Here is a 140,401-nt window from a genome sequence, read left to right on the forward strand (position 1 = left end):
GACCTGTGGGACCAGCACTGCTCGGTATTGCTGTGCGCTGCCGACGTCCCCAGGTAGCCGAATAGACGGGGCTTGCGGTCTCAGCAGGGCCAGAGGCGCCGGGAGAGACGGCTGCCGCCGCGGGGAGGGCAGGGCCCGTAGAGCCTCCACAGACAAAGGAGGCCCCCCCACCCCGGCGCGGAGCGGCGCACGGGCGAGGCCGGGCGCGGCGCGAGGTGGGCGGTGGCGGGCGGCAGGTGCGGCCCCTTCGGCCCCTCCGCGGAGCGGCTCGGCTCCCGCCCAGCCCCGCGGAGCCGCAGCAGCGCCGTCAATCAGCGGCGCCCCCCCCCTCCGCCCTCCCCTCCCGCACGCCTCGGCGCGCTGCATCGGGCTCGGCGACAGCAGCGAGCTCAGCGCGGCGGGAGTCTCCGCTCCCAGCCAGCACCGACAGTCGGGCGCGGCGGCGGCGGGGCTGGCAGGGCTGCCGAAGCATGCGGAGCCATGGGCCAGGGCTGCGGACACTCCATCCTCTGCCGGAGCCAGCCGTACCAGGCGGCCGCGTCTGACCTGTGAGTTCCCTCCCGCCGGCACCGGGGATGGGGGGACCACGCCAGGAGGGAGGGATGCTCTGGGAGTGATGCTGGGCAAAGAAGGGAAGGAGACATCAGGGAGGCAGGAAAAAGTTCCTCCTGCCTGACAGCTGGCAGGGAGGGGGTGGCAGGGGAATGACAAGAGTCTGCGACCCCCCTTTCCTCCACCCTGTTTCCCACTTGCCACCTATGTTAGCCCAGGGCAGGTCATCGCTGGTGTCCCTGTGACAGAGGGCTGGTGTGAACAGAATCTCCCTGTTTCCCCATCTATCTCCCTCACCCCATGATCATTTCCTGCAAGGGTGGAAGGCTCCTAGCCCAGTGGTGGGCTGCAGCGGGGCCCTGGGTGCCTTTGTGAAATGCAGGTCAGATCTCTGAACTGTGTTTGCGGTGGCTTCATGTAGGTCAAGAGAAGCCACCCCTTGCACACCCACCCACACACACAACAGGTCTGGGGGTCCTGGTGCCACAGTGCCTGTCTGCATGTGGCGAGGGGGGAATGGGGCTCCGGGGGTCACAGTGCTCTCATTCTGCAGCACAGACATAAGGGGCTTTGCATGAGAGCAGGGGGTGACCTTGCTGAGGGATGACAGTGCTCCCTGGAAGCAGGGAAGGGTGATGCTCTGAAGAGCCCACGTGGGAAGAGGGGCTGAGCTGGCTAATGGGAAGCTCGCGGCACCTCAATTCCCGTGGCCCACGAGCTTGACTGGGGCTGGCGGAGACCCCCCAGCTCTGTGCGCGCATGTGCAGCGCTCACAAGGCTCCACAGCTGCTGGGGAGCAGGCTGTGCACGGGCAATTCACAGGACATGGGTGCTCTGCCTCCTGGGTACCGGGAGATCTGGGGTGCTCCCAGTCACTTCCCATCCTACCCCAGCGGGATCAGGGCCCCCATTGCCACAGGGTGAGCTGAACCACGGGAAAGGGATACAGGTGCAGGGCAATGAGGAGGGAGGCTGCTCAGTGCCTGGATTCCTTTGTCTGACAGTGCCAGCTCCACATGTTCCAGCTCTGGCTGAACTGCCTGGCTCAGCAGCTCACACAGGGAGTACCAGGACCGTTGCTCCCAGGGGGCACCTTGCTGCACTGGGATGTGTCCAGGAGCAGCCCCGGGTCTCCTGGAGCAGGTGCTTTAGGTGATGACAGGAGTACTGGGGTGTAGGGAAGTTGCTGCCCACTCCTACCCCAGTCCAACACATTATCCTCCAGCATCACCGGTTTTTGCACCCTCATGAGGTCACCTCCGGATGAGAACTTTACCCCTCTCTATAGAAAACGCCCTCCAGCATCTCTGGGGTGGGGGGCTTGGACCCACCTTGTCAAGACCCCAAGAGCTGCCAGTCCTCCTACGCTGCCACGGGTGCTGGGTCTGTCTCCGCAGGCAGCATCCTTCCCCCAGCTCTCCTGGCTCACTCCCTGGTGCTATGTGTGCTTTGTTCCCCGCAGAGATCCTTCCCTGGTGCTGCCTGAACACGTGCACGTGTCCTTTTTTTAAGCAAAACACACAAAGGTCTTGAAATGCCATGCAACCCCCATGTTCCCTCCAGCTGGAATGCCTCTGCTGCTTTTTAAAGGGCTCTTAAAAAAGGTAGATGATATAAAAACTTGGCGTAGCCGGGTTTGCTGTGCCCCTCAAGCTGCCCCGGGCAGGAGAGGTGGGAATGGTGAGCCCAGCTGCTTCCCCGTTTTACCTGGGATATAACCACATGTCCCTCACAGATATTTGTCCCGGTTTCTGCATACCCCGAGGGTTATATAGAAGGGGAAAAGCTTCCTAGGAGCTGTCAGAGGATGATGCCCTTGGCCCCGCAGTGCTGGCTGGAGGGGTGGCCGTGGTGAACCCAGCGCTGCGGGGGGATGCTGCCGCCTCCCTGCTCCTGCTCCAGCTCCCTAGTGTTCGATGCTGGCCCGGAATGCTGCGTGCGGCCGGGATCCAGCGGTGGCCCAGCTCTCCCACGTGCACGGTGCATTTCTTGCAGGGAGATGCAGGTGCAGCCAGTCAAGTGCCATTTTGCGTTATCCAGGTCACGTTTTAACCCATTTCCGCCGTTTACCCCGGCGGGAAGCGCGTTCCCGGGTGCGCGGCCGCTGACCCGGTTAGCAGTGGGTGGGATGTCAGAGTGCCCGTAGCTGCTGCTGTCGCAGCATCTGACAGCAGCCGGGGCAGGGGGAGAAGCCACCGAGCTCTGTGGACGGAAAACACGAAGGAGGAGACGCTGCTTTGAGCATCCCTGCGGGAAGGACCCTGCTCAGCGGAGCTTGGGAGAGGTCAGGGCTTCCTTCGGGCCATGGGCAGGGCTGCCCGACCCCTGCCCAGCCTTCCCTGCTGCTTGTCTGGCAGCTGCCTGGCAGGAGCAGCCGCACAAATGTGTGAGCTGGGCAAGTGTCACCGTGCTCAGCGCTGGGCCGGTGACAGGGTCAGTGCCAAGCATGTGATGGAGGAAGGACCGTGGCTGCAGCCACCGCTGGGATGAGGCTTCATCCTGCCTGAGGCATGGCTGGGAGCCCCTGGGCAGCACCAGAGGGACCAACTCGGCTGGTGTCCTGCGAGGAGACAAAGATGGTTCTTATGTGTCCCCATCAAGGCTCATGCAAAGGTGATATGTAACACTCTACCCCCATTTTACCTCCCTGATGCACCAAACTGGGAGCTGCTTTCTTTGGAGTCCCAGCCTGGAGGGTACTTGGGGGAGCAGTTGGAGGGGCTAATGGCATGAAGTGACATTCATGATGCTGCTGATGTCCCTACCTGCCACTGCCTGTGTGTCCTGAGGAGGGAAACTCTAGTCCCTCCACACTGTGCATCGTCACACTCCTCCTGCTTGCCTCTCAGAGCGCAGCCTGGGGGCATCCGTGGCACTAGGTGACCTTTAAAGGTCCCTTCCACCCCAAACCATTCCACAATTCTGTGGCTTGCTCCAGTGGCATTAACTCTGCAGAACCCAGAGAGCAAGGCTGTCTGGGACACGGGGGCACAAGCTGGGCTCAGCCACCTTTTGGAGCCCTTGGACTATCTGCAAAGGTGAGGTTAGGCTGTTGAGCCCCCTGGAGAACTTCCCAGACCCTCTGCTTTGTGGCTATTGCTGTTCCCTGGGCTGTGTGTGTAAAGTGCCATGGAAAATACCGACTCCATTGCCCCATCAGCGTGGCTGGGGTGGCTCTGCTTCCCAGGGAAAGGGGTTCAGTGGGGTGAGGGCAACCTGGCCCCCCATTGCTGGGGTTCTCAGGTGATGTTCTCCAGCTTTTCCAAAGCCTCAGGCTCTTCTTGTCCCTGTATCTGGGGCTCTTCCTCATCACCCACCTGCCTGAGCACCCAGCCCTGGAGCTTAGAGGTGCCTGGTAAGAGAATGGAGTGGAAACTCCTGGCTGCAAACTTCCTGCATCCTGCACCTCTCCACGGAAGATCACCAGGGTGAGCTAGGAACTTCCCCTCCATCACCCTGGGACATCCCCCTGAGCATCCTCGACTTCAGAACAGCCAGTGGTTTGGAAGTGCTGGGAATCAGGCCAGATTCTGGCACTGTTAGTGAGGGCTCTCACCAAGTGTGTCCTGGCCATCATCTCCAGCAGAGCCCTGCACATTCCACATGAGCTGTGCTGCTCCGGGGGCTCCAGGAGGGTGACCATCCATCTAGGTCTGAATGCAGGATTCCCCAGGGCAACGGTGGATGCAGCAGACCTTTCTGGGAATCCTTCCTTCCTCCTCCTCCCCTCTGACCCTGGTCCCTGCTTTTGCTTTTGTCTCATTCCCAGCTTCCACGTGGCTCAGTGGGAGCTGCGCTGGGCTGTGGCCAGAAATGCTGGCAGGGCCCAAAGCTGCCTGGGACTTTCTGCCCGTCCAGCTTTCTCCTATCCTCCTTAATGGATGGGCCTGTCTGGAGGGGGGGTGAGGGGGATGGAGAGTGCTGGGAGATGCTTTGCCTGCCGCTGCTGCATCTGCACAGCAGCAGCAGTGGGGTCAGGGATGGAGAGGCTGCTAAGTGTGGGCAGTGGGCAGCCTGGGGCTCAGATCACCTGGGTGATGATGATCCCAAGGTTTGATGTTTTGGGGAGCTGGAGCCTGGATTGTGGGATGGACTGGATGGTTTAGTTTGAAAAGAATCTTAAAGCCCACCCAGTTCCAACTCCCCTGCCATGGGTAGGAACACCTTCTGCTAGACCAAGTTGTTCCCTGTCCAATCTGGCCATGTAGGAAAGCGTAGGAAGGTGTTTGGGAACACCTTGTGGGAAGATGTCCCCAAACCTTGTCACCCACATAGCACCCTGGAGGGATGGACCAGCACAGCAGTCTGTGGGACTTGCTGAATGCCAGCTCAGGTATGTCCCTGAGGCTGATTATTTGGTAGCAGCAGCCCTTGGTCCTGCTCCTGCCCCAAATCCTGCTCCCAGCCCCAAATGCTGCTCCTGCCCCCAGATCCTGCTCCCAGTCCCAAATGCTGCTTCTGGACCTAAATCCTTGTGCCCTGCCTGCAGCACCAGTGTGTGTGGAGTCAGAGGGGAGGAATGACTTGGGAGCATCTTGGGTGGGTTCAAGCCTTCTGGGTCTTTGTCAGTTTGTGTTTTCTAAGATAAATCAAATAGAAAAAGGAGGAGGATTTGGAGGTGGGGTGGGGTGCATTTCCCACTGGAAATATTAACCCCTGATTTTTTGGCTGGGGCTGAGGAGGGGGTTAGGGCTCAGCCCAAGCATTGCAGCCATGGAGGACAGCCTCACCATGTGTTTTGGCATTCCCAAAGTCCTCTGCTCTCCAGATGTGCTGGAGGTCTGATCCACCCGAGGATGGAAGAGCAGCCAGTAGCTGCTGGTGCAGACCTGGCATGAAGTGCTGACTGAGCCAGAAACCTCCCCTGGATCTCAGTCTCTTCCCAGCCCCTTCCCAGGCTGTTATTAACTTGCACGTTTCAGCTGGGTGACTCAGAAGACACCGAGGAGCTATTTATAAGGAGGATTTGAAAGGCAGAGACTGGTGGAGGGTTTTCTCCTCCCTTCTCTTCCCTTGAGCTGTTACTGGCCAAATGTGGCTGTGCCCTGCTTGGCTGTGGAGTGGGGTCTGGAGAGGGATCTGTCTGTGTCCCCTGGGGTTCAGTGTCTGCTTGCTATGGGGCGACGATGCTGATCCTCCAAGTGAAGCTTCCAGGCAAATCCCTCCTTGTTGATGGGCACCCCAAATCTCACCCCACTGCAGCAGACCCCTAATGCTTCTTCCTGCGAGGGCAGATAACAGGCAGGACTGCCGGAATTTGAGAACAGAGGGAGCTGTAGCCTGGAACATGAGCCCTGGCTGGTCTGACGGCCCCAGCCTGGCTCTGAGGCATGGAGCCCTGCCAAGCGGTGGCATTGATCAGCCTGGTGAGGATGTCGCTGCTCAGTGGCGATGCTCCATCCCTCTGCTCCAGGATGTCCATGCGGCTTCGTGGTGGTTTGAGGTTTATCCTCACACTGGAGCTGCCCCACGTCCCTTCTCCTGAAGCCGGGATGGCTCCACAGCCCTGTCCTTGAGCAACTACTTGCCTGGAGCTTAGCTGGAAGGACACGAGTCCATGGGTGCAGCTGTGTGTTTCCTTGCTTAGGGTTTAGGGTTAGCAATTAGGTTAGGATTAGATTTTGGGCTAGGGTTAGGGTTACTGTTACCTTTAGGGTTAGAGCTCGGGTTAAGGCTAAGTTTCGGGTTAGGTTTATAGTTAGGTCTCTGTTTAGGTTTAGGGGTAGGCTGGATCTATGTTTAAGGTTAGAGCGATGGCTGGGCCTTGGGTCAGGGTTAGGCTTAGGGCTAGACTAAACAAAGTGTGAGAGTGTGAGTCTCCCAGGACAAAGGCACGTGGCTCACCCTGTGCTCCCTGGGCACAGCATGCTCCATCCACCCTGTCAGCACAGCCTTGTGGCCTCCCCATCCATGGCTTTTCCCGTATGGCTGCGCCAGAGCCTGTCTGGGACTGCCGTGTGGTTTGGTTTTGTCTCCCACCTGTTCTGGCCTCACCAGGGAGCGGGACAGGTGCTGAGTCAGCAGCACTGCTGGATGGAAGCCCCAAAACTTGAGCATTTTGCTGAAGCTCGGCCGAGGAGCGACGGTGCTGGGTGGGGGGTGAGCAGGTGTTGAGGCGTGGGAAGTGTCTGTGAGCCCAAGGGTGTCGGTGCCCCAGGTCACTCCCCCCAGGAATGGTGTGGGAGCTGGGGCGTGTAGGTGGGCTGTTTGGTGAGGACAGAGGGGGATTTGGCGCTGCTGGAGACCCCCCCGCCTCCCCCCCCTGCGCAGGCAGGGACAGGGACAGCAGGTCCGTGGGCTGGAGAGAAGTGCAGAGTCAGGCAGGGTGTGCGTTGCCATGCACGGAGCCGGGAGCGTGCCGGGAGTGAGATCCACGTGCCAGCTGAGCGTGTGCAGAGCCAGAGCACAGGCAGGGAGACCCCAGTCCACTCCCTCCTGCAACCCCCCAATCTGCAGGCACAGCAGAGAGCCACGGTGCTCCCGGGAGGGACCATGGTGATGCCCTGGGAACCCCGTTTCCATCCTTAGCTGTGCAGTTCAGTTGGATTCTGGCTCCTGAACCGGCCCTGTCATGGGAATCCCAACACAGGGAAGGGGATGAGGCTGGGGACTCTTGCCAGGTGGCACCTGCTCTGTCCAGGCACTGTGAGGTAGGGGAGCTGGAGCCAGCAGTTCAACCACAGAAAGCCCATTAATTAATGGAAAGCGCAATCCAGGATTAAAAGCCTGACCTGCTCCAGCACTGGTCCTAGCACCAGTGGGATCTTGGCTGGGCCAGGGACCATCCCAGAAGGATACACCAGAGTAGGTTTGGATTAGATATCAGGGGAAATTCCCTCCCTGAAAGGGTCCAGCACAGGCTGCCCAGGGCGGTCCCCATCCCTGGAGGGATTTAACAGCCACGTGGATGTGGCACTTGGGGACATGGGTTAGTGGTGACCTTGGCAGTGCTGGGGGCAGTGGTTGGACTTGATGGTCTCAGTGAGTTTTTCCAATCTCAACAGTTCTATGTTTCTGTGATTCCACGTGGCATCTCTGTGGCCCATTCCAGGGCTGAGCTGCACTTCTCTGCCAGCTCCCACACCGGCCCAGGGGCTGTGCCCTCACTGCCACTCCCCATCCCCAGCTGCCCCTTCCCCTCCTCTCAGGGAAAGCTGAGGCTTTGGAAATTAAAAACTGAGCTCAGCTCCAGGAAATGGGGTTGGAAGTGTCAGACGAAGCTGTTCTCACCCTGACAAGCCTCCAAAGCACAAGTGGCTTTGAGCTGTGTCCTCTCCTGTCCCTCCGCAGATGGTCCCTGCTCTCTGCGCTCACTCTGGCTCATGGGGATATTTGGATCGTTTGGGAGGGGATCCCAGGCCACTGAGTGGCTCCTGCTTGTGCTGTGTTCACAGATGAAGGATCCAGTGAAAAACCTGTGGTGTTGGTGCCTTGGAGAGGATTCCTGCTCTGAGGGGGCTGCGGTTCCAGAAAGGGATGGGAGATGGAGACCAGAGGCAGGATCCTGGGTACTGCTCTATTGCCACTATTTTCAAGAGAAAAAAAAGGCAGAAAAGGGGAAAGCCAGCAAAGGACAGATGATGAACACATGCTAAACCATCACCACCAGCAGCCTTTCCCCGCCCTCTAGTTATCAACTAAAGTCACTAATTTAAAGATGAGTTGACAGCGTCTGTAGCCCTGTGTTTATCCAAGGACAATTCCCCAGGGATTCAGGGTAACTGTGTGTTGTCTCTCTTGCCTTGCCATTCTCCTACCTGGTTTGGCTCCCTCAGGGTGCTGGTGGCCTCGCTTGGAGGTCCTTGCTTGGTGGTGGCACTGCTGCTCTTGTCATCCGACCCACCTTGGGGACAGCTTGGTGGGGAGCTCCCTCTGCACCCAGTGGGCTGGGTCCTGGAGTCATGCAGTGCTGCAAAATGAGAATGCAGATTTGCAAGGGTGCCATGCAATGGGGACATGGATTTGCAGCCTTGCAGTGCTGCCAGGCTTTCCAGCCCCATCACCAGGGCCAGCTGTATTCCTGTGGCTCCCGGCAGCCTGGAGAGCTGGTCTCCCAGCCTGGCCACGAGGCAGCTGCCTGCACAGGACCTGGTGCTCCAAGGTTAGGAGCACCTGGAGCAGTGTGTTTGCCAAGCAAACAGGGCTCAGCCTCCTGCAGCCGGATCAACAGCCTCCACGCGTTTGCTCGGCAAACAAATCCCACCTGGCAAAGCTTTGGTGCCGTGAGTCCCTTCCCGCCACGCTCCTGCAGCTGCTGTGTCACTGCCCAGCACCCCTCAGTACCTGCCTGTTATTGTGCAGGTCTGGACTTACCCAGGGCTGATGATGGCTCCCAACTGAGTGTGGAAGCTTGGCAGCCATCTGTGCCTGTGCTGACCACAGATGCCAGGGTAATGCTTAACCACGAGTGCCCAAGCCGGGATCTGTCCTGTAGATGTGCAGGGTGAAATCCTTCGGCTCCAGTGAAATCTTTTGGCTCTGGACTGGGTGATTGCAGGAAATGGGCAATTTTCAGTCATTTGTGGAGGCAGGGGAAGATGGAAACTGTGTCAGCAGGTGCTGGCCTTGGAGGTTGGCTGCTCTGTGGTGGAGGAGAGGTGTCTGGGTGTGTGGGGACCTCGGAGCTCCCTATCCATGCTGGACCAGCACATCCCACCATTGCTGCTTCCCTTGCTCCAGGCTCTCCCATGCTCCCCCTCTACCCCAACCCATCCTCCCACTGGGGTCCTTATCCCCCCATCACACACTACCCACAACAAAGGCTTTATTGAATTGGGGACAGACACCCCCTTCCCTCTTCCCTTTGCCTGGAGACTGTGGGATGTGATCCCAGCCATTCTGTGGTTGTTTGGCTGCTGCTCCAGCTGTCATCTTCCTCTGCCTCCCATTTGTTTCCCCTCCCAGATACACTCTCAAGCCCCAGAGCCAGGACTCTCCCCGCTTTGCCCAGGCACTGGTGCCCACCTCAGGGACCTGTTTTCCTGCTGTTCCATCATCCCTGGGGTGCTGGAGGCATATCCTGCCTTTTGCCTTGGCTGCCAGAGCAGCAGGACTGTGGTGTGGCCAGGATGGGGCTGTGGGTACTGAGCATCCTGGCCCACTGCCCGCCATCCCCTGCAGAGCGAGCAGGCCATGGGGCCACCCCTCTCACCTCATGGGGACACCGCCACAGAGCTCTCTGGTGCCAGGGACAAGCCACCCTCCAGGCTTCCAGCTCCTCCAAAGTCACCAGAGTCACTTGTGCACTTATGGGCCACTAAGTGCTGTAATTACAGATATGCTTTAATTAACATAATTGCGTTTCTACACAAATAAAACATTTGGCACAGTTAATTCCAAGGCTGCAGCTCCAAACACAAGGCTTCCTGCCCCCCCGCAGTGGTGGCAGGGGGGCTGGCAGAGAGTGGGGTTCTTACCTGCCTGCCAGAGAATCATCCCAGTCCCAGCCAGAGCCTGAACCAGAGCCCCCATTTCCCCCTGGAGTCCTCTGACCTGGTTTGGTGGGGACAGCTGTGCTATCAGACACAAGGATTGCTGGGACACAGTGCTAGGATTGCTGGGACACAGCTCGGGGTTTAGTTGGGCTTGGTGAGACACAGCGCTTGGTTTGTTGGGAAGTGGCCTGGAACTGCTGGACCACCATACTGAGCTTCCTGGGATGCATCATTGTGATTGTTGGGATGCAGCACTGTCCCTGCTAGCCCATGCCACTGGACTTGCTGGGACACTGTACTGGGCTCGGTGGGAAACAGCACTGGGATTTCTGGGATGTACAACCCAGTGGTTTGTTGGGACATGGGACTGGGCTTGCTGGGATGCAGCTCTGGGATTACTGGGACAGAGCTGGAGCCCAGCTGGTCCCTTGCAGCTGTGCCAGTGGGCACTCACCCCAGCTGGACAATGGGCACTTCAGATCCAACCTCTCTGTCCCATCCCAGAACCTCCGAGTGAGCTGCCCCCAGGGTGCTCCTCCCTCCCAACATCCAGAGACCCCAGCACCCAAAGGCTCCCCACTCCCCCATAGCAGTCCCCCAGTGCCCACCAGGCTTTCGGGAGTCTTTGGATGGAGGCTGGAGCCAGCAGCAGCATCCTGGCCCTTTGCCAGAAAGATGCCAGGAAGGATGGGGAAAATGGCCGGTGCTCATTTGCTAAATGCCCTTTTCATTTAAAAAACAGAAGAAAAGGGGAAAAAAATAATTCCATTTTTCTCCTGCTGAAAATGAAAGTGATTATGTAATGAGCAATAAATTACGGAGAGGAATGAGTCATTTGAGCAAATCCCGAGAAAGGCACACAGTATTTTTAGCTCCAACACCCTGTGCTGTACCCAGCATTAACCCTTGCAGAGCTTGGCCCCCCCTCAACCTGCCCCCAGAGGTGCCACATTGGGTTCTGTGAGGATTTTGTCTCTATGACGTATTCCAAGGTAGGATGGAAATGATGGAAGCTGTTGAGTCCCCCCTCCCACAACCCTCCTTTGGTGGGATGCTCATGGGTGGTCTGGGGGATACTGCTCACCCTAGATCCATATTCCCATCTTGGGATAAGCCCCTGCTCCACTTCCCCTCAGCTCATTCCCACTGAGATAATTAATCCTGATCCCTTCCCAAGACCCTGGCCACAACTGTTGTTTCCCAGCCAAAGAGCCTGAAGAATTAATTTGGAAATAAAAGCGAGGAACAAATTAATTGGAGGAGAACTAGCTAGGGAGCAAGTGAGTGCTCCTGGTTTAATCCAGGTTAAATTGGGAAGTGATTTCTTCGTTAACAAAAGAGATAATGAGGGAGGATTGGAGCAGGCAGATGCCAGGTGAGACAATGGCAGCAAGCATCCAGATGCCAAGGGATGCCCATGGAGAGCTGTCCTGAATGGGGAAGAAAATCCTGGGGCCACCAGTGAGAAGCTGAAGGGAGGCTCAGAGCATCCTGGGATGGGGCTCAGATTGCCCCAGGATCAGCGCTCAGAGCTTCCTTGGCAGCTCGGAGCATCCCTGGGTCAGGGCTCAGAACATCCCTCTCTTAAGTGATGTTATCATTCATGCCTGCTTTTGAGGATCCTATGGGATCAGGTACCAGCATGGGCACAGGGACCCCATTCCTTGTGTACCAAAGTTCTCTGGGGTCTCAAAGCTGGTGGGAACCAGGCCTGCTTCCCTATCCCTGCACAGAGTGGCACATGGTGGCACCTCACTCCACTGTCTTCTGGTAGCAAACCCACCCCTAAAGGAGGGGCTGAGGCGAGTGGCAAGGACAAGCAGGAGCTGGTGACCAAGTCCCCGTGTCCTGCAGCTGGAGCTGGGTCAGCTTAGAGTGATGGAGGCAGCACCAGTGGATTTCACCTCCTCATCTTTTATTTGATCTGGCAATAATTTCCTGTTCTCCATATGCCTGCGCTGAGGAGGCATCTTCCTGTGCTGGGATCTTCCTTATTGCCACTGGGACACCTGCAAGTGTGGTGTGGGCACTGCATATCTGGGGGCTGCTGTCCCCCAGGCACCTGCTGTCCCTCCACCTGCTGCATGCTCTCACTCCAGTATGTGCTGTCCCCAAAATCCCTGTGTCCCTCCAGACACATCCTGTCCCTCCAGGCAACTTCTATCCTTACTGGCATGTGCTGTCCCTTGTCAAATATGCTGTCCCTCTGCACACGTGCTGTCCTTTCAGGCACCTGCTGCCCCTCAAGACGTGCTGTCTCCAGGTGTGTAGTGTCCTTCCAGGCACAGGATGTCCCCCAGATGCATGCTGTCCCCACAGATGTCACCTGTCCCTCTGGACCCATGCTGTCCCCCTGGATGCAGGTTGTCCCTCTAGACACATGCTGTCCCCATGGACACACACTGTCTGCCATGGACACATGCTGTCCTCCTGGATTCAGGCTGTTCCCATGGATACATGCTGTCCCTCTCGACACACGCTATCCCCATGGATACATGGTGTCCCTCTGGATTCAGTTTGTCCCCATGGACACATGCTGACCTCCTGGATGCAGGCTGTCCCCATGGATGTCCTGTGTCCCTCACCCCTCTGAGGGTGCAGTGGGAGTGTGCTCTGTCCCTGCATACACAGGACACTCTCTCAGGACAGGCTGTGTGTGACCCCAGGGATGAAGGCCCACAAGCCAGGCTGGAAATGCCAGTGGCCACCATGACCAGAGCTTGTTCGTGGGGACCAGCCAAGCCAGTTGGGAAAGTAGCTGAGGAATGGGGGGAAAGGTATGGAAACTGAGCCGAGAGCCATCTCAGCCCAGTGGGGACCCAGCCACCCTGGTGGGACCAGCAGGACTCTGCCATCACACTCGTCCCCCTAATTAGCACCGTGGGGTGTGGGGGCTGCTGGTGGACCCCAGCCCCTGCCGTGCTCTGAACTGTCTCCATAGAGACCCTCCAAGGGCTTCATCACTTATTCATCAGTGGTATCACTCGATCAGCCGGGCCCTTCCTTATCCCTTCCTCATCCCTTTGTTATCCTGCTCCAAATCCAATGATAGCCTGAGCCCTGCGCCTGCTGCCACCAAGCTCCTGCAGCTGGCACCTCGAGGGACCGTCCCCACTGAGGGGCTGGTGCCAGGGCACCCCCACCCCTGCCCAGCCCGAAATCATTCCAGGGTCTGGCTCCTGTGATGGATCAAGGGATCCACCTGGATCCTGGATCCCACCCTGCTGGGGTGTTGGGTGTTTCTGGGGCTGGCTGTGGTGCACACACATGTGCACACACACACACACGCATGTACACACCTATCGACAGCTGCAGGCACAGCTCCTCCTTGTTCCCTTGCATTCCCAACTCTCCCCCTGCTCCCAGCAGGTCCATCCCATGGACCTGCCTGGTCCCATGGAACCTCCCAGCACCCCCAGCCTCATGGCTAGCATAGCCTGGATGAAGGATGCCACAGCATTCCCTGCTCCACAGCCACACAGCATTCCCTGCCCCACAGCATTCCCTACCCTGCAGCCATATGGCATCTGGCTCTGCAGCACGCCCTGCCCTGCCCGGACACGAGAGCCCTCTGTGGGGGCAGCTGCATCCTAGGCACTGGGTGGGATTTATCCATGGGGAAACCACTGAGCAGTGAATGGGATATCGATCGGGTGCCATTGTGGGGATTAGTGCCAAGCGGAAGAGCAGATGGATTGATTTCTGATGGGATTTAGGGCTGTCAGTGTATCCTGGATTAGCAGCTCTGGAGAAGTAACACCCCAATTCATCCACGGATCCAGCAGCTCCACTAGTGGAGTAACATCCCCCAGGCTCAGTCGAGTCCCAGTGTCCTCCGTCCCACAGGCAGAGCCCGCAGCCCCAAACACCCATGTGCCACCTGCACTGGCCACCCCTGGAGGACAGGGATGCCCTGGAAGGTGGCACAGTTCTGTGCTTCCCCAGAGCCAGGATCCAGCCCTGGGTCTGTCCCAGTGCCATGGTTTGACAGAGCATTGCTGATTTGACATGACTCACAGCAGCGCCGGCGCAGCTGGGAACCATCGGCCATGCTCCCCTCCCCTGCCAGTGCCCCCAGTATATCCAGTATCCTCACAGATGCTGCTCTGGGGGTGGGTTGCTGCAGTTGCCCCTCCTGAGAGTGATCCCAAAGAGGGCTAGGGATGAGGAGAAATGGGATTTTGGGGTTCCACAGGGTGTAAAGGCCCATCTTGGTGCCTTAACCCCCCAAAATCCTTCCACTTTAGCAGTCTGGCACCATTTACTGCCAGCACCTCCCAGGGAAAAGCTGGAGTGTGTTTATTCCGGTGTCTCTGGTGTGGAATATTCCATTTCCATGGAATAAGCGTTAATATTTACTTGCCTACATGAACTTTGCTCCCTCTGATGCCATCAGACACCCTCCAGCTGGGATGCGGGGTGGCTGCTCCCCAAGGGCCTAGGGAGAGGCAGGATGCACAGCGCGAATTGATCCAGCCTGGGTTGGGAACAAGGGAAAAACCACAAGGAGGATGGAAATGTGGGAAGCCCAACTGGGAAGCCCCCACTGCTGCCTCCCGCCACCACCCACAGTTATTTCCCAGCAGCTCCGGGACCAGGTGCTGGGGCTGCGTGAGTCCATCTGAGTGCTGTGACGTTCCCATCCAAGGGACGCCATTCCTGGGGCACACAGAAGAGCCGGGGAGCAGCTCATAAATACACCGTGTCAAGCTGGGAGATGAGCAATGACGCATGGATGCAACAGAGTGCTGCAGGATATGTCCCTGCCCCACTGTGTGCCTGCTCCCCTGTGTCCCACCCCTTGCACCCCTGGGTGAGCAGTTGGGGACAGGGATGTAGGGACAGCCCTGCACTGTGTCCCTGTGCCCAGCAATAGGTCTGTGTCTCCCGGGCTGTGACCTGGTCCGTGGGTGACTCTGGTGACAGGGTCTCCTCGAGGTGTTTCTGCTGCCAGAGGAATTCCCCACAAGGAATCTGCAATTCCCACTGGGCATCTGCTTCATTCATGGAGCCCAGGACCCACATCTGTGCCAGCACGGCCTGTCCAGGCTGGGTGACACTCGGTCCCTGCAGCAGGGTGTCCCCAGAGCTGGACACCCCACACCTTGATCTTGGGGACCCAGTGGCTCTGGGTGGTGGCCTGGTCAGGGCCGTGGGCGCAGAGATGCTGCCCTGGAGGGGCTCTGATTCAGGGTGAGGTGCCCATGATCCTGTGCCCAGGGAAGAGGTGCCCATCGCCCTGGGTCACCCCAGGGGCAGGAGGACCCCTGAGGCCGGGGAGGTTGCGGGAGGGTGCTCGGGATCAGCCCCCTGGAGTGGCCCCGGTGGCTCTGGCCACTAGATGGCCCCGCGGCTCCACCGGCCACCCCGACCCTCCTCCGGGACCTCCTGTCCCGGCATCCCTGGGGTCGGGGTGCAGGAAGTGCGGTGCGGGGAGTGGGATGCAGGGTACAACATGCAGGGTGTCCCAAACCCTCCCCTTCTTGACCCGTGCCTCGAGGTGACATTTTCCTGCGAAATGGTGCGAAGGGGGCTGAGCCCTGACACCAGCGAATCCCTAGAGCACCTTGTCCCCGAAGAGCACCAGGGACACGGGAGTGCCTGGGGACACACACTCCTGGGATGAGAAGGAAGAGCGGGTGGCTTTCCTCCCCCAGCCCAGAGCTTCCCCTGCCCTGAGGAGGAGAATGAGGACGGATGGAGGTCCCTCTCACCGGCACATGGCCACCGTTTCACGGCCGAGCACCTCGATCCTCTGTGTTGGTTCCCCGGGGCAGTTCGGGTGGGGGCAGCACCCCAAAATCCTTGTATTTGTCCCTGGGAGAGAGTCGGAGACGTGACGGGGTGGTCATTCCTCGGTGAAGGCGATGCAGTTATATAGGAGGGTGGGGGTGAACAGACCCTAGGAAGGTCTCCAACATGGGGATCCCTTCCTATCCAAGGGAGGGGTGCTGGGTAGGACACGTCCAGTATCCCACGAAATGGGAGGCAAGGGAGTCCTTCTGTACCAAGCTCTGCATCAGAGTTACCCCAGGGCCAGGGATGGGGTGAGATTTCAGTGCCCCACCACGGAGGATGAGGTGAGGACCCCCCAAATCAAATGTGAGGCGCAGCCCTTAAGTGTGTGGGGTCGCTTTATCTGGAGCCTGCACGGAGGGTGGGGGGAGATTGGCAGGTGATCCCTACCCAAGAAGGGGAAAGGGGCAGGGGGGTGACCTGAGCCTCACAAGGGAAGAGTTTAACAAGGAGGGTGAGTGTCCCCCTGGATGCCAGACCCGTGAGGGCACACCCGGTAGCTGCCCAATAGGAGAGCACTGCCAGTCCTATGGCCCAGAGCGGGGCCACCCAAACTGGGGAGTGATGCCCTGACTCTCTCGCCATATGGGCACCCTGGCACCACCCTGGGACCCCCCGTCACCCTTCTCACATTGGGACTCCCACCCCTCTCCCCTCTCCATGCCGAGCAGTGATGTCCCGATCCCCTCTCCACATCGGGACGCCCGCCCCGACTCCCGCCCCGCCCCGGCACCCCCAACCCCGTCCCACACACACATGGGACCCTCACCCCGACCCGCTCCCCACAGCGGGGAGTGATGCCCTGATCTTCAGTCCACATCGGCACCACGACCTCGACACCCGTCCCACACCGGGGACTTTCATCCCACATTGTAGAGTGATGCTCTGACCCCTCCCGACCCCACGCCCCCCGCCCATCCCCGCCCCTCAGGATCCCGCGCAGCAGGTGCGGGGCGTGTCGTGGCGGGGCGTGTCGTGGCGGGGCGTGTCGTGGCGGGGCGTGCCCGCAGCCCGCGGGCGGTGCGGGGGCGCGGGCCGGGATGGTGCCGGGATGGTGCCGCGGCTACTCACCGCGCTCCTTCGCTTTTTCAGCCGCGGGTTCCTGCGGGCGGGGGACGCCGCGCCCGGCCCCGAGGCGCTACAGGTAGGGACGGCGGGACCTCCACCGCGAGGGCCCCCCGCACCCCTCTCCCATCCGGGACCCTTCTCTTCCCGACATCCTCAAGCGCCTCCCATTCGGGACCCTCACCCCACGATCTCCCGTTCCACCCGGGACCCCCGAACCACTTCCCCTCCCACCCGGGACCCCTGACATCCCTGCCGTCCTACCCACGACCCCCACTCGCCTCCCATCCTACGCGGGGCTCCCACCCCAACCACCTCACCTCGCAAACACGACACGCGACCTACCTTCTCTCCCACCCGGGACCCCCATCCCAACCGCCTCCCCTCCCACTCGGTCCCGGCGGTGCGGGGGGTCCAGTGTTCATGCTGGGGGACGGAATTAGGAGCCGGGGCTCCCGGCCCGCCGTGCTGGGTGCTGCATGGGGCAGGGGGCCGATCGGACTGGGGGTTGGGGGACCCCCACCCCTTCTCGCGCCGGCGGGGGAGGGGTGGGTTTCCCGAACACAACACACTTGCACCCGCTTATCTCCCCTTTATCTGTGGGGAGCTGTGAATCCCACTGGGAGAGCCTGACGGGGAAACTGAAGCACGGGTGGGGCTCCCGGGACGGGGGGCGGCGGTGCTGTTTTGTGGCTCCCCCACCCTGGGCTTGGGGACACGCTGCGCTCCACGCAGGAAGGAGGCGGCGTGGGGGGAGAGATACAAGATCCCGGCGGGATCCCGGGAGGAAATGGGCTGGACCGGGGGGGCCGGTCCCGGTCCCGGGGGGGCCCCCAAGCCCTCCCACAGCTGCGCCAGGAGCTGGGCCGCGCCATGGGGACTCTCCAGGACACCGTGAGCGACCCCGGGGAAGGGGGCACCCAGGAGGTCCCAGGGGGGTTGGTGGTCTCGGGCCTGGGGGTCCCTCGTGTGCTGGAGGTTTGAGGGTGTGATGTGCGTAAGAATATCTGGGGGTCCCGTGTGTCTGGGGGCTTGGAGTCCCCACTTCCCTGTGTCCCCTTGTCCTGCTGGCAGTGGGAGCCCCAAGAGCTCGGCTGTGTTCCACCTGGCGGCCAGCCCTCGGGGTGGGGGGTGCTGGGAAGGAGGCAGCCCCTTCAGCATCCCCAGCAGGACCCTGCCCTGAGCACTCCACCCTCCTTGAACCAGCTGCACGTTCTGGGGAGGTGGAGGCTGCATCCCAGTACGTGGGTGGAAAAACACTTGGTCCTCGGTGCTCCTGCACCTTTCAGCACACCCAAATTTGGGGAGGGGGTGGCTTGGGGGGGGTTCTTTCCCTCTTGCGACCGTCTCTTCAGCTTGGATGGATCCCTGACCTGCGTGCCGACGGTTTTGGCTGTAAGAGCAGTGGCCTTGGTCACCCTGGGAGCACAGCTGCTTGGGGGACATGGGGGGGCTCCAGGGGGCTGTGAGTTCAAGGCTGGAGCGAGGACCCATGCTGGGAAATGAAGGGAAGGAAACGCTCTCCGGGAAAGAGCTGAAAGCTGCTGACGGAGGGAAAGGAGCTGAGCAGGGCCGGTGTGTCCTGCGAGGGGGGGCACTGAGTCCCCCCCCACCGTGAATGGGCAGGTGAAGACTTGAGGACATCGGAGCTGCCATGCAGTGTGGGGACAGGACGTGAGTGGTGTGGATAGGTCCTGCCGACTGGCTCCCCTTCCAGCACGTCCCAGTCCAGGGTGGGTGAGGAACAGCTCATCCCCACAAAATGCCCCAGGATCCCCAGGCCCACGTGGGTCCTGAGTGCTGGCTGCATCAGGAACCCCATTCCTGAGCCTTGTGGGGGCGTGGCATGTAGGGGGTATATAGGGCTTGAGGGGTTATTATCCCCTAACACCAGCCCCCTCCTCCCGACCACCCTGCAGGGGGGTGAGGCTAAAGATGTCTGTTCCTCCTCTCCCTCCCTGCCACCAGCCCCAATGCAATTACCCACGGACTGAATCCTGAATCAAGTCCTAATTGATACGTGTTCGCAGCCTGGTGGAGCAGGAGAGGCTGGGGGGTCCCGCTGTTCCCAGGGATTGGGGGACAGGGGGAGGGCACTGTCCCCTGTGGCTGTGGGGGCTGCACTGGGGCACCTTTGCCCACCTGGATCAGGGTGCCCCAGCCGGCACCGCGGGGCTGCTCCTGCCTCAGCTTCCTCCGCGTGGGACCGGCCGTGTGCAGGGGCCGGGGACCCTCTGGGGGCGGTGAGGAGACGCGTGTGCGGGCGTTTGTCCCTGCGCTTCCTCCGGCGGACACAAACACATCAGCAGGGCAATAAAGGGGAGGAAAGGGCCGCGGCGGCTTCTTTCCGTGACGTGGGTCAGGGCTGGCTTCCTCCCCCACCCAGCAGGGCCGGGGGGGCATAGCGAGACCCCCAGACCGGGATAGGTGGGTGTGCCCCAGTATTTCCCAGCCTGGTGGTCCCCACAGGGCAATGGCCTTTTTTCAAGGAGTGACAGCTCATGGGTGTGGAATCAGCCCGTGCCAGAACTGCAGAGCCCTGGTGCTGATTTTTGGGGGGCAGTGGGGTTTGGTATACAGGTAGCAGTGCTCTCATGCCCTATGGCATCCCCCGGGAATGGGGATATGGGGTAGGGGTGCCCTGTTGCACCCCAAGCAGCGGGAGCTGGGATGGGGGTGTTCCTGCTGCACCCTGGGCAGGGGGGAAGCTGGGATCAGTGCGCTCCTGCTGCGCCCCTCAAGATGGCATAGTGGCATCTTCCCCAGACCATGACAGGGCCCATATGGGTGACTTGGCTTTTTGGAGCTGAGCTGTGACATTTGGCAGGGAGGTGATGGGCTGGGATCCCCTGCAGAGCCGAGTCTGGGTGGGAGGGGCCTCTGGGAGCTGAGTCCATAAATTTGGGGACTAGGCTGGGATCTTTGCAGCTGAATCTGATTGCATCCCTACCCTGGCCATCCCATGGATATGGGGGAGAGGATGGTGGGGACCTGCCCAAAGGGTACCTGTGGGGTAGGAAATGCCAGGGAGCAGCACTGGCTCCCGAGTGTCCCTCTTCCTGCTGCAGGAGAGGGGATCACTTCTTCCAGTCCAGCTCTGATGGGTGCAGGATGCTTGGCACCTTTGGGTGCCCTGGGCATGGCTTTGGGAACCCCCATAGATGAGGAGGGCTGGAGGCCAAACCCCTGGCTGGGTGCTGACCTGTTAAACACCAGCACTGTGATCCTTTCCCCACATAACAGGCTTTGGGCTTCTGCTGGCTGTGTCTCAGTTTCCCCATTTGAGTAGTGAGACCCCTGTGATTCCTAGACCCCTTGCTGGCAGCCAAGAGCCGGATCCCATCACAGACATGGAAAATAAGAGTGGTCCCTGTATGGACAGAGCGGAGCCCCAGGGGGAGGCAGCTCTGCCAGCCCCCCACGCCCTGCTCCAGAGTGCTGCCCCAAATCGAATTCCTCCCCAGCTGCAGATGGCTGGCAATTCAATTTTCCCAGATCCCATCAGAGACTGATGAATGAGGTCCCTAATCACTGTGCAGATCCCATTAGCGCCAGCCATGCCAGGAGGGGTTGCAGAGATGGATGTGGGAATGCTACGTTCCCTTTCTCATCCCACTGCTCCCCGTTCCTCCTGCATGGGACCTGGATGTCCCTGACCCCATGAGACCCATTCTGGCTGCACCCCCAGGGCTTTGCCAGGATGCTGCCAAGCAGAGCCAGGCACAGAGAGCCCTGGCATGGCTAATCCGCTAGGAAACATCTAGGAAAGTCCTGGAAGCCTGTCTGGGAGGTGCTGGTGGCCAGTGGAGATGGGAAGGGAACTGCATGCCTGGGAAATCTTTCCAGGAATGCCATGTCCCAAGGATACCAGAGCCAGCACCCAAGGCTTGGTGCCAGCTGGGTGCTGGGACGTCTGTGTCCTTCAAGGCGAAGGCATCCTTATACCAGGGGTGCTTCTAACCATGGAGCAGTTTTCCTGTGGCTGACACAGGATGGTCCGTGACCCTCTGCTTACCATGGCTTAGGGACAAGTGACACGGGTCTGAGTGGTGTCCATGTCCCCCTCCACACCATGGCACATGGGTTAGGGACAAGTGAGGGTGAGAGTCCCAGCCCTCGCCACCTCCCTTCTTAGAACAGTGAACTAATTAGTGACAAAGTAGTGACAGATCATTAGGCCAGTGTTGGCTGTTCCAAGAAAGCCACGATGTTCTGGGGACGGAAATCCTTGAGGAGAGCGGCTGCAGTCCCTGTTTGTCCTGCCTGACAAAGGGACATCAACAGGAAGCAACCTTGACTCTGGCCCCACTCCCTCGGCCACGGGGGGCTGGGCTGGGATGTGGGGGGGTGCATTAGGAGCACCCCAAGGGCTCAGGGGGTGCCAGAGTTTGGGAAATTTGCTTGGATCAGTAAAAAGTCCCACTCAGAACGTGCAGGGTCCATGGGGAGCAGGGCCTGCCTTGTTCTGGGCTGTGGAAATTCCACCCGCAAAGGGTCTGTGCAAGTGCCCTGTGCAGTGTGAGCATGACAGGCTCCGGCAAGGCTGATGCATGGGTGAGGAGGAGGAGGAGGAGGATGGGGTGAGGGATGCCCTGAGCTCTGGGGAGATACTGGGCTCAGCATGGCTCATCCCACCTCGACCCAGCTCCAGAGCCACCCCAAGCAGGTCTTGCACGTCTGTGACCCTCTGCAGGTGGGGAAACTGAGGCAGGGCACCTCCACAGACATGGAAACTAAGGCAGGCATAGGCATGCAGGACCCCTTTTGTGCTTTTCTGGGATGGTTGATTCCACATGTTTGCATCCTCCAGCCCTGGGAAGCCTCAGCCTGGACTGCTGGGTGCTGGGGTGGTTCCGTGCCAGGCTCTTGCACCCCAGCCCCTGCTCCCCATCCATCCATTGCAACAGGACCCCAGGCAAATGACCATGGGGAGACGAGAGATCCCAGAAGTGTTTCCTTCCCGTTTACCCTCATTATCCCCCTGGAAAAGATGAGGTAATTAAGGAGCTACCGCGGGTTACAGGTTGTTGCTGCCTGATTAGATTAACGCAATGTAATTTGGGACTGAGAACGGGGCTGGGAGGAGATGGATGGATGGCTTCCTGGCCAGAGTTGGGCAGAGCTGCCAGCCCTTACCTCCAGCCATCCCTCCATCCATCCCTCCATCCTCTGCTGCCATGGACCTTGCCTCAAGGATGGTGCTGGAGGGGTTACCAGGGATGATGCTGCAGGGAGATCAGGGATACTGCCTCTGTTTCCCCACCACTACAGAGAGGATTCCCTGGGGAATTGTGGCTGTGGGGCTGAAGGAAGAAGCCTGAATCAGTGTGGGGGACAGGGTGACAGAGTTTCAGCAGTGTCAGTCGGTCCATGGCAGAGCTGCGGGTAGCAGGACTGCTGCCTCTGTTTCCTCAGCCCTATGGAGAGGATTCCCAGAGAAACAGTGGCTGTGGGAGGGAGCAGGGTGGGGGACGAGGACAGGGTGTTAGCAGTGTCACTCCGCCCACAGAAAAGCTGTAACCTGCTGCCTTCGGGATTTGCTTCCCTGCTCTGTGCCTCCGTGCCCCCTCTCGCACCACGGGGTTAGAGGCCGGTGATGCTCCTGCCCGGCCCTGCCCTGCCCTGTTGTCAGCTCCGCGTTGCCAACGCACGGCCAGGGCTCGGCTATATTTAACCACCTCGGCCGGAGCACGGGGCCGAGCAGCCGGGGTGGTGAGCAGCCCCCCGGGAGAGGAGTGGGGCTAGGGGGGGGCTTAGTATCGCCGGAGGCGGGAGAGGAGGATGAATCACGGCTCAGGGATATTTTGGGATATTTTTAACGCCGCCAGATTGCTCGGCAAATGCTTGGGCAGGGCGGCGCGGGCGCAGGCTGGGCGTTTGCTGGCAGCTGTGGCTCAGCTTGGGGGGCCCAGGGGGATCAGCTGCTCCCCCTGGCGCTGTCACCCTGCGGCCGCGCACTGGAGAGGTGACAAAGGCAGGGACATCCGTCCCCATGTGCTTGGAGACAGCCCTGGCTGCAGCGGGTGAGGGCAAAAGGGGGTCCTGGACCAGCATCTTCCTCCTTGAACGGGAGGTGAGAGGGGAGAAAGTTAACCCATCACTTTTCCCTGGAAAGGGGAAAGTGATGGTAAAAGGTAGAGCTGGGGTATGGGAGAGGGTGTGGGTGTTCCTGCCTGCAGGGTTGGGGCAGGCAGGGTTCGCCAGGGACCCAGGCTGGGGAGCAGTGAGGGGCTGTGCCGGTGGAGGTAGGCTGCCTCCCAAGGAATCTGAACAGGATTTTGCTTTTTGACTGTCAGATGTAAAAAGATCCAGGGGCTGGCAGCTAAAAATGCATCCTATGTGAAGAGCCCATGGCAGGAGGGAGCCCCGAGCCCCCATTCCCAGCTTGGCGGGACTGCGATGGGGACACCCCAGGATCACCCTCCTCATCCAGGGCTCTGCTCCATAGGGAATGCCCTGGGGAGCAGGTCTGCTGTCCTTGAAGCCTGCAAACCCTCTATGAGAGACATAGGGCTGGTGTGAGAGGGGCTGCAGGGGGGTCCTTTTCCCTGCCCCAGACCCCTCCTTGCTGTATTCTGTGCTCCCAAGCATCCTCATCCCTTTGCACCTTGAGCCTGGCAAATCCACTGGCAAGCATATGCATGGGATGTGGGTTCTGGGATGCGCTGCCCACAGGCACAGATAGCTGTGCAGTCAGCATCTCGGATGTTCTAATTTGATTTGGGGTCCCCAACTACGGGTGAAGTTGTCCAGACGGAGCGATGTCCAGCTCCATCCCAAAGGTGATCGCTCAGGCAGGGGCTAATGCACTAGTCCACTGCCAGAATTAATTGGGCTCATTTCCCTTGCGTTCCCCAGTGGAAAAAGTCCCATTGGAGGGGCAGGAGCTGAGCTCCCAGGGCTCACAGTGAGATGAACGCCTCAAGCTCGAGGGGTCACCTCTGGCAGATCATTTACTTGGAATTTTTACAGCAAAGCTGGGCTGGAAGCTTGGCGAGGAGATGATTCACTTCCTCAAGGTTCCTTGGGGAGGGATGTGGCAGAAGCCTGCCATGGAAGCCTGGTCTGCTGCCAGCATCCTCCTGTGGAGCCAGCACCCACAGGTGCTCCAGCAGCGATGGCAGGATCCATCTGGGGCCCCCTCAGCCCAGGATCCCCTTGTAAGGCAGCGTGGGGGTCCTGCAGCCTGGCTCAGCATTCCCCCAGGAGCAGGATGCTCCCAGGCCCTAGGCATTGCTGCCTGGCTCAGCTTCCCTGTGGCTGAAGAGGAGTCCCGTGGATGGCAGGTCCTGGGTTTGAGCTCTGCCTGGTATGAGCTCTATTTGCCAAGTGGCCAAGTGTCCCCCTCTGGGAGAGATCCCAAATTCCAGGTACCCTCAGGGGGGCTGAGCACCCCAGTGAGTGCCTTGCTGCACTGGATCTGGCCTCTGCCTGCTCGTGGGGGCTCCTGCTCACCCTGGGGGGACTCCACTCATCTCCCAGGAGCAAGGCCAGGGGAAGGGGTGCAAGTCCAGGGACTGAGACCCTGTGAGGTCAGTGAGACCCCCCCCCAACCTCTTGGTGTCCTCCCCACCCTCCCCATGGCAGGTGTGAAATGAGCCTTTCCTGAGAGGAAGCCATCCAGGATGGGATTTCTCTATTCCATAAACATCCAGAGAGGCTGAGGGTGTCAGGGGGAACAAACCAAGGTGCTGTAGCCGGTATGGGGAGCAGGGCTGTCCCTTCTGAAAAAAGGAGAGACACCCTCCTTTTCACTGCTGGTGAATTTCCTCCACTGGAAAAGCTGCTTTTCCATCCCAGCTGGGTCTGCCGAAGCCTGGAACAGGTGTTGGGAGGACTATGCTGGGGTTTCCCACCATCTTATGGCTGGGTATGGGATGCTGCTGCTACTCTCCAAAGGGAAATAGTGGGTAAGAACTAGAGGGAAAAGAAAAAAGGGCCGTTTTCCATGACAGGGAGAGCAGGCAGTGCTCCGGAGGCTGGACTGTGGTGGGATTTGGCTTTGCTGCAGCCAGAGAGGGATTCTGTGTTGGAACAGAGACAAATCCTTACTCTAAGGAGATGAATGGTGTCATTAATCACCCACCAGCTCCAGCAGGAGTACTGAGGCAGATACGGCTCTGGTGTTATGCCACACCATGGGATGCTGGCCAAGGGGAGCTGGCAAAGTTCCTGCTGGCATCACGGTCTCAAGGGTCACCCTATCAGCTCAGGAGTCCAGCAGAGTGAGACCAGCATCCCTCTCCTCTCAGACCAGAGCAAGGGTGACAACATTCCCAGGGTGAGAGTCCCACGGGACCATGTGAGGGCACGTGGGGACAGGACAGGAACCTGGACAGGGACAGGGCACTGCTCACCTGCTCTGCAGCAGCAGCATCCTCAACTCCTGGAGCTGTTGGTGATGCCATTCCACGTCCCCTGCCCACACCCTGTCCTTGGATCTGTTCTCAAAGTCCTTTCCATGCCCATCTGCAGGCATCCCATTTCCAGGCAGTATTTTCCTCCAGAGTTGCTGGGTATGCAGCGCTTGGGATGAGGGCATCGGGCTCTGATGAGGGCACTGTGCTCTGCTTCAGCAGTGGGGAACTGCAATCCCTCTGTGCTTCCTGTGTTTTGGTGAAGTTAATTAACCCACCGTGCCCTCCTGGGAAACATTACCACAGCTCTGCTCTCCACGGAAGCTGGGATACAGAACAGGCACTGGGAACTCCCCCCTGGGAGAGTTCTGGTCCCCTGCCTTGCTGGGTGCAGGTACAGAGCTGGGTGAGCCTGTCTTGGTGACATTCCTGGTGACAGGCATGGGGTAGCCAATGGCTTCCTCTTCCTGCCAGTGCTGGAGCATCCCATTGCATCTGGGATGCATCCAAAAGCCCTGGCATCCGTGGAGTAGAGATGGATCTGGAGGAGCCTCGCCCAAACTGGGGTGGTGCCTGGATGGGGCCCATGGTATGGAGTTCTGGGAATGGGACAAGGGGAAGCCCATGGGAAAGGCTGTTTATGGCAATACCCAAGATGGGGCTGCGGTGGCGACTCTGGCTGTGCTGGCTCTGGGCCCAGGCTGTGTCCCAGCAGAGCCCCCAAAGAGGGGCTGCAGCACTCCCAGGCCTGAGGGACATGGGGTTACATGGGGTGAGGGTGTCAGGGCAAACCCCTGCTCTGGGCTGGGAGTGGGGTAAGCAGGATGAGTGGTATGAGTGGGATGAGCCATTGAGTGGGATGAGCGGGGCAAGCTGGATGAATGGGACTAGCAAGGTGAGTGAGATGAGCAGGATGAGTGGGACAAGCATTTGAGTTGGATGAGCCATTGAATGGGATGAGTGGGATGAACTAGATTAATATGGTGAGTAGGCTGAGTGGGACGATGGAGTGAGTGGGACGAGCCATTTAGTGGGATGAGTGGAATGAGTGTGATGCCCTTCCCAGCCCACCCTCACTCCCCCTGCCTCCTCCTCTGCAAGCCTTCCTGCCTGTCTGCGCCGCCCTCTCCTCATCTTGGGAATATCTTTTTTTAGCTCCTGCAGCTTTCCCCTCACCACTCCAGAGAAGGACCCGCATTCCCAGCCCTATTAAAGCCACCACCCATGTCCAGTTGCCACCTGTCTGTCCCCATGCCAAGTGTGCCACCGGCATGTGATACCCCAAGCAGACCCAGGGGTCCTGCTCAGACTTTGCCCCATGTCCCCCCGCCCCCAGGGGGCCGCTGTGGAGGATCCGGTGGGACAGAGGGATAGCAGGACGGCCACCTGGCCAGGGCCTGGCTGTATTCTACAGTGCATGTGTCTCCAGTGTGAGTAAGTGACTGGAGATGCGGCCCTGTTGGAATAACATCCAGCGCCAATGTCTTCAGCTGGAAGCGCCCTCGCCGCCAGCCACGCTCCCGTGCGCCACTTGGATCCGGCCCCGCGGCTGAGGATGTTCCCGGGCTGAGAAGGGGGGGTGGCATGGTGAGGGGCTGCTGTCCCACGTGGGATCCCAGGGTGCAGGGTTGGGAACAGTCCCCAGGTCTGGTTGTCAGGGATGCAGCTTGGATCTGCGTGGCAGAGGTGGGACTGAAGAAAGAGCAAATCCCAGAACGGTTATCTGGTGTCTGCCTCGGAGCATCCGCTGTTCCCATCATCATGTCATCCTTATCCTAGTCTCCCAGATGAGGGCTGGAGGCAGGAGCAGAGCTGGGAGGGTTGTGCCACGGAGGCCCCTGTGCCCCCTAGCTTTTCCATGTGTCTATCCCAACCCCTCCATCCCTCCATGGGGTCATTAATCCCCAGATGAGCTTTTATACATCTCCTTGTCCCATATCTCTTCCCAGTGGTGCTTTATGGCATGGCTAGCACCGAGGGCAGTGTGGCTCAGTTCAAAGCCTCCCCCCTTTTCTGGGATATGTCCATAACCCCCATCACGGACGTTGACCACAAAAGGAGGGTTTGGGCCCCCAGGAGGCTTCAGGAAGCTGGAGGCAGCTGCGAGTGGTCTGAGGGCAGGAGGACCCGTGCCACGGTGGGGTGAGGGAGGGTGGGTGCCGCAGTGCCCCTCCCTGTGGTGTCAGGCCCCAGTGACCCTCTGCCCTCTCTGCAGGATGCTCTGCTGAGCCTGGGTGCTGCGCTGGATGCCCCCGCCCTGCGGGATGCCCTCCGCCATGCCCTCATCACCCTGCTGCCCGCCGTGGTACGTGGGGGCCGGGGGGGAGTGGGGGCAGAGCATCCTCCCGGGTGAGTGGGTGGGAGTTGTTGGGTTGCTGAGATCCCCTGGGCTGGGGGGAGCCCTGGGAGGGTATGGAGGCTGGATTTGCTGCTTGATTTCTTTGGTTGATTCTGGGGTTGAGCCTGGGGTGGGGTCTCCCTGTCCCCAGCCCTCTGCAGAATTCTCCCCTTATATGGGTCAGGGTGCTGGTGGTGGCCCTGGTGCTTATGATGGCCCGAGGGTGCTGGTGTCCCTGGGCGTGCTGATGGCCCTGATCCTGACGGCCCTGGTGCTGGTGAGCATCGTGCCAGCACCATTCCCTGGGGAGTCCCGGCCATGGCTGGGTGTGAATGGTGCACACGTGTGCAGGCGTGTGAAGGTGTGTGCACGTGTGTACAGGTATGTGTAGGCATGTGCAGGGGTGTGCACACATGCATGACTGTGCATGTGTGTTCAGGGTCTATTCATGTGTGTGTGGGGGTGTGTGTGCAAATGTGGGTGTGCGCGTGTGTTTGCACACACGTGTGTGCTACCCCCCTGCCCCCAGGAGCACGTCTACATCTACCTGCTGGATGGGGACACGCGGCTGCTCTGCGACGACCCCCCCCACGAGCTGCCCCCCGATGGGAAGCTCAGGTGAGCTTGGCCCCCCCCAGGCCTGGGCGTGGGCACACACGTGTGGCACAGGGGGCATGAGGTTTCCCATCCCTGACCCCATCCCCATCCTCATTCCAGCTCCATCCTTGTGCACATCTCCTTTCCCTGCCCATCCTCGTCGTGGGTGTGCACGCGTCTGCACAGGGGGTGTGTGTATATGTGCAGGGACACACGTGTGCACGTGTTCTGCACAGTCCTTGAGCCTGTCCCCTCCCTGAGCACGCAGGTCCCCCTTCAGTGGGTGTCCCTGCCCAGGAGGTGGCACCCTTTCCAGGGATTTCTCTGCCCAGGTGCCCTTCCCAGGCGGTTCTCAGGGTGTCCCTGTCCCCACAGGGATGCTGTGCGAAAGCAGAAGCGGCTAGAATGTGGGGGGCTGCTCCCTGCCGAGCTCCCTGGCCAGCACCTGGGCCCCCTGGCAGCGCCCCTGGCCCCTGGCACGCAAGGTGGGGCCTGTGGGGAAGGGGGATCTTAGGGGTGGGGGGTGCGTAGGTGTAAGGATGAGTGGAGGGGTGGAGGTGCAAGGAGATGGATGGGTGGAAGGATGAATGGATGGATAAATGGGTTGGTGGGTGGATGGAGGGTTGCAGGGGAGGATGGCTGGGTGGGTGGGTCATGACACGTGGGGGCACAGTGTACATGCACCCCAAGGGCTGAGCTCCACAGCTCTGGGCTGCCCCTGGGGCTCACCCAGGACTGACCCTCTCTTCCTCACAGTGCTCATCATCCCGCTGGTGGACAAGAACAGTGGGACTGTGGTGTGTGTCATCCTGGTGAGTGTGGGGATATGGGCAGGACTCTGGAGGACAGGGCCAGGGCCTGGACATGGGGGCCCTCACATCACTCTCCCTCCAGGTGCACTGTGGCCAGCTGAGCGACTCAGATGAGCAGAACCTTCGTGCACTGGAGAGACATGTGAGTGACTCCCTCTGGACTGTGGGACCTGCCACCTGGGGACCTGTGACCCCCCCCAAACCTTGCTGTTCCTTGTCCTTTCTGCCCCACTTGCAGGCCCTGGTGGCATTCCGGCGCCTGCAAGCCCTGCAGAAGCTGCAGCCCTGGCCCCAGGTCAGCCTCTCCACCAGTTCCTCCCAGACCTCCCTGGCCAAGCCTGAGAAGGCACCTGAGAGCAGCTACAGTGACCTGGACTGCAAGATCCTGCAGCTCTGTGGTGAGTGGGTAGGGGGACACTGTGAGGGGGAGGGTCTGTGTGCAGGGTGGAACCATCCCCAGCCCCTCATGGCACTGTGATCCCTCCTACAGGTGAGCTCTATGACCTGGATGCCGCCTCGCTGCAGCTCAAGGTCATAAACTATGTGAGTAGTCCCCCCACCAGCCCTGACCCCCATCTACCCTGAGCCCTGGGACACACCAGGGAGCCCTGTTTTATTTCAAAACAGAAGAAAATTCCCCAAAGTAGAGAAATGCCTCGAGCATTAGCTGTGCAGTCATCAGCAGTGACCAGAGGGAACAGCCTCGTCATAACCATCAGTAGTCTCCAGAGTTAACAGTGCCACTCTCACCCCAAAAACTCTGTGAGAAAACCTACAGGTTCCTCTTCTGCTCTCTGGCACCCTGTACACAACCCTCAGTAGTGTCCAGCGAGCAGCCTTGCCCTTCCCAGCAGTGATTTCCAGAGTGACCCTGCCAAGGCACAGGGAAGAGGTTCTGGGGTGGGGCACCTGGTTTTGTATAGCATGTGTGGTTGCCCTGGGCACAGGGAGGCAGAGGAGGGGCCAGATCCTGCCCTGAGAGTGCTCAGGGCAGGCTGGGGTGCTAACCCCCTGCTATCCCTTCAGCTGAAGCAGGAGACCCAGTCGCTGTGCTGCTGCCTCCTGCTCGTCTCTGAGGACAACCACCAGCTCTTCTGCCAGGTGGGTGCCACAAGGGTCTCCCAACCCTGACCCCCAGAGGGTTCCATGACACCCCCTGAGCATGGCGTCATCCTCATGGGCACCTCCCTCCCTCCATCTCCTCCAGGTGGTGGGGGACCGTGTCCTTGAGGAGGAGATCAGCTTTTCGGTGAGCAGGGTGGGGGTGGTGAGGGGTGGGGGTGTGCTCAATAGGCACCACAGGCTCACTCGTCCTCTCGCCCTGCAGCTCACCTTCGGGCGCCTGGGGCAGGTGGTGGAGGATAAGAAGCCCATCACCTTGAAGGACATCAGTGAAGTGGGTACCAGTTGTGTCCCCCCTGCACCTGAGGACACACAGGTGTCACCCCGCTGCCTCCTGGGGGCGGCCAGAGGTGCTGGTTCCACCCCTATCTCACCTCTGCCTGCAGGAGGAGCACAAACAGCTGAGCAGCATGTTGGGCTGCGAGGTCACCTCCATGCTCTGTGTCCCTGTCATCAGCCGGGCCACCTCCCAGGTGGTGGCACTGGCCTGTGCCTTCAACAAGCTGAGTGGAGAGAGGTGAGTAGTGGCTCAGCTGGGGCTCTGTGGGGCTGTACCCCCTTGCTTTGGGGGTGCTGGATCATTGTCACCATGGAGGAAGGGGGGGGACCAGTGGGGACAGGGAACTGAGGTGTCCCCCTGCCAGCTACACGGACACGGATGAGCACAAGATCCAGCACTGCTTCTGTTACACCTCCACGGTGCTCACGAGCACCTTGGCCTTCCAGAAGGAGCAGAAGCTCAAGTGCGAGTGCCAGGTGAGCGCCTGTGGGGCCATGTCACACGTGTGCGTGTGCGTGTCCCACCTCATGCTGTTCACTGATGGCATCCCCTCTGTCCCCCCAGGCCCTGCTGCAGGTGGCCAAGAACCTCTTCACCCACCTGGGTAGGTGCACAGGAGAGCCCCTATGGCAAGGGAGCACAGCGGGAGGCGGTGGCACTGGGGTCTGTTCCCAGCCAGGGAGGACCCTGTCCCCTTGCTGGGGGATGGTCACAGGAGGGTGACATGAGCTGGCATACAGTGATGCTGCATGGCTGCACACGTGCATATGGCACGACCATGGAGATCTTAGAACAAGTGTGCACATGTGCTGCAGAACACACGTATGTGCTGCTCACACGTATATGCTGCTCGCACGTACGGGCACTGCTGCACACACGTGTGTGCTGCTCACATGCCACACACACAACACACAGCCCTGTCTGTCTGTGCCCCCCAACCTTCCTGCTGTGCCCCTGAGCTGAGCCCCCCACCCACCATGGCCCGAGGGTGGGGTGGGGGGGCCGTGCTGCCCTGGTGGGGGTCCCTGACCCTGCCCTGCATCCCCCACAGATGACGTGTCCGTCCTGCTGCAGGAGATCATTACGGAGGCCCGGAACCTCAGCAACGCCGAGATGTGAGTGGGAGGGGGGCAAACAGGTGGGGGCACACGGAGGGGACACCGGGCTCCCCTGTGGGTGCGAACGGCAGCGGCATCCCTTGCAGATGCTCCGTGTTCCTGCTGGACCGGCTAAGCCACGAGCTGGTGGCCAAGGTGTTCGATGGCGGCGTGGTGGACGACGAGGTGAGCACCAGGCCAGCGGGGTGGGCTTGGGTGGCTCGGGGGTGTGTCCTGCCCCCCAAGCCTTGCTGGTGACGCCCTCCCCCTGCCCACAGAGCTACGAGATCCGCATCCCAGCGGACCAGGGCATTGCTGGGCACGTGGCCACCACTGGCAAGATCCTGAACATCAAGGATGCCTACTCACACCCGCTCTTCTACCGTGGGGTGGACGACAGCACCGGCTTCCGCACCCGCAACATCCTCTGCTTCCCCATAAAGAACGAGAGCCAGGGTGAGGGAGCGAGGGGGGCACATTGCCATGGGGGACAGGTGCCTCAGTCAGCACGTGCTGGTCTGGTCACCCGTCATGTGGACGTGGCACTGTCCCCAGCACACGGGCCTGACCCTTCCCATTGCCCCCCCTCTTCTCCAGAGGTCATCGGGGTAGCAGAGCTGGTCAACAAGATCAATGGCCCTTGGTTCAGCAAGTTCGATGAGGACCTGGCCACTGCCTTCTCCATCTACTGCGGCATCAGCATCGCCCATGTGCGTGCCGGGGGTGCCCAGCCTGGAAGGGGTCACACACAAGGGGGGCCCCTGGCTCTGTCACAGCACAGAGGGATGAGGGGACGTGTGTGTGTGGTCCCTGTTCTGTGGGAACAAGTGGTGGTGGCCATGGGATGGGGAGGGCGTACATGGGGATAAGGATATGCTGAGGTGCCAGGGTGGGCTGGGGGTGCTGGAGGGTGTCTACCCCCAGTGCTCCCATACCCCGATCCTGCCCCGCAGTCCCTGCTGTACAAGAAGGTGAATGAGGCACAGTACCGAAGCCACCTGGCCAACGAGATGATGATGTACCACATGAAGGTGAGGTGGCATGAGGACAGGGACAGGGATGGGGACAGGGGTGGGACCCCTGCTACCAGTGTGGTGCCCCCACACTTCACCCTGAGGTGGTGGGGGGGGGCTGGTGTTGATATCCCAGGGCTCTCTACTCTCCCTGTGGCTCATGTGGCCCTTGGGTCTCCCTGGGGACCTGGTGACAGCATGAGCCACTGGCTATGGCTCCCGCAGGTGTCAGACGATGAGTACACCAAGCTGCTGAGCGAGGGCATCCAGCCTGTGTCCACGATTGACCCCAACTTTGCCAGCTTCACCTACACACCACGCTCCCTGCCTGAGGATGACACCTCCATGGTGAGGGCCGTGGGGACAGTTCTCAGCTGCCACTGTCTCCTGCTGCGCTCTGTCAGGTCACATACATCAACCCTGGGGAGCTGGGATGGGGAAATGTGGCTGCATCCCTAAGCATTTCCATGCTGGGCAGGGGCAGGGATGGCTCATGGTGGGCACTGTCATCCCCTGCCACCCTGTCCACTCTGCAGGCCATCCTCAGCATGCTGCAGGACATGAACTTCATCAACACCTACAAGATGGACCGTCAGACACTCACCAGGTGGGTCCCAATCTTTCTCCACTATCCACATTCTCATCCCCATCCGTATCACTGTCCACCTTCCTTGTCCCTATCCCATTCCCTTCCCTGTTCCCTTCCCTGTCCCCATCCCCATTCCCATCGCTGTTCCTGTCCCTGTCTCAGTGCCTCTTCACAACCACATCCACATCATGATCCACCTTCCCCATCCCCATCTCTGTCCCTTTCCCCATTCTCTCCTCATCCCATTCTCCATCCCCAACCCCATGGCTGCTTGGGGGGCACCTGGTCAGGTGGAGGTCCCTGGGGGGTGAGATTCGCCCCTGCATGGGCCTGTTCCCCTGCCAGGTTCTGCCTGATGGTGAAGAAGGGGTACCGTGACCCCCCCTACCACAACTGGATGCATGCCTTCTCCGTCTCCCACTTCTGCTACCTGCTCTACAAGAACCTGGAGCTTGTCAACTACCTGGAGTAAGGCTAGGTGCCATCCCTGTCCCTGTCCCTCATCCCCTGGCCCAGCTGGGGTGCTCCCTGCCCTCCTGCCTCCCTCAGTTTCCCTTCTCCCCCTCCCCAGAGACATCGAGATCTTTGCCCTCTTCATCTCCTGCATGTGCCACGACCTGGACCACAGAGGCACCAATAACTCCTTCCAGGTGGCCTCGGTGAGCCGAGCCCAGCGCTGGGATGGGCACGGGTGGGGGGCACAGGGACAGGGGCAGAGCTGGGAGGCCTCTTTGCCCCCATAGCACCATCACTCCAGCTACTCTACCTTGCAGAAATCGGTCCTGGCTGCGCTCTACAGCTCCGAGGGCTCTGTCATGGAGGTAAGATCCCCCCGAAACCTCCCACTGCCTTGCTCTCTAGCGTTCTGGCTGTGTGCCAGCATCCCTGCCTGCTCCCTGCCTGCTCCTTGCCTGCTCCCACCATCCTGGTTTCACCCGCAGAGGCATCACTTCGCCCAAGCCATTGCCATCCTCAACAGCCAAGGCTGCAACATCTTTGACCACTTCTCCCGAAAGGTGAGACCCTGCCTTGACACCCCTCCCGGGCCAGCCCTGCCTGTGCTGAGCCCCTGAGTCCCCTCCAGACCCCCAGCTCCCCGTCCCTGGATTCCTGGGGATGAGGGAGCTGGCAGGGGCACAGAGCTGGGCACGGCAGCTGCCTTGTCCACAGGACTACCAGCGCATGCTGGACCTGATGAGGGACATCATCTTGGCCACTGACCTGGCCCACCACCTCCGCATCTTCAAGGACCTCCAGAAAATGGCAGAAGGTGAAGCTCCTGGGATTAAGACTGGGACTGGGGGGGTGGTGGTAACTCATCCCACCAAAGGTGGGAGGTGACATGGGAGGTCCTGGCTGTCCCCAGAGTCCTCATATGTGGAGTGATGGGGCTGTGGAGCTCCTTCCTGAGCCCCCCACTCCAACTTCTGCCCGCTCTCTGCCCACAGTGGGGTATGACCCCAAGAACAAGCAGCACCGCAGCCTGCTGCTCTGCCTGCTCATGACCTCCTGCGACCTCTCTGACCAGACCAAGGGCTGGAAGACCACCAGGAAGATCGCAGTGAGTGCTACACCACGGGGCTGTCCCCTGAACACCACCCCACAACCCCTCCAGGTCACCTGCATGGCACCAGGGACCCACTTGCCCCTCGTGTGGAGGGAGTGCCTCCATGCAGAACCCTGGACTGTGCAGCACTCCCCCCATGCCAGAGCTGTGTCCCTGCCTGATACAGAGCTGCAGGGAGGGGTCTGGAGGGCAGGGTTTCGGGGGTCAGCCCAGGCTGCACTCCCCGCACTGACATGTGTCCCTTGCAGGAACTGATCTACAAGGAGTTCTTCTCCCAGGGTGACCTGGTAGGTACCACCTGGCAGGGCTGGGCTTGGCCAACGCTCTTGGCAAACACCGAGGAGAATGGGATGTGGGGGTGGGTGGTGAGCAGAGAGGTCTTGCCCAGGAATGGGGCAGGGGAGTGGCACTGGCATTGACCCATCCTCCCCCTCACTATCCATGCAGGAGAAAGCCATGGGAAACAGCCCGCTGGAGATGATGGACCGAGAGAAAGCCTACATCCCCGAGCTGCAGATCAGCTTCATGGAGCACATTGCCATGCCCATCTACAAGTGAGCCCCAGGGCTGGCACTGGGGTGGGGGGGACCTCCTGCCACCCCACACCCCTCTCAGGGTGGGACAAGGGTGCTGCACAGGGTGTCTTGCATATGTTAGATGGGGCTTCCAAGCAGTAGGGATGGGGCTGCACCCAACTAAGGAGGTGCAGCCCTGTGCTGATGGGGTGTACCCCCCACCCCCCAGGTTGCTGCAGGACCTGTTCCCCAAGGCAGCAGAGCTCTACGAGCGGGTGGCCAGCAACCGGGAGCAGTGGACCAAGGTCTCCCACAAATTCACCATCCGAGGCTTGCCCAGTAACAACTCCCTGGACTTTCTGGATGAGGACTATGACCCCCAGGCCCCAGACCCCCAGCTCAATGGCTGCCTGGACCCTGAGGTGGGGCAGCCCCCTGAGGCCACGGCCGAGTGAGGGAGGCGATGGGGGGCCACAGCCACAGCTGGGCCAGGAGCATCCCCAAGCCTCATCCCCCAAACCTTGGGGGGGAGTTTTGGGGGGACATCAGTGACTCTGGACCATGACAGCAAGGGCTGTGTGCTGCCAGCACCCACCGCTGGCCCTTCCCAACCAGTGGGTGACTGTTTCCTCCCTCTGGGGCTGGTGTTCAGGTGTTCTCTCCACCTGGTGGGCCTTGGGACACTGCCTTGTTGGCTGGGAGCACCAGAGGACACTGTGGGGCTGAGGGATGGATGTGCTTTAAACTGCCTTAAGGCTGCAGGCCTTGTCCCCATGGGGTGACAGTGAGAATGAGTCCTCAGTGGAAGCACCCCTGGAGGGGTCAGTCCCCCTGAAATGGGTGTGTGGGGGTCAGTGGGACAGAGGGGGATGGCAGGATGGCGAGGGGCAGTGGGAGAGCCATAGAGTGGCTGCAGGGTGGAGGTGTGGGTTTCTGTGGACCATGGATCAGGCCTGTGGAAGGAGGTTGGCTCAGCTGGAGGAGGGAAGAGGCACCTGGAGCGGGATGGCCATGGGTATACTGTGCCTGCACGCCTTGCTGGGTCCCACCCTGGAGAACCTGCTCTGGCCTCTTCCCAGCAGCTGCTGAGCATCTGTTGGCTAAAATCCCCCCTTCCCTGGGACCCCTGGATCCACTCACCCATGGAAGGATTTGTATCCCTCGCCCAGCTCAGTCCCATGCAACCACGTCCCCTGCAAGGGCTACACATGTGCCGAGGCTGGGGGCCCTGCTCCTGGTTTGCACACACACAGAGGGGGCTGTGCTCTGCAGAGGGTCCATCCAGTCCCAGCTGTGTCCCTGCTGTGTCCCCAACACAGCCCCCCTGCGTAGGTGTTCCTGTGGTGCCCACCCAGGAGCCTCTTCACTGCAAGCAGCTTCCCTGGTGCCCAGTGTGTCGGGAGCATCCCTGGCTCGCAGTGGCTTCACAACTCCAGCCATCCTGACCCGTGTGCACAGACCCTGCCGGCACTCTGGGGTCCCTCTGGTCCTTCTTGGCACCGTGCGTGGATGCTGTTGGTCTCCCATGGTCACTCTGGCCATACATGGACCCTGATAGTCTCCCACCACTCCCCTGTCATGCTGACAGCTGTGCATGTACCCCACCAACTCCTGTGGTTCCTCTGGCCCTGCAGACCACCGTACCTGGACCCTCATGGTCTTCTGTGGTTCCTCCTCTCCTACAGATCACCGTGCGTGGACTTTGCTGACCTTCCTGTGGTCCCTCCAGTCCCACAGCTGAACCCCTATGGACCCCCTCAGCCCCAGGGGCTCCACCAGCCCCACAGGGTCCAACTGTGTGTGACCCAGAGCTCTGTCACCCCATCCAAAGCCACTTGAAACACCCATGAGCAGGGGAACTGTGGTGAGCAGCTTGCCCTGCCGGGGTTGAGCCAAAGGGCGTGTCGGGGATGAGTGTGGGAGCTGAGCCCCAAGGGATTGAGGTGCACTGAGCCCCCAGGCTGCATCATCCAGTTTGTGGGAGCTGGATGGGTTCGCCACCAGAGCAGGGGCAGGCATGGTGAAATTCTGGCACTGCTGGCATCAGTCCCATCAGTCCCCTGGCCCCACCAGGCTCAAGGGTGGACATGGGGCCATTTGCTGTCCCATCCTCACTCCTCCGCAGCACTCCACGGCACCATCCCGGTGGTGCACAGCAGGTCCCTCCAGGATTTGGGCGGCACTGAGGCCGTTCCTCTCCTGAGCTCCTCTGTAAGCAATGCCTTGCCTGTGTTCTTGGGATCCCTGGAGTGCGTGTGTGCAGCAGCCACGGGAGAGCCCAGCGCTGAGCGGCACTGCGCAGATGAAGTGACCTGAGCTCCTTTTGCCTTACCTACTCGGAGATGCCTTTAGCGAGACGCTTTGCCCGAGCCCTGGTGGGACCCACCTGGTGACCGCGTCTGGCTGCTGGCCCACGGCTTTGTCCCCAAGACCCCCTCAAGCCCTTCTCCCTTCCCCACGCCACCAGTGGGGGCAGGGATGGTCCCAGAAGGCAGCAAACCCCCAAGCTGCAAGAGGAGGACAGCGGCTCCCTCCCCAGTGTGGCACTGGCATGGCTATGGCACTGATGTGCCGGGGGTACAACTGCTCCCAGATGGGCCCCGCATCCCAGTGCTGACCCAGGCGTGCCTGGCGATGCGGGGCTTCTCCATCTGATGGATGTGGGGGTGTCCTGCACTTGGGTTCTGCATCCGGGGTACCATACCACGGGGGGTCATGCAGGGATGCCTGTTTCCCAGCTGTATCCCAATTTTCCAGCCCCCACTGCTGGTGTGTGTAGGTGGTTGATGCTTTCCTGGCTCCCACCCCTGTACATACCCCTCTGGATCCAGGGGAGCACAGCCAGCCCAGCCCAGCTCACCCACAAGTGTGCCTGGGTGTGTGTGGGTGTGCAAACCTCCTCCAGCTTTTCCGTCCTCCCCTCTCGCAGCACTGGTTGTTCTGGGCTCCAACGGAGCCTGAGGAAGAGATGACTCTTTCTTCCTCTCCTCCTCCCCTTTCTCCTTTTTTCCTCCTCCTCCTCCTTCTCCTTCTCTTCCAACTTCTTCACCTCCTTCTCCCCTTCTCCTTCTTTATTATTATTTCTCTTTTCTGGTGGGTTTTGGTTTTCCTAAATAAATTTCATACATCGACCTCCCTGTGACAGGTTGGTGGGTGGCCTCGTGGGGAACTGAGGGGCTCCAGTTGAGACTTACGCACTCCAAAATCGCCCTCGGGGGGGCGACTCAAGCTTGGGCCACATAGCTCTGACCCCCCCACACCTTCCCCTCGCAGGAAGCTCCAGCCTCTTCCTGGATCCTCCAGTCCTGTGGAACGCTCCAATGCCCCGGGATTCACTGATCCCCACCCTGGGTGCTCCAGACCCCCAGCTGCTCCGGTTGTCCCACTCCCCCAGGCCCTGTTCCCTCCTGGAATGTTCCAGAATCCCAGGATGCTCCAATCCTCTGGGATGCTCTTTCCACCCCCATGTGCCAGATGGGGACTCCCCCTTCCCAGCCAGGACCTGGGCCTGGGCAGGATCCAGCTTGGACTGGGACTGCAGTGGAATCCTGCGCTGGGATGGATGATGGGGCCTGTTCTGGGACCCCTTTGTACCTGGGCTGGGACTGGGGCAGGATCCAGCCCTGGGCTGCTCCTCTGGCTCCAGCAGCCACCCCAGAATGGCAGGAGACCCCCCAGTCTGCCCATCATCCTCGCATCAGGGCTGTGGTTTTCATTCCCGCCATCCTGCTAAGGAGCAATTTATTATCCGGGATCAATGCGGTGCTTTCATCCCAGCCCAATATGACAGTTTATCCTGGGCCACGGAATTTGATGCTGGAGAAGTCCCCAGAGGGTTTGGTGCTGGCACGCGCTGGCACTGCCCAAGCTGCCAAAATTGGAGTGAAAAACTACCCAAACTACCAAGTGTCCCCTCCAGCCTCCCTGCTCCCAGCCGCGGTTCAAATCCCAGGATTAAATCCTTTAATCCTTCGAACCAGTCCCAGAGCAGGGCCTGGGGCCCTCAGCCAGGAGCTGCCCCACTCCAGCCTCTGCCACCGATGATTCCGTGCCCTTGGTGACATCCCTTCGCCTTCCTGGATGCACGTGGGGTATCATGGCCCCCCTCCTGACCCTCACCCGCCTCGGGCTCGGCCCCGCATTGCTTCCTGGCTGTCCCTCTGTCCTGGCTGTCACCACCCTGTCCCCGCTTCCCAGGTGTCCCTAAGGTGGAGTGCACGTGTCCCCCGGGGGCGAGCGGGTGTGCCCTGGACACCCCACCTGGGCATCCCCAAGTGACGCCCCTCGGCCCCAAGGGTGGCTATGGGGGCAGGACCGGGAGGGGGTTCTCCAGCGGCGCTCTGGAGGTGCCACCAGGGGGGATCACCTGGAGGTGCCACCGGGGTCACCTGGAGGTGCCAATGGGATCAGCCGGGGGCCGCTCCCCCATTGGCTGCTCTGCGGTAGGGGGCGGGCGGGAAGGGCAGGCAGCCAATGAGAAGGGAGGAGCGGGGCTGTCTGCAGGGAGGGTGGGATCCCATTGGAGGAGGGACGTGACAGAGGCGGGGCAGGGATATGCAAATGAGTGTATGAGTGCACGTGAGTGTGTAGACGTGTGTCTGTGTATACACGTGTGTGTGCGCTTGGGGGGATGGGTGAGTGTGTACACACAGGAGTGTATGCACGTGTGTGTGCACAGCAGCGTGGCTGTGCGGGTATACACGCGTGTGTGTATGCACATGGGGGTGTGTACGTGTGTGTGCACATTGGGGGGTGGGTGTTCACCCACGTGTGTGTTTACACACCTGTGCGTGTCTGTGCACACGTGTTCTTATGTATGTTTTAAGCACGGGTGTCTGCTCATGTCTGTGTCTGTGCACACACGTCTCTGTTTACATGTGTCTCTATATGTTCATACTGTGTCTTCATGCCCGTGTCTGTTCACACCAGTGTGCATGTGTTCACACGTTTCTGTGTTCGCACGTCCCTGTGTGTGTTCACACCTGTGTGTTCAGACATGTTTCTGTGTGTTCTCCCGCGTTCACAAGAATGTCTTTGTTCACACACGTGTCTCTGTGTGTCCAACTGCATCTGCACACACACATCTGTTTGCAGGCCACATCTGTGTGTACATGTGTGTCTGTTTGTCCCTGTGTCTGTTTGTCCCTGTGTGTCTGCGTGTTTGTGTCTGTTTGTCCCTGTGCCTGTCAGTGTACCCGTGTCCGTGTGTCCGTGTGTGTGTGCCCCCCGCAGCCCCCCCGCCGCCGTTCCCCGCCCTCTCCTCCCTGCCCGTCCGTGCCCCCCCCTCCCGGGGCCGCCGCTCGGGGGCGGGCGGAGGCGGCGGCGGCGGCGGCAGCGCCCGCACCGGAACCGGGACGGGCCGAGCCCTGCCGAGCGCTTCCGAGCGGCCCCGAGCGCCTCCGAGCGACTCCGACCCCTTCCGAACCAGCCCGAGCGGTTCCGAGCGCCTCCGAACCGGACGGAGCGCCGGCCACCCGGCCCGAGCCGAGCGGTTCCGGGCGCTGCCGAGGCGGCCCGAGCGGTTCCGAGCGGGCCCGAGCAGGGCCGCACCGGGCCGCACCGGGCCCCTGCGCCCGCCCCGCGCCGCTCCCGCCGCGCACAGCCAGTAATTTTCCAAGCCCGGCCGGCGCTGCCCGGCTGAGCCCGCAGGATCGGCGGGGCCATGGGAGACAAAGGCACCCGGTGAGTGAGCACCGGGACCGGCATGGAGCGGGACCTCCCGGGGGCGGCCCCGGGCGCGGCGGAGTGGGTGGGACGGGCGCTGCCCGTGGCCCGCGCGGTCCCCCCACTGCCCGTGTGCGGTGCCCCCGCGGGGCCGTGGGGACCCGCCGATGGCGGGGGCTGTTTGGGGGTCCCGTCTCCGCTACGCCGGAGGCCCAGGGGCTGCTCGGGGGCGTCGCTGCTCCTTCCCCATCAGGTGCGGATCCCAGAGGGATTTGGGGGAGGGAATGGGGAGATCTCACCGCTGTGACCCCCGGGGGACCCAGGCGCTGGTGTCACCCCCCCGCTTGTGGCACGTGCCAGCCCTGGAGCGCGGGGACACGACGTGCGACAGCTCCGTCCCACGGGAATGCTGCCTTGGGAATGCCGTCCTTTGGGGACCCCCCGCCGCCCTGCGACCCCCCCAGGGCTCCAGGGGCAGAGCGTGGCAGAGACCCGCCGGGCTGCCCATCCCGGGAAGGGGCTGTCGGGATTCCGAGGAGAGCCCCGTATCTCCTGCCAGCCCCCTCCCCGGCTGGCTCTGGCTGTTGGCCCCGGGCTGACGAAGGGGGTTGATGCTCCCGTTCCTCACCCCAATCTCTTTCTGTCCCCTAGGCCATTAATCGGGGAGCACCAGGGATTTCAGGGGGCTCCCACTCACCCCTCAGCACCACTGCCCTCCCTTTGTTCACCCCCTGTGTCCCCAGGGCATCGGGGTCAGGGGGCTGCCGTGCCACTGCTGACCTCGCCGTGCCCATGGCAGGAGGGAAGGATGAGGGGTCCGGCCCTGCCAGGGCAGAACCTTCTAGAAACACTGCAGCGTTTTGGGGTGGCAGGATGGGATTTGTGGGTTCTTGTTGAATCCCCCCAGCATTTTGGGGAGAGGCTGTTCCTGCTGGATGGGCTGCCTGGGTGTTGTGCCCCAGGCGTGGCCAATACCATCTGCTTGCCCCTGGCTCAGCATCCCGAATCCTTGAGAACTGGCAGGTTGCACCCCCGGAGCAGGCGAGTAGCCCCCCCGATCCGGGGGCTGGAGCACCCCTTGGGTTCCCCCCACCCCTGGGTGTAATCCCTGGGATGAGCTGGCTCAGCCCACAGAGGTTTTTGGGTGCCAGGGGAGCACACTAAGCGGCATTCCCATCGGCAGGCACACCGGCAGGAGAGGCAGGAGCTGATCTTCTCCCTGCCTACGCAGCGCGTACAGAGGGAGCTGGGGAGGGGAAGAATTAGGCTGACAAATCCTCCTTCATCTCCACTTTGGATCTCCAACCCCAAATCCACTTGGATTGGTCAGGAGGTCGAGCTGCAGGAGCTCATTTACCATCTGACACGCCAAAAGCCCATTTCTGCTGATTTCCTTCTGTGTCACCCCACTTTTCCTGAGAGCCACTGAGCCCTGCAGTGGGAAGATCTGGAGTAAGCAGCTCCATGGAGGAAAGAGCAGAGTTGGTGGCTGTTGGCATCACTGATCATCATCCTTCCTGTCTCTTCCCACCCAGCACCCAGCCAGGGCAGTCACTGCCCCACGTGGGATGCCTGGACCCTGGGATTCCTGGCTGGTGGCTCGAGGGTGGTTTCCTAGTGGCTGGGAAGCGCTGTGGTGATCCTGGTGCAGCAGAGCCCACCTTGATTTGCACCAGGCATGCCTCGACCCTTCCTGGCACTCCATGGTCCCATCCAGCCCCTCTGCAGCATCCCACTGTGCCAGGGCAGCCCAGTCCCTCTGCCCTCCCATTCATTCCCCCAGATGAAGCCATACGATCTGGGACCAGGACAGGGATCTCCACTAGGAAGATAAGAAGCCCTGGAAGGTGGCCCAGGACGGGAGACTCCTGCTTCCTGGATGTTGTTTAGAGAGCAAACTCTGGTAATAACAGCAGGATCCAGACACATCCCGGATCCCACAGCCAAGGCGTTTCCTTGCCAAGGAAGTCGGTGGAGCTCCGACCTGGGTGGGGGATGCTGCTGCTGAGCCTGGCAGGGGATAGATGGATAGATGCAGCGGGGATGTGGGATGCAGCATTGGGCCTGTGGGATGCTTCAGCTTTGGGATGGGCTGGCACGGTGCTCCAGGCTCATCCCAGCATGGCTGGCATGGAGCCACCGGCCGCCACCACGGGGTTGTGTGATGTGGTTTCTGGCGGCTCCTTATCCCTGGAGGTCCCTTCTAACGTGGCTCTGGCTAATTAGAGCCGCCCGCCAGCCTCATTAGTGTGAGAGCTGGTGAAAACCCTGACTCCTCCGCCCTGGGTTCAAAGGTAATCGATGGTATTGCCATCAGACTCTGCTCCGATGCCCAGGGGAATCAAATCCTCGTAAATCTTCCCAGCTGAGATCCAGTGGACCCCACTCAGTTATTGGCCACCCAATAAAGTCATCGTTAGCCCTGGCTGGGTGCCTAATGAGCTCATTAAGGGATGGGATCCATGGCAGGGGGAGAGCAGGAGAGTGGGATTTGGCTGTGCGGCAGCTTGCCAGGGTCTCAGGGGCCTGCCAGCCCATGGCGTGGGGCCCCAAGTGCCCGATGGGCAGCAGCGGCCGCCACTTCCTGCCTCGTGTCTCCAGTGTTTCGACACCAGGAAGGGCTGGAGGGGGAGGGATGGCTTCACGCTTCCTCCTTCCCTCCCTCCGGATCCGGTGGCGGGCGAGGGTCACCCCCCTGGCAGCAAGAGGCCACCGCGTCCCCACATGCCCCTTCCCTTCTCTCATGGGTGCTTCTGGGGAGACCTGGCCCCTGGGACATGAATCTGGGGAGATCCAAGCTCCTGCACCTGTGGGGTGGGGCCAGGCAGGGCTGCTGCACCCACAGCGTGGGGCTCAGCCTCTGGGGGACTCCTACACCTGTAATAGGGAGCTGTGTGGGGCTCCCGTACCCCCGGTGTGGGGCTGTGTTGGTCTTGAATTCTGTGAAGCTTCTGCACCTATAATGTGGGGCTTCTGCATCCCTAGTGTGAGGCTGTGTGGGGCTCTTGCATCCATGATGCGGGGCTGTGTGTGGCTCCTGCACCCCCACTGTGGGGCTGTGCAGGTCTCAGGCTCTGTGTGTGGCTCCTGCACCCCCACTGTGGGGCTGTGCAGGTCTCAGGCTCTGTGTGTGGCTCCTGCACCCCCACTGTGGGGCTGTGCAGGTCTCAGGCTCTGTGTGGCTCCTGCCCGGTGTGGGGTGGGTGCCAGGCGGGGCGGTGAGCCTCAGCTTCCCGCGGCACCCCCCATCAATCTGCTCTCTGGGTTCATTAGCAGCTCTGTCAGTGTCCTGAGGGCTGGGCAGGAGCATCGCCCCGTCCCGAGGGGCTGCAAGCTGCACCCGTTGAGCCTCTAGCCTTGGACACCTTTTCTGGGGCTTCCCTGCATGGCTTGGGTTGGGATCTGGCATGCTGGACGCTCTCTGGGGTCTCCCCTGGGTCTGGGCTGCTGGGGAAGTGTGGGGTGACACGGGGTGACAGGCTGGCAGAGGATGCTCCCCATCCTGCTTTTATGTAACACCTCGTTAATTGCCCAGGAAAACCCCACTGTTGGTTGCTCTGGGCTCTCAGAAGGATGCATCCATCGCCGCTCTATCCCCGGCTCTGGAAGCTAGGTGCTCTGATATCCCAAGGCCTTCAAACCCAGTTGATTGTGGGGTGCTGATGCCTTTCTGTGCCATGTTGGGCCCTTTATCCCCCCAGGTTTTTAACTGGAGCAGCATTCCCATGAATTCCATCTTTCCTTGCACAGGTGCAGGGTCCCACCCTCACTGCAGTGCCAGTAAACCCTTATGATAGGCATCCCACTGTGGAAGTGCTGTCCCATCTCAGCTGAGAAAAGTCAACCCCCACCACTCCGCAAGGAAAAGCCACCTGGGAAGTGCTGGTGGGATGTTCCTGGCATTCCCTGTGGCTTGGGACAGCCAGCAGGGTGTCCCAATGTTTTATGTGCCTGGCAGAGTGTTCCTGAGGCATGTCTGGGGGTGAGGGAATAAGGGGTCCCGGGGACCCTAAACCACATGCTCACTCATCTGGGCTGGATCCTGCTTCCTGGGCAGAGCTTGGCCAGGCCATGCTGGGCTCCACAGCTCTCGAGGGCGTGGGATGTGGGGATAGGGATGTGGAAATGCAGGGACACACATATTCAGGGATATGGGGATGCTGGGATGTGGAGATGCAGGCACACAGGGAAGAGGGGACACAGGATTTCAGGAATATGGGGATGAGGGGCATGCCCACACATCTCCTGCTGCATCCCACGCCATTGCCAGGGTGATGGTCGGGTGGTCACCCCTGCAGTGGCACTCTCTCGACCGGGTTCGGGCAGTGGGATGGCCAAGGGCCCGTCATCCCAGAGCAGCCCCGGGCATTTTGGCAGAGCTGAGCAGCTGCCCTAGGAAATTGTTTTTTTTCCAGCCTGAACCACCACTGCTAATCTTCCCGGATGGTTTTAATGGAATTTAAAGGCGAGGAGGGATTATCCGAGGAGAACCCATTATGGGTGGCTTCGTGCCAGGGCAGGCTCTAAAATCCAGCAGCGCCGGGCGAGGGAGCCCTGCCTGCCTCTGCCTGCTCCCTGCCTGCAGCAGGCAGGCTGGGAACACTCCGGCATTCCCGGCAGTGGCATGTTGGACCCATATCCTTCTCCCGTGTCTCTGTGGGATCTTGCAGAGGGAATTTGGGGGGGTGTCTGGGGGCTGTTTCCATAGGATGGAGGATAAGGGTGCCCCCTCCAGCACTAACCCCCCTTTGCTGTTTTGCAGGGTGTTTAAGAAAGCCAGTCCCAACGGGAAGGTAAGGGGCACATGGCAGGGGCAGCCATGGGGGGACAGGCATGGCTGGGAGTGGGGACAGGTCCCTGCACCCCAAAGCTGCCCTGTCATGGCAGCGGGAAGGGAGACTGAGGCACAGTGGGGTTGGGGGGGCTTGTCCCAGGTTAGGGTTGAGCAGATGGGTTTTGGGGTGCTGGCATGCAGGCAAAACCTGCCTGTGGGGTTTTGGGTCTGGCAGCAGGGGCTCACGGCACCTGCCTGGCAGCTACCTGCCCTGTGCCTCAGTTTCCCCATCAGGAGAAAGGTGGGAGGATGGTACTTGGGGGCTCATCTCTGTCCCACAGAGGGGGACAAGCTGCTAGGGTGCCACCCAAGTGTCCCCAGAGAGAAAGTTTCTCCAGCTCTGGGGACAGCTGGAGGTGTTCCAGGCTTTGCCTAGGATGGAGGGGCATTGGCTTTTGGGTGCCACAGGGACAGGGTGACACATGGGGATCATGGGGAACATGGACCTCAGTGGGTGATTGACTACATGGGGGGACCCTCGGGGGGCTGATCTGGACACCCCTGTTCCCCCCACAGCTCACTGTCTACCTGGGGAAGAGGGATTTTGTGGATCACATCGACGTGGTGGACCCCGTGGGTATGTGGGGGCAGGAAGGTGGGGCTCAGCTGGGTGGAGACACACATGTTGGGGTGGGCTGGGCCTGTCTGGGAGGAAGGATTCTGGGGAGCAGAAAACAGCTGGTTTGGGATAATATTCATGTCCCCCTGTGGCTTTGCACATGCCCTAGGTGTGGTGGGTGCCAAATGTCCCCCTGCTGCCAGCATGTCCCTCCCCAGCCTTTAGCCTCCTCACCCTTCAGCTGGCAGCTAGGAGGTGATGCTTCTCTGAGTAAAAGAGGGGCAAGTACCCCCTTAACCCTGCTGGTGTCCCCCCAAACTTACCTCTACATTCCCCCCAACCCTACCAGTGTGTCTCCTGACCCTGACAGTGTGTGTGTCCCCTCCCAGCGGTGTCCCCTGACCCTGTCATCATGTCCCCTAACCCTGCCATGGTATGTCCTGGCCCTGCCAGTGTGTCCCCATGTCCTGGTGATGTGTCTCTGACCTGGCTTTTCCCTTGCAGATGGAGTGGTGCTTGTGGATCCTGAATACCTGAAGGAGAGAAAAGGTAATAGCTCCCCGTAGGATCCCTGGGGCCACAGAGGTGGCACTGCCACAGGGGGAGGCTGGTGTCCTCATGTAGTCCTACCCAGGCGTTGGCACCTCTAGGCCCTTGGGTGACATTTTCCAGCCCCTTGTCCCCACGGAGGGTGCCCTGTCCTGTGGTGGATGGGAGTGCTGTGGTGGGCACCCCAATGTGGCACAGGTGGCTGCTGCATCCCCATCTCCCCATCACGGCGTGTCCTCAGGCCACCACTGCTTCCTGGTGCTGGTGGGACTGGCATGAGCCCCCACGGATCTATCCGAGGTGCCCCCCCCATGATGCCACCCTGCCAGCACCCTGCCCTTATCGCCCTCCCCAGTGTTCGTGACGCTGACCTGCGCGTTCCGCTATGGCCGCGAGGACCTGGACGTGCTGGGGCTGACCTTCCGCAAGGACCTGTTCGTGGCCAACTCTCAGGCCTTCCCGCCGGTCCCCGAGGAGAAGAAGCCCCTGACACGGCTGCAGGAGCGGCTCATCAAGAAGCTGGGCGAGCACGCCTACCCCTTCACCTTTGAGGTGGGGGGGCAGGGGGCAGTGCTCCTGGGGCTGGAGGGGGCTGTGACCCCTGCCCCAGGGACATTTCCTGCCTTCCAGTGCGGGCAGGAAGGGGAAGTGCTGGCAACCCCCCGAGAAGCTCCTCACCCCTCTTTCCCCTCCAGATCCCCCCCAACCTGCCTTGCTCCGTCACGCTGCAGCCGGGCCCGGAGGACACGGGGAAGGTAAGGACCCCCATGTTCCCATGCCACTGGGCTGTGGTGGGTGGCTGCTGCTGGGCTCACCTCTTGGGGAGATGCAAAGGGGTTTCCCTGGCTCCCTCTCCCCCCTTCTGGTTTCCAGGCCTGTGGGGTGGACTACGAGGTCAAAGCTTTCTGTGCCGAGAACCTAGAGGAGAAGATCCACAAGAGGTGAGTGGAGAGGATCTGTGCAGCCCGGATGGAAGCGGCATCCTTGGGGTACTGGCAGCAGGGAAGGGGCACCCTGCTTTGTTACCCACCTTGGGAGGGATGGGGATGGAATGGAGTTGTCCTCCAGAATGGACCTGCTCTCCAGAGTAGTGCTGGATCAGAGATGATCCTGGGGCTGGGATGGAGGCACTGAGCAAGGAGCTCAATGCTTGCTGTGGGCAACCTGGCCCAGCCATGGGGCTACCCCCTTGCAGCCCTGGTGGGCATCCATCTGAGGCCTCCCACAGCATCCTTTTGACACAGCAGACCAGAAGGAAAGAGGGATTTCACCCAAAATGGGCCAAGAAGGAGGGTGGTCTGCAGGTAGCTGAGCGCCCGGGTTCTCCTCTTGCTGTCTCCTTCAGGAACTCGGTGCGCCTGGTGATTCGGAAGGTCCAGTATGCACCGGAGCGGCCTGGCCCCCAGCCCATGGCAGAGACCACCCGGCAGTTCCTCATGTCAGACAAACCGCTGCACCTCGAGGCCTCCCTGGACAAGGAGGTGGGCAAGGACTGGGGAGGGGACGCTGGTGGAGTGACCCCAGGGACCTCACCTTCCCCCTGCTCTGCTCCCCTGCAGATCTACTACCATGGAGAGCCCATCAGCGTCAACGTCCACGTCACCAACAACACCAACAAGACGGTGAAGAAGATCAAGATCTCAGGTGAGGAACAGGGCCACATCCCCCCTCAGTGGTGTCCCTGTCCCCATCCCTGTCCCGACCCCCATCTCTCTGTGTCTCGTCCCAGTGCGCCAGTATGCAGACATCTGCCTCTTCAACACCGCCCAGTACAAGTGCCCAGTGGCTGTGGAGGACGCTGAGTGAGTGATGGATCCTTGGGGACATTAGGGGCCCTGGAGACCTCAGAGAGCCCTTGGGGGAGCCTTGGAGGTCTCCCGTCCCAGTGCAGCTCTGGTGGGACGTTGCACTCAGCAAGCAGGAACTGATAGGAGGAATAGGGAGATGGAGACCTTTCTTTTGGTGGCATCTTGGGGACATCACCTTCTGCATCCTCCTGGAAGGAGATGTTCACCAGGCTGGGGCAGGGATGGAAATGTGTGGAGAAGTTAACCAAGCTGGGATGGAGATGACCAGGGTGACCTGTGGGGCTGTGGGCAGCTGGGGCTCTGGCTGATGGTGGCTGTCATCTCCAGCGATATGGTGGCCCCGAGCTCGACATTCTGCAAAGTCTACACCCTGACCCCCTTCCTCGCCAACAACCGGGAGAAGCGGGGGCTGGCGCTGGATGGGAAGCTCAAGCACGAGGACACCAACCTGGCCTCCAGCACGCTGTGAGCCCCTCCACCCCCCAGGGCTCCTGTCCCCCTGGCAACACGGGGGCAGGACCCAGCCCTGGTGGGCATCCAGCCCCTGTTGCAGGGGTGATGCTTGGGGTGGAGGACACCCTGTGGGGGGACCTTCAGGATGACGGGGGGCCGGTCCCCATTGCTGTTCCCTCAGTGATGCCCACCTTCCTGTTCTTCCAGGTTAAGAGATGGAGCCAACAAGGAGATCCTGGGCATCATCGTCTCCTACAAGGTGAAGGTGAAGCTGGTGGTGTCACGAGGAGGGTGAGTGTTGGGGACCCCCACACCGTGCCATACCTCCTCTCTTCCCTTGATCTCCTTGGGACTAGTCTGTGCTGCAGGTGGGGCCCATCACCCCCTTAGAGCTCCCTTGGGACTGAGCAGCACATGGGGGGACAAAAGGTGGGGGAGGCCGCGTGTCCTTGGGGGGACAGTGACTAATGTTTTGTCTCCTTTGACCCACGCCAGCCTGCTGGGAGACCTCGCCTCCAGGTAACACCCTGCTCCCCTCAACACCCCACAGTCCCTGCTGCAGCCCCCCACTGGCACCCCCCAGCCCCTCAGGGTGCTGCCACCCTGACCCCATGCTTGTCCTTGGGATGCCACTGCGCTGGGGATGCCGTCTCACCCAAAGCCAACGCCTGCCAGAGGTGGGTCAGGGTGGTGGGGGCTGGGGATGCTGGCAGTGTTTGGACCCTGCATCCCCCTCCCCAGACCAGAGAGAGAGGCAGTGGGTGCTGCTGGGGACTGTCACCAGAGCATGGAGGTGGCTCCTTGGGGCTGAGCATCTTTGGATGTGGGGAGGAGAGGCTCTGGAGCTTTCCAGATCTTCATCCTCATGGTGCTCGCCGAGCATGGGGTCCTACTCTGTCCCTGGAGCAGCTCAGGCTGTCCCACCCTGCCACCCCCCGTGCCTGCTGAGCACTGGGAAACTTGGTGCACCTCCTGCCATTCCCATGGCACTGCCAGCCACAGCCTAAACCCAAGGGATTTGGATCCTTTAAGCTGCTAAAAGGCAGATTTCTGCCATGCTGCTCTCCCTCCTCGTGCCTCCCTACATCCTGGGGGGGCTGTGCTGATCCCCCCTGCGTGGGGTCAAGCTCAGCCAAGAGGCATGAGAGCTGCTGAGCGGCTCTGCGGAGGATAACACAGGGTTTTAGCAGCTTTGTGGGCTCTGCAGCAGCTGAAATGGGGTGCTGTTCTGCCCTTGCTCCCCACTCTGAAATCTGCCCCACTCTGCCTGCAGAGTGCAGGCAGGCCCGTGCTTTACCCCGGCATCTCTTGCAGCGACGTGGCAGTGGAGCTGCCCTTCACGCTGATGCATCCCAAACCCAGGGAGGAGCCAACACATCGGGACAGTGAGTGCCCTGGGGCACGGGGGCAGTATTCCTGGGGGGCAGGTGGGGGCAGAGGGGGCCACTGATGGTGCGTGGAGGTTGATTTTTGGCTTCTATTGAGCCTGTGGTGACCTGTTCACTGGGTCCCAGGGTTAAAACCATGGGGGTGTCCCCATCAGCCTGGTGCAGTCAAACCCTGGGGGGATTACACTCACCCAGTGGGACAGTGGTGATGACCCTGGGAGGGAGTGTGGGATGGCAGTGACCACCCCGTGACTGTGCAATCCCTCTGTTCAGTTCCAGAGAACGAAGCGCCCATAGATACAAATCTGATAGAGCTCGATACAAAGTAAGAGACTAAAATCCTCCCCCCTCCTCAGTTCCCACGTTCCATGTGGGAACGTGGGACGTTGGCAGTGGTTGCATGGCACCCTCTAACGCGCTAATGCCCGCCGTGCCATGGCATCAGCACGTGTGACTAACCCCCCTGCACATCACCTGTAATGCATGACACATGCCATCCCCCTCTCTCTTCTCCCTCGCCCTTCCCTGCATGGCTTTCCAAAAAACAGGAGAAACCGCAGTAAGAGCCCGCCGGGATCGTGTGTTGGGATGGGAGGGCCTTGTCCCATGGCATCCCCTGGGGCTGGTGGTGTGTTTGTGAGGTTCCAGGGTGCTTTACCCACCCAGCTCCTCCCTGCAGGGCTGTGTTCCCTCCAGAGTGGGGCAAACACTGCTGACAGCCCTGGTGACGCTGCACCTGCTGCTCTGGGGCTGTGCATCCTTCCCTGGGGGGCTTGGGGGCTTTTTTTGGGTGCGTTGCCCAACAGTTAATAGAGCTTTGAAAACTAAGGCTGTTTGCTGAAGGATGGGGGTGTTCAGGAGCCCCCTGGGCTGCTGGAACACGGTGGGGGTGCAGGTTGAGTTGTGCAGCGCGGGAGGGGGGCTCCCTTGCACCTCACCTTCCCCTGTCATGCGCTGTCCCTGTGTCCCCACCAGTGACGACGACATTGTGTTCGAGGACTTTGCCCGCCAGCGACTTAAAGGCATGAAGGATGACAAGGAGGATGAGGAGGAGCGGACAAACTCCCCGCAGCTCAACGACAGATAAGCGAGCCCCCCCTGCTCGCCTCCCCGCCGCAGGGACACCCCTACATTAGGCTGCTTCTCTTTTCTATAATTAATTAATTTTGTTTTCTACCTGTACTGGGAGCCTACGGATCGCCCGATGGCCACAGGACCTATAACTGTCCAGCTGTGCCGTGTTGTCACTCTTCATCCAGCTGCCAGAGCTGCTGTTTCCCGTGCAGGGCACGGCTGGGGGGTGCTGGAGGCAGGGGCTCGCTCTGACCCCATCCCCGTCCAGCCCTCTGCCGCTTCCCATCCCAGAGCCCTTTCCTATGAGCTGCCTCTTTTATGTGTTTTATATAAGCCCAGTCTCAACACCAGTTTGCTATGGGGAGGGGGGTTGCAGCAGAACAGGGTGGGGTATCCTTTTTGGGCAGCCTTCTTGTAGGAAAGGGCACCTGTGCACCTCGGTGTCCCCTCCTCTCACCCACGGCCAGTCCCCCCTCTCTGGCCCTGCTGCATGTGATCCCTCCCTGGGATGCACGAGCCTGGCTTTGACTATGGCCCCTGCCCCAGCTGCTCCAAACCAAGTGGGTGGGCAGCACCCCCTGCTCTTCCCCCCGAGCCCCCCAAAGCAGTCCAGCCCAGGGGTCCTCCCAGCTGCATCCCTTTCCACAGCGGAGCTGCCAGGGCCAGGTGAGGCTGGGGCTGGCGGCAGGGGGGCCTCTGTGGGTCTCAAATGCCTCTTCACAGCCACGGCAGGGTCGTGGCAGAACAGCCTTGTCCCCAGCAGGGTGACACCAGGGATGTTTTGCTCCTCCCGAGCTTCAAAGCCCCCCTGGTTGATGTTTCTCTCTCCCTGCATGGGGTCCAGCACCCATTTGGGGTGAGGGAGAAGGGGAGCAGGGCGTTTGCCACCCTAATCAGTGTTTCAACAGATTCTTGTGCCTCCTGGGTTGGTGGTGTCTGGACCTCCCCCCCAGGGTGTCAGGTCTCCCACCACCCCCTGAGAGGCCATTCCCAGTATTTATTGTGCTGTTGCAGTCAGCGTTGTCATCTGAGAGCATTCTGGGGGATAGCTCCATCCCCCCCCAGTCTGTGGGGTGCTGAGCTGAGCCCCCTCCCTGTTATTTTTGGGTAAAGCTGAGGGGCAGCGTGGTACTTCTTTTTGTAAAGTGGTTCCTTTGTACTGATCATTGATACCGGCTGCTTTGGTTTCTTCACCCTGTCTGTGATGTTTCTGTGTTCTGTCAAATAAATTATTCTAGTTTATTAAACTCAGAAAAAAAAAAAGGAAAAAATAGTAAAATAATCCCAGCCTGAACACTTCTGTTGGCTCAGGACAGGGGAGCTGGCCCAGGCAGAAGGTCCCACAGTCATGGAATGGTTTGGGTCGAGAAGGACTTTAAAGCTCCCCTCACCACGCTGATGCTGTGGGGACAGAGAGACCATCCTTAAGTTGGTCCATCTCGGGGTGTCTGTGTTTTTGCTGGAGGCAGGAGCTGTTCCAGCCTTCCCCATCAAGGACAAACCTAGCTCCAGCAGAGCCAAGGTCTCCACAGTCACACAGCTGGACTGTGACCCCACATAGGCTGCTGGAGGCTTCATGTGGTGCATTCCTGGGAGAAAGGTCCCTACTGCCCACTGTGATTTGCAGTCACCTTTACCGGGAGGTCCCTCCTCTGTGCCCAACCCCTTCCAATAGCACCTGTGAGTACTTCGTAGTTCAGACATCTCCAGTCTCCTGTCAAATCTGGTTCAAGCTGGACAAGAAGGCTTAAGTTATTTTGGGAGAAAAAAGGGAAGTTTAGATGAGTACAAAGCGTGCTGTTGCTTAAGCCCCATTTCTTTTGAAAGCCAAGCAAATTCAGTTCCCTGTCTGTGCTGAGCTACCTGCATCACCATGATGTGGGAGGGATCAGCTGCTCCACCACGTCTCGCATAAGAGGCAGTGAGGAAGAGGTACCTTGGGTGCTGGGAAGGCTCCAGTGGTCTTCTCCTCAGAGCCCACCTCCTCCAAGGCCAGACCTTCACCCTGTGGGTGTTCTTCCCAGAAAGGAAGAGCCACAGCAGCCAAGCTTTGCACCTTCTGTTTGCCAAACCACCTGCTCCAGGGGTGCTTGAGGAAAACCCACAGAGCTCCAGGATCCCACTCTGGAAACTTCGTATCTGTGTACCCACAGGCTGCCTGAGGTTGCTGGGTTCTAGGGCTGCTCCAGGTCCCCATCGTGGGGCAGAAAAGCCATCTCCTAAACTCAGGAGCTCAGAGGTCTTGCTGCAGGGGAGGGGCAGGCTCAGCTCTGCCACAGCAGGAAGGAACTGACTCAAGAGCAGATGGAGAGCCAGGAGGCCATGGTCAGAACCCATTTCCCTCAGTCTGACTGGCACAGCTGGACTGGTTTTGCTGTGGACCCTTGGGGTGGAAAGGAGGCTCAGTCATACCTGCAGGAGTGCTCAGCTTCTCTAGGGCTCAAACAGGCTTTTCCCTCTGCTGTGCTGGTGACACAGACCCATGGCTTCAGTAGGTGACAAAGCATCAACCCCCTGGCCTCGGGCAGGACACTGTCCCCGTTTCACATGCTGCCAGGGGAAGTTCTAGGAGCGGAGTGGAAGCGCTGACATGGCTTGTGCTGGGAGGAGGACGGAGCAGGCTCCAGCCTCAGGCACACAGCTGTCACCATGGCACAGGTCAGTACAGAAAATTCCCAGTGTAGGGTTTCCCCAGGTGCTCCTGAAGTACAGCCCTCACTGCACCTCATCTGCCTGCGGCCCCCCTTGCCCCAGCTGACACCACCCAGAGCAGCAGGGAGCCTTTGGCAGGCAGATTTTTTCTCCCCAAGTAACACCTTGGTAACAGCGTGGGTGTTCCAGGAGTCATTGCCTGATTCCTCAGCCCAGGAAATCACATCAGCTCCATCAAACCTAAACTTGCAGTTGGTGGGAAAAGAGCCAAAGGACACCAATGCCTGTCTTAGGCCAGGTGCTCTCAGGGTGCAGAGGGGGAGGGTAGAGCTTGGAGCAGGCTGGGGCTAGAAAGGTTGTTCCCATTGCTCTGGCAGGCTGCAAGCAGGCTCTGTGGTCACACTGCAACTTCCTGAGTGGAGGCTGCTGCTCGTGACACATGCACGTGATAAATGCCAACACCCCTCAGGGAGTGCAGCCTCCCCTCGGTGCTCTGGGCCTGGAAAACAGCAGGGAAATATCCCACAGAACAGCCTGTTTCCTCAAACTCACGTTTTTTTAATAAAATCCCAGAATGGTTTGGGTTGGAAGGGATCTTAAAGTTCATCTCATTCCATCCCTTGACATGGGCAGGGACACCTTCCACTATCCCAGGCTTCTCCAAGCCCTGTCCAACCTGGCCTTGGACACTTCCAAGGATGGGGCAGCCACAGCTGCTCTGGGCAACCTCTGCCAGGGCCTCCCCACCCTCACAGGGAAGAATTTCTTCCCAATATCCCATCTAACCCCACTCCCTGGCAATTTGAAGCCATTGCCCCTTATCCTGTTCCTCCAGGCCCTTGTCCAGTCCCCCTCCTTTTTGTCCCTCTCCCTTTTTGTCTGTTTAATTCTGCAGACATGACAGAAGCCTATGATCAAACAACAGCAGGATGTTCTCTGCCAGCAGCTACAGCCAGAACCACAGGCACAGCTCTCATCTGAAGGCTGGTACACAGGAGAACAAGTAACAACCAGAATTTTTACTATTAGTAAAATAGAACCTTTACAGTTGTTTCTGCTCAATATAACAGTCTCCAAACAGTATCTGCAGGCAGACAGATACCCCACAGCCCACGCAGCTAGAGCAGAGGCAGGAAACACACCCCATCTCACCACACCACCACCTACCCACACTTCCTTCAGGGCTGAACCCAGTCCCAGACGTGCAGGGAACCGTTGCTTGCCGCAGACAGCACAGTTCGGGGTTTCTGCGGGTGCCACGTGTGCACAGTGACCAGGGCAGGGTCCCCACTGCCGTCCAACGCGTGGCCTTTGTGAACAAAGACGGGCTCTGCTTCCCTGCCAGAGCTGTCCCAGCTCTGCGTGTCATACACGTGCACAGTCCCATCAAAACCTTGGATAAAAGGGAGTCAGAGAGCGTGGGGATTAATTGCTTTGCTCCAGTCTGGCTGGGCTCAGGCTCACTTCCCAGCAGGAACAAGGACAAACAGCCCAGACTGGACTATGAGAGCAGAGCAGCCGTGCCACTGAGGAGCACATCTCAATCAAACAGAGACCAGATCAGATCCCAGAAGCTTGTGGAGTGACCAGTGTGAATGTGCAAGGCTCTGGCCGAGAGGCAGCCCTGCTGTCCAGCTGGCATTTTCAATGCCGTGCCCTGCAGCCAGGCTGTTGTGGGCACCGTCAGGGCAGTGCCTGTGGTGGGCCTGGAGACTTTGATCACCCGAGAAGGCAGCAGGCACCTCCCAGAACCCATCCAGGTCCCTTCCGGAGTTGTTGGGGAGAGGCAGCTGCAGAGCATGATTAGCTGGATCTCTGCTGGTTCCAGGGACAGCTCTGAACAGCCACCCTGTCACTGGGGGGGGGTTTAGATGGAGTGAACTGTGCCCTGACAAAAAACAGTAGCCAGAAAAAGAGATGTCTGCCCAAAGCACCTACCTGAAACGGCAAGACAGCCTTGCAGAGCAGGAGCCCAGGACACGCACAGGAACTCGGCGCCTGAGCCTGGAGAGGGGACTCTGGCCGTGGCCGAGGCCAAGGGCTCGGAGGCTTTCCTGAGGTCCGTGAGGGTGAGGAGGCCCCCACTCGAGAGGCGAGCCACAGGCTGGGCGCCCAGCCCCAGGCCCTGGGTGGCACAGGCAGTGCCCAGGCACCACCGGTCCCCGCAGGGCGCGGCGGGCGCGGGCAGGGCCTGCAGGGCTCCCCGCGGCTGCCGCACGTCGGCCACGCAGAGCCGGCCCCGCGCGCAGCAGAGCACCGCCGTGCTGCCGTCCAGGAACGCCAGCCCGGCCAGCTCCTCGCCGTCCTGGCAGCCTGCAAACACAGCCAGGGCTCAGCGCCCTTGCAGGGCTGACGCTGCAGCCCTGCCTGGGGAAGCGAGCAGGGTGTATGCTCGTGAGTTACAGCTCGCAGCCCACAGCATCCCAGTGGAGCTGCTGGAGCGAGTCCAGAGCAGACCAAGGACGTGCTTCCAGGGCTGGAGCACCTCTGCTCTGGGACAGGCTGGGAGAGCTGGGGGTGTTCACCTGGAGAAGAGAAGGCTCCAGGAAAACCTGAGAGCCCCTTCCAGGGCCTAAAGGGGCTCCAGGAGAGCTGGAGAGGGACTGGGGACAAGGGATGGAGGGACAGGACAAGGGGGAATGGCTCCCACTGCCAGAGGGCAGGGTTAGGTGGGATATTGGGAAGGAATTGTTGGCTGTGAGGGTGGGGAGGCCCTGGCACAGGTTGCCCAGGGAAGCTGTGGCTGCCACATCCCTGGAAGTTGGACAGGGCTTGGAGCAACCTGTTCTAGTGGAAGGTGCCCCTGCCCATGGAACCCTCTGGTGCACCCCTGAAAGTACCTGCTCAGTGGAATGTTTGCTACTCGAGCTTGCTTTACCCAACCCCCACAGCTCCAAACAATCAGACATTAGGCTTGCTTTGAATACCTGCTGTGTAGACATTTTTCCTCAGCTCCACCTCTGTGATTTGAACACTGTCCAGCGTTGAGCCATGAAGGACCCAGGGAGCTCTGGCCAAAATGGTGGCAATTTTGGCCCAGGGCTTCCCCGTGGCATTTTCTGTGGCTATGGTGCCCACAGATTTAATAACATCTGTCAGGAAGAGACAGAAACAGCTGTAGGACACATTGGGAGCCAAACAATCCAGCAGATTAAGTTGTTTCAGAACGACACTTCACACAGCTAGAAGTGACCTACTAAATAAGAAATCTAATTATGCCTGACCCTCTCTCCAGGATAAATCCCCTCTTTACATCCAGCATGGACTGACAATAAGCAGATGATGAGCAAAATGCATGAGAAGTTGTGAAGGGGGAGCTGGAGATGTCTGATGCAGTAACTACACTGAGAAACCCCGTGAGCTCAGAAACACATCCCCTTACCTGAGTCCTCTGCTGACACCTGCCAGACTTGGAGGGAGCTGTCGGGGGGGCCACTTGTCACCAGCAAGCTGAGGAAATAGGAAGGGTCTCACACAACTCCTCAGGAGCAGAGAACAGTCTTGTTTACCCCAAAAAAGACAAACTGGTCTGCTGCTCCTGTGAGCAGCAGCTTTGCCTCTGCTTGGAGCAGAGCAGGGGCTGGAAGGACCATAATCTTGTGCAGGGTGCTCCACACAGCCCAGGCAAACACAGCCCCATGCAACGGCCTTTATAAGGATATTTTATGAGGATATGATGAGGAGTGGCTGAGGGAGCTGGGGGGGGCTCAGCCTGGAGAAAAGGAGGCTCAGGGGGGACCTTCTGGCTCTGCAACTCCCTGACAGGAGGGGGGAGCCAGGGAGGCATCAGGCTCTGCTCCCAGGGAACAAGGGACAGGAGGAGAGGGAATGGCCTCAAGTTGTGTCAGGGGAGGTTCAGGTTGGATATCAGGGAAGCTAATTAGGGACACTGGGTATTCCCTACCCAGATTCAGGCTGCTCTGAGTCGGCAGCACTGAACAGCAGGTAGGGAAGTAACTCTCAGTGGATAAATCCCCTTTCACCTCCAGTACCCCCTGGAAGGACCTGGAGGCCATACCTGGTGTCTGGCACATGTTTCAGGCTGTACACTGGGCGCTTTGAAAATCCACCACACTCCACCTTGAAGTCTCTCTCTGGACACAGGCCCTAGAAGGCAGAGGCAAAGCCACTTCTTCACACACAGTGGTGCACAACTTGGGCTCAGTTACCACGAGAAAAGGCAGAGACATAAGACACTCTCAGTCCCTGGCCACGCCCTTGTCAGAGCAACAGGGAACAGTAAAGGCCATCAAGCCTCGGTCCCTGAGGACACCAGGCCAAGGAGGGCAGAGAGGTCTGGTGCCCTCCTGGCTGCACACCCACCTGTGCCTCCTTTGCCTGCAGTGCTGGCGGTGGGATCAGCTGCAGGATCTCGTTCCCACCGGACTGTCCATACCCGGCCACACAGACACCTTGGGGGGTGGGCACGGCGGGTAAGGGACACAGTGGGGGCTGAGCCCTGCCCGGCCCTCCCTCCCTGAGACACACCCGAGCTACGGCCCAGCCCACGGACCCCCGGCGCTCCAGCCGGGCTGAGGCCGGCACAGCCCCCCTCCCGGCCCGCACTCACGGCTCCCGCGGGCCCATTCGATGACACGGGTGGGCGCCTGGAGCTCGAAGGTGTGCAGGTCGCGGTACCTGCGGGAAGAGGGCGGGTGTGAGGCCGGGGGTGCGGGGGGATGCCGGGGGGGGTGCCGGGGTTGCGGGGCTCGGGGGTCTCCGGGGGTCCCTCACAGGCGCAGCGACTGCAGCAGCCACTCGTCCTCCGCCTCCATGGCAACGGCCCGCCCGGCGCGCGGCGGCGCGTCCCAGTGACGTCACCGGGGCGGTGGCTGGGCCGCCATGAGGGAGAAGGGCAGGGGCCCGGGCACTGCGGGATTGCGGCCTCTGGGCACAGTCCTCCTGAAGGAAACGAAACCCCTGTTCGCATAAATAACATTTGGGAAAGGAAAAAAAAAAAAAAAAAAAAAGGTTTCCTGCTTGCTGTGGCTGTGCCCTCTAAAGCAGCCCACGGATGATGCCCTCCACGCTATGATGTGTGCGATAGTCCGGAGTCTACACCGAGTTTGAAAAAAAAAAAAAAAAAAAAAAAGAAATGTCCCAACAAATTTGGAGTTACTTATTTTACTGTGCAGAAGGTTTCTTTCCCCCCAAAATGAAGGAAAAAGGAACGGAAAAAAAACCCCAAAACTTAACCCAAACCACAACGCTAAGTGCTAAAAAAGCAAATGAGTGAAATAAGTGATTAAACGTAGAATTATGGAAGGGCTTGGGCTGGAAAGGACCTCAAAGTTCATCTCATTCCACCCCTACTACCTTGGGCAGCCCCGTCCAGCCTCCTGGCAAAAAGGCTGAATAGAAATCTCAAGCTGCAAACTGTATCATATAAATTTATTTTTATATATATATATATATGAGTGGCTTGTGTATATGAAAATGACTAAAACCTAAAAATGAGAGGGAAATAATTCCCCCTCAGACAGCTGTATCAAAATTGGAAATGAGCTGTGCACTCTGTGTGTTCAGGAGCGGAGAAGCACGAAAGGGGACAGCAAAAGGGAAAAATGAATTCTTGTATCAATTTACATGACAAATATGTGCTGATTAGTACATGGACTGTCTAAGCTGTTACATTTTTTTCCCCACACAAGATATCACTGGGACAAAAGACTTATCAGCATATACATGTAAGAATTAGTAGACGCAGGAGATGGAAATATTCTTCCTCCCTGCTTATCTCCCCAGAGCCGGTGTGTGAGCTGAGCAATTAACAATTAATGTGACCGACAGCACCCTCTGGGACAGGCTGGGAGAGATGGGGGGGTTCCCCTGGAGAAGAGAAGGCTCCAGGGAGACCTGAGAGCCCCTTCCAGGGCCTAAAGGGGCTCCAGGAGAGCTGGAGAGGGACTGGGGACAAGGCACGGAGGGACAGGACACAGGGAATGGCTTCTCAGTGCCAGAGGGCAGGGGTAGGTGGGATATTAGGAAGGAATTGTTGGCTGTGAGGGTGGTGAGGCCCTGGCAGAGGTTGCCCAGGGAAGCTGTGGCTGCCCCATCCCTGGAAGTGTCCAAGGCCAAGTTGGAGCAACCTGTTCTAGTGGAAGCTCAGGGGGTGGAATGAGATGAGCTTTAAGATCCCTTCTAACCCGATCTCTTCTGTGACTCTGTGATTCTATGAAGACAGGAAGAGTTGACACCCCTGGCACCCACCCTGGGCACCAGCTTGTCCTGTGTTATTCATGCAGGAACCAGTTTCCTGCTCAGGCTGAAAGACCTGAGTGTGCCATTTGTTGTTGTGTACCCAGCAGTTCAGTGGAGCTTTCTGTGTCACTGAGCTTTGAGTACTTGGTGGCAGATGCCCCAGCGCCTTGTTGGTGCATTCCTGCAGGAACAGCAGAGGGTGGAAACTCTTGTGCTGCTTCGGAGGACTTGGAGCAAGAGGGAGGTGAAGGGACAGGTCAGTCCCAAGGAGCTGCCAGGAAGCATTTAGTAACAATAATGTGTATTCCCAAGCAAGTGTTTTAAAGGGGTGATGTCAACATTGTCTTTACACTGACTTCACTCACGTTTGAAGCAACTGAACAGTTGAAGTGGGTGTTACAGCATCGAGAAATATGTCAGTCCTTGGTGGAGTGGTTGCAGTCAGGCACAGATCATTCCTCTTTATCCAGGGCAGAGGCATGTACAGCCAGTCAGTGGAGCAGAACAGTGACTGTTACTGCCACGTCATTAAAACTCACCGTGTTCAGGAGATTTCTTACAGACATGAACAGATTTTGTTGCAGGTATTAACTTTAAACTGAAAGGGGGAAGGGTTGTGTTGAGATAACGTCTGGTGGGCACAGACAGAATCTGGAGACCAGGAACCTCCTGGAAGTGAACGAATGACTGCAGTTATTGAGGTATGTTCAGGAGCTTTAAAGCTTACACTGCATTGCGAAAACCCAAAGTGGTGTTACTTAAACTAATCCAGAATTTCCCTCAAGTACAAGAACACAGAGCAATTATGCATTAGAGAAGGATTAGTGAATGTAATGGGTAATTGGGGTGAGAGCAGAGTGATCCAGAGACAGAGCACAGCTGTAGGTCAGGTTTTCTTGGCAGCAGGGGGATTACCTGGCGCTGCCCATGCCCAACCTGCTCACTGCTGAGGGCTCCTCCATGTGGTCTGACCATTTCTTAATGGTTATGTCTAACAACACAAAAACTGCATCAAAGGGAGAACTGAAACACGTTAGCATTCCCCTTGCTTAGTTCCCAGGTGCTTTGGTGGTAGAAGAGAGGAGGAGGAATTGCTTGCTATCTCTCAGAGAAACAACTTTGTAAATCTTTGGCTTTTGCAGAACTACGTATAGCTAAAAAAATGCTATTGCTGCAGTCATTTTAAGCATGGGGACTCACCTCTCTTTGCTGTTGAACAAATACCACTTTATTATTATTATTGTTATAATTTATCCTCTTGCCCTGGTAGACTCTCAGTAAACTCAGTGAAACTGTAGCAATTTATAAACCTGTGTTTCTGTTGTGAGTGCTGATAAGTAATATTTTCATCTGAATGCTTCGTATTATTATCAGGAGGCAGCATCTCTGAATGTCACTCCTTATTTCACTCACCCAGTGCAATCACGGTGTGCTGGCAGAGGCCAGGCTGTCTCTATAAATAATCCATACTCCAAGGTACAAAAATAACACTTTATCTCAGCTCTGTTGAAAGCAGGAGCAGCAATGACAAAAGTTCTGGCAAGCTCTAAGAGCATTCGCAAATCAAAGCAAATAAACTAATTTTTCTAACCTACCTGTTTCTGAAAACAACTGTGTCAGTCACATTCAATACCAAATGATGTCAGAGCAAACTGATTTATTTCGAAAACACAGAAACTGAGTTTCTCAACAGCAAAGAACCAGCAGAGGTGTGCATTTCCACATTGCTGAAGCATTTTTGTGTGTAATTTAAGCAAACTGGGGCAGGAGAATTTAGGTTTGCTTGCTATAAGGTGAGACTGGGGGAGCCTTCACTACCTGCAAATGTGGTCAAGTAATGAGGAGAAAAAGAAGCTGAGCCCACAAAAGCCTGGAAAACTGGCGCTCAGAGCCTGCAGCTTCTTCTGCTTGATGTAATTCTTATTTATTTTTTGTTTCATATAAAACTGAGACGAAGGTTTGGAGCAGAAAACGCATTATGGGAATGCAATGCCTTGTACAAGGCAGCTGCATGACTCTCTGGATATTAGGACAGTGCTATTGCTGCAGATAACAAATAATATTAGTTGAAAACGGTTTCTAGCTGTTAGGCAAAATTATTATATTGTCAGATGTGATGAGTGAGGGAAGCAGAAAGGGGTTTAGCATCCCATCTTGGCAGTTATGTGATATTATTCTGCATGCTGCTTGCAAGCCTCTCAACTCGCCCTGCTCCAACCTTGCTCTTGGACACAGATGTCAGGAGCCAGCTGAGGTACTGGCTTCCCTCTCAAGGAACCAACAGCATTTCCAGGTGAAAGAGTCCAGTTCCTCAAAGTGAAGGAACAAGTCACATGCCACGAGGGGCTTCAGTGTTGGCTTTCCCAGTGCACGAGCCTGGGACGCAGGCTGTTGGATGTAAGAGATGGTTGTGTTGCACACAGACATGGTTTCACCCAGCTGTCCATGCTCCATTTTTAATTACCTTGAACTTCTTCCACTGTTCTGCAGTCCTGTTAAGTGATTTTGTAGTTTTCTTACCTGGGAGGAACAGAGTCCTGGATCACCTCTGTCATTTGTCGGGGAAGTAACTTCTGTCACCCCTGAAAGTCTTAAATGAAGGGATTAAGAAATTGCATCCTCCATGGTGGGGGAAAGTGTAAAGTGGTACTACTCTAGTTCAGCTTTATTTAGTACACCCATGGCTTTATTTAGTATATTTTCACGTTTTTTTAGCACATTCACAGTTTTATTTAGTGCATCGGTGATTTAGTCACTGGAGGATAGAAACCACACCAGAAAATCATAAATATTACAGCGAGTCTACTAAAAAAAAATCATCAGAATAGGCTGGAATACGTTAACAGGATATGCCCCAGTTCAGGGGAAGCAAACAGAACTCCAAAGGCAACGATGTCGTAATTTACCAGAGCGCTGAAATAATAAATAACATAAGGCTTCCACAGTGCTGCAAATTTTACCCAAATAAATTCAAATTATTTTAGAAAGGGACTCAGATGAAAACGTAGAATTTCTTTTGACTTCCAGGTCATTTCCTAGTACATGAAATATCAATGATAATAATTTTCACTGTAATTTTTTTGGCTGATGGAGGTCATCATCACCATGTCTTTTACCATGGTAAGAAATGTTCCATGATGTTCAAAGACACTGTAATAAAAAAGCAGAAATAAGTGTGTGTTAGTGAGTTCAGCTTAGATGGAGGGGGACACAATGTGTGGCAGCTTACATCCCTCATGGATCTTTATTTTATATAATGTAGCTCTACAGCTGCATTATTCACATAAACTTGGGATCCTTTTTGGGTTTCTCCAAGAAGGGTAGGACAGAGTGTGCTGTACTTTTCTATTTATTTTACATTATGAGTATTTAAGGTTCCTGAGGTACAAAGATTTTCTTCCTTCTCAACAGAAAATACTTCCTTTGTTGCTCATAAAGATTTCATGCAGATTGGAAAGGACTATTCTGCCCAAACCCTATGGAATATGCTTATTTGCTGTGGAAAAATAGAGCAGCATTTTGGAAACTTCCAACAATTTCTATTCAAGCCACAAAAGAGCTGCTGCCCTTTCATAGCCACAAATTCCCTGGGAATTTATCTGTTTTCTCTAACACTGGGCAAATCAAAACTGAGATAACGTTCAGAAGAAAAAAACAAAAAAACCCCCTTATTTTCATTAGGTTTAGGCTAAAAAAAGAAGGAGAAATTATGCCTAATTAAGTTTTTATGCCTTTTCTTGGTTTCCTTATCCCAGTTTAAGAGAGGGGAAATAAAGTTTACTTGGAGATGTTTTGTGTGTGGCCACAAGTAGCTTAGAGTAATGGTTGATCTCATGCAATTTCCGAACTTTATTAAATCTCTGGTAATTTTCAGATTGTTTTACCTTTTACCCATACAATCATCTCCATAACCGTATAGGAGAGATCCACTTAATATTACAAATAAATAGATTTTCTGCCACCTTGAGATTTAAATACAATTGATATTTGGTTTGCTCTCTACCTCTCATCTAATCTAACCTTCTCCATTTCTCATCCTTGTTATTATTTGTTTCCAAACTGGTAAGCTTTGAGGATGTCATTTGTATTAAAAAATGCCAGGCTATTAAAAACCCAAGATAATTTATTGTACCAAAATAAAATTGCCAGCATGTAATCTCCTTAAAATTAGCATCGATTTGAACTTGTTTTCAGACATAGTACATCAAACTCTCATCCCTTGGAGCCTGTTGACATGGATTACAATCATATTTTTCCATCCTCGACCCCTATAGAAAAAAGTAAATCAAATTGAAACACTTAATTAGTCTGAAAAATATTTTCCTGTTAACAGAACAGTCGCAGCAATAACTCAGTTGTCCTTTGGATCTGTAACAAGGTTTTCCCCTTCTTTAGTGTTATCCTTAGTGGGAAGTGTGTAACTTCTGCAATAAATCAAGGGGCAAAGCTGCTGATATGGATCCCGTCTGAGCTGCTGCCCTGCTCTCAGGGGATGCTCCTGGTGAGGTTTCCTTGGCCTGAGCCAGGAGACCCACACGTTTCTATGTTCCTGACAGAGCATCTCGGCAGTTCTGAGTCCCCCCGGCAGCAGGTGGAGATGGTGCAACCAGTTTGCACGCAGAGCAGCCAAGGAGGAGTTTTCACTACACAACCCTGGCACAGCTGCCCGGGGCAGTGGGGGAGTCCCCATCCCTGGAGGGATTTAAAAACTATGTGGATGTGGCACCTGGGGACACGGGTTAGTGGTGCCCTCGGCAGTGCTGGGGGAACGGTTGGATTTGATGGTCTCTGAGGGCTTTTCCAACCCAAATGATTCTGTGATTTTATGATCCTGTGATTGCTGGAGCAATTTCCCACTTGAATTTCCGACTGCATCCAAGCAGATGTGGTGCCCCTCACAGTGGAGCCCCTGGGTGCTCATGTTAAAGATCCTCCCCGTAAACATTCAGGAGAAGTTGCATTTCCAAACATTTCCATTTGTTTGGAAATACTAATTTTGTTTTGAAATACTAATTCTCACACTCGGGTGGCAACACCACTAAAACAGCCCAAATTGGTCTCCCAGTGACTTGGAGATCTTTAGAGTTTTAGGAATGTTTTTCAGAATAATTAACATCCAGGGACAGCACAATCAGAGCTTGCAGAGCTCAGGCTGGAGTGTGCTGAAGCCTCAGGGAGCCCGAGCATCAGCTGGCCTGGGTCCTAGAGAGCATGAGTGGGAGCTTTAAAGACATTAAAGCCTTTCAACTGGATTTTATTTTGCAGCTCTGACACGATAAGGAGCTCCAGGGGACTTGGTCTATGGAGAGATGTTACACTTTGGGCTGCTCTGCAGATGTGGGGCGTCATCCTGGAGCCACTTTTTGTCCAACTGTAAATAAACTCATGAACACTGCTGTGCCCTGTGGGTGTCCCAGAGTACAGCAAGGGTTTTCATTCTCCTAATTATGCCTTGCTGGGAAATACTTTCATTTTCTCATAGATGCCAGAGTTACAGAGAAAAGATTCAGTGAAGCATTAATTTATGTAAAAAAATTCTTACACTGACGCTGTCTGGATTAACATTTACTCTCTTTATTTCATTTTTTCTTAAAGGAAATTAATAACATGTCTGCATGCCTGTTTAAAACCATACATAGAATCAGAGCATCACAAAATCATAGAATCACAGAATGGTTTGGGTTAGAAGAGACCATTCAAGGTCACCTAGTCCAACCCCCTGCAATGAGCAGGGACATCTTCCACTAGACCAGGTTGCTCAGACCCCCATTCTCTCCTCTAGTAGATTCCTTTACTGGTTTTGGAGAGCATCCCCTGCTCCTGCCTTTAGGGCGGTTCACATATCAGCCCTGCATTCACCTTATCTTCATCCCCTCCACCCTGCTCCCTGGGTGTGTGTGATCTGGGTGTGATCCCATGTAGGAGCAAGCAAATCTTTGGGAATCACGATCCCAGCTTGCCCCAGTTTCAAAGACTATTGACCACACCACTGATTCTGAATTTCTAAAGATCTGGGTAGGAAAATGCTCATTTCTCTCTCTGGAGATAAAACGCTGGATGTCACTCCTCAATTTCACCGAGCGTGCACAATCAGTTCTTAACAAAACAGTGGAATAGGGGCAGATTAATAAATGGATAAGCTGTGAACATGCTGAGTGACACAGCTGGATCTAATCTGTATTTGGATGCCATAAAAATGCATTTCCCTACAGCATGTGAGTTTTATATAAATCACTCCCAGAGCTCAAGTAGCAAAAACAAGAACTGAGAGGGATATGGGGTCAGGGGGACAATGGCCCCTTCCTTCCCTGTCATCCTTGTGTTTTTCCTGTGCACCAGGCACGTGCCATCCTGTTACAGAGGGCCAAAGGGTTTGGGGATTCCCAGAAGCACAGTCAGTTTTGTGCTGTACAGCCTCCGGGGCTGTTAAGGTGAGCACCCCCAAATTTATAGGCAGGGCTGGGGGGTTTCTTGGGGGTGGCTTGAGAGGTGAGTGGCAGTGACGATTCATGACTCATCTGCAGAGCCCCGAAGTGGCAGATGGGGACACTGAGGCTGCAGGAAACCATGAGACCCGTTCAAGGTGCGGGGGGCAACCCCAGCTCATACAGATCTGTAAGCAGGGGGAACCCAGAACGGCTGTTTGGTTTTTCCTTTTGCTTAGCTAAAAATTTGGCAGTTAAAGTCATTATTTCTTTAATTTCCTCAATTTGCCCAGAGATATGCATAGAAATAAAATTCAACCCCAGCCCCAGGACTCTCTGGAGATCTCTTGGGCTGCGGGATAAAGGATGTTGAAAGTCTTCGGGCATCCCAGCTGCGGGACTTCGCAGGCTCCCTGTTCGCACGGAGGAGTCTCCTCCTTCTGTGCTCTAACACTGCCACCCCCTGGCACATCGACACTTCCAGGGACGGGACATGCACAGCCTCTCTAGGCAGCTTGTGCCGCTGTCTCACCACCCTCATAGGGAAGAATTTTTCCCCAGTACCCCCCAGCCAGGCGTTGGACGCATTTCTAGGAGGTGTGAAGGGCTGTATGGCAAATCCCCCTGCTCTTCGCAGCTAAAAGGGGAAATGAGTGGAAATACGATGTTGAACCCTGGCTGACCTGAAAATAAACCCCAAAGGTGTCCTCCAAGCTTTCACCTTTCACTCTGCTCTCCCATACTGGCATTGTGCAGGGAAAGGCACATCCATGCTGTGGAAGTTATTTTTATATTGCCCTGTATTTGCTGTAAGAACTGGAAAACCATTTTGCTCTTGATTTTGTACAGCTCACCCAGTTTCATCAGAGTTTATTTATAGAGAGGAAAAGGACACATTAAGACCTTGCTGGTCTCTCTAAGCTGGAACGAATATTCGAACTATACTCCTATTATTTTCATACTGAAATATTTAATCTGAACCAAACTTTAACACAATCACAGGAAAACCTTCCAGTGTTTAAAAGACCAGCTACAGCCAGTGACAACAATTAACTACTGTTCACTTCTGTGGCATCAAACTCAAGGTACGATTCAGATAAAAGCATTTTCTGACATATATATCAGTGTAAGCATCCATATTTACATACATCTGTGTACAGATAAATATATGTGTGAATACACTCACTCAGCTCCCATTCACCACGAGAGGGCAGGCAAAGAATGCGAAAATGTTGTCCTTTGTGTTCCCTGTACATGTCAATGAGCAAATCCTTCAGTGGCCAGAAAACATCACCACTGTTTTCCTCGATCATCTCCGATGACTCTCTTACCATAGAATCACAGAATGGTTTGGGTTGGATGGGACCAGGTCCACCCTCCATGCAGAGAGCAGGGACACCTTCTACCTGACCAGGCTGCTCAGAATTACGTCCAACCTGGCCTTGGACACTTCCCGGGATGGGGCAGCCACAGCTTCTCTGGGCAACCTGTGCCACTGTTTTACCACCCTCATTTTAAAATTCTTCCTAATACCGAATCTAAATCAACCATCTTTTAGTTCAAAACCATTACCCCTTGTTCTGGTGCAGCAGGCCCTGCTAAGACGTTTTCATCCTTACAACAACCTCCTATGGCACAGTGTGATGGCTGTTTTTTTGTTTTGTTTGTGTGCTTTGTTTGTTTAGAAATTCTCTGTGTCTTTCAGGGATGAAGTGGGCTGAGCTGGGAGCAATTCACTGTGGGATAACCATAGGGAGTGTCACAAGTCTATGGGACCAGATGGGATCCATCCTAGGGTAATGAGGGAGCTGGCAGAAGAGCTTGCCAAGCCGCTCTCCATTATATTCCAACAGTCCTGGCTCACTGGGGAGGTCCCACATGATTGGAAGTTGGCAAATATCCCCCCAATCCATAAAAAAGGCTGCAAGGCTGACCCTGGTAACTACAGGCCTGTCAGCCTGACCTCGGTGCCTGGCAGAGTTATGGAGCAGATCATCCTGTGTGCAATCACACAGCAGCTACAGGATGGACAAGGGATCAGAGCCAGCCAGCACGGGTTTAGGAGAGGCAGATCCTGTTTGACCAACCTGATCTCCTTTTATGATCAGGTGACTCACCTGGTAGATGAGGGGAAGGCTGTGGATGTGTCTATCTGGACTTCAGCAAAGCCTTTGACACTGTCTCCCATAATATACTCCTGGAAAAGCTGGCAGCTCATGGCTTGGACAGGGGCACTCTGTCCTGGGTTAGGAACTGGCTGGAGGGCCGGGCCCAGAGAGTGCTGGTGAGCAGGGCTGCATCCAGCTGGCGGCCGGTCACCAGTGGTGTCCCCAGGGATCAGTGCTGGGCCCAGTCCTGTTTAACATCTTTATCGATGATCTAGATGAGGGATTGAGTCCATCATCAGCAAATTTGCTGATGACACCAAGTTGGGAGGGAGTGTCAACCTACCAGAAGGCAGGAGGGCTCTGCAGAGGGACCTGGATAGACTGGAGAGATGGGCTGACTCCAATGGGATGAAGTTCAACAAGGCCAAGTGCCGGGTCCTGCACTTTGGCCACAACAACCCCTGCAGCGCTACAGGCTGGGGACAGAGTGGTTGGAGAGCAGCCAGGTGGAAAGGGACCTGGGGGTGCTGATTGACAGGAAGCTGAACATGAGCCAGAGTGTGCCCAGGTGGCCAAGAAGGCCAATGGCATCCTGGCCTGCATCAAGAACAGTGTGGCCAGCAGGAGCAGGGAAGTGATCCTTCCCCTGTACTCTGCGTTGGTGAGGCCGCACCTTGAGTGTTGTGTTCAGCTCTGGGCCCCTCAGTTCAGGAAGGATATTGAGGTGCTGGAGCGGGTCCAGAGAAGAGCAACCAGGCTGGTGAAGGGACTTGAGCACAAGTCCTATGAGGAGAGGCTGAGGGAGCTGGGGTTGTTTAGTCTAGAGAAGAGAAGGCTTAGAGGTGACCTCATCACTCTCTTCAGCTACCTGAAGGGAAGTTATAGCCAGGTGGGGGTTGGTCTCTTCTCCCAGGCGACCAACAACAGGACAAGGGGACATGGGCTCAAGCTCTGCCAGGGGAGGTTTAGGTTAGATGTTAGGAAGAAATTCTTTACAGAGAGGGTGATCAGGCATTGGAACGGCCTGCCCAGAGAGGTGGTGGATTCACCATCCCTGGAAGTTTTTAAAAAGAGATTGGACATGGCCCTTAGTGCCATGATATAGTAATTAGAGTTGGATCAGGGGTTGGACTTGATGATCTTGGAGGTCTTTTCCAACCCAATCTATTCTATGATTCTATGATTCTATGAAGTGAAAGGGGAGAAACTTCCTCCCTGCTGCGGCTGAAGCCTCTTTGATGGATATGGCAGACAGACCTCCTAGATAGGGATGGGTCAGGAGGTCTGTAAGGATCCTTGTGTAAAACACGCTGCCTTTGGCCTGAGGAGGAAAAGGAGATACAATCTAACCCAATTTCTTAACAAAGATCTTTACATTTGTGTATGAAGTGATGGTTTATAGGGGTACTGAGGCTCTTGGGGGAGGAATTCTGTTCAGGGCTCTGCTCAAAGGCATGATGGATGTCAGACCCTCAAAGCAAAGCAGAATGGCAGAGTCAATTATAACATGTGCAACACCTCCAGAAATACCATCCCCAAGTGGCTTCTCTCAAGGTGCGGTGGTTTTAATCTAGACCTTCCTTGGTTACCAGTTTGTAACCAAGGAAGAGGCAGTGTTCCCAGTATTCCATACGATTTTTACGTAAATCAGGGTATAAATAAGAAGGGAAGAGAGGCCTTCACTCTCTTCTCTTCCAGCGGGGTATGGGAACAGTGGGTCCTTGCGTTGGTCTCGCTTATCTAAGGCTGAGGCCTGCAGCGACCGCTGGCCTGCCACGTGGAGGATAGCAGAGTGCTGGCCGTGTGTGCCAATCCTGCTTTTTTCTAAGGGACGTGGTGAGATTAGTTTTACTAGTTATTTTACTAATTCTCGGGTTTGATTGTGTATATCTGCTCGGTGTCCCTTTTTGTTCCCTTTTTGTTCCCCTTTCCCTATCCCTTCGGGGGGTGTTTGAATTCCTTTTTGCTGTGTACATAGCATCTTAACTGTAATATACACCAAATATATATTTTTTTTTATATAACTAGCTGGATTTTCGGGTTCTTCAATTTACATAGTTTTTTTCCTTTGCTCTGGGGGGAGAAGGAAGGGGGAAGGGGAGGAAGCTGCTACTGGAGTTTGGGCATTTGGCAGGGAGCCAAGTCTGAACCATCACACAAGGAAACCTGGCAATTATTTTAAGGGATTGATGTGTCCAGCCTAGGCTGGAAAGCTGGGATTTACACCAACAGGAGGTACACTCACAACTAGCAAAAAAAAATCCAGCTCTCTGTTTCCTGACTGCAAGAGGGACTCATTTCCCTTGATTCTGAATCTGTGTCTGACTTAGTCACTCACCACTCCCTTCATGCTCACAGGAGAAAGTCGGAGCTCCTTGTGGGTGACTCATCTGCTGGAGAAGAGATGAATCACAGGCAAGAAGGGCTTCCATCTCCCTCCATGCGCTGTGGAGGATATCAAAATCAGTGGCTCCTCTGATAGATACCGACCTTGTAGATGTCTGCATTTGATCAGAGATACCTCATCTTCTTCACCTGTGACATCATTCTGGGGTTACAAATTTCTATGAGAAGAAGGAGACCAAGGACTTTACCCAGCTCTTCAAAGCTGCTGCCATCACTTCTACCCGTCAGGAGGCTGGTGATACATATTTGAGCACAATTATCTGTGCCTCTGTGTTCCCTGTATTTCACCACTCCAGTGCACTAAACTTTAGGAAGTGCAAGTGTAGCCTGTGCACTGGTTCCAAAGGTTTTGCTCAGTGCCTCCCACCTCTGAAATCCAGAAGATGTTCAGCAGCTAATTAGATTTTCAGCATTTGAAAAATTCAGATACATAAGCAGGATTGTTTCCTTCAGGTTCTTGCCCTGTGTCTGCTGTCTCCCTCCACTGAAATAACACCAACATCTGCCTAATGTATCCCCTGCTTCATTATCTGGTCCAAAGGGGTTGTTAGATGATGCAGGTACCTTTCTCCTCCAGTAGTGTGTTCCACCTGGAGCACTGCACCATGACAGACTGTGCCAGCACAGCAAGGACCATGCCCAGGGGTTAAGTCAGGGTTTCAATCTTTCCCCTTCATGCAATAAAAAAAAAAAAATAAAAAAAAAAATAAAAAAAATAAAAAAAATCCTAAATACATCATTGGAGGTGGAAGTTATACTATTCAAGAAAAGCTGACACACTGTGCAGGAAGCAAAGACATTTTGGAAATAACCCAGAATCCACCTGTGAACTATTAAAATAAAGGATGACATAGTGATGGAACAAGGGGTTTGTTATGAGGAGGATCAAAGGGTTTAAGAAACTTGACAAAATTAGAGCATTTCTAACTCATTTCTTTTCTCCCTAGGATTATTGCAAACTTATTTTCTTTTCAGCATTTGCCTAAAAAAATCAACATAGAAGGAGCAAAAGACAGGGTAGATCACACTCTGAACCAACTGTGGTGAAATCCTTTTCGGCAAGAGCCGAAAATTACCTGTGTCGTGATCAGCTTCAAGGCCCTGTAGATATAATACCAGTAATCCCTTAGCTCTAGCTTCCCTGCAGTAAGACACCACTTAGCCAAAGGAAACACAGTAAAGAGGTGAAAAGAAGGGACAACAAAAAGGGAAAATGGATTATTTCAGCGGTGGTTGGTAACTTAAACTCATTTTTGTAAGGTCTGAGTCAGTAGCAGGGACTGAAAACACCAGGGGGAGAGACCAACTTTCCTCTTCATTCTCCCACCCAAAAGGAAACGAAAAGATGGAAGAAGAATGGATGACATTTCACACTTTAAATGGAGCAGGAGATTTAGAGAGAAACATGATCTTTAACCCCATTAGCGCAGTCAACAGAGAAAATTATTCTGCAACTTGTTTGGCACTACCTGATTCATCAATCCTCCTGCTATTGCAGTGGTAGAGCAGAGATATGAGAAATATTTGCAGGAGAAACCACATCAGTCTCATTTGGTTTGCATTTCAAGATAAACCAGGTGTATCCATGAAGCATGGTTTTCCTGCTGATAAAGCTTTGGGATGTTCAAACACAGGCTAGAAGATGTCCCTCGAGATGGTAGTGGGGGCAGAAGAAGCCCAGAAAGACCTGAAAACTCTGGGTTGGGTGCAGGCTGCCTCCAGCCACCTGAGCTGGCAGGGCAAGTGCAAGGCAGGAGGTCTCTGCCCTTATTTCTGGCTTTTCCAGATGTTCACCTGGCACCTCAAGGGCTCTCTGGGCAGTGGTGTATGTCCAAGGCCCACAGGGGATATAAAATAAAATCAGGGGACCCTGGAGACAGTTCTGGCCCCCCATGACTCAAACACAAATTCCATTCACCCCATTTCAACGCCCCCCAGACTGTGGGACTCTGCAGCTCCTGTAATACGACTTTACTTGCCTGGGAGTTTTGCCCACGTGTTTTCCCTTTCCCTTTTCTCTTTCCTTTCCCTTTCCTCTTTCTGCCTCACTGCTGTATACCGCAGGAACCCCCACACCTGGGGCATTGTTTCCCACCTCTGCCCCCCAATTTATTTGTGCTATCTTCTCTTATCTCTAACTCTGCAGAAGACCCTTATCACCACTGTCATCTCAGCTACACCCTGCAGTAGCTCCTGCTTACACCAGGAGTTTCCACAATACCTGCTGCTCCGAGGGATGAACAACATCCCTTGAGCGCTCCACAGATGTGGATCTTGCAGTGCCAACGTCCTCATGGCCTGAGGTGAGGTGGACCTGAGGAAGGTTATGGTTGGCACCAGAGGTACTGAGCCAAGCCCTAGTCCGGGGAGGTGCCAAGAGCAGCTTATCTCTCGAGTTCAGCTAAAGACACCATACTGAGACCTGCAGGCACCATATGAAGAGGCTGATGTGGGACAGGAATCACAGCTGACCTGGTGACCAGGATAACTTCCCTGTGCTCCTCCTCCTCATCATCATCAGCAGCAAGACAAGCCAAAATCCTGGTGTTTGACACATCATCACGTTCCCAGCCACAAACTTCCCTCAACAGCAGCAGGAATAGAAAAAGAGGAGCCAGAGCAAACCTCTTGGACCTCTTGTTCCTCATGTATTTCTTTTTTAAAAGAACAGGCTATAATCAGAGTTGGAGGAAACAGAGCATAAATATCAAACTTTGTTTAGTCTGGGGAAATATAATTTATAATTAGAGCTGGGCATCCTGTTGACATGATACAACCTATTTTAAGTGTGAGGTGAGCACATGGTCAACTTCTAATCTTTTGCAAATGATTAAAAACTGCCAGTTCTTGTGTTCCCAATTCCTTTCTTTTGTATTATTTTTCTTTTTTTTTTAGTGTAATTTCTAAAAAGCAGCTGGGCTAACGTCAGCTCAATGACGCTTATACTGACAAGGATGTCTTGGAGCATCTCAGCAGCTGGAAATTTTGCTTTCTGCTCATGCACCTCTGCTTGTCTCCATGCCACCCCCACCAGCCAAGCCTGTTCACCTCTGCCTTGGAAGAGCGGGAATCCCGTGAGGCTTGGAGGGAGAGGAGATGGTCCAGGACTGACTTTGTGTGACCAGCACTGACCTGTGACCTTTTCTTCTGAAGTGGGATTTGCCAGTTGCCACATCCTGCTGCCCTAGTGCAGAGGAATTTGTGCATGGCAGGTACCAGCAGAAGTTATGGCAGAACTGGTGCTTGTAAGCAGTTTTGGAGGCAAGATCCTACAAGTCTTTGAGGTGTGGTGTCCCTCCTGGAGTCCTTGGGCTCTTTTCCTGGAGTTTCCACGGGTACATCGGTGCTCTCAGATAACCTGGCTTCCATACTGAGGGTTAGCTCTCCCATGGGCGCCCTTCCCCACCAAACCAGCCTGTTCCCTACAAACTGGGTGTAGTTCCTGGGTTTCCTTCAGGGCCTGCATCAGGTTTGGCTGCTTCTGCTCTGCACAGTCCTCCTGCACTCCTCAGGGGCAGCTTTGCACACTGTCCCCACTTTGTTCAAGGCACGCTGAAAGAAAGGGAAACAACGACCTCAGGGCTGTGGGGGCACCATCCAGGAGCAGACACCCGAGTGCTACACACCTGGACACATCCAACTTGCCTGAGCCAGGTCTGTGCGGATCAGGCCAGGGATCACTCCCTGGGAGAGATACCTTTAGTGGGAGAGATTAACTGGAGAAGCATCTGCACTAAAGTGTCACAGGAAATCAACCGTAGGTTGACCCAAGTTTCTGCTGCCCACACTCCAGAGATGGAGGTCTAACAACAGCAGGATCTGCAGGAATAATTCCTTCTGCTTCCATATGAGTCTGAAATTTCTTGTCAGGAGACTTCTATTTGGTCTTTAATAAGTATGCATATACAGTTGTACATGTACACAGGCAATAGCTGGTGCAGTGATAAAACCAATATTGTTTACTTCTTCACCATTATGTGCATGTTACTGTTAAATTGATTATTCCTGTTACAGTCTTACAGCAACAACATGGGAAACGTGTATTTACTGCACTATTTAACAAACCACACCTTTCACATCTGGAGGCGTTTTCATCTTGAATCTGCTTCTATGGTGCAGATAAGAAGTGACTCTGTCTCACAGGACCTGGTGTCCTACAGAGAACAAACCTGTTGCAGACATTCAAGGGCTGCAGCCAGCATAGGTTCAGCAGAATTCACAAACTTGCCTGGCACACGGCATAAGGGCATGTAGTTTTTATCTCGTTTTAATAAGCAGATGCAGGAAAGTGGGACAGAATTGATGCTGTCCAGGAGAAGGGAGCCAGAACCCCATTTTTTTGGGTGAAAATTCTTGGCCATCACTACAGATCTAAGTGCAAAGGGGGGAAAAACACATGGTGCTGAAAGCAAACCTCTCCTCCAAGGGGGAGGTCACTCAGTGGAGATGCTCCTCGTGCACCCAGGGAAGAAGGCAGGAGGTTTTCTTTGGTCCCCGGTGCCTGTGGGAGCTCCCTGGTGTGGGGTGGCCCAGGGGTAAAGCCAAGGCTCAGTCTGGTCCTGTGACATCCACTGAGGAGCTGACAAAACCCTGCCAGGAGTTTGTGCTGCCGCAAACGAACGTGCAGAGCCAGAGTGCACGTGCCCAGGTGTCAGGGCACATCGAGCACATGGACACAGCACAGACAGTGTGCAGGCCCCCCACTGATTTCCACAAAAGCATTGCTGCAGAAATGAAAGCGAGCCTCACACCCAAAGGAAAGAAAGCACAATCCATCCCCTTGCCCTTTTCAGAAGGCATTTACGTTATTACACATTCAAGCATTAAAGTGAATTTATCCTTTCCCCCAAGGGTGCGTTCGGCTGTGCCACTGCTGTGCTACGAGCCACACCTGAGGTGCTGGGCCACCAAACACGATGTGTTTGCTCTGCTGTGGTGCTTCCCTCCCATATACCCTTTTCCCGTGCACCCCGTCCTCCGTGGACTTGGAATTTAGGGTTCGCAGCCGGTTCAGTGGCCCTGGTTTACCCCAGCCCCTGCGACTTGGCAGGCTGACAGCTGTGGGACAGGCACGGCCAACTTCAGAGACAGGCACGTGTCCCCAGAGCCTGCAGAGGGGATTTTTTGTGGTATTCACAGACTGTTTCATGTGTCAATATGAGAGGAGCGTAATTACCAGCTGAGAAACTGCAGGAAACAAGCCAAGGTTGAATGAACGAAATGGAAAATAAAGAGAAGCGCGGAGGACACACACATTTCCAAACTCTTACGGAGGTTCGTATTCACGTGCTCGGAGCAGCCTGGGAATATATAAGAGCTCATGACTGCGAAGGAATGAATTCAAGGACCAGTCTATGGGGAGCATTTTTTTTCCCTGTGACTTCAAACTTCTCTGGGAGCTCGCAGAGTTTTAGTCAGCTGGCATGCAACAGAGGTACGACTTCCCCAAGGAAACTCATCCTCGGCTCGAGCTGGAAAGGCTGCTGGGAGAGTCCGGGAGGCAGAAGGCTCCTCCTCCTCCACCTCCAGCCTCAGAGCAGGTACGTGGAGCCGCGTGCGAAGCCGGGAGCTGCGGGAAAGTTGAGCTTTCAGCTGCGGGAGAGGTGAGGGCTCTGGTGGCTTAGAGCTGCAGCCTTTAGAAATGACACAGATGAGGAAGGTACTGTATAAATAAAATATACTGTGTTTATGACTAGGCTGAGGAACTGGCTAAACACACTGTGGAGATGGCTCTGTCCATACAGCTGTATGTTTAATCCATCAGGGACTTACACTGCAGCGAGTTGGATCCTTTACGTTAAGGAGGCGACCGGGTAGTTTATAACAATACAGTTGTCATACACTGGCGTTTTTTGCATAGAAGATGGGGATAGGGTTGGTTTTTTTTCTTTCTTCATAGGACTTCAGTCTATTTATGGTATTACTGCATTGTAGCGTTGTGAACCAGGAGTGCTGCAGAGATCAGCACTGAACACCAATTAAATGCCACTCACCCGGCTCTCCGACACTGAATCCTGATACAGCCCTGGGCAAATCACAGTCCCTGGGCAAAAGAGGCAAAATGCTGTTTGGCTTGTCTGCTCTCACTGTCAGTGCTGTCACTGAGCTTTCCCCATCTGAGCATGAGGTGTGAGATGGCAGGGTTATTTTGCTGCTCTTCAGATCCTGACAGTTTGAATGTCACCTTGGGTGAATGGTGACTTACTGAGAGGGTTTTGCTGCATCTGGATTGTTATCATGAGATTTAGTGTTTAGGCAATATTTGGAGCTAGTAAAGTTTTAGAAAATCATGGTTTATATAGAAGTACAGAAAATTTTCTATGGCTAAGCCCTGTTGTGATTTTGATAAAAGTATTTTTGATAAAAGACAAATATGTTTCCCTTAAATAGAAAGAAAAGTTTGGGCTTGCACAACAGTGAAAATTTGGGGTTTTTAACTAAGATGTAATAATTTCAACTTTAAAATCAACTTATCACTCTAAAATGCTAAAATCCTGTAGTTTTCAAGAACAAAAATTCACAATCAGTCATCTCTTTTTAAAGCAGATGGTTACATCTCAATAACTGTGTTAATGCTTGGCCTTTTACTAACACAATGGATGGATTCAAAGGGGGACATCAGTATCATGGAAATCGAGTCTATTAGAAATAATTTTCCTCACCTAATTTTGTCACCTTGGATCATATAAATTGAATACACCTTTTCCCAAATACTCACCCTGCTGTCAATAAAAAAAAAAGATATTTCTGAATTAAAAGCCTATTTTACTCTCTTTTTGCTGCACTTAGATTATAAACTGGTGAGAAAATATTCTGGTTTGGTTCCCCAGGAATTTTGTTCTCCAGGGAGAGTATTTCATGGTCTCATAGTTTAATCTGCAAATGCCAGTAACATGTCACCTTTTGCTGATACAAGAGTTTCTGTTTGTCATCTCCTGCTCTCCCTTTCCCCTGCCCCTCACTCACAAATTCTCCAGACTGGTGGGTTTCCCTGCAACTCTTGTTCATTTACATTTTCTTTCCTGCAGAGAGTAGTAAAAAAATGGGTGAATAAAATAGGGAAACTGGCTAACCCTCAGTTAACTGGACACGTTAATTTTGGTGGGGAAGTCCTGCTGGCTGAACACCTGATAGAGGTACATGTGGAGAGAGGACAGAAAGAGGAGGAAGGAAGGAAGGAAGGAAGGCAGCACCTTCAAAAGACAGGAGAGAAGCCACATTGGGGTTACAGGAGATGTAGGAGTCCCTGTTTGGGACAGCAGGATGGGAGGCTCTGAGCACAGTGCAGGTGGCACGAGCGGAAGAAACAGGAGAAGCAGCATCTGGAGATGATGTAGAGTCTCAGGAGCTGGAGCTGTGCCTCCTTCTCAAAGGCTGTGGCCGAGGGTGGCATTGGCTGTTTACTTTTTAATAGGGTTGATATTAATGTCGTCTCCAGCCCCTAGGCAGGATGAATCGCCGGGGAGCTATTCCAGCCAAAAGGGAGCAAGGCTTGTCCCACTTCTGTCCTTACAGTTCAGAGCCACTTTCTAAGGCAGGAACTTGTTCTGTGTACTTCTCTGGAGAGTTTGGTTCATACAGCTTGACACAGGACTCAGCCCAAGAGCAGTGCCTTAGAAAGCAGCAGGGCTATGGATGGACAGGCTCCCAGAGGTCTGCAGGTTCAAGACACATGATTATCAAGACATTTTCCTGTTTCTTTGAAACCCCAAGGAACCTGCAGCAGATTACACATCAGCTGGGGAGAGCCAGTGGCTGGGATTTGCTTTTCCTTCTTGTTCTGGGCCATGCTGGGAAGAGGGTTTGGAGGAGAGGAGAGGTGTGATGAGGTGCCCCAGGCCTCAGGTGACAATGGGGTGAAATTCATCTGACGCAGGAAGTGACTCAGAGGAGACCACTGGAAAATCAGTAAGGGACTGATTTCACAGAGCTGCAGGTACAAACCCTGTGGCATCAGTGGAATGGGACGGCCCTTGCTATTTTGTGGGCAGAAGAGCTTGATTCTCCAATTTGCCTGATGGAGATGAGGCTGGCTGGGGCTCTGGGTAACCAAGCTCATACCTTGCTAATGTTTCATCACTCTAAGGTTTGAACTGCTGGGTAGCCCAAAGCACAAAAATAATGAAAACGGGTAATCAGCCAAATGGTTCAGTGTCTTTGAAACTGTTTGCTGCCAGATCCCCTTTGGGAAAGGACAAAGATTGTAAGGACAGCACAGATCTCTCCCAGCACGGCTGGTGTCCTCTGAGAGCGTGGCTTTAATGAAGCAAAGTCCTGAGCAGCAGAATCAGTGCATGCCCTTCCCTCCTGCTTTGGTATTTGTTTCTGTCCAGGCTCTTCACAGTTCAGCTGGCACAACTGCTCGGCCACTCAGGAAAACAGCCCGAGGAACAGAGCTGGCTTTTTAAAAGGCTCAACCAACAAAACCTCTGCTATTTTTATCCCTGCAAATCCAGACTTCCCAAAGTGCCCCGAACATCCAGGTATAGCAAAATGTGAAACTGCCATCATCCTGACCACTCGCTGCTCTTCATTATAGGCATGAAATTTGTGCTCCATATCCAAATCAAAGCAAAATAACCTATTAAAAAAAAAAAAAAAAAGGGGTGGGGTTTTTTTTTTTTCCCTTGGAGACTTCAGCTATTTGAGGTTTTCCTTGCAAAGTGTCTGTGCTTTTCAAATGCTATTGCATGCTGCTGACAAGGCATCAAAAAGGCACTTAAACCTCTGGACATCACAGTGGTTCCCAGTTTCAACCTGAGTTTCCTGGTTACCCCAAGGGGATTGCAGATGGACAGCCTGACTCCAGGGACTGTGAAGGGACCAGGTGAAAAATAGCACTGCAGGCAGCCCTGACCAAGGGAGCTAAAAACATGCTGTGCTTGGGGAAAGGTGATCCAAAGTGGTCTGATGAGAGCCCAGCCCAAGGAAACCTGGCCAGGGTTGTGATAATCTCACTGGTGGAGTGTTCTCCTGAGAGCTTAACATGGATTTTCTATCCGTTGCACCTAATCATGCCCTCCCCTGTTGCCTTGTCAGAGCATTTTCACAGCTAGACAAGCAACCTGGTCTAGTGGAAGGTGTCCCTGCACATGGCAGGGGGTTGGAACGAGGTGATCTTTCAGGTCCTTTCCAATCCAAACCATCCTGTGATTCTGTGATTTATGCCTCTCATTTCAGGGTGCATTAACAAGCAAATGACAGCTCTTTGGTGTATTATTTCAGCCACGAGAAAAGTGTTTTACAACAGCTCAGACTCGTGTCTTTGGGAGAAAACAACGGGGAAATCTATGTAAAGGTGGGCTTTCCAGAAGCAGGGCTTAATTAGCAAAAGGAAGTGAGTAAACCAGCAATTAGGCAGCTACTCCAGCCCTAGAGGGCAGCACAAAATAATAAATAAAAAGCTGAGCTCTCAGGCAATTTGAAATCATCTTCTGTGTGACAAAAGTACCCCTTTGCAATGGGAATTCTTCCTGGCAGATCCAGTAGATTCAGCACTGTGTACTTGCAGTCAAATATTCAGCAGCTCATCTGAAAATGCCTTTATCAAGGTCCCTAATTCCTACCCCGTGCCATGAAAACCCACCGAGTGTGTTGTAGCCACCGCTGGACCCGCGTCCTGCCGGGAGGCTGCCGTCACACCCTCGTTAGTGGGGCGACTGTGAAGAAGAAAGAGTTATTTCTTCCAGAGCAGGTTTCCAAATTCTGGGTTTTATATTTATCAACCGTGAATTTTAAACATTTAATCCTCAAGCACTGCTTCCCTAAAGATGCAGGGAGAGATTTAGGTGCAGGAGGCTGCAATCCTCCAGGAATGTAAGACACAAAGCCCCAGAGTAAACACGCCGCCGTGCCCCGCACGCAGCCGAACAATGGCAGTGCCAATAAGTCACTTATTCCCCTGAGCAAACCCACAGCCTGATCCTGAACAGTTTCTCTGGCAAAAATCCCCCTGTTTCCCAACGCCTGCCCCAAGGAAGGGCTTCAGGATGTCGCACAGTAGCCGGCTCCGTCCGGAGCACAGCGGTGGCTGGGACCCAGCAAGAGCCCGGGGAGCAGTGCAGAGGAAGACAAGCAGCATAATTTAAAGCAGACACTGGCCCAAATAAGGCTATTTCCCTGGAAATGCCTCCGTTCTGGAGTTACGAGTGAGCCTCCAGGAGTCCTGAATGGGTGAAGGCGAAGCTGAGGAATAATTCCATCGGTCCCAGGACTGAATCGGTTCTGAAGAGCTGGATATGCTTTTTAAAGGGATGATAAGCGGTGTTTGGGGATGCAAGAAACCCTTGAAGCAAGGTAAATGTGAAATAGTCACTCTTTTTAACCCTCTCACGTAACAGGAAAGAGTCTTGTGTGGAAAAAAGATCAGAGCCTGGGGAGTTTGATTTGTGTTCTGTGTGTTCTCTTGTACTTAACTTCCCTTGGCACAGGAGAATGCCTCTGTTAATTGTCTAAGCAATAACAAAAATTACCTTTGGGGAAAATTTGGAAAGTGCTGCTGTTATCAGCTGCAAGCAACATCGATGAAGTTTCAGGATAATATTGTTCACAGAGAGGGAGGCAAGCACTGTTCTGAAGTGGGAACAGGGAAAACTGGGATTAAATCCTGATTATTCTATGGTTTCAGATATGTCTTGGGGCAAAACACTGCTCTTCTCTGCCTTTGCCCTCCCATTTGTTAGGTGGACCTGCTGATCTGGTTTGGGTACCATGCTTTTTCTAGAAGCTGAAATTGTTTGACCCACTTACTAACAGCCCTTAGGGGTGATATTCACTGAAACCTGAGTGTTCACAGATGTTCACTGAAACCACCTGTGTTTTTCAGCTGGGTCTGGGTGATTTGGAAGTACTGTGATGGAAAGCTGTGGAATTGCATAGGGTTCAGAGCTCAGTCCTGCTCTGAGGTGTGCTGGGATTTCTCTCACAGCTGCCAGTGGGAGCCAACTGGCACTGAGCATGAGGCTGCTTCAACTCTGGGAAAACCTCAGAGCAATGAAGGCTCCTTTAGGTTGAGTTATTGCTGCTGCTGCTCCCAGACTGCTTTTGGAAGCTGTACTTAGAGACATCAGTGCCAGCAGGAAGGGATTAGTGTCAGGAGAAGACCCCTCTGACACCAAGGGAATGGGGTCCTGTGAGCCCTGGGCTCTGCACTGGGAGAGGTTGGGGTGTTGCTGAAACCTGCCCAGAGGGTGGAGAGGAGGGGGATGCAGGGCTCTGTCACGCTCAGAGTTGCTGGAGAGGTTCTAAAGGTTGGCCAGAGAAAAGCCTGGCAGGAAGAACTCCCCAGCTGGACAGCTGAACTGGAAACCACCCTGGGAAGGCAACCTCCATGAGCAAGGAGGTTGGGCCGTACCATGACAGGTCAAGAGGAGGTAGCTTTAGGTTGTGCCAGGGGTGATTTAATTTAGATATTAGGAACAATTTCTTCACCCCAGCGGTTGTCCGGCCCTGGCACAGCTGCCCAGGGCAGTGGAGGAGTCTCCATCCCTGAAGGGATTTAACAGCCCCATGGATGTGGCACCTGGGGACAGGTTTAGTGGTGGGCTTAGCAGCGCTGGGGGAATGTTGGAATCCATGGTCTCAGAGGGCTTTTCCAAACTAAATGACTCTATGAGGACAGAGTCCATGTGGTCTTATGCTGGAAGAGACCCCCATGTCCTAATCCTTCGGGATTCAACAGCCACCTTAGAAACAACTTGAGGGACAGCATCCTTGCTTACTACTGAGCTGAGATCTGCCTTAAACAGCAAGCCATTAAATCCCATTTTCTGTGTTCAAATACATCAGTTTCCCAGCTGCTTTATAAACTTAAAATTTAGGACATTTCAAAGTGTGTTCAGAGCCTGGATTGTGTCAGGGTTATTATTTACGAAGCAAAGGGACCATGTTTTGCACTGATGGTGTGATAAGGGAAGACATCACAGAGCACACGTGCTGTCCCCATCAGGGTGGTGCCCTGCTGTGAAAAACATCCTCAGCTGAATTCATTGGATCTACACAGCAAGGATTTCCCTTTCTGGGCTCTGAGAAAAGCCTTGTAATCATCAGAATGTTTCTCTTTTCCCTCCATCTCAGCAAACTAATAGTCAAAGGGTAAAACTAATTTTCTCCTTGTAGGAGGCACCAACTCCTGTAAGCATAGGAATGAAGAACAGAGGTGGGTCATTAGTGCTGTGTGCTCAGAGAGGGGTTAATTTATTGCACTGCTTGTGTCCTTCCCCAGGTTAGATGGTGAGCTGGTGCCAGCTTTCACATGTCCCACTGAAACTTAACCATAATTACTTTTACCTGCAGAACCATGAAACTGTACATCATCTTCCTCCTGGCAGTGGTGAACACAGGGACCTCGAACTGTCAGCCCTCAGAGGGGACATCCTGTGAAATGGTAAGGCTGTCTCCCTCCTTGGGGCCCTGGAGATCCTGGATGAGGTTGGGACCCCCTTGCTACAGGCACTGCACAAAGAGCTGCAGTCTCTGAGAAGGGAAAGCCCCCAGACCAGGCTCCCTGGGATGGCAGAGGTGGGATTTGCAGGGTTAGGGGGTGTTTAGCAGCCTGTCCTCAGGCTGTGTCCTTGTAGTGACAACACACAAAAAGGGAGAAGGGGGAAGAGTCATTATCTCAGCTTTTTTCTAAGGAGGAGCTGGTTAAAAGAAATTTGACCTGATTTCCCCAAGACTGGACAGGAATTCTGAGACAGAGAAAGAACTTAGACCCAAAGTGAACTCCATTATATCAGCTATTCTTTGTGCTTTAATTAAAGCATCCTCTGTGAAATACATCTATACCAGCCCTTTTGTAATAACAGGAGACTGACCTCCTCTGCCCTGGCACAGCGTTTCTGACAGGGAAGTTATACCTGACTCCTGCTGGAGGGAAGAGAAATGACAAAGTCTCTTGCTCCTTTAAGTTTTGCAAGCACCTGGTGCAATATTGTAGATGTTATTCACAGTGGAACTTTCTCCCTTCCCTCACCAAGTGCTTCTGACTGTACCAGGCTGTTTAAAAATACTATTTTTTTCCCTGAACATTGAAGCTGTTCAGCACAAATCCTCAAGGATTTCCAAAATAGGGAAAAAAAATAATTTGCCAGCTGTACACATCTCCCTTATGGGACTCATTCCATTCCTGCCCACCCTGCCATATTGCTGCACTTCCTGAATTCCAGAGAAATTAAGACCTAGGATATATAAAAAGACCTTGGGAAGGTGACTGGGGGGCTCTGTTCATTGGCTGGAGAGGGAGGAGTGATGAAGCCACTGTAAACATGACACTGGGCTCCCATGGATCACAGCCACACGGAGGCTGGACGGGACATGCAATAATCCAGGCAGATTCATCCTGTCCCATTTCTTGATGGGTCACAGCCCGGGCTCACTGCTGAGAAGTAAACACATGCTTGTTTCCACTGTAAACTACTTTCGTGGAGCCAACAACACAACTGGGCTGGGATCAAATGAGCTCTGACAGAAAACACGCTGCTGTTGGGCCGGGATGTTCATCCGGTGCGAATCGGCAGTGCAGCGTTGCTGATGTCCTTCTTCACTGGGCATTTAGTGGGAGTCCAAACACAGATGGAAGAAAGAAGCAGCTGGTGGATTAGCTGATGGCTTCATTGAGAGCCCTGCATTGTTATTTGTCATCACAGCCTTGCTGCTCTACGTTGTACTTTCCCTTTGGAATAGCAGAGGCTCCGAAATGGAAACTTTCATCCCAAGTCTCGTGGAAGAGGCATGAGTCAGAAACCTGTGCTCTTCTCTGACTCACTCCTGGTGCTTCTGTTGGTGAGCTGAAGTCTCACAAAAGAGGTTGTAGGAAGTAAGCAGTCCCTGCCAGACCCCTGACATGGGAGTGAGCTGCACTGATGGCACAAATTACGGTACATCTGCCTGTTTGTGAGACAGCAAGGCACAGCTTAAATGTCAGGTTCTTCCTGACTCACACTGCTTTCCAAGGATAGGCAAGGCTTCAACTACATCATGTTTTACCTCCCAAAGAAAGATGATTCTACTAATGCCTGTTAATTGGCAAAAGAGGAGCTTTCAAACAATTCGTAGAAGGGAGGGGATTTAAGGAAATTATATCTTACCTTGCCTGGAGGTGATGGGGGGACGTAGTGCACAACCAGTTATCACAGGCCAGCTGCTGTGTGGCACCTGGGCAAACTGCTGAGCAGTTTGTGAAGTCAGAACATGAGACTGACAAAAAGCTCTTTTCCAGTCTCAGGCTCCCAACCCATTGGGCTCAGGGAGGAGAGGTGGGGAGATACACCAAACAGATAGTGTTAGCTCCATCCCACTGAGATGTCCTTCCTCTTTTCTTCCTGCTGCTGACGAGATCGAAATCCATGCAGTTTGCACCAAAGATGGTGCAGAAGAGACAAGATAAGAAATTTATCGAGGATCAAAACAGTCATTGAAAAGAAACGAAAGTTTAAAAAGAAAAGTGGGAGGTGAAATGTTCCAGGAACAAATGGCAGACGGTGGGAGGTATAGATTTTAACAGTCCCTGTTACCACTGGGAGGGGTTCCCTGGATGCAGATTAAAGGCCAAACCCTACAAGGTACCTGGTGAGCTGGGACTGACCTCTCCCCCATGGACTCCAGGGAAGACCAGCCTGGTGCCATCGACAGGAGCTACGTCAGGGCTTTGCTAAGATCTGGGTGCCCAGGGGGAGTGGGGGGTGCCCCAACACTTGCTGAGATCTGGCTCAAAGTGTAACAAGAAACCTGGCATCTGCCTCAGGCTGCAGAGCAGTTTCTGCTTTTTCACTCTGGATTTTTGTATTCTCCTGGCTTCTTCCTCTTCCACAAATGAATAAGAAGAGCCTTCCTGTTCTCTTATTTGGCCTATGGGAATATCTGAAGTCAAAATGAGCAAGTCTGTGGTGACTTTGCAGGAAAGAAATAGTGTCAGGGAGAAGCCAGAAAATTTCCTTTTTTTTTTTTTTTAAATTTTTTTTTAGATGGAGAAGATTTGAGTGAATCAGAGGGAAAACAGGAAGGGGTTCTGGTTTTGATCGTCGGTTTCCTTGGGATCTTTGGGAAAGACTGTGGATCCATGGGAAGGACTGTGGAGCAGCTAGTGTACATCTAGAGTTTGGATGAGGACTTGTGCTTCTCTGGCACATTTTTGTGTGGTCTCCAAAACTCAGATGATGCAAAAGAGATTCACAAAATGCTGACTAGTGTCCCACTTCTCCTAAACAGATCTGCCACTCCATTCTCCTCAAAGTTCATATGAAACAGATGGGATTTAATATTTTTGAGTTTTAATGTTTGTTTAATGTCTGAAAAGCTTTGCGTCATGGAATTTGGATTCTGCTTCTCCACAGAAGTTAAGGTTCAACAGATCTCTTTCTTTTTTACTTTCTTCCTTTTCCTCTTTCTTTCTTTCTTTCTTTCTTTTTCTTTCCTGATCTTTCTACAAACAGTACATGACCCAGACACCCAAATACATTAATAACAAGAGTTTTCCTCCAGTAAATTAAATGCTCCCTAAGCCTTTCACATTCCACTTCCTCCTGCTGCTGTATGTTCTCCTTAATAACAAAATAGAGCTTGACATTTATGCAAAGATGGTCATATTCATGTTTCCAATATTCCTTATGAACACACACTCCAGATTTTGCTCTGGACACAGACTCAGTCGTAGCTACAATTAATGTTTCAGGTATTGAAGGACCTTATTTGGTTAAAGATGCCTTGCTGAACTTAAGCCCTGGCTAAAGAAAGGCATCAAATGTTGGGGGATGTGACTATGAAGGAGAGACAGGTTTTGTGCTCTAGGATCCTTTTATGTTTTTACACCTCCTTGCTTTGGGACCCGAGCTGCCAACAGAGAAGCTGTTGACTGCTATTGCAGGTAGAGTTTGTAAACTCTAATACAGTGACAAAAGTGAGAAAATGCAACATCAGCACAAAAGTGAGGAAATGGTGCTTGATTGCAGAGAGAACAGAGCAAAACTCCTTCCTTTGGAACTATTAAGAGGAGTCCAGGAGAAAGGCACAAAGAAGAGAGCATTTAGTAGGTGTCACATGCAGATAAAACTTGCCAGGTCTAAGTCAGAAGTGCCTTTAAAATGAAATGAGTGCCCTTAGCTGCAGAGCAGCTAATCAGGATTAGCAATTAGGATTGTTGCTCTTGCTGTCTGAACACTCAGAAAAAGTGATGTTAACAGTGTTTCAGGTGAAGAATCTGCGTGGATGCTGAGTGTTATTTTTCTTACATTTAATGCAGAGACATTTTTCATTGGTCAACCCCTTCTCTCTCTTTTTCTGGCAGGCAAACTCTCAGGCATTTTGCCACAACAAAGACCTCCACCAGATCCCTCACGAGCTCCATCTGAATGTAAACAAAATAGATCTGTCTGGAAATCTGATTCAAAGCATCCCTGAAAGGGCATTGTCACTTTACACTTCCCTACAGTGCCTGGATTTGAGCTCGAACCAGATAAGCTTCATCACACCTGGAGCCTTTGCCCACATGAAGAGCTTGCTGGAAATAAATTTAGCCCACAATCACTTATATGAACTTGCTCAAAATGGCACAGAGGGGATTGGACTCTTACCCAGGGTGGAAGTGCTGGACTTGTCCCACAACAGCCTGTACAATGGGATGGCTGAGTATTTCATCAAGCAGGCTCCAGCACTGCGCTATCTTTCCCTGGCAGACAACAGTATTATAGTGATATCACACAGGATGTTTCAGGGATCTCCCAGTCTTGTGGAGATAGATCTTCAGAGTAATATCATCATGGAAATACAAGAAGGTGCTTTTGAGACTCTAGTGAACCTTTCCAGACTCAATCTCTCAATGAATTCAATTACTTGCATCTCTGATTTCAACCTCAGGCAGCTGGAGATACTTGACCTTAGCAGGAACAGCATTGAGACCTTCCAAACCACAAAATCAGATGATGAATATAGCTTAAGGTATTTGGATCTGAGTGAAAACAAACTGCTTCACTTCCCAGTGTTCCCTCAGGTAAATAAGCTGGTAACTCTGAATTTATCAAAGAATTTAATCCAGCTCACTGCTGAATCCCCTCCTAATAAAATGGACTACATGGAAAATGAATGGCTGAATGCTTCTTTCCATCTTCTTGATCAGAAGCAAAATAGAAACAAAAGTTCTCTTTATTTATCCCACCTTGTATATTTAGACTTAAGTTATAATGAAATCCAATCCATTCCGGATGAGTTCTTTGAATCCATGTTGTCCCTTCACACCCTTAATCTCAGTAAAAACTGTCTTCAGGCATTTGCAGTGAGTTATGACAGTGCATTGACCTCCCTCACTGTCCTGGACTTGAGCTACAATGTCCTGCAGAACCTCCTCCTCGATGCTGGTGTGCTGTCGAATTTGACGGAGCTCTACATTCAAAACAACCATCTTCAAACCCTGCAGTTTGACATCTTCTCAAGTCTTCCCAGCCTCAGGCTGCTTAACCTGCAGAGCAACAATATCAGCCTTTGCAGCATGTACTCAGGATTAGCTAAGCAAAGACTTGCTGGGGAGGAAAGCGGCTGTGTATCATTTGTGGACTCTCCTGCTCTTCAGTGCCTGTACCTGGCTGACAACATGCTGAACATCGTCCCAGCATACACCTTGTACAAGACTCCTCTGGTTGTCTTGGACCTCTCCCTGAACCCTGGACTGAAAATAGAACTTAAAGCACTATCAGGTCTGGAAAAGTCTCTGGAATATTTGTATTTACATGGTAATAGGCTGATAGATTTAAACATTGACTTGCCTTGTTTTAGTCACCTTAAACATTTGAACCTCTCTGAAAATCAGCTGAATTGGCTGCCGAAGTGGGGGAGTGACTCTCCACTGGAAGTTCTGGACCTACGGAACAACAGGTTTAGTACATTGCAGAACAGCAATATTTTAGCATTAGAAAATTCACTTAAAAACTTGTATCTCACTGGGAACCCACTCAACTGCTGCGGAAACATCTGGCTTTCATCAATGATCCAGAACAAAAATGTCCAGATCCCCAACGTGGAGCACTTAACGTGCCAGTACACCCAGAACTTCGGGTACCAGGAAGAAATGCACATCAGGAACATCAGACCAGAAGACTGTGAAAAAGAGGATCTGAAGAAGATCAACTTCCTTATTATATTAACATTTGTGTTGGTTTTATCTGTGATCATCATCGGCGTGGGTTCATTCTTCTGCTTCCGCAGGCAGAACTTCAGCCCTCAGTTTAAAGCAAAGGGAACACAAAATGCCTTGAAAACTGAAAAGATCAGGTGCTACACCGACAGTGTGTAGAAATGAAGGGTAAAATTCTCACCTTTGATTTTCAACTGTGGATTTTAAGATGCTTTTGAAGTGCCCCTCAATTGCACCACCATGGTGATCTGGGTTGCAGGGACTGGAAGGAGACTTTGCCATGTCTTGCAGGTCCACAGTTCAACTCAAAGAGGAGAAATTTGGCCCTCGCCTGCAATACATATTGAACTGGGTTTAATGTGAAGAAATTCATCTCTGGGGTGAACACATTTAAATAGAAAAACCCTGGAGAATGAATTTCAACCAGCTAACATTGGACCGAAATGTTTGTATTTCTAAGGAAAACTGCTGGGAACTCACTGCATGCAGTTGCATTTCAGTGCAGAAGAATAATATATCTATTTTTAAAGGTCACAGGAGGTTAGACTGCAAAAAGGTGTTTTGAAGATGCCAGTGTGAAATAATGCATAGGGAACATAGTCCTGGGCCATTATTCAGACCAGATGTCCACTGTCTTTCCATGAAAATGTATTGTTGTCTAGAGGATGGGCTGCAAGAAATGTTATGCAGATCCTCATTCTGGGATGGGTTTAACACAGCTGAGCTGTTGCATTGCTGACACTGACAAATGTTATGCCCTGCACTGACAGAAAATTCACCCTTTTGAAGGGAACACGACAGTGAGCAGGGAGACTGACCTGCCAACAGGCTTCAATGGCTTTGAAAAGGAGCCAAATCAGGTTTCCTGTTAATGCCAGGAACTGTGCATTCAGGCACAGAAGAGAAACAGAGATCACACTGAAACCTGCCCAGGTAAATAACTCAGAGTCAAATTGCTGCTCCATTTCTGTTTCTTCCAGCTAGTGAATGTCAAAATTAACACACTACAAAAAGGTGTAAAATTTTAGGTTTTAAGCAGTTATGTAAGAAACTGGCTGGTGATTTTCATTGTGGAATTTTGTACAATAAAAACACCTTTGAATTTTGCAAAAAGTGCAAGGCTGTGGATATATTAAAGCACCAGCTTGGAAAGCTCCACAGATGAAAAGAAATGTCTTCCTATTTTTCCATGATGTTCAGAGTCCACCTTAGCCCTTTACCTCCTGGTCCTGAAGCAGGGACAGCTGCTCCATGTCTTAGAGTACAACCCATGGAGAACAAGGAGATCTACTGGAGGTGTGGGCAAGAATTTGGCACGGGTTGCCCAAAGAAGTTGTGGCTGCCCCATCCCTGGAAGTTTCCAAGGCCAGGCTGGATGGATTTGGAGCAACTTGGTCCAGTGGAAGGGGGCCCTGCCCATGGCAGGGGGCTTGGAATGGGATGAGCTTTAAGGTCCCTTCCAACCCAAACCATTCTATGATTTCTGTGCTTCTGTGAATTGGCACAAACCATCAGCAGCAACAGGGCCTGATCCCACAGAGCAGAAGCCAGGGCTACCCACTGGCTGAAGCCATTCATCTCATGGAAGGTTTGCCCCAGCAGCAATCCCACGGCTCAGCTGGAAGCCCAGTGCTGAAGTTGGTGAGCTTTTCCCTCAGTGTGACAGCCCCTGAGCTGTGCCCAGCTGAGAGCCGATGTGCCACACACTGAGGTCGAGGCTTTTGTGAGGAGCATGGCAAGGCTCTGTCCCCTCCTGAGAGCCAGGATTAGCTTGGCTGCCATGACTGGAGTTAGTTAATAACCTGATGACAGAGCCAAGAGCCACTTAATTAACGTTTTTAACACTGCTTTTGTTTGGCTCGACCAAAAGGAAGTGCTTGTTATTACTAAACATCTGGGACTAATTAGACTTCCATGGACTTCCCTGGGAGCAGAAACAGCTTTCCTGAGGGATAAGTCTCAGGAGTAAAGTGCAGCATGGCTCATTTGGATTTCTCTGTCAGCAGCACAAGCAACCAAGAAGTGATATGAGCCTGCTCTGGCCAGTCCTGGTATTATGGATGGGATAAGCAGGTTGGGAGAAAGAAAATATGAATAAATTCAGAAAGAGAGGGAAAACAGGAGAAATGGGAGCTCTACATTCTACTATTCAAAATAGTATGTGATGAATGTAAACAGAGGAGGACCTCAGCTCATGAGGGGTGACAAACAGAAGTACCAAGTAACCAGGGAAATGGAGTGCAACTGCAACTGGAGGAAAAAGAGACTGGAAAAGCATGGAAGAACTTCCTGAGGAGAGCCGTGCAACATTCTCTGACAAGCGAAGATATCTGGAGGCTGATGCAACATGATATTAAGCAAAATTTTGGCAACTACAAGGGAACAGTCCTGCAACACTGTGAGAGCCACTTTTCTCCCAGGCTGTTGATTGTGGCTGCTCTGCTGTGCTGCAGAGCCAAGACAGTTCCACAGATTTCCTCCTCCTGTCCATCCTAGCAGCTGAGGCATCAAAGACACACATATGGGAGACATGACTGCAGCTTTTCTGTACTGAATGGGGGCTTGTAAAAGAGAGAAAGAGTGGCTTTTTGCACAGGGGGATAGAGACAGGGAAAGGGGGAATGATTTTAAAGAGGGGAGGTTTAGATTAGTTGTGAGGAAGAAACTCTTCCCTGTGAGGATGGGCAGGCCCTGGCACAGGTTGCCCAGAGAAGCTGTGGCTGCCCCATCCCTGGAAGTGTCCCAGGCCAGGTTGGATGGGGCTTGGAACAGCCTGGATTAGTAGAAGGTGTCCCTGCCCATGGCAGGGGACTGAAACTAGGTGATCTTTAACGTCCCTTCCAACCCAAACCTTTCGGATTCTATGATTTTCCAGTTCCTAAGCAGTATACTCTGTGAAGAAACATTCTGGAAGGCAACTAAAGGAGAGACTCCTCTCTGCTGTTCCTGACTTCCCCAGAAAATGGACTGGAGAAGGGAGTCCTGGGTCCTGAAGACCAGAGAAGGAGAGAACTCCATTTTCACCAAAGAGAAGAAGGTTTGGGACAGGCAGCTGTGCTGGAGATACGGCCCAAGGGGAACAGAAGGGGAATGAGAACATCGAAACCAGGAATTTGGAATACAAATGAGAGAATCACAGAATGGCTGGGGTTGGAATGTCCCTCTGGAGATGATCTCTAGTCCAGCCCCCAGCTAGAGCAGGTTCACTCAGGGCATGCTGCACAGCACCGTGGTTTCGTGGGTTTTAAATCTTCCCAGAGGAGGAGATTCCACAACCTCTCTGGGCAGCCTCACCTGGTGCTCTGTCACCCTCACAGGGGAGAGTGGGGAAGAAATGGTCAGGATGAAATTAGAACCAGAATCAGGTACTAGGCTTGGTCAGCCTGGAGAAGAGAAAGTCCTGGGGGGAAATCTCCTCTCATGGCTGGATGGAAGCTACAGGGTCCTCCCAGGAGCACTCACTTAAGGGAACTGCTGAGAGTTCCAACTGGGAAAGTTCCCATTAAACAAAAGGGGAAAATTCTCACAGTGAGAGAAGTTGAACTCTGGAAAGTCCTTGGAGTCTTTCAAAACTCATCAGGGCAAGACCCTGAGCAGCCACTTCTGACACTGGAGTTGGCCCTGCTTTGATCAGGGAGCTGGACTGGAGTTCTCCAGAGGCTCCTTCCAATCTGAATTATTCTCCAAGTCTTTGCAAAACAAGAATGGGTCATGCACTTAGGTGAGGGATAGAGCAGCAGAGAAACTTCTGAGCAACAGAGGCTGGCTGTAACCTGCTCCCTGCACTGAAGCTGTGCAAGGGATTTGGCAGCAGAAGCGTCCAGAGAGAGATGGCAAAAGTGGCTGATGATGTCAGATGTGGGCAGAGCTAGTCAGCTCATGGAAGTCTGAGTTCACACAATCTTTCCTTTTTCTTTTTTTTTTTTCCTTCTTTTTTTTGTGTGTAGTTTTTTTGTGCTTTTTTCTCCCTCCTTTATTTTTTCCTCCTTCTTTTTCCCCTCTCCTCCAATTTATAGCTCAAAATTAAAGTTAATATTTTCAAAATTTTCCATGAAAATTCTGATAAATATGAAGTTGGGAAGTGCTTCCTTTGTAAGGCCAGAGCTTCAGTTTAAATTCAGATATTCCTACAGCAGAAAGCACATTCTCATAAAATGAAATAAACATTTAGTTTGCTTTTACTGTCTCTGTTCTAGAGAAGGAAATGTTTCAATCAGTTAATGCTACATAACATCCCTCCCAGTCATCACTAAAATAAAACAAAGCAAAATAAACCAAAGTAATACGGACATAACGTATTAGGCTGTTGAAACGATATAAATCTCCTCATGTTTTAACACATCAATTAGCGCTGGGGCACAGGAAGAACATCAAATAAAATTATGGTGCTCCAGACCCTTCCCCAGCTCCATTCCCTTCCATGGACACCCTCTAGCCCCTCAGTGTCCTTCTTGGAGTGAGGATTTGAGGTGTGGCCTCAGCAGTGCCCTGCACAGGGGGATGGTCACTGCCTTGGTTCTGCTGCCACACTATTTCTGGGACAAGCCAGAGCTTAGTCTTACCCCAGAGCTGAAGACCTGAATCAGTTGTCTAAGCACAGACAGCTGGTTTGGTCTATGGAACAATGTTCTAAGTGCTTTGCTTTAACTGGTCGATGTGTTAGATCTGATCTCTGCAGTCTAGTGCCAGTTTACCTTCTCAAAAACAGTAATCAAAACAAAACATGAAGACCAGCTTTCAGGGAGGAAGGTTTTGCAGAACTCTCTGCCTGTCCACACTCCATGTCACTTCTTCTTCTCCCGCAGTGGAACTGCTTTTCCAGCCTCCTGCTCCCTCGGGCTGCTCACGAGGAGATGCAGTGGCAGTGCAGTGGTTAGTACCTGTTTGTGCACTGCAGAATGTGTCACTGCATTTGCTTTGCATCACCCACTTCCTCCTGCTCTTCAGTAGACCTCGGGGTTCACCCACAGCAGCACCCCCAGGTGTCTCCCAGCAGAGTAGCCAAGTGACGCCCGGCTGAGCAGGTCACTCGCTGTGGGCTGGGCAGTGATACTTTCAGCCTCTCAGCACCCAAACCCTGCTTTTTCTTACCACTTCTTATTTCACAACTTGCTCGCTGGGGTCTGGCTCTTGTGCAAGAGTTGTTATGGGAATAAAGTCTTATCTCAGAGAAAGATCTTGCTCTATTTTGATGAAATAAAATGAGCAGATCTCCCTAACTCCCCTCCTCCAATAACAATAAAAACCCCTTTATTCAGATAATAAAAGCCTAAAAGACATGTCTAAATTTTCCATACAGACATTCAAAACTCCCTTGCTTTTCCACTGCACTATTTCAGATATCCCACAAATTTGAAAGAAAGACACAACCTGCTGTGCACACTGGGAAGGAATGGCACTTTTTTTTCTGGTCAAACCAGTGCAGTTTTTGAAGATGTCTCAGCTGTAAATGGATGAGGTCAATTTCCAACCTATTCACCAGCCAAGCCCTCACAACTCTCTACATCTCTGTGAAGCAGTTTAAGTCATCTCCATGTTTTCCTTGGCAAAAGGGACAGGCTGAGACAACATCCAGCAGTATTTACATACTGACAAGGGATCATTTTTTAGGTCATGAGACACGACCCTGTGGCAGCTGCCCCTGTCTGCCTTCTGCTGTCTTGCTTTGCAGAGCTCGCAGGTGTGCTCCTCAACACCCCTGGTCTCAAGAATGAGGTTTACAAAACCTGGCCAAGTTTCCCACCCAGACTCTGTGAGAGAGTTCAGAGGGGGTGCAGCAGCAACTGGGAAAGATGTGAAAAACGGGACCTTGGCAGAAAGGTTGTGAGAATTGGTTCACAGTAGAAGGGGGAGAATGGGAGCATATAAACACAAAGGGATGTTGTGCTGGTTTAAAGGCAAACCGGCAGGAGAAATTGAACCCAACTCAAAAGAGATTATAAGTCAGAATTACAATGTAATAACAATAATACAATAAATACAATTATACAGATAAACAATTGGTTTTAACCCACAAAAAAACCCCAGATGTATAACCCGGCACCCCGGGGCACGAACAGAACGGCGTTCATTGGCCCCCCGTGCTGAGCCCCACATGGGCCCTCTGAGTTCAGAAATAAAAGGAGAGGAAGAACCTCTTGGTGCGAGTGGTGGTTGCAGTCTGGTCGAGGGTCTGGTCCTCCTCTGGATCCCACGAGTGGTAGCAGAAGTCCCAAGACCCCAAGGTTACCCACACTCGGGTTCAGGCAGGAATGCCCAGCACCTCCTCCAGGGCGGGCAGTTCCACAGTGGCTGATGGTGAGTTGTGGGTGTGAGGACAGGAACATCCTCCTATCTCTTAACACCCAGCTCACAGCCTGAGGGGTCAGGTGTGCTCTGGGCAGCTGCTGCAAATGGTCTGTTGTCAACAGTTTCTGGGAAATGGCATAGAGGGTGTAGAATACACAGTTTGGGTTACACCCACAACAATGATGAACTGGTCCCAGCTGCTCTAACTAGGACATTATCCACCCCTTATTCTGTACCATCTATGTCATGCCCAAATTACCACCCTTTAAAACTATATATATATATATTTACAATGAAACATTACAGACCATTCTCACCCAAAACTAGGTCCCCTTGGGGTACACAACGTGTTTCCCCATCTTTTTGCATTACCTACCAAGTGAAACCAGGTCCTTGAGCCAAAACAACCCCTTGGATGGGTTTGCCTTTGCTTGAGCTGGGACTAATCCCAACAGTCTTCCCTAGCATACCTCTCATATGCACCACGGGGACTTTATCTCCATCTACAGCATGCAAGGGTTCTGACTGGGCAGGGCCAGCTCGACTGATGGAGCCTTGGGTGTTGACCAACCAGGTGGCCTTTGCTAAATGCAGCTCCCAGTGTTTGAAACTCCCCCCACCCAGTGCCTTCAAGGTGGTTTTGGGGAGTCCATTGCACCACTCAACTTTCCCAGCAGCTGGTGCATGGTAGGGGATATGATACACACACTCAATGCCGTGCTCTCTGGCCCAGGTGTCTATGAGGCCGTTCCTGAAATAGGTCCCACTGTCAGACTCAGTTCTCTCTGGGGTGCCGTGTTGCCACAGGACTTGCTTTTCAAGGCCCAGGATGGTGTTCCGGGCAGTGGCGTGAGGCACGGGGTGTGTCTCCAGCCATCCAGCGGTGCCTGAGTCCTTCTTGTTCCATGAAGGAATGAAAACTGTCCCAGAACAGTTTAACCAGCATACATATATCCAGGTTCCTGCTTGGGAGCAGCCTTTTGGTGGGATAGTTTGTGTCCCATCTGTGAAGGCACTGCTATGGGTGGTGCTCACATTTTCCTCTACAAAGGGTGCCAACAACATATTCGGGACTGGTGATGACAATAGGGGGTGCTCAGCAGGTTCAGGGCATCCAGCAACTTTTTGGGACTGTGCTCAGAGGACAATCTGGGTGAAAGCTGGTGACCATGAAAAGTGAGGCTTTATGTAAAATGTCATTATTTAATACATTTTCCCCCCAACTGTTTTGTTTGTTCTATGTTGACCACAGCCTTTCTCTTCCTCTGTTTTACACTGGAGTCCTCTCTCTGTTTCAAGCTGTTTGTCCTACACAGGACATAAACTCAGCAAAGTTTGATCTCAAGCTGAACTTTTGAACTGTATCATATCTGAGTGGATGGGAGATTAAGTCAAGGGAATTTATGCACCCATATTTCATCAAGAGATGAGGCCTCTCTTCCTTGTTTATTATTTCTAAAATATTTAATTTTTTAGAAATAATATTATTGACTAGGAGAAAAAAAACAAACCTGCTCTAATTGTAACAGTCATTTCAATGCACTAAATTATTATAATATCAGCCAACTCTGTGCTCCAAAGGGTGCAGGCAAGCATGAATTATGGGCTGGCACTCTGTCAAAAATGCAGCTATTGTTCTCAAAAACAGGATGCAGACCAAGGGGAAATGGTGTCTAGTCTTGACTGTTCATAGTGTAGGCATGAAAAAAATCACTGTAGTCCTGAAAAGGTGGGAGGTCAGATCTTCACGGGAAAATTATTTTATAGCTACATTCTCCTGACGCTGCTGATTTCCACCATGGAGGGGTCTGGCTCACCAGGCAGAGATGAAAGCCTTTGCTTCGTCCATCATGTTGAGGATGGAATGGGCAGAAGACTTCAAAGCAGCATTTGATAACTTACAGACTTGGAAAGTTCCTTGTAAGCCACGCAACGAGGAGACTCCGTTTGGAGCATCCTTATCCAGCAAGTACCTGCTGGCACACAGCTCTCACCCGGCAGGGTGTGTCAGTAGCTCACGCACCAGATTTGCAACAAAACAGGTTCTGCACTGGCCAAGGGTGAAACTGTGCACAGATGGGGGGCTCTGCACTCACCTCAAGGCACATTTGCTGAATTGCCTTGCAGTGGCCATTCCCTGGGTCCCCCAGGGTAGGAGCTAAACTTGAGGCTTCTAGTTTAACAGCCAGACCAACAATCTGCTCCTTGGCCAAAGCTCAGTTGAATGGGACTTCCCTGTATTGTTCCACTGGCAGGATGACTGCCCTCCTCCCTCCCTTGGGTCAGGAAAACTGATGAGGGGTTCCCCAAAGGGAGCTGGACCCCGGGATGTTGTGAGAGAGAGCCCCTTTCTGCTGTTTAGCAATACAATACTTAGATACATTGAAGAGCAGCTTCTCCTTGCAGTGGAGGGAAGGAGAGAGGGCTGGAGCAGGGAACACAACCCAGGGGCCTCAGCAGCAGATTTGCTGCCCCTCCAGGATGATTTTGGATAAAGTTGAGTCCTCGCCATACATGAGGCATGATTAGTCAGCACTATCAGCCCCATTTCCCTTTAGGGTCCTACTGTGGTACCTGCAGGACAGCAACCTCTGGAGAAGAACAAGGTTTGGTGTCTGTGGATGAAGGAGTAAGTAAGGATGGAGCCAGTCTGGCAGTCAGCTCCCACAAATGAGCGGGTGTCCCACGTCAGGACTGCACTGGGTGCAGCCCAGTCCCTCCCAGTGAGGAACAGTGCCCCAGCCCTCACTGCCTCTGCATCGTGCTCACAGTGCAGCAAAGCAAAGGGGTGGATGGGGCAGGGCTGAGGCTGAAGCTCTCCCTGGGACAGAGCACAGCCCTCTGCTCTCCCCCTGGACAGGGGAGGTGGGCTGGGAGGGTGCAGAGAGGCTGGACGGCAGTGCAGGGCAGGGGCTTCTGGCTGAGTCGGCAATGTTACTCATGCAGAATTCTGGCTACCTGCTCCTGGCTGGGGATGTTTAACAGATAAGCAGTTCCCTGATTAGCACTTGCAGAAGGGATAATCGATTTAGTAACCCAAGTGCTACATTTTTCTCACAGCGAGAGTATTTGTCCCTAGTGGGGGGGCCTGGAAAACGCCCTAAATGGGCAGGACAGGGCAGCTGGGGGTGCAGGCAGAGGTCGTGCAAGATAGCAGATACTCTCTTCCTGCAGTACTTTTGGGTCTTCAGCCTCTACTTGCAAAGTGCCAGGTAGTGCAAGAGGCAGTCTGACCAGCCTGGGGTGCATGTGGATACAGGCTGCAGGACAGCGCTTTTTGCTGGTTTTTGTCACTGGTTTTTTTATTAGCTATGCTTATAAGGTAAAACAGCCTCTCTTCTGGAATAGCTTCCCTTTGACTGTGTCCTGCTTACTTGCAGGTGATTCTCACTTGCTGTAGAGATAGCAGGACCTCTCTTGTTCATTTTTCCTATAAATTCTGGCTTGAAGGATGGTTCACATGAACTGTAGTGCTTGGAAGGCAGAGGTCTGGAGGAGAGCAAGTCGCTGTCATCACTGGGTAAGAATGGAAATCACAGCCAATTAATCATTATCATTTATTGACCTACAGCATGTAAATTAATTAGCATTTGAATATCTAAGCCCCTTTCTTCTAAGTTTGCCAAAACTGCTGTAGTCCAGGCAGCAATTCCTGGCCTGTGCAGGAGGACTGGGACTGAGCCTTGCAGGAGTTAATGGAGTGCAGCAGTGGAGGTGGAAGCTGAGTGTACGAGCTATGACTCATAGTCACTTGTTCGTATCCCTCTATTGTTTGCATTGCTTGTACTGTTTGCAGAGCTCCCATTTCTGAAACCTGGCAGCTTTGGCCAGCCCAGTGGAAATAAACAACAATTCAGAATTAACATCAGAGGAATAAATACCCCAAAGACTAACCAGTACACAGAGAAGTCACCCAAAAAGCCAAGTATGGAAGGTCCTGAGTGTTGGGGAGGTTGCTCTTCACAATAAGGTTAATTGATGGCATAACCAAAGAAGGGCCACTTGGGGTTTTGGTTGTGGATCCAAATAGGGTGTGGCAGGAGTCCAACCAGGGCACCACTGCCAAGGCAGATGGGAAATCTGAGAACCCAGTAAGGAAACTAAAGGAGAACGAAGGGAACTAAAAATTCAAACCTGATAAGGGACACTATTCATGCACAAGGGAAAAAAATAGTGCTTGTACATACACAGAAATTACTTAAGGTCTTTTAAGCCACTCATACTGCTATGGCATGAAATTATAGATAGAAGGGATTGGAATAATCATTCTCTATTCCAGGGACATTCCCTTGTCCTGGGGTTGATATTGAGCTGCTCCTAATCTTCCCTTTCATGAATGGCACATAATCCCAGCCTTGGTTTCTGCTGATTATTCAGTCTAAATACATCAAACTGTACAGCTCAACTCAAGTGCATTATTTAACCACCCCAACAGCAGATGGCTTGAAAATTTTATTTGAAGTTGATATAGCCTGTTTAGTTTCTTCTTGGGTAGTAGCAATATGTATGATGGGATTCATATTCACCAACCATACCTCCACCAGCCCTGTTCTAGATAGAAACAATCCCCCTTCAGAGCAGCACATGCAGCCTTAGCTGGGCCCAGGAATGATGTGTCAGTCAGTGAGATGCCACTTATGTCTTTCATTTTCATGCGGAAAAAAAAGAAAAAAAAAAGAAAAAACCCAACAACAAAACCTCCAATGACACAAAAAACTCACTGGAAATTTATAGCTGAAAGTAATTTTGCAGTAGTCCCAAGGAAATCCAAAGCAGATGTCTTCAAGCAGCAGAAACAGAGCAGAGCTGACCAAAGCCTCTGTGGCACAGACAACTTTAATCCATGTTTCAAAGGCTGAACTGAGAGTGGATCTGTGCTTCAGAACTTGGTTTGTGCTTCTGCCATAAAGGAGTTATCCAAAACAATGTACTTGGCCTTTGTTTTCTCATAAGCAATGCAAAGAACACAATTCATTTTCTTACGATCTCTTTCTTACGGTCTTTTCCTTTGGCCTCTTGTCTGTATTTGGGAATGCTTGTCCCCAGTTTTGACTCCTAGCAGATACATCTTTGTTGAATGACTTCAGATTTATTGCATTCTTGTCATGGTGTTCCAGTCTCATTTACTTCTCTAGCATCACCGGAGGTTGGAAAGAGCTCTGGGATTCACATAAGTCCGGGTAAAAGCCCAAGTACAACTGGTTGTGCACTAGAAAAGCACTGAGTCAGTCTTAAAAGGATCCAGTCTAAATCAATGCATCATTGCCATTGGAAAATGTGCAGTTTCAGTCTCAGAGTTTCCAGAACATGTAGACAGCATTCTGACACCAAGAGATTACAAACATGTGTTTGGGCTTTGTCAGAAAATGGGAAGGGATCAGAAAACGGTTATTGGGGAAATGAGTTTGATTCTCAAAATTATACTTCCCATTACAGCAAAGTGTTACCTGTTTCATAATGTGTTGAGCTGGGGAAAACATTCAAGAGGAAAAAAACCTTCATAGATCATTAATGAGTGCAACAGCAAAAGTAATGATGTACTGGTCCTAGTAATTAGAAACATCACCAAGTGTAATAAAATGGACCATCATCAAAGGACTCTTATATTAGAAAAATGTGCGGATTACAAAGGGAGGCTGTTAATGATATATAAAAATTGCATAATAGTGTAATGATTAACAGTCATCTGAAATCCTGTCCTAGACACATAAGTAATTCCCTTATTTATGTAATGGCTGTCCTCATTCCTTTCCACAATATTTACTCTCTTATGCATTTTGCAAAGTTAGTAATGTAACTTCGAGATTTTGGACTGTATGTGCACCTCTGTTGTTGAAAAATCCTGTAAAAAAAAGAGGTGTGGTTTGACCTGGGAGCTCTGAAAGAATCAAAATGGGCCATTTGCAGCACTGGGACTGAGAAAAAAACCCAAAACAATTTCTAGAAAGAGCCTTTCATTTCACTATTTCCTCCCTAAAATTTGGGGGAATTTTGTTGGGATTTTTTTCCCCCAATCTTATTTTCATTTCACCACAACTCAGAAATGCTCTTCAAATGTAGAGAATTCAGCTTACCCAAGTAATCCCTTTAAATTCCCGTTGAAGTTGTGATAAGACAGCAGCAGCACTTATAATCCTGACGGTCAAGAAAATATCCTGGTGTCCATTACAAACAATAGAAAAACTCTTGATATTTCCATAGAAGCTGGATTTTTAAGATGCACTTTGTCCATGTGCTGGTTTAAAGGCAAACCGGCAGGAGAAATTAACCCAACTCAAAAGAGATTATAAGTCAGAATTACTATGTAATAACAATAATACAATAAATACAATTATACAGATAAACAATTGGTTTTAACCCACAAAAAAAACCCCAGATGTATAACCCGGCACCCCGGGGCACGAACAGAACGGCGTTCATTGGCCCCCCGTGCTGAGCCCCACATGGGCCCTCTGAGTTCAGAAATAAAAGGAGAGGAAGAACCTCTTGGTGCGAGTGGTGGTTGCAGTCTGATCGAGGGTCTGGTCCTCCTCTGGATCCCACAAGTGGTAGCAGAAGTCCCAAGACCCCAAGGTTACCCACACTCGGGTTCAGGCAGGAATGCCCAGCACCTCCTCCAGGGCGGGCAGTTCCACAGTGGCTGATGGTGAGTTGTGGGTGTGAGGACAGGAACATCCTCCTATCTCTGAACACCCAGCTCACAGCCTGAGGGGTCAGGTGTGCTCTGGGCAGCTGCTGCAAATGGTCTGTTGTCAACAGTTTCTGGGAAATGGCATAGAGGGTGTAGAATACACAGTTTGGGTTACATCCCCACAGTGATGAACTGGCCCCAGCTGCTCTAACTATGACAGTCCATCGGGCCCTGATGAAAGGATAATAATAGATAGGTGGGAGAGAAGACTGATGGTCATCTGGTCATTTAGCTCTTCCCATTCAGGTCTTGCAATAATTTTGATGCCACTTTTGAATCAAATTAGGCATTTAAGGAGCTCAGGTATCAGCTTGTCACTGGCAGGTATTTTTGTCATATGTTGCTGATCTCTTTCACCTCAGCTCTTCAGGTTACCTCTTCAGGATCTTCCCAACCTGTATCTCTCTAAGACTGCATGGAATATAGATCAGTTGCTGGGTCAGACTCTTCTACAATCAGTCTCTGAAAGTGCCATTTGTTTTTTTTGCCAATGGCAAAACCGGTGGGCTCAGACACAGATATTAACATCACACACACCTGTATTTAGCCTGACAAATGCCACCGGTATGGTTCCAATATAAAACACGCCTTGTGCAATCTAGTTTCAAATATTTAAAGTCTTGATGGCGCAGTTGGGTATCCCCTACGTTGTAGCAAAGGAGAAAGATCTCCAAAGCCACTGCTCTGCACGTGATGTTTATTGGAAGTAAAGCGTTTCTGATATCTGCTATTAAGTGATAATGTGAGAGGCTGGAGAGCAGCCTCACAGTTTATAACTCAATACACTTTCTGGTTGTCTAGAGACCAGATGTTTAAGCAAGAAGATGATTAGCACTGAGTAGGTGGAATGTTTGAGGACAGGATGATAATGTAGAACTGAAATTGCACATTCTCTGGAATCTTACGTGACTGTAAATCACAGTGGGCTTCTTCATATTGCACCAGGAGCCAAATTCCAGGTATGTCCTCCATCAAAATGAAATTTTGTAACAGTGAGAACAGCTATGGTCTGGCTTTGAACAAAACCCAGTTAATAAACTGGGGGGATGAAAGAAAATGTATTTGAATTTCAAGGTAGCATGAATTAAAAAAACCAACTGATCACCTTCTACCATATTGTTATAATGAAGTTGAATGGACAAATGAGTGCAGCACATAATAATCAAAGCAATTCATAGGATTAGTCTTTGGAGAAGGCAAAGTTTTCTTCCTTTGTGTATGAAAAAGGAGTTGAAATCCTGAGTACCCACTCACCAGAGTGCCAAAACAGGGATTAACAGAGAGATTCTCTTGTCCCTCTGTCCTCTACAGTGACATCTCAAGAGTCAGCAACAGTTCACAACAACTGTGTTGTGCTAAATGGGCCTCTCCAAGGGGAGCAGGGACTGGATAGATCAGGTTCATCAGAAAATGGGTGGCCACGTACACAGTTTCAGGTGAATGGTACCTCTCGGGTTTCAAATCCCAGCCATTTCTAGGAACAGCACCTTACACACAGTTCAATAGAAAGATAACCCTATTTCACCTCACTGCTAAGCCTGATGACACATTAACTTTACAAGTTGGCAGCTTGACGTGTTTTTTCTAACAAGCTCAGAGCCAAATGCCAGCACTAAAACTCTGGCAAGGGTTTTGATTTGAATGTGGCAAAAGTTTCCCTCCATGTCTGAGCTCTGGACGCTTCTCCCTCACTGTGGACATTTCTGATCCTGTTTGAAGGGCTGTAGGAGGACCCTCACCTGGGATTGTCTGTCTCCAGCCCTCAACCGGTGTCCTCCCACAGCAGCAGCAGCAGCAGCAGCAGCAGCAGCAGCAGCAGCAGCATTGGCCAATAGCAAAATGATGTGACCAGATGAGCTTTTCATAGAGGCTGGGTAGATTATTTTCCTTTGGAGAGATGTAAACAGGATCAACGCTTCCTCCCTGCAAACATTTACACGTGCATTGGGCTCCTTTTATCGGAGTGGGCTGACTGAGCTCAGACCCTTGTGAGCACAGAGTTCAGTGTGTGTGCAAATGCTACCAGCACGGGCGTTGGGAAGCCAAAGACAGCCCTTAGGCAAACAGTTCTGGATAATCGTGGGTGGTTTAAGAAGTGACAGCTTGTCAACTGATCTCTGGGACTTGGCTTGGGTGGGTTTGTGATGAGCAGGGGCATCAGGCACGAGCATTTCCCTGTGGAGCTGAGTTGGGTGGGGGGCAGGAACATGCACAGCCAGGACGCCTCAGGGGCAGCAACGTTTTGGTAAAGGTCAGCAGAGATGTGCTGCCAAACCTTCTCCAAACCCACTTGTCAAAGTCACTGCTGCAAGTGGTAGGAGGGCTGTGCAGGGCACGAGGAGTGTCTTTCTATTTTAGCTCAGGGAGCTGCACAGATCCTGCTGTAGGTTTGGGGAAAGGCCCTGTAACCCCCTTGAAAAACAAATCTCCAATTTATCTCAACACTGTCTCTTGCCAGAGGGAGCAACGCTGAAAAGGTTTGCGCAGCTGAAGTGATTACTGACATTGCTTGGAAGCATTTACCTGAACACAATGACTCCTGACTGGCAGGACAATCTAATAGAGACATTTTCAGAAATTCCTCTTTATAAATCACTTTTTTTTTTTTTTTTAACTGCATCTGTGAGTCCCAAATGTGAGAAATGGCAGGCAAACTAACGAACCTGAGGGTAGAACGTAACTGAGAATTTGCCACCTTCTTCTGAGTCTCCCTCATCCATGCAGGTCAAACCAGCAAGGTTCAGAAATGTGAATTTTATCTGACAAGCTCCCCCACGGAGGAGGGAGGGCTGTGTTACACAGTGGGCTGTTGGTACAAGAGGTGTACGTGCTGAAATAGAGGCTTTCTGGGATTTCCTATAAAAGACCTGGAAGGAGATAAACCCAGTAAACAAATGTGACAGCACTGCAGGCCTGAGAGCGTCTGCTGAATAAACCTGAGTCATGGGAATTACAACTGCTCCTTCCTCAGAAACACAGGAGTGTGCTGGGAGGAAGGAAAGGAGAAACACAGCTCTTGGCACCATCAGGGAGAACACACCAGAGTGTGCCAGGATCACTCTCATAACGGATCTCTTACATGATCTATTAATGTATTAATAGATAAAACTAGTCATAAGAGATCTTGGGAAGGTTTATTATAATATGCCTTCCCAGGATCTACTGCGAGTGGTTTTGGTCAGTATTTCTTTGCAAAACTCCTGTCCTTTGCAGGGTTCTTTTGTTTGTTTGTTTTTAATTAGATTAAATATTGGCCTAAACTGCAGAAGCAGAGGTGAATCTCTAAGAATCTGTGACTATATGAAGAAAATAATGTGATACTCTGAGCTTGGATGTGGTCTTTTTGGTTTAGGTTTCCACTTAGACTTGCCAGGATCAGTTCTCTGATCTGACCTCCTTCCTCAAAGATGCAAGGTCATGAATGGCTGAGCACCTTCAAAGCCCCATAAAATAGAGCTCAGCACCCCAACTGCACCTGGCTGCAGCAGAATTGGGACATACTGGAGATTCCACAGGGTTCAGGCCAAAGCAGCTTCCTAAAAAATTGCAAATATAAGTGGGAACTTGCACTATCTCACTGACCTTAGAAAAATCCTTGCTTTGAGGCATGAAGGGTTTGGAGAGGAGGGTAAATGTACCTGTCAAGTTCAGTGAAGTGTGTAACTTCCAGGAAGAGGTTGGCACTTTGCCACTGAATTGAAGGGAACAGGATTTCCCCTTCCTTGAGCAATCTCACTACAATAAAGGTCAAAAGATGGTTCTTATCCTGATTTCTGCTCCTTTTATTGCCCTGTTTTCTCAGCCTCTGTATTCCTTACTAGCACTTGGGACCAGGTTTCCAGGGAAAGTTTTATTGCATATATTAATAGTGCCTGGAGGCAAATGATAATTTGTTATAGTGACCAGGTCTTTCCTGGTGTGCAACTTCTGCCTGTTCATAAAAGCTTTGTGGGTGGGATTGTTCAGCAAGAGGTAGCAGATTAAACCCTATGGGGTGTTTTGTTCAGTATCTTATTAAAGATTGGCTGTATATTTACAAAAGTTTACTCTCTCCTTTTTTTTTTTTTGTTGTTTCCTGCATTGAGTATTTAGTAAATACACATATATATGTATATACACACTATACATCCAGTGTCTTCTTGCAGAAGAAACGAACAGCAAGGGTGATGTTGCACACTTCATTACACACTGCAAAGCAAGGACATTTTTTAATGAGAATATAAGCTGTTGTCCTGGAGAAATATTTTTCCCTTAAAAATAATTTTGGTTAGTCACAGTTTGGATATATGAGAGTGAGATAGTTATCTTTGGCTGATTGCAAGTGTTATTATGAGCTATCTTAATATTTGAAAAGTGACTAAGGAGCCCTGACGCTCATCTTTGAACCTTTGACTGAGTTCATAAGGCCAGTGCTGTCTCCTCAGCAAGCACTGCTGGGCTGGCCATCCCTCATTTTCCACGGAATAAAGGCTGTGGGTGAGCGAAGGAACAACGCAGGTCTCCCAAATCAGCAACAAGTGGGTTGCCTTTCCACAGGACCCAAAGCACCACACCAAGCTGCATCAGATCAGTCAGGCAATGCCTTTCCTTACGTAGTAGTTTCCTACAGCTCAGGGCCATAAACCCCACTCCTTAAGGGTTCAGTGCCAAGAGATAATCCACAGCTCCTGGACTGGGAATATCTCAGTCCTCTGGCACCTCAACACCTCCTAATAGCAGAGGTATGAAATGCAGAGGGTTCTCAGTGGCCAGGACGGAACAGGCTCCCCAGAAAGAACCCCCACAAACATTCCAACTGTAACACATTTCTGACCTCCCTCCTCTAAATAAGTACAGAACACGAAAAACTCCCGATAATCCTTCCAAAACAAAACAGCCCACTCTATCTGCTCTTCCCCAGAGAGAATGAGGGAACAAGCACATGATACATTAGTCATGGGCTGTAAGATCAGAGGAGACCATGGCGATCGTCTTGTCTGACTTCTTGCTTAAGAGGTCATTGGGCTTCTGGCAGTTAATCCAGGCTGGAAAGGGAGACAAATATCCTGTGGTGATTTGGAGACTTGCTGGCAATGGAAATTCAACCACGTTCTCTGTGCTAAGCTGCTCCAATGACTTGTTTCACGGCTTTATTTTAAATCTCAGTTTGTCTAGATCTCCCCTCCACCCTCGAGGTCTCATTCTGCTTTTGTCTCTTGAGACTGAAGATTCTCCTAAATCATCTTCCAAAGTCAGTAGTGTAAGAATTTTTCCTCCTGGCTATGACAGCTACATAGTCTCAGCACCTTGTGACTTTTGCTACAGGCAAATTTTTCAACACCTTAATTATCGTTGGGTCTTTTGCCTGAATGTTTCCAAACGTTTGGTCCTCTGTTTTGGTTCCCCTACTAACGTATTTGGAGGTGCCATGAGATGATTACCTTCATCTGAGTGCAACCTCGTAAGTCTCTTCCAGTCTTGGTGCTTTCCATGATCTCATTCATTGTGTGTGTGCCTTTCACTTTTTATACTGTGGGATTTTATGTTTTCTTATGTGTTCTGGCTTTTCTTCCTTATCCTTTGCCTTTTCCCCAGTGTTTGTGTCATCTGTGAATAACTGATTCTGGTTTTTAGTGACACCGAGGCTCTGGTAGGACTCTCAAACTTCATATGGTCAGGAACATCTTTCCCCAGGAATGAGAACTGAGACAGCAACACATGGAAGGGCTTGCTTTGATTAAGTTTACTTATTTATAAATATTGTCTCTGCAAACTGGTGCAGATTCTTCATATGCAGATGGAAATCCTTCATTTTTTGTTACGTGGAATATCAGTTTTTAGTGTCATCACCTTGTCACAGCAAGTTGCATCAAGAGTACCTAATTTCAGTCCTGGAGAGGCCACCACTTGGAACTTGGACAAAAGCCCAAAGGTTTGTTCCTGATCCCCTCTTTGCTCAAGGATTGTCCTTAGTCCTGTAGTTTCCCACATGGAAGGAGCTCAGTTTGGCTCCTCTGCTGTGCAGAGCTTCTCCTTCATTCCCTGCTCACTCTGGGTTTCATCCTGCAGCCTTTCTCAAGGAGTTTATGAAGTCCAGCTGACATGAAGCAAGCCATTAACACATTTATTAGAAGCAAGAAAAAAAACAAAATTAAGAGTATATCAAATGCAGGAGCCTCACATTCCCCACAAGCTCATTTCCAGCAAATGTTGTCCACAGATCTTTCTCCAAGTTATTACAAACATCACTATTTTCTTTGATCCCAAACCACCAGAGATTTTGATATGAGCTGGCTCACCACAAAGCCATCTCGCTTTGACCTCAAAACCAACCCACAGGTTTGGTCACTGAAGAGACAACTAACACAGCCCCTTTAAGTAGGCAATCCTGTGGGAATGTCCCAAAACACAGACTTTCCTACTCTCAGTGTGAGGTCTGACACAACAATGAAGCAGCACAGGACCCAAATTACCAACCTCCCTGAACCAAAATTTAAAAAAAAAAAAAAAAAAGGCACAATTTCCTTCAAAGAAGGACACGCTTTGTTGAAAATTAAAAATCAGCTCTTTACATTTCTTCCGTGGCTATAAATTAGTTAACCAAGGCTCTGGTACACATGTATATGCATATAAATAATACAGGCAAGAGAGCAGAGTTCTGAGAAAAACTTCAAGGCAGTTCCCAGCTGAAAAAAGTCTATATTGCAGGGAGGTTGAATCGTAGCCCTTGAGGGTCTGGTGTGTGAATTGCTGCTGTGAGCCAGAGGGGAGGCAGTGGTTTTGTATTTGGGAACCAGACTCTGTAGGACTTGTTGCAGGATATTTAATTCTTCTTGGCTTTAATTCCTGATTTTTCTCATTACAAGGAAAGAAGACACACGCAGGTCAAATTTTGCTTTCATTTGTATCACTTCAACCCCAGGAGGTCTGCAGGACCCTCCAGGAGCTCCTCCAGAGGCTCGCCAAGAATGGGAATGTTGAGCATAACTGACTCATCTGCCTCCTTGAAATCCCAGACACTGTACCTGATGCCAAGAGGGAGTCCATGGTGTCCTGCTCTTCCTCACAACTGCTTGTCTTTGCTATCACACAGCTTGTTCTCCTCTGGGAGAACAGTGGGACAGTGGGTTCCTGGGGAACTTACAGTTGGAAAACCCCCACTGTTAGCCCATGGATTTCCTTGGCCATTCCAGGAATTAAGGTTCCTTCAGGATTTCACCTTTGAATCCTTGCCCTGTTTTTTGTGTGAATATTTTATTAGCAAAGTTAAGCCACAGTTGAAAGCAACTGGGCCACCTCTGCTTTGCTTGGAAGATCATGGCTCTGCCTACTCACCTAAGAGCGCCAGTCTAACAGGATTCAGAAAAGGGCAGGTACCTGCTTATGGTGATGTTTGCTATCCAGACAGGACTTTGTTCTTAGTCAAACTAGTAAAATTGAGTTTGATGAAGTTGTAAGACCAGGGTGGATCAATTTGATTTTTCTGCCTGATTGCCTGTATAATGCAAGGAACAGGCTCCTTTGGGCGAGTTTGTGTTTGCACAGAAGAGTATTTCTGTAAGAAAAGCATTCAAGTTTTACTGAAACATGGCCTTGATTAAATGTTACAATAGGTATGTGTTTTTCCTAAATGCTGTTAATAATGTGTGCTTTAATTAGAGACCAAAAAAAAAGGGTTAATAAGGAATGCTTAGATCTAAGATTACAACTTACAGTTTGTTCCTTCTGGGGAAAAAAACATGCTGCTAGTTCATGATCTGGGTCAAAGTGTTCATCCTTTTTGAAACACTAGAGAATTCAAGAATTTCAGAAGCAAGGACACACTGGTCCATCCTATCCTTGAGTTTGTGGTGACCTTCCTCCAGGACCGGGAGAGAGCATCGGGTTGGGTTCACAGTTTCACAGTTCTTCTTTCCTGACTTATGAACAGGATTCCCAAGATGCTTGGCTTGCATCTTAGCAGCTGTTCCTGGAAATTTTGCATTCCATTGATCCGTCTGTCCCAGCAGTCATTCCCAGTTCAGTGCAACCAACTGGTGTATTTTGAAGTCAGCAGGACAGAGGAATTGGGAGGGGTTTGTGCTGTTTTTATTAGCTTCAAACATTTCCTTAGTACTTTATATCATGTATTTCATCTGGAAGCAAACACACTATAACTCCAACCGTGATGAAAGTGTGTAAAAAAAATTGATAAATCAGCAGCAATGAAGTTCACAAATCAGCAGGAGGTTGGAGCACCCAGGGACAGTGATGGAAAAAAACGCTGCTCAAAAGAGCTTAGGGGGTCTGATGTCCTTGGTCAAAGCAGGGAATGAGTCTCCCATTTTCCCAATCAGGCTAAACCACTGGACAGTCCGGGGAAGGGCTGTTGTTCATCTCCTGCCTTAAAGCTTCCCTGAAACCAGGGAAAACTGCTGAAACTGGCAAATTCTGCCAGAATTTGGGATAAGTTTGAAGATAAACAAAATTTTGCCTAGTGCTTAAAATCAATGATAATATCAGTTTTCCGACTTCAGTTCTTGCAGTACATAATTATAGAATCACAGACTGGTTTGAGTTGGAAGGGACCTTAAAGATCATCCAGTGCCACCCCCTGCAATGGACACCTTCCACTGGCCCAGGTTGCTCCAAGCCCCGTCCAACCTGGCCTTGGACACTTCCAGGGATGAGGCAGTCACAGCTTCTCTGTGTCAGGCCCTTACCACCCTCACAGTATTTAGCATCCCACCCATGGCTTGCCAGCAGGATCTGACTCAGGTCTGAGTCCGTTTTCCAGTATTAGTCTAAGGGACAGCTCTTACACTCTCTTACAGACCACCAAGAACCACATTTAGCCTTGAACATTTCAGCAGATGATATAACATATCAAGTATTTGCTGACTATCTTGTCCCTTCTGTCCTCTCTGCCACTCAAGGGCTGCAAAAAAATCAGGGACAACGTGAGCCAGTGAGAAACCCCGAGCAAGGAGACTGAATGTGGAGGGTTCACATTAAAGCCTACAAACACTGTTTAAAAGAAAAATCACAGTTTGGAGGCTTTTTATCTCTTCTTTGAACTGCAGAGCCAAGGGTATTTCCCCTTCACGTTCCATGGTCTCAGGGGATTATTGGGGTTTTCTGCCAGACCCAAGACTGCCTCATCTTCATTTTCCAAAGAGCAAAGATTTCATGTGAATTGCGGTTACCCAACAATGAAAGCTCCACTGGAAGAAAAAAGGAAGGAGTTGTCTCTTCTCCAGACGAGTCCCTGCCCTTATCTGACAGAGCTCTTGCTTGGAAGCCCTTCACCTGCTCAGTCTCTGCCAGGGATCCTCCCAGCAGGCGTTTTTAAGGCAAGGTTCCCAGCAGAAGGCTGTTGCTGTTAGAGGAAAAGAAAGCACTCTTGCACTTATTGCTACTGCCACATCCTCCTCTTGTTTCAGTTTTGATTTGTTTAAAAATTTCTCAATTCCCTGGGAATTTTAGCACGATGAAAAGTTGTTACGCTGTTAGGTTTGGAGAAACTAGAAGAAGAAGCTCTCAAAGTTTACATGCAGGATTCCACCAAAAGACTAAGCATGTGTTTGTTACTTCTGGCACTAGTGTAGTGCCAAAGCCCTTCAATTAGCTGCTTGCTAGCCCTAAAGATCCCTGAAATTCCCCTTGTCCGTGTTCCCAGTAGCAGCACTCCATAGCAGCCTACGACGGTCTCTTGGTGGTATGAAAAGGACTGCATAAGTTTTGGCATCAGCCTTTTTATACCCAGTTTGCTCCTAAAATCCAATGGAGCTCATAAATCAGATGTTTTACTGTCTCCTCTTCAGCATCTGCTCTGGTAAAGACGTCCAGATGTTGCCCAGCCCCCTAAATCAGCAGTGGGGAAATGCTGCAAGGGCACTGATTTTGGAGAAGAGTTTTATCTTCTGGTCACCTGAGAGAGAGGAGAAACTTGGATCCAGTGTGTCAAGTCTTCAGTGAATGCCTTAAGGTCACCTTGAGTTAAGAGGGAAAAGCTGTACTTCTTCAACAGACCGTATGAGAAAGGAGCCTGAAGACAAATCCCTGTCCCCCCGTTACATTTTCCCTTTGCTGTCTCAGGTACCTCTGCTCAGCAGCACAAACCTTGACCTTGGTGCACGACATCTTATGGCAAATCCAAATCCAGTGAGAGGCTGGGCACGTAAATCACTGCTGCACTGAGCAATCCTCCCTGTAAAGCTGACCCTGACAGGTACTGCCTACTAGTACCAAAATAGCACTCGGAAAATAGCTCCTCAGGTTGGGAATTGCAAAATCAGCTTATAACAAGTCCCCAGAGTCTTTCCCCAAAGCAATTACTGCTTAATGAGACAAGTGAAAGCAAGAAGCAGCTTTCCCAAGGCTGGCAAACAGATGGAATACCCAGGGAGAGGACCCTGGCTCCCAACTGCCACGCCGCAGCTCTCTGCCGTGTTTTACCGTGATTGCATCACATGATTCAGCACCTTATCTGATAACTCACTGCTTGTTTAATCCTCGCCCCGGGCATCCTAAACATGCCTCCGGTTTCCCGAAAGCCTGGCTGACGTTTTCTTTTGGGCCCCATCCCATTTGTGCCGTTTCCTCTCGGCAAAGCTCAGTGAATAATCCTGCGCTTCCTTTTATGTTCACAGCCCTCACATCTCAGCTGACTCCCGTCCTGCGGTCCTGCTCAGCCACCTCTGTGCCGAGCTCTGCCTATAAACCCCTTTAATCCCTTCTCACACATCTCTGGCTGTCCAGGAACACGGTTCCCAGAAAGGAATGGCTTGCTCATGTGGAGACCCACCACAGCTGTGGAGCACACCCACATCTGCCACTTGGGAAAGTGGTGCAAGCAAAGCCTTGCTTAAACTCTCTTTGTCCCATCCCACCCTGGACCACCTGACACATGGAGGACACCTGAAGAGCTTTCTTGCAGCTGTGTTGCAGAGGCTGGCACAGACTGAGGGCTTCTGGTCAGACTCCTGTTGAAGTTTCAAGCAGATTTTAGAGCTGTTTCACAGCAGCAGGGGCATAAAGGCTGCACCTCTGCCTTAGGGTAGTGTAGTTAGTGATTGGAATTGTTTAAAACAGAGTAGTTCCTTTAGCTGGAGCAGACAGGGAGTGGGAGAACTGATGGGCAACCATTCTATGATCCTCAAGAAGAGGACAGGACAACACTTACCCCTGAATTAATGCATTTGAATTTTGCATTGAATGGGACTTAAGGCAGAAAAGGGTGAGATTCAGCTGAGCCAATGCAGACATCTGAGTTGTCAGCTGAGCTGATGATATCCATCTAAAGTGAAATACATAGGTATAGGGTAAAAACCACCTCTTCCTCAAAAAAATAGGTAAAATGAGGCAGATGAGTCTCCCAAGTGCCTATTTATGTTCATTGACTATAACAGGAACTTAGGCAAACAGAACTCCTGGGAATGCCTCCACTACACAAACACCAAAATAAGGAGAATGAATTTCACCTAAAATGCTGCAGCAGCATCAGAAGACTAACTAGACAGTGGTGTGTTTCTGAAGAGCAGTGTGAGAGCAGTTGGTGACCAGAGAGCGGAATACTAACCTTAAACCACAGCTGTAAACATGCCCTTAAATTAAAACCCAACTCTTGCTCACTTTGACTGAAAAGGTCTTAAAACTGGTTGTTGCAGGATTATGAGAGTGAGACTGGGAATTCTGAAATGAACTGTAATATTTATTGACTTGGAAATTACCACTGAAAGTGTATTTTGGAGTTGTAATCCTCCTTTTTAAGTTGTGTGCAGCCAGGGAGTTAAATGATACCATATGAGGTATATGTATAACTCCCCCCACACCAATAACAAAATCAGAAGCAGAGGCCAGTGCAGACCCAAATGAACAGCACAAAACCAACCAAACATCCAGCAGCAGCTCCCAACTGAGTTATGAATGTTATGAAGTTATGAATGTGGTTTTGAGACTGGTGGAAATTAACGTTTTTAAAAAATGAGGACATCGGGGCAATTAAAATGGAGATAAATGTCACAAATGGAACCACAAGAAGAGAAATTGGGAACTTGTACCATGGAACAAAAAATTTTCAGTGAAACTCTCTTCTTACAAATAATGGAGTATCAGAAATTTAAACTACTGAAAGAACAATAGTTCAACCAATCAAGCATTAATTTAAAACAACTGTATTTGATATAAATGCATAGTTACTATTAGAAACAGCTAAATCCTCTTCTGGCAAATCTGTGATAGAAGCCTCTGTATTTTCTGCAACTCTGGATAAGTTAAATTAGTGTCTTCGTAAGAGTCAGACAGTGATCATCTGGTTTGCATCACTAAGATCCTAAGTGTGTGTTTGCATGTGTACAAAATAACTTCATTGCTGACCTCCCCCTTCGTGGCTTCTCTCCTCTCTCTGCTTTGAGACCAGAAGAAAAGAAAAAAAAAAATCACATGCCCTGTGATCTCAACACTTCACTGAGAACAAGACCTTAGCTTCTCACAGGTTTCCTCTGAAAAAATCATCCTAATAGAAACATTCTAATGGAGGCATCAAGGAGGAAAAATGAGCTAGCCACAAAATTAGTCACTGCTGTATGTTTTCCATCCCCAAAAGATGTCAAGTTTGGGCTGTATTTTCCAGCTGAAGATTTGTTTTGGAGGGTTAAAAAATCTTACCCGAGCTAGGATTGTCCCTTTCTCCCAGACTCTCCAGCTGTAACCAGCTCTGTTGGTCTTGAAGTCCCCGGGCTGGGCTGAGTTCTGGGAGACGCCCCTTTGCTTCAGATGTTTATTTGCTTTATCAGGATAAAGCTGATGTTTATCTGCTTTATCGGGTTTGTGAACGCAGCGCTCGTTTCAGGTCTCAGAAACCTTGGCCGTGGCTGACAACAAAGGTTGAGGCAGGGAAATCAAATCAGAAGGCAGAGTTTTAAATGAAGAGGGGCAAGGAGATGTTGCTGGTGGCACGTATGGCACATTTAGATACGTATCACATACACTTCATGCTGCTGATTGTGAATTCAGTGACATATATAGTCAGTTGGACAGATCACAAGTGTCCTGCAGGCATAACTTTTTCCCAAGCCTGCACTAGGACTGGAGCCTTTACCCAGGCAGCTGAACTGAAAATGCTGTCTTCAGAACAGAACTCAGCCAAGACACAGAGCTTCAGGGAATTAGAGGAATGGGACACAAAATCCAAATGTCCTGACACCACTTATTATCTCATTTATTATGCTCTGAGGAACTAACAGAACTAAGTGAAGAAAATGGAAGTAAAAATCACCTACGTGTTGCCTTTCTTTCTGCTTGGCTTTCAGTCCTGTGGACATGCAGATGTTTCCAATTCATCTACCCCAAATATTAGAATATTTTGCTGAATATGTGTCCTGGTATGCATAGTTATCAGTCTTGCTTCTCCTACCACACCCATGGGGTGATCAGCTGGCCCCATGGGAATATGCAGCAGAAGAGAGGGGAAAGGAAAGGTTTTTTCTGAGCAAGGGGGTATCTTTCTCCTAATGGAGTTCCTCTGGAGCCTGGAAAAGCAAAGCACTTCCCTGGCCTGGAGACCACCTGATACTAAAAACCAATGTGTTAAAAATAACACCCTAATTTGCCTCCTCTTCTGACCCAGGCAATGGCAACAACAAGGAATTTTAGAGGCCAAAAAAGCTGTCGGATAATCAGCTGTGTGCCAGTCCCTGGGAATGAGTCACTGCTGTCCTGCTCAGGGCTCCAGCCTGTGCCACTGCTGGCTCAGCTCCTCAGCAACGAGAGCAGCAGAGCAGAGCTGGGACTCTGACAACCACCAAAGGCACTGGCATGAGCCAGTGCACAAGCAGATGGCTTGGAGCAGATCCACCCAGGTGAGCAACACGAGCCTGTAACACGACCAAATTCATGTAGGGGAACAAATGTGCTACCACAGCTTCTGCACAGCCCGAGACCCAGGAGGTATTTCCCCTCCCTGCCCAAATGCATCCTCGGAGGAAACCTCTGTCCTTGAAGGTGACAGGCTGAGGAGCTGGCAGAGCTCTCCCCAGTGTGGGTGACATCCTGCTCCTGGTAGTTTTGTTGTTATCACTGCTGTTTGCTTCTTGCTTTGGGAAATAAACTGATCTTCCCTCCAGAGCATCAGCCTCTGATGACATTTGTCTGCAGCTGCTGACGTTGAACCCAGAGCTCACTGTACAAGCCTCTTCGGGACAAGAATGTGGAGGGAGTAAACGATCTGCGCTGATTTAGAACTATTTTCTGTTGACTTGCCTAACCTTTCTGGCTCCATCATTTGAGTATTATTCATTTCTTCTCTAACTCAGCTTGAATCCTAGGAATTTCTACAAGCTTCACTGCTTGAGACATTTTAGCTAAGAATGACTACATTTTTTTTCTGTGTCCCTATATGAGGTCAAACTTGCTTAAAAAAATACAGAGGCTGCAGTTACTTTGAAGTTGTCTCCTTCACCCCTGTGGGCTTTTGGATAAAAGAATCCCCCTAATAGAGTTTATCAGACTCCCAGGGTCCACAGTTTTCCAGGCAACAGGTAGCTTATGTCTGGGATCACAGCTACCCCCTCTGCTCAGATGACAGTGATGTGATTTTGACAGTCATAGTCACAACTGGGACAGCTTTTTGAATCTTCAGCATGTGGCTTTTCCAGGGCACAGCACCTTGCACTTTGGTGAGGAGGGGGGTCTTTAGAGTGGGTTAATCCTCCAGGTGACTGAAAATACTGTGAGACTTTTAGGATCCGGTTCAACACCTTTAACAACCATTGTGAGGGGGAAGAGCCATGTGTTTTTGCCCTATTCCACCCATCTAATGAAGCTTGCTGGTGTTGCTGTTTTGGTAATGTGTGTCCCACCTATTCCTCTCCCTGCACGCCCCTGCACAGCAACTTGTGGTGCTGAAATAGGTCTGTTGGTGTAGGCTTGGACTACCTTCAAATTCCTTACCTTTATTATTGTTGTTTTGGTTTAGAGGGCAATCTTCTTTTCCAAAAAACAAACCTATGTAATAACTACCATTAGGATTTGTGTTGGTACAAAAGTGCTGTATTCCACATCAGATCATTTCCTTTCACTTGCAGTAAATACCTGTCCTAAAATAAGCCTGAGTGCTCCTTTGGCTTGAGGAGGATGCTCTGCTCTTTCATTACCTCCACGGCAGCACCTTTTATGTGCATGGAGAAGTCTCAGGTAGAAAAATACCCCACTAAATAAAAAATTTCTAAACAAAGAAGATGTAAAGGAGGTGTCTCTTATGTCTCTGGAGGTCTGCAGGACAAGCCCCTGGCGTTCCAGCACACAGAGCACTGGAGCCTACAGGAAAAGTTCTTATTAGTCCAAATGTGCCCCAGAGGACTGAGTGGGTCTCCAGGAAACAGACACCAGTAACCCAGACAGAGCACATCACCTTTTACTCATTCCTCCCAAGAACCTGCCCTGCTGTGTGCAGGCTGCAGGAGCCCTTTCCCTTTCCCTCGTGGCCAGCAGAGCTGCCAACAGTTTCCCCATTTTATCACAGACATGACCCTGCTCATTCCCACTGATGAACATCTGTGGGCAATCACCACTGTGGTCCCCAAGGATGCAGACCGTGAATCAGTGGAGTGCTTGACCAGAAGCCCAGCCCATCAAAACTGCCAGGTCTGGAACATGATCCAGCAATATGTTATCTTCTTTAATTCCTTTTTCCAGTTTATCTTAAATTCTATCATCCAAATTTTGTCTCTGTAGACATGACATTAAAACATGTCTTGTTATTTACTACCAAGGATAAAGAATCATTTCCTTTCTCGCACTTGTCGAGTCCAACAGGGCAGGCTACCCACACCAGGATGGGCTTATTGAAGCCTAATTCAAGAGATCATGTAAGACTTTGTAAGAACACAACTTGTTAATAAGTGTGTGAGAAAGGAGGCTCTGGTGCTGTGAGCCCAGGAGCTCCCACATGAGAGCTCCTCTTCTCCTGGGGCACAGCAACCAGCCTCGCTTTGCCTCCCTGGACTAATGGGATGTGAGACCAGGTCCCAGTCACCGTCCCTCTGGCTCAGTGGCATCGAAAGTACACACTTTCTATTAGTAGGAGGGAGCCTGGAATGACGTGCTTGTTACATGGAAAGCACAGCTCATTGCCTATATTTAGGTAGGATGAATCCAGGCCCTTCTAAAATGTTTACAGTGCCTTTTATTTGTGGCTTGAAGCGGAAGATAGCAATTATACACATCCCAGATGGAGAAAGATGTTTAAAAGGAGACTTGGTTATATCAGGAACCCTGTTGCTTGCTTTTTCTGTTGGGCTGTTTTTTTCACTTCTCCTACAGAAGCAGCAGGAAATCTTTAGGGACTGGCTTTCCCTCCTCTACTGAACCCAAGAAACAGCACCTCTTTGATCTCTTTTGGTCACAGAACCTGGGCCTGCCCTTGTTCCAGCGAAAGCAAGTGACAAACGCACAGGCTCAGATCCTTATCTGGCTGTAAATTGGCACAACCTCTGCACTTCAAAGAAACTCCCCTGATTTACACTTCTTTAAGACCACAATCCTCAAGGCCTTCATGGGAGGTGGGACCCCATGCTGCCAACCTTGGTCAGCAAAATTACTTAATTAAAGACAGTCATTAAATAATCTTTAGTGTAATGTTTATTTCTCCAGGCTGATGTGTTTACACTGCTTGTTGCTGCTCTGCACTGTGCCAGAGAGACAGGCAGCTGCAGCAAGGCTGCTCTGCCTTGGTGGCGGATTTCTGTGCCCCACTTGCTGCAGCTGCAAGTCTTGGACGTGTTTAATGTTTAGATGGGGAGACAGAAGGAAAAAAAGCAAAACACTGCGAAACATCCCAGTGGAAATCACAGGTGAGCATCTCTTCCCTTCTGCCTTCTTCCCTGCTTTCCAATGAGCAAGGTTTACCTTCAGTCTAAGATTCCAAACAAAAGAAACCCCTCCAGAGTGAGGTTATGTAGGTGATTTCTGCTGTCAGAGAAAGTCTGGCTCATGCTACAGCTCTTCCCTCAGCTGGAGCCTTTACTGAGCCTTTGTCTGAGCAGTTTGTTTTCATGACACCCCTTGAAGCCCCCTCGAAGGTTTCTAGAGAAAGGTCTGTCAAAAAGACCCTTCTCCTCAGAGATGCCAACCCCCAGAGTCCCAGTGCCCCAGGGACCAGCCCAGAAGCCCGTGCTGGCCATGCTGCATTCTCACTGCCAGGGAGAGGAGGCTGTTCCCATCCCTGGGGCTGGAGGTGCCCTGCTGGGAGGCCCTCAGCCTGAATTCTGGGCTCTGAGTTTCCCAGGCAACTCCATTTCTGGGCTCTCCAGGAGAAATGATTTGCAGAGGACTCCTTCCTGTGACCACTGACCTTAACTGCCCAAGGTCAGGGCCAGGTCGTCTGAGCATCTCATGCAAAGCTCAGCTCTCTGTTTGCAGTTCCCTGTCCCAGGAGCAGCCCCACAGCTCTCTCTGCCCTTCATCCCCTCTGAGGATGGACATGACAGGAGAGTGGTCTCCTTAGCACATGCTATTTCAGCCTTTACCTTTTTTCCCCCCCCAAAAAATGTGTTTATGATATTAAATCTCAGTTCCTCCCATGAGGGGATCCCTCCAACCTCCTTATTGTGCTTTGGAGGAGAAAGACTTGGTTCATTCTTCCCTATATGGGCAACTGCTCGTCAGTTTGTGAGAAAGGATGGGACTATTGATACATGCCTTTGGATACATTTTAGATGAGACACCAAAAAATGCAGTTTCAGATGTAGTTCTGGTGGGGATGGGTTCTCAAATGTCGAAGTTATTCTGTCGGGAAGGTCGTGCTGTCACAACAAACAATTCACCAAAATAGAAACAATACCCTGGGAATCTGAACGTTGGAGTGGAAAGTCAGCTTCCTGGCAGATATTTGTGAAGTGCTTTGAAGATGTGAAGAGTGACACTGCTGCTAAGAAGTATTTGTTCCCCTTTTTTGTATTATGATGTTGCCGAGCTTGTGTGCAATACACAGAGGCAGCATCTACTCCACACTTGGGGATTTAAAAACAACGCACGAAGCCAATCAAACAAACAAAAAAACCCCACCCAGAACAAAACAAATAAAAATGACCAACAACCAAAACCCAAATCCAAATTAAAAAAAAACACCCAACACAAAACCACCAAAAAAACCCAACAACCCACCCCTCCATTTATATGAGAAAACCTCTGTGATATCTCTGCTATCAGCAGAAATATAAACAGTTCTGATTTAGCTATAGATTTTTCCATAGCTCTCACCACTGTGGTATCTGAATGACTCCACAAATATTTAATAGCTACAATAATGTGAAAGACTGAAGTATAGTTGTTTATATTTTGCCCAGAGGGAACTTAAAAAGATAATTAATTAAGCAACACAAAGTGAAACAGGAGATTAGGTACTGAATCTGATCTCTTGAATCCCATTTTATTGTTTGTTCTATAAGATAATGCCTGTCAGCTAAAAAAAAAAAGGAAAAAAAAAAAAGGTAAGGGCTGTATGCAGAAATCCTTTAGTGAAGTTGTTTGGCCTGAGTTGTACAACCCAGATAAGATTATCTCAAAAGTCCCAACTAGCCCCAAAGCCCTGGAAATGAGGAACTTTCTCTAATTCCTTTGTATTTGGGTGTAAGTCATTCTGACAATGTCTAATCCCCCAAAACAAGGCTTCAGTGGGTTGTGAGTGGGTGTTTGTGTCTATCCCATGTCTCAGCTGTGTCACATTCCCATCACAGGGGTAGGAGAGGCATCCTCCAAATGCTCATCTGAGAACGGGGGGAAGGGTAAGAGAGAGAATGTTATAAATGTCCCCACAGCAAGAAAAATGTGAGTTAGAGTTCACAGGCTTTAGAGGAACCAAAGCAACCAACCAGGAGCTGCAGCTCAGCAGGAATATGGGCTTTATCATTTTGAGTGTTTGTAGAACTCCCAGCATTTCAAAAGGTTTGAGGATGCACCTTTTATACTGGAGATGATTTCTCCCCTGGAGAGGGGATCATCACACTGTTAATTTTTAGCACCAGTGGAGCCTGACAGGAGAGTCTGGCTGTAGATGAGGCACCATCTGATGTTCAGTCAAGGCTCAGCCTGATTAGTCATTCAGAAGGCAGATTTGGGGCTGATTTGTGTTCTTCACCTCTGATATCACTTGCAGCTACTCTGAAACAGCCAGAACTTTGCCTCTCTTGGCTTGTGTGTCTCACATAATCCAGCTGTCTGCTGGTCTTCCTATCAGGATGGGGCGGTCGTGCCCTGGTGTCTACTGGGGTTCATCAGAAGGGGATGGGTGGGTCAGTTCTCCCCAGGTCCTCACACAACCCACCCACTGCTCTGGGGTGACTGGTACCCCACAAAGTTCAAAGAGTAGCCCTGATACTGAAAAATATTCTCAGCCCCTTGCCACGACTGTAATAGTGCAGTTTAAGGTGATTCAAGTCAAGCTTTTTGTTGACAAAGCGGTTCCTGTGACAATGGTGAATAAAGCTCCTTGCTCCCAAACTCAGCTGGAAGTGAGCTCTCCATACCATACACCCTGGAGAGAGGATAGGAATGAGAAATTTCCCTGGATCACTGCACACACAGTCTTCAGGTCAACCCCCCCCCCCAAATTGTTTGTGTTTTTTGGCGGTGGTTTTGTTTGTTTGGTTCGTTTTGGTTTTTGTTTTATTTTGTGTGGCGTTGTAGTTTTGTTTGTGTTTTTGTTTTGGTGGTGGTGGTGTTTCTGGTAACTGAAGGAAACTGCCACAAACCTGGGTTGTGTCCCATTGCACACCAAATCCTGCAGAAGGAATGGCTGAGGGACAAAAGGGCAGTAAAGACTGTGTAGATTAACATAAACAACCCTTTTTTTTCCACAAAGAGAAGGTCTCTGAAACACCCTTTAGCCTAAGTTAAGAAATGCTGTTGTCATAAAAAATGAGTTATACGAAAACGTTCACTGAAAACTCACTTGTAGGTAAAAAAAAATTCAGAAAAAGCTGTTAATGGGGAAGGGATAGAGAACTACAGGATGATGTCACTTAAGAAACCACAAAGTATACAAGTCTTGAAAGTTCCTTTCCTCTCTGAGCTTTATTCCTTATCAAGGATGTAGCAGAATTAGAAAAGTTTTAAAAGGATAAGAATGAAAAATGCTTTCTTCAGAAATGTATGAAGAGCCCATGACTGTTCAGCCTCAAACGTGATTGCCTGAGACAGACACAATAAATATCTCTACAAACAGGCACTCCATGGCATAGAGGATAATTACACATTGTTTCTAGCAATGGCAGCCTTTAAGGTCATCAAATGATATTTTCACCTCTGTTGCCGAGGAGAAGAGTCCCAGAGCCAGTTAAGCAGTCTGGCCAAAAGCTTTATGGGTGGGACAGTGCAGGAAAGAGCTGGATACCAGTTTCCCAAGTTCTGATCCCATGCCTTGCTTCCTGCAGTTCTGCAGTGAGACATCTGTGATGCTCTGCAAGTAATTAACGTCAATTCTGCACTAAACTAAAACCAGCAGTGGCTGAACAATGAGGATTCAGCCAGGAAATGCCTATTCATTGACCTTCCAATCCACTTGCATCTAAAACCTAGAGCAGGCAGATTAGACAAAACTAATTCAGCTTCAGCCCCTCTTGCTCTGTGTCATCTCTGGCCATTGTCCTCTTGCTCCAAGTCAATATTCATCTCTGCTACCCGGGAGATTTCAGGCTGTTTACATACTGAAGTACTCTGCCTTTCATCTCTTGGGGTGGCTTCATGTCTCATTCCCTCTTGGCTTCACTGAATTTCTGATTCAAAATTTCTCATATGGGGCCATTCAGATATGAAACAGCTCTGACCAAGGCAGCTGCTGCCCTGTCAGCTCTCATTTCTAGGGAATGACTAATGCTCCAGCTTATGGGGCATTTTTGTTCTCTGCCCCAGAGCTTGGATCATTGGTATGAGATTTGCAGTCTACAAGGTTCTCAGCGTGTTGGTCCCATCAGAACGTCATCTGTGACTGATGCCATCTCTGGGAATGGCTCTTCTCCCAACCACCCAGTCTCATTCATGTCCTTGGCTTCTGTGAACGTGCCCTTGGCTTACCCTGAGCAAAGGGCTGGGACCAGCATCACACCCTCCATCCTTGTGTGGGAACAGGCTACTGTCTGTCCTCTGGGACCTCACCAGCCCCACCCTTTCTCCGTTTATATCTTACAGTCCTGTCTGGAGCTGCCAAATGACCAGAGTTTTCTGTGGTCTGGGAATGTCAGTGGCGGCTCCCCTGAAATGCCCATCATGGTGTGTGTGTGAAAGTTACTGTTGGAAAGAACACTTTCCTCCTGCTCCTGACTGCAGGTCCTCACACAGAGCAAAAGCTTCAAGGTGAAGTGGAGGCCAAAAATTTCCATCCAGAAAGCTCTCCTTAAAAATCTGAATGGGAGACATTCAGAGAACATTTCACATCCCATGCCAGTAAGGATCTTGCCAGCTTGTGTCCTAGGAAAGAGGGCGAGAAGCCTTGGATATGCCAGGGCATCAAGTCAAGTCTCTCCCTCACATCCAGTGGAGCAGGAATGAGATCCTGGGCCACCTGCATGAAGAAGGACCCATCCAAACACAAACATTGTCACCTGGCTGCCCCTTGTGCAGGACGTGTTCAGCTCAGGCTCAGAGCTTCTCTCTAGGATCAGGTCGCAGAAGGCACCAACCTGACTCCTCTTCGGGGCTTTGACACGAAGTCTAACAAAACCTTGGCTGGAAGATATCAGCATCTCAGTGCCCACCAGCAGAATGCAGCATCCTCAGGCCTAGGCAGTGGCTGAGCAGCAGTTCTGTCTGCCATGGCCACCACAACAGTGACTGACAGTTACACTAATGTGTTTGGTCCAGACCTGGCAGAGCATCTCGGCCAAGATCACAGACTGTGATACCACTCTGTGGCAGAGCTGGGAACAAAATCTCACCCTCTGAGCTTCAGTCTAGTGATTTAACCACACGAACACATTTGTGGTGTTATCTGCTCTCCCTTTTCATGCACTCTGCTGTATTTTTCATGTCTAACTTGTTACTGCTCATAGATTAAAAAAAAAAAATCCCCTTTCAAATGCATATTGCAATGAACAAAAAACAGATTCCTGGTCCTTAAAGGCCTTTCCTATTCTGTGTCTCTGTAAAATACGTTCTTTAGCTGTCCATTAATTAAAAAGATTGTGAGACAGGAATTTTAAGTACAGTCATCAATCTATTCAGTTAAACAGTGATACTGGGGATTTCATCCAAGCAGGGGTTTATGCCCTTAGATTACAGGAACAAGTCAATACTGGAGCCTGGACTTCACATGCTCTCCACTACCCCGAGCCTTTAGGTATTGCATCCTTACAAAGACTGATCTAAACACCTTCTGTCAGCCCTGCAGATACTAACAACACGTCTGATCCCTGCCCTTGTGGCCGTCAGCGTGTGGTCACTGTTGCATTTTCGGCCTCTCCACGGGGAACAAGCATCGTCACACCCTGTTCTGTGACTTCCTACCAGGTCCTTTTCAAACCCCTCCTTCCCCCAAGAGTTAAACAACTACAACAGAACCAGATGTGGGGGCAGCTGATATTCTTCCTGTCTCCCTTCCTGGCTCTGCAGAAATAGGCTTTGAGGCACAAAGTGTGCACACTGCTGCTTTCAGCCTTTGCAGGCTCCTGTCTTGGGGACTCTCAAGTTTTACTCCTACTTGCCCAAACTTGGCTGCCGTGGGAAATCTGAGCACCTTGTGCCTTCTCTTGGGAGAAAAACTCCTCACAAGTGCTGTTTCAGATGCTCTCTCTGCTCCCTCTTCTTGCTCTCCACGACTCCTGGCATTTTCCATCTGTGCTATTTCAGCCACTCTGCCCTGTGGCTTTCCAGCTGGGTGGGGCCAAGCTATAAACGGGATCTGACTATCTGCTGTCTCTTGGCACATAGCCCTGGGCTATACACAGCTCAGCTAAACCATTCCATGCATTCCTTTCTCTCCCGAGTAGGAGTGTTATTCTTTGCAAAGGTCTGTTTCACCAAGCCCTCCCGAGACAGAAAATCGCTGCTCTGCAGCTGCCTTGACACACAGGGCTTGGGATGAGCTTATCTCCAGCATCTCGTGTGCAGGAAGATTCCATGGCAGCATGGAATGACAAACAGACCCTTGGAAGTGTGTGCGATGTGGAAACAGCCACAAGGATGCTTCGTGTTTCTAGACAGGCGTTTCCACCCGGATCTTCCTCCTGCTGCCATTCCCCAGTCAGAGCAGCTCAAATGGCAGCGTTTTGTGGAACGTGCTGTGGTTACTTTTTGGTGGACATGATCCAGCTGCCTCTTCCATTGCTGCTGACTCCGCAGCCCCAGACGGGGTTTTTGCACTGGTGGTGGCAAGGACACGTGTCCTAAAGATAAATTAGCTTTTCTGTACTCTTGATGATCTGGGAGTCAGAATTGGGAATTATACAGGGAGAGAAATTACAGGATTATATTGAATGGCCCTGTTTCTTGCAGTTAGAGAGAAAAGTATGGCACAAGGCAGCCAGAGTTTTCAACACTTAGTTGTATCTCCCAGAAGCCTTCCATGCAAAAAGCCCATCCAAGTCTCCCATTACTGCTCATTTGCAAACCCCGGTTGGATATCCAAAGTCCAACATAGCTAAAATTTTCAGGATCCATCAGCTCACAGCCTGGCTGTCTGGCCCATCTTGAGCATCTTGGGCAAAAAGAACTGAAAATACTCCAAATTTGTTGGATCTTTTGGACTGAGAAATTGCATCTTTCCGCACCTGTTCTCACTGTGGCCATGGTAACCTCCTGAGAGTTTCACAGTTCCTTCCTAGAAGGTCACCCCGTTTGCTTATTCACTCAAACACTGAATTTTTCTTGCAGTAACTGAACACATTTTGGATTGAACACACATCATCTCCGTGCTCTGCTGGGAGTTTGGAAAGGTCACCACAGCAGCATGCCTTCTTATTCCTCTGTAGTTCAAACTTCAGACCACTGAATAAGTATTTGGCTCATGCTATGGACAGCTCCTGGAACACCTAGTCAGGCTGACAGAGCACTGCCTCCCTTCAAAGGGTCTTATAACAGGAGAAAGGACTTTTTGGAAGAGCCTTGCCAGGGTGCACTGGATGTGCTGGATGGTCCCCAGGGGATGCTCCAGAGGAAATAGCTTTTCTCCAGCACAGTCAGTCCCTGCAGTCTGGGCTGTGGGTGCTGACCTCGTTAGGAAAAGGGCTCTGGGATTTTCACTGAGAAGCTCAGGCCAGGAGGGAATATTTTATATACTTTCTGATCATCTGCTGCAGGGCTTATAGAGCACATTCTGTTCAAAGCGTCCATTTTTAGTAAGCAAAGAGCTTAAATTCCATTTGAAGTGCAGGGGATTTAACATGTGCCTCTGTGCTCTGATAAATCTGGAACACCGAACACGTACTCAGTGTTTTGGTGACTGCAATGAGAAAAAGGTTCTGGGGGTCTGCTCCAGGGGTGACTAATGAACTACAGGCATACCAAGCCAGATGCTTTTTCCCAGAGGTTCAACTGAAATCTGACTGTCATATTTCTGTGCTGGCTTTATCTGCATTTCTTTACTGATGGACCAGCTGAGGTCTATAAAGTACTCACAATTAGTTTTAAACAAATTTAACCATCTCTCCTAACTTCATATACCAACATAGGCTTCTCTTGTTTTAGCTCATAATAAAAAATAAGCTGGTTTTTTTACCTCAGGCTTCTTTCCATGTTATGCTTGTCCTATCTCTTTTAGATCTAAAAGTTCAGATTCCACCTACAGTTGATGTATTTGCTATGTGCCAGACCTCTAAGAAAATCATATATGGGCCTGGATGACATGTTTCAGTTCCTGGCAATGTCCTTCTTGTGAGATTTTTCTCTGTGCTTCAGTTCCCACACAGTACACAGAAGAATAATCCTTTCACCCACTATTTTTAACCACTTATGCCATTTATGCCTGTTTAGTCCCTGTTTGTAGAACATCTCACACAGCCCTGATCAGAGATGAGGTCTTCAGATGCTACCAGAACCTAAATAAAAATGGGAAAATAAATTCTATTATCCATGAGGAATTCTCAGTGATGTGAGCTATTTGGGTGCAGAAATGTCTTCAGAAGTACCGAAAGTATGTAGGTTATGGTAGATAAACTCTAATAAATACTGGACACCTGTTCTCGCTGTCGTTTGGGGCTGGGGCAGAGAACACCAGGCTCCTGAGGTCCTTTGTGCTGACCTTCACTAAAGAAATCAAGGTGCCCTGAGCAAGAGAGGCAGGCACTGCCAGCAGCAGGCTGGGGGACACTGCAGATGTGTAAGTTCTTCTAACACCCTCTCCAGCTATTCCACAGAAACGGGAGCAGTCCTGAGCCTGGGGATATTTTGGGAGAATGTGTGTTTGTATTTCCTTTATTTACAGAATTTTTTTCCCCCATTCATAATCTGGTCACCTTCATGTTCTAGGAGAAAAAGCAAAGCCCTGGTGCAAACAATTATTGCCCCACACAGTCAAGATTGTTTTCATTTACTCCATTACAGCACAGACGAGTCGGAAAAGAATCTTAGTCATGACTCTGATGCTGCATGAGGGGAAATTCCTGGGCAGTGAAAGAGCACAGCAACATCTCATATCTTTTTTTTTTTTTTTTTCATGAGCCCTCTACAAGCAAATGTCAACTAAACCTTTTCTAATGATTTGTCATCATTTTATTGTGGTCAGTACTTCACATGCAGTGATTCTCCTCTGCGTGGACTTGACCTGTATTGATTTTACTTTTCTAGTGTCATGAACAGGTGACTTTTTGCTGGGAGTAGGTTGGACAGGGCTTGGAGCAGCCTGGGATAGTGGAAGGTGTCACTGCCCATGGCAGGGACTTGGGACTAAATGGTCTCTAAGGTCCTTTCCAACCCAAAGCTTTCCATGATTTTATGAAATCAGAGTTCAAATAGCACTGGAACCTCTTACATTTATATTCCAGTGGATTCATATTTCACCCTTCAGGCTTCTTATCCCTACCACAAATTAACTAATAAATCCCTACCACAAATTAATAATAAATAACCATGTGTAACACATTTCATATCACTCCTGAACGCTCCAGGGCCTGGACAGTGAAAACCACAATTTGTGAGGTTCCCTGCAAAGAGCATTGACATCAACCAAGTGCCCACATCGTCCCAGGGGTGAAAGTAGGTCCATTTTAAAGATGTGAAACACAGACCCAGGCAAGGCTGGGATCAGTCTGACCTAAAGCAGCCTCGGGTTTGAGTCACTCTGGGCTCTCCTTGGGGAAGACACTCCCGGGGGGCGATTCACCTTCTTGGGAAGGCAGTGCCTAAAAGACACCAGATGAATCACAGCCTAAAAGTGCCCCCTTCTCTGTCCTGACTGTGAGGGGAGTCACGGCTGACTCGATCTTGTACAGACATCCAAAGCCATGTGTGAGGAGTCACATTGTCTGTGGCTTGGCCAAGACCTGGCAGACAGTTAGCAACTGCAGCAAAGTCTAAAGCTCTTCTTAAACTAGTAGTATAAAATAAAATAAATTTAAGAAAATAAATATAGAGATCTAACAGGTACTCTGGTCTGATGGCTTTGTCTGACTCAGACTCTTATTTATCACGTTCACATCTCTGCAGTAACAGGAACTCAGCACATTGTGGACTACAGGAAATGTGGCAACTTTCTGCTGCAATAGCATTGCCAGTGACAATGCAGACCCTTCACTGGGGATCAGGCTTCACATCCCACAACACAAAGTGTTGTGCAAAGTGTGGAAGCCTGAAACACCATGAGTGGAAAGAAAACCTGAGCCAAAATTTCCTGCAATTTATGGTTTGTACTACTCTTTGTTCCCACAGTTACTGCTGCACTTCTGAGCTCAAAACAGCGGCAGGGAAGGAGGTGCCTTTGCCACAACCTTTGTGATGGAATCCCTTGGTAAACCTACGTTCCCCTGTAAGGGATCACGACTGCCAGATACGTCTTGTGAAGCCCCTGAAGTGTTGGGGTTTGCTTCAGTTGGGAGGCTCAGTTTAGCTGGTCTTTAGTTTGGAGATGCAGTTTTACTGAGGAAATCTTCAGGTGAATGAGTCAAACCTGTGTGCCTACAACCATATTTAGGTTTTCTGAGAAATGTGATCTCATTCAGAGAAGTGTCGAAAAGTTTTCTGTGTTATGGAAAACAGAGGTGCTCGGCACCTTTGAAATATTATCAGCCTTGAAGTGTCTAAATATAGGTTTTAAGGCCTAATCTGAGAACATGGTTTAAAAACAGAGAAAATTCTGTGGGTTTTCTTCCCTTGAATGTCTACAGAATGTAAAAGTTCTTGTGCCATGAACTATCTTGTGATTTTGATTATTTATCAAATTAACACTATCTGATGCACAAATTTAATTATCTAATTTTAGGATCAGCTATACATTTTAACAATAATTTTCAAAAATAAAGGGGACTTTTATAGCTGGTGTGAGTTTTCAAAGGACACCCATTGAGCATGTGTATTATCTTCAGTAAGATGACATGTTGTCCAAAGCTTAGATATTTTAAGTCAAATTCAGACACGATTTACAATTTGCATCACTTTTTCCAAACAACCTGTCCCATGGAAAGTCCCCAGCTGTAAAGGTTTCACAAAAAGAGTGATGAAGGTATTTGGCACCAAACCCCACAGACCATTTTAAAAATCAAACCCTAAAGGAAAGAGCGGGAAGGAATGTGTGGTTCAAACCAATGAAAACAGCTCACGTTGTCCCCTCCCCGGGAGTCCACGGTCCTGCTGCACAGCCATAGAGGAGACCCTCCTTGGCACCAAGTCCTGCACCCAAAGGGGTCACAGCACACACACAGCCACGGGGATGCAGCCTGGGCCTGGCCCAGGGTGGGCTGGAGGGGAGGGAAAGTCTGTGCTTGCCCCTAAACCACCCCCAACACGCCCAGAATGTTGCAGAGCACCTCCTCACTCTCCAGGGCTGGATGGGAAGTGTGAAAAACCATTCCTGAAAAGAGGAGAAGCAGGCGAAAGTCTGGCTGCAAGTTTGTTTGACTTTGTGCAACAAAAATGTGTCTGGCCTGGCTCTGAGCAATCCTGGCCACTTTGAGGTGAAAGTGTCGATGGTTTCCTCAGGTGACTTGCTCCCCTCTGGCCTTGTGGTGGGAGCACTCCCCTGGGAAATGTGGTGCAAAGGAACAATTATTTTGTCATTATTCCAAAGACTTGCACAAGATGATTTATCTTGGCAGCAACAATATCTTAGGAAGAAACTACTGCTCACTGCAGACGCGTCCCAGATGTCCAGTCCTCTCACAGATTGAAGGGGGACAGTTAAAAGACCTCTAAGCACAGAGCTTAGGACATCCCGGTGTCATTTGCTTGATCTTTTAATGCTCTGTAGGCTCCTGTCTGTTTGGTTCTGCTTATTACTGACCAACAGACAACACCCAGACAGAAATCCTGTTTTTTTATGTTCAATTTCAGCCAAATTTGGAACTGCAGCTTAAGAAAACCTGACCTTTCGGCAAAGCTTAATGTGAATCCATTCCATGCTCAAGGCTTCAAACATCCCTGACAGCTTTAGAAGTGAAGAGTTTAAGTGTTCACTGCCTTCAGAGCTGTAGCTCTGTGACCTTCAGAAGTGGTTCATTGTGTGTGATGCTGTAATATTACACTTTAGGCCCTTTTTTGTGAACAAGGACCCAGTTTCCACCAGACACAGACACGAGACATTCTTACACTGGGCTAGAAAACAAGCACTGATAAAAGTAATTGAAATGAAAGTCACTTTGAGGATGCAAAGGTCACCAGGTAGGAGTGAAAGCAGAGGAGACATCAGGTCGGAGCAGAGGAAATGTAGAAATGGAAGCAGACGATGCAATGGGGACCTTGGTGCTGGGGAAACATTGCATCACACCCCAGAGGGCATCAGACAGGTTTGGGGGAGCTCTTCCTCTCCAGACTGGCAGGTGGGGGGGTCCTGCTGACTGAGACCAGCTCAGACTCACACAGAGCTCTGCCCACACACGCGGGCAAAGCGGATTTTCACCCTTCTCAGAAATCACCGTCACACACTGGGGGAAGGGAGTTTGAAATCCTGCTAAACCTTCTCAGGCCACGAGTCCTCAGCAGCAAATTACAGCTGAGACAGCCCTGAGAACACCTGGGCTATGAAAAAGCCAGGTCTGTCACACAGGACGGGTAGATTTTGCCTCAGAACATTTAGCCGAACAGGGGACTGAGACAACCAAGTTCAGGGGCAATTCAAGTAACAAAGAAGATCTGTCTTTTCTTACCTGTGCTGTGCAAAATTGAGTTTAGCAGCTGTCCCAAACAAATCCCTTAGAAAATCAGGTCAGTAGGATGATACATCACTGACTGTGTCCCTCTGCTGCTAAACGAGAACCCTGATGCAATTTTTTCCCATTTATGTCACTGAAGCAGATTCAGTATTTCCTGCTTACTCCAATACACTGATTAACATAATTAACAGTCAATTGTGATTATTCCAACCCACTTATTCCACTCAGCCTGACCAGAAATTAATTTCCCTCTCAAGAAAGGGAATTACTTTTATTAGTAGTATTTTGTTTCAGACCCTAAACACCCTTCAGTTTCTGTCTGTGTCAATCCCCTCCAGCTGTGAACCACTCCAAGTTCCCTGGAATAGCAGCTTTTGTGCCTCCCAGCATTGCTGTGAGAGGATAAAAGCATCACACTAAGGGAACAATCATCTTGCTGTTATTCTTCAGCACCTTTGCCTTCACTCTGAGTCCTCCTGGGGACTTTGTGGGTTTTGGATAAGGAAACCCATTCCCTTCATCAGGTGTGAGAGATGGATTAGGCATAAATAAAAGCATGGAGTTTATAAAATTTAGCCTAGGAGACAGCTAGGTTTGTGTCCTATATTGAAGTTAATCCCATTAGATATAAATAATGGAAATTTCACAAGGTCAGAGGTGCAGGCTGCACTTGGTTACATCTGGGCCGGACCAGGTTACAGAGTTTTGGTTTAAACAGCCTAAAACCATGGAGAGAGTCAGTCACTGCAACTGTGAGCTCGTTGGTCCTGATCCTGAGCTCAAGGACACCCTCTTTGCTACAGGACAGATTTAGGGATGCCCTTAGACATTAACTCAGACATACAGAGAGCGCTCTGCCTACCCATCAGAACTGTTATGGAGCCCAAAAACTGGCTTCAGAGCCAGTCCTTCCTCATCCTCTACACGTGCAGCTTCTGTTAAATCTCTGTGCAAATTATAGATGGGCTGAAGTCTCGGGAGGGTTTTTTTAAGCCTTGTTACTTTATTAGCTCTGTTTATCTTTCTGTTCCATGATGACAGCTGAAGTAATCCCACCCTTTATGAATAAACTCAGAGCTTCACCTGTGTTTAGTTAAAGACCACGAGGTCCAATACTCCCCACAAACACAGCCTGCCCAGGGGAGTCACACATCATGCATTGTGCTGGAAATGATACTGTCCAAATTTGGTGTCCATTTGGTGCCCAGTGAAGCTGGTGGAAATAGAAAAATGCTGGCAGCAGCTAAGGAAAACAACTCTTTGGGTTTTGTTCTGTTTCATCTCACCTGAAAGTTTGTCAAGAGATGCCCAGTCCATCTCCTTTCTTTACAAATGAGCTGACTCTAAATTTACTCTGCTTGTTTGTTTGTTTGCTTGGTTGGTTTTCATTAAGTGTCTGACAGTCCCTATAAAAGACTGAGACAGAGTGTTACTGGACAAGTTTCAACCTTGCAAAGAGAAGAAACAGCAAAACAAACCAGCCAAACAAAAACCTCTCAATAAATCTCCAGTTTAAATGTTACATCTGAACAAACTACTGGCAGCCCTTTCTGCTCCGGGGTGAACCTTCATCCCTCCCCCAGTGAGCCTTTCAGCCAAAGTCTTTTTTGGCCACTTACAGTTTCTTCAGGAAGGTCAAGCCCTCAGCCTCCAGTCCTTCTTTTGCTGGCAGTCTGGAGCCTGAATATTTTGGGACAGATGTTCAGGGCTGTGGGTCACTTAAGAAATAGGGGACCTATTTGCCTTTCTTGGAGTTAGTCTGGAAGATATTATTCAAAGCTCTTTTTGCTGCATGATGATTTTTCATTTTAGTTTTCAACTCAGAGATCTGTTACCTGTTTTCTTGCTGTTGGCAAAATAAACCACAAAGAATTTCTCATCTCATTAAAAAAAAATAAAAATCTAACAGTGGTCCTGTATGGAGTTCTTCAGAAAAGGGCATTTAACAACCACAGTATGTTCAAGGCCAGTGGAGAGAGCCATAACCTTCATCCAGGGGACACTGACAGCAACAATTTGTGGTGCACAACTTGGGCTTTCATCTAATTGCTGCTCTGTGCAGGTTGTGTGGGTGCACCAAGGTAGTATTTCTAATAATCTCCATGGTGACAAAGAGCAGAAGAATTTACGTCCTCAGTGAAGCAGAGATCCAACAGAAGATTACACTGAGTTAATGCCTGGATGCCCGAGCTTGTTCCCCAAATCCATACTTGAAAAAGGATGTGGAAGGAAAAGGGATTTTGCAGTAGGATGGGAAGATGCAGCTTGGTCTTTATGAAGTTCCAAAGACTTTGAAGGACTGTGGTCCAACTAATTTGGAGCCTTTTCTCTAGACAGTAAGAACAGTAAAAGGGACTGTCCCATTTCTGATGAAACCGTAGAGGATCAAAAAACTCTGGAAGATAAGCAAATACCTTGTGGCAATTAATATCCAACCCAGTGCAGGCTTCCAAGTATCATTTCTCCAGTAAACTAAACACTATGAGGACTCAGAACCAGCCCTCTCCTCAAGACACCATGTTTTGGTGACATGGGCTGTCAGGACCAGCTGGTGTCAGTGCTGCAGAGCAGTCATAGACAAGTTCAGCTTGCTGGTGTGGGCACAGCCTTAGAGAGAATTAATTACCCAGGCACGCTCAGGAGGCAGAAATAACCCGGGCTCTGTGATGGGACACTTCATGTCCAACTTCAGCCCAGAAGAAAGGGAGTGTCCAAATTAATTTCCTGAGCCTAACAGGAATATTACTCGTGCCTTCAGGGAAAGAAATCACAGAAATGCCAACATTTCACTACAAACTTAGGATCTGAGTCCTACTCTGGTGCCCTGGTGTCTCCAGCAAACAAACAAACAGGTAAACAAAAAAAAGGGAAGAATTTCTGATAACTTCTGCTGGGAAATGTGGCTGCAGTGGCTGTGGATAATTGATAACAACATAGACACAAACCAGACACACTGTCCTGGTATTTGTTGGCATGAATTGTCCAGCAGCTCAATCCAAACTGCTGCATGGAGGGTGAGATGGGAAGGGAGCCTGGACACGCTGCACAGAGCAATTTATATCACATGCTACACTTCAGAAGTGGTGTTTTTTCCCCCACCTACTCACACAGGAGGTTTGTGACTTTAATCTGTTTATTTTTAGTAGGAAGCATGAGTAGGTAAATACGTGCTCTCAGCTGGTATTTTAGGCAGGGAGGTTTAATTGCGTGTGTGCTAATTGTTGTGTTTCTGGGGTTATTGGTTTTGGACTCACTCCTGCACACCCCCACAGCCCAGGGGAACAGGTTGTTTGGCTGCTGGCACAGACACTCCCTGCTACTGCTGCACACACCGAGCAGGGTGGGGGCTCCCACCCCCCCCACACCCTCCCTGTCCTTCTCTGCTAGGAAAGCTGGAGCTGCTGGAAGCAGCCAAGTAAGTCTTGGGAAAGAAGCCTCTTGTTTGTGTGCAGGATGAGTGGAGGGAGACTGTGGCCATGCAGGTTGTCCCTGCTCTACACCGGCGAAATGCAGCCACCGAGGTGTTCAGGTGAGACACGGACTGAGCCTCTGCTCTTGCTTTGATTCTGCTGCTTTTGCTGGAAGAAGCTGACAAAATCAGCTGCCCCAGCATGGAAACTGGCTCCCAGCTCTGCCCACCCTGCTGAACTCGGTGGTGACTTGCACCCCTCTGCCTCCAACACGCCAGGGAAGATGCTCAGGCGGGTAGGAAAGGGAGTCTTTCCCTCCTGCCCACCCGGGAAGTCTGCAATCCCTCAGGCAGTTGTGCAAGCACTTGGCCCAGCCCCAAATCCCACAAGCAGCATGAGATTCCTCAGTCATGCACAGATATCTTCTAGGGCATCCTTGCATGGGAATGGTTGCTGAGGAAAACTTTATAACCTGCTAAATCTGTGCTGAAGTTGGAACCATCCCTGTCCTGATTCCCTACTCCCTTCAGACTTCCTGGGTCAGAACCTCTGAGGGTAAATACCAGATTTCTTTTAGAAACACTCAAGTTAAATTCCAGACTTGATTTATATGGTTTGGGTAACGTCATTGAAATAAAACACAGTATAAATAATGCCAAAAACCATGGCCCAGATAGGTAAATAAATTACAAGGTATTGTAAAATGACATGATTTTGATTAAAACCAAGAACAGAAAGGCAGACCAAAGTTTAGTCTTCAAATGACCCAGGTCAGCTTGGACTAGCTGAAGACCTATCAACCAAAGTGTTAACATGCTCCACTTATTTTCTAGACTGTAAATCAAACTCTAATTAATCACCACCACCCCAAGCAAACAATCTCCTCTAATCACCTTGTCATGACAATACATCTTTGTAATATTGCAGATGCTCAGGGACATCTTATAAACAGGATGCAAGAGAAAATATATTAAAAAATTAACTAGATTACTGTAGTTGCTAAATATTATTCCAAGTTTCATAATACTATGTACTTTATGGCCCACATATAAAACAGCAGCTGCTGTTAGAAGAGTTTGTTTTTCCACTCATAATCGAATTTTGGCTCATAGAAGGCTGTTATTTTTCTACACTCATTTTTTTTTCTGGGAATTGTTGCACTGAGCACAGATAGGAAAAAAAGGCAAAAAAAAAAAAAGGCAAAAAAAAAAAAAAGCTGTCTTCCTAACTTTTTTTAATGGGTTTCCTTATTTTTGCCTGTAATCCACCCACCTCCTGGTATCTCTCCTCTGTTCCGTTTGAGCTGCTGGAGACACTCATTCTCTCTGCATTTCTATTGCTAAACCAGGGCATTTCTCACATCCTTTGTCTGTGTAGGTTTTTGGACCTCTGTGTTTCCCTCTATCCCCCTTCTCTCCTGAAGTATTTCATCTGTGCTTCTGCTGCCACACAGCCACCAAGTGAACCTTGGCACTGGGGTTTGACCTCTCTTCCCCCTCTATCTTGACATACCCACAGGGAGCTCTCACTATCAGAACCTGCATTTCAAACACACTTTTTTTTTTTTCCCCGGAAATGAACACATTTTCCTCCCAGATCCCACCTCTCCACCTTCAACTCCCAGATCTTTGACTTTTTTTTCCTCCTTTCCTGTCCTTGCTGCAGCACATCACTTACTCCTTTTCTTTCGTTCCCAAGTCCACACTTCCCTCTTGGAGACCGACACCTCACACAGTGTTCAGTCACACAATTGAAGTTATAAACACGACTGTCCTAAGACCTCTCCTTTTCTACCTGTACTGCTCCCTGACCTTCATAACTGGGGCTCTCCCTGCTGGGACCAAGATCCAGACTATTATTCCACAGTGCAATGGCTTATCTCTATCTTCTCATCTAATTTCTTTTATCTCTTCACATTCTTGGCCTTGTGCCTTTGCCCTTTCCCTGTGTTCATCTGTCAGATGTCCTCTTCTCTTCAAAGCACTGCTTAAAATTCAGCTCTCCAAGCAGCACTCCTCTTTTCTAATCCCTGGCAACCTCAGATAATCCTTGTGAAGAAATATTTTCTCATGTTCTGCCTTCTGTTTGACTCAACTACATCAGATTTCAAAGTGTCCTAGACAGGGAGTATGTCTTATCTGTAATCTAGAAAATACTGTTCACATCTAAGCTACTCCACAAAGGTTATCTACTAAATGGAATTCACTGCAGTGTATTTATGATCAACTACAAGAGGATGAGAAAGACCAGCTAAGATGTGAAGTTAACCATTTAAAGCCTAAAACAAAGAACCAAGTGACATGAAGACATGGATTTAGCTTTAAGATGAAAGACAGTAGGTTTAGATTGGATATTAGGAAGGAATTCTTGGCTGTGAGGGTGGGGAGACCCTGGCACAGGTTGCCCAGAGAAGCTGTGGCTGCCCCATCCCTGGAAGTGTTCAAGGCCAGGTTGGACGGGGCTTAGAGCAGCCTGGGCTGGTGGAAGGTGTCCCTGCCCATGGCAGGGGGTGGCACTGGATAAGCTTTAATGTTGCTTCCAACCCAAACCATTCTGTGATTCTATGATTTTCAAGTGAGATTTTGCTTTGTAGTATAAAGCATAGATATAGTTACACACACACACACACATATATATATGATTTGCAGCTACATTTGAGCAAACAGCTGAGTTTTGCCTCATCACTTTCACCCAGGAGCTCATGCTCAGCTCTGTGAAGCATCATCTCTCCTTGCTTTGCACTAATAGCAGTTGTGTTAACAGTTAAGGCCTTGACAACCACACAGCCACGCTCAGGACCGTGCTCTGACCCTGTCTGGCTTCCTGGGAGAGCTGCACCCATGAAGACAGGCTCCTGGGAGCACAACTACTGCTATATACTGGGAGCACGTGTATTGCCATAAGTCAGGGAATGAGAAAGGGAAAAGTGGCTTTTGAAAATTCAGAAGAATCGCGGCTGACCCTCAGTTCTGCTACAGCTTCTGAAGTGGTACCTCCAGACTTTCTTTGTAGTGGGAAAATCATTTTGGAGTAAAGGGAAAGGCAGCTCAAAATATCCCCCCCACCACTGAAGCACGTTCCAGCCCAAAAAACTCCATCCCTGCAAACAGACTCAGGGCTTGCCCAGCCACCCTCAGCAAACAGTTCAGCATGACAGCAACTGCCTTGTCTTGCATATAATCTCAGCACCTGGACTGCTTTTCCTTGGAAACTGAAGTCAGAATATGTGTCTGTTCCCAACATCCCTGTATTCCTCCCCAGGGAAGAAGGACTCTGGCTTTGCAAGTGCAGCCTTGGTGCTGGGGTCAGGTGGGAGGAAAATGGGTGTTTGCAGCAGCTAATGAGGCCTGATTGCTGTGAATGCTCCTCAGAGCATTCTAAGGATCCTCAGCATCATTGCTTTGGAGCCACATGAGTTCTGGTGCCAGGGGAGAAACAAGGAATTACTATCATGTGTTTTCAGAAAGCAGCACAATGAACTAACCATTAGCTGACACCGTTTAAGTATATATGCATTTATATATATAAAAATTGCCAGAAGTGCTGCAAACCTGAGGAAACAAGTAAATTTCCTTCTCATCTGAAAAATAAATCTCAGCATATAATTAACCAGAACCAAAGCTCAAAAGCAGGTCTCAACTTGTGCAGCTCTGCTCCCAGCAGCATGGACTGACTGAGGCAGATTCCCTTTAAACCCAGTCAAATCACTTCAGCCTAACCCTGCAAAACACTTCACCTCATATCAAAACTACAAACACCTTGGACATCACTGCATGGCTGTACCTGCAGTCAGAGCTGTGACTTCCATGGATTCCTCAGTCTAACTCGTAAACTTGGACTAAAATGAAGTAATAAAGGCTACAGATAGATAGATAATATCTCTCTCTATAAATAACATCTAATCTAATAGCAAAATAAGGCTAAAAATGAGCACAACTCATTCTCAACACCACGGGCTTCCTCTGAGGAGCAGCCAGTGTGGGGAAAGCCCTGGAAGGGGATCTCAGCTGGGTCTTACTCTTCAGGGGAGGGAGGAATTGTGCTGGAATGGTGATGATTTGCCAACTGGAAGCCACCAATTAGGGACAGAAGTTGCAGGGCCCTGTGGAGAACTGCTGAGTGAGGACACAGGATGAGCAGCAGCTCAGGGTGGCAAAAACCGGCCCAAGGAAAGGCACAGCAGTTGGTTAATTACATGAGGGGGGCTGGAGACAGGTGGGGAGACTCCAGAAGATGCATTTTTCTATTGACATGATTTTTATTCGCCTTCAGTCCACACAGTATCCAAGCAACTCAGAACCCCAATGGTACACTACCCTGGGGAGCAGGGAATGGCCAAGGGCTGGGGGAGCCAAGGCAAAGAGCAGAGCAAGTGATTTCTTAGCCTGGGGTCAGAGAGACTGTCTGACCATGATGATGCCAGCCTTGCTCAGCCTCTTCACCACAAAGGCTTGCCTTCCCCAAGGGAGGGAACTGATCAGCAACCTGCTGGGGTTTATTTGAGAGGAAAGGCCTGAGGACAAGGGAAACACTAATCATAGAATCACTAAGGCTGGAAAAAGACCAGAGTTTTCCAGCTGTGCTTCCCTCCGTATGAACCCTTGGTGAGGGCAATGCATTATCCCCACCACAAAAGCACTCCCTTGTGGTTTTTAGAGTGGCACAAGAAGGATCATTGCTGGGTGATGCCCCAGTCACCTGTGTCCAGCACGGTCTCCCTTGCTTCAGCAAAAGGCTTCTGTGCTTAGAAGTCTAATTAAAAAAGTCCACCTGTAAAAGCAGAGAGAGAGACACATGAACAGCAGAATAAAGAACTGGAACAATACTGTTAAAAAGCATAATTTTTCTATTCCAGCTGACTCATAGAATCATTTGGGTTGGAAGGGACCTTAAAGATCATCCAGTTCCAACCGCATAGTGAAGAATTCCCTCTCATAGTGAAGAATTCATATTTATAATGTCATAGTACACAGCACAATCAGATCAAAGAATTTTGGGGTTTTCTGGTAGTAACTTGATTTTTTTTTTTGAGCTGTTTCTCTTGTCAAGAGATCATGAAGAAGCACAGTCTGCCACCAAGCCCAAACTGCAGCAAAAAAAAAAAGAAGTGAAGAAGTATTCTTCTTGTTCACAGGAAGATGTTCACAGGGGGATGATGCAGTTTGGGCTGTTCCAGCTGAGGTTCACTGAAACATGTGCACAGGACTGTTTATGCATCCTCACTGCACAGCTGGAGAAGCCTGGCCTCGTCCCTGGAGAGCTCCATGCAGGTGGCATGCACTACAGACACCTGCCCTTTGATTTGTGTTTTACGTCAGTAATTGTGTGTTTTTCAGGGGGACAGGGTGGGATCGAATGTTTAATTCACAACTCACGTACGTTTGCTG

General features: G+C 51.7%; 4 protein-coding genes across 6 annotated transcripts; 3 read left to right on the top strand and 1 right to left on the bottom strand.

Annotated features, from left to right (window-relative positions):
- Nucleotides 1-440: 440 nt before the first annotated feature.
- On the top strand, nt 441-38,265 carry PDE2A (phosphodiesterase 2A). Its single transcript, XM_050332710.1, has 31 exons — nt 441-548; nt 16,875-16,926; nt 27,420-27,509; nt 28,072-28,160; nt 28,515-28,624; nt 28,896-28,951; nt 29,034-29,093; nt 29,190-29,349; nt 29,442-29,494; nt 29,978-30,052; nt 30,159-30,200; nt 30,279-30,347; nt 30,460-30,590; nt 30,718-30,829; nt 30,918-30,957; nt 31,405-31,468; nt 31,558-31,636; nt 31,729-31,906; nt 32,048-32,160; nt 32,404-32,481; nt 32,689-32,811; nt 33,000-33,070; nt 33,398-33,520; nt 33,624-33,711; nt 33,826-33,873; nt 33,994-34,068; nt 34,223-34,322; nt 34,501-34,613; nt 34,868-34,906; nt 35,067-35,173; nt 35,364-38,265. Exons 1-31 carry the CDS (start codon nt 481-483, stop codon nt 35,587-35,589), a joined length of 2,832 nt encoding a protein of 943 aa, XP_050188667.1. The 5' UTR covers nt 441-480; the 3' UTR covers nt 35,590-38,265.
- A 2,283-nt stretch (nt 38,266-40,548) lies between these two features.
- On the top strand, nt 40,549-52,745 carry ARRB1 (arrestin beta 1). The gene is made up of 16 exons (XM_050332983.1): nt 40,549-40,816; nt 45,561-45,591; nt 46,149-46,209; nt 46,696-46,740; nt 47,096-47,292; nt 47,436-47,495; nt 47,614-47,681; nt 48,086-48,221; nt 48,300-48,384; nt 48,470-48,542; nt 48,876-49,013; nt 49,209-49,292; nt 49,497-49,520; nt 50,316-50,386; nt 50,663-50,714; nt 51,365-52,745. Exons 1-16 carry the CDS (start codon nt 40,797-40,799, stop codon nt 51,474-51,476), a joined length of 1,257 nt encoding a protein of 418 aa, XP_050188940.1. The 5' UTR covers nt 40,549-40,796; the 3' UTR covers nt 51,477-52,745.
- Nucleotides 52,746-55,113: 2,368 nt separating this feature from the next.
- On the bottom strand, nt 55,114-58,896 carry WDR73 (WD repeat domain 73). Its single transcript, XM_050332984.1, has 8 exons — nt 58,850-58,896; nt 58,686-58,753; nt 58,439-58,527; nt 58,134-58,222; nt 57,498-57,565; nt 57,043-57,207; nt 56,054-56,428; nt 55,114-55,508 (listed from the first exon to the last, which is right to left on the bottom strand). The coding sequence occupies exons 1-8, from the start codon at nt 58,888-58,890 to the stop codon at nt 55,294-55,296; spliced, it is 1,110 nt and encodes a 369-aa protein (XP_050188941.1). The 5' UTR covers nt 58,891-58,896; the 3' UTR covers nt 55,114-55,293.
- A 17,772-nt stretch (nt 58,897-76,668) lies between these two features.
- On the top strand, nt 76,669-93,387 carry LOC126649520 (transforming growth factor beta activator LRRC32-like). 3 transcript variants are annotated; one of them, XM_050333731.1, is made up of 3 exons: nt 76,669-76,795; nt 83,550-83,640; nt 87,538-93,387. In XM_050333731.1, the coding sequence occupies exons 2-3, from the start codon at nt 83,554-83,556 to the stop codon at nt 89,533-89,535; spliced, it is 2,085 nt and encodes a 694-aa protein (XP_050189688.1). In that variant the 5' UTR covers nt 76,669-76,795; nt 83,550-83,553; the 3' UTR covers nt 89,536-93,387. The 3 variants fall into 3 exon arrangements, with proteins under 3 accessions (XP_050189688.1, XP_050189689.1, XP_050189686.1); XM_050333732.1 differs by lacking the exon at nt 76,669-76,795 and adding an exon at nt 76,841-76,858; XM_050333729.1 differs by lacking the exon at nt 76,669-76,795 and adding an exon at nt 81,080-81,551.
- The last annotated feature ends 47,014 nt before the right edge of the window (nt 93,388-140,401 follow it).

This window comes from Myiozetetes cayanensis, unplaced genomic scaffold (assembly GCF_022539395.1).
Source record: "Myiozetetes cayanensis isolate MyiCay16 unplaced genomic scaffold, myiCay2020 scf5-8, whole genome shotgun sequence".
Classification (NCBI taxonomy): domain Eukaryota; kingdom Metazoa; phylum Chordata; class Aves; order Passeriformes; family Tyrannidae; genus Myiozetetes; species Myiozetetes cayanensis.

Coding starts and splice junctions, on each gene's coding strand:
- PDE2A (XM_050332710.1), top strand. CDS start 481: ATGGGCCAGGGCTGCGGACACTCCATCCTCTGCCGGAGCCAGCCGTAC. Junction 549..16,874: donor CAGGCGGCCGCGTCTGACCT/GTGAGTTCCCTC, acceptor TCGCTTTTTCAG/CCGCGGGTTCCTGCGGGCGG. Junction 16,927..27,419: donor CCGGCCCCGAGGCGCTACAG/GTAGGGACGGCG, acceptor CCCTCTCTGCAG/GATGCTCTGCTGAGCCTGGG.
- ARRB1 (XM_050332983.1), top strand. CDS start 40,797: ATGGGAGACAAAGGCACCCG. Junction 47,682..48,085: donor GAGGAGAAGATCCACAAGAG/GTGAGTGGAGAG, acceptor TGTCTCCTTCAG/GAACTCGGTGCGCCTGGTGA. Junction 48,385..48,469: donor GAAGAAGATCAAGATCTCAG/GTGAGGAACAGG, acceptor GTCTCGTCCCAG/TGCGCCAGTATGCAGACATC.
- WDR73 (XM_050332984.1), bottom strand. CDS start 58,890: ATGGAGGCGGAGGACGAGTGGCTGCTGCAGTCGCTGCGCCT. Junction 58,754..58,849: donor CTGCTGCAGTCGCTGCGCCT/GTGAGGGACCCC, acceptor CTCTTCCCGCAG/GTACCGCGACCTGCACACCT. Junction 58,223..58,438: donor TGCAGGCAAAGGAGGCACAG/GTGGGTGTGCAG, acceptor TCTGCCTTCTAG/GGCCTGTGTCCAGAGAGAGA.
- LOC126649520 (XM_050333729.1), top strand. CDS start 81,529: ATGCAAGAAACCCTTGAAGCAAG. Junction 81,552..83,549: donor CAAGAAACCCTTGAAGCAAG/GTAAATGTGAAA, acceptor TTTTACCTGCAG/AACCATGAAACTGTACATCA. Junction 83,641..87,537: donor AGGGGACATCCTGTGAAATG/GTAAGGCTGTCT, acceptor TTTTTCTGGCAG/GCAAACTCTCAGGCATTTTG.